This window comes from Podarcis tiliguerta, assembly GCF_965153285.1.
Source record: "Podarcis tiliguerta genome assembly, chromosome: 1".
NCBI lineage: Eukaryota > Metazoa > Chordata > Lepidosauria > Squamata > Lacertidae > Podarcis > Podarcis tiliguerta.
Window position 1 is genome coordinate 51,791,290 of NC_139534.1, and position 123,860 is coordinate 51,915,149.

Consider the following 123,860-nt stretch of genomic DNA (forward strand, 5'->3'; position numbering starts at 1 on the left):
GCTGCTCTACAGCTGCGTGGAAAAAGGATGCTTTGAGCATATTTTATTGCCAGCACCAAAGTCTTCAGAACAGCCTTCGCCAACCTGGTGCCCTCCAGCTATTTTGGACTACAGATCCCGTTAGACGTTGTAGTCTAAAACTTCTGGAGGGGCATCTCCAATCACTAAGCTGCTGTAGCTCCTTGTTAATATTACCAGAGCTTGCTCAGGCTGTTCCAAAAGTTTCCATAGGGATCGATAACCTTGCTTGGCATAAATAAATGAATAACCAGAATCAGACCATTTCCTAGCTTCCTAAGGTAGCCTCCCCTCCGCAGGGGATCTGTGCTCTCTGAAAAAGCCAGCCAGTAGATTAAAGGTGCAAGCCAGCTTCCATGATTGCCTCTATCCAAGCTGACACTGGCAGTGTCAGCTGCTCCCAGCTTCTGTTCATTACCCTCTTGTCCTGCCTGCCAACCATCACCTAGTTCTCTGCTCTTTCTAATCATCTGTCCTGAAAGGCCAGGCCCCTGCTAACTGACCATACTTGCACAGTACTTTTTGCATGGTGGCTGTTTTCATTTCAAGGGCTCCTTTCAGGACACAGCTTCCATTTCCTTCTCCTCCTTCCCCACTTTGTGTTCCAGTTGCCTCCACTAATGCTCACCATTCTGCCTCATGGACAGGTGTTGCTTCAGTTGGGAATGCTCATTTAAACTTGCTGAAGCTAGAGCTCCGAGCATTATTTGATGCAGCAGATATCTTTGGGGTATTTGTGAAGCAGGGTTTTCCACACCTCTTGTTTTTCTGTATGTTATTAATTTAAATTATTAAATTTATTAAATTATTTCTATACTGACTTTCAACATCACAAAGCAGTGTACAAAATATTTAGTAAGGCTAATGCTTACAGAAAAAATAAAATAAGGAGCAAGCATATAAGCCAAAAAATACATAGAATTACTCCTATATATTTAGGAGTGAAGAGTTTGGTTCTCATTTTTTGTTGACCTAGTAATATTAATGGAAGGCTGTTTTTTCTACATGAAAGAAAATGCACTTACAAAACATTTGAAACCAACATCATTTAAAAAATAATAATAATCCATGTTCTGCTCTAGGAAAAGGAAAGCCCCGCGAACTGAACAAGTTGTGCAAGTTAATAAATCATTCCCCCATTAACCATGTTTGAATGGAGAGTGCCTAGCTTTATTAGACCACACAGTCCAGATCACAGTGTGCCATACAGAGAGAAAGAGTTATGTTCAGAACACTATAATCACTCTCTCTCCTTCCTTTGAGAAAACCCCATCCTGACTCTAATGCTCTGTGTTTGCTGACATCACTGCTAGCTGCCCTTTCTCTTGGAATCCCTCACCTCCACTCCCCCCACAACACACACACAATCATCCACACTTGATCCAAGCCAATAAGCTGATTAGGACATAAGCACAGAGCAGCAGATGCTTTTGAAGTTGCCTCTTAAAGGGGCAGTCACCATGTTCAGGATAGGCAGCATGGCTGGGTTGGGGAGTGAAACATGCTTTGAGGGCATGCTGGCCACTTAGCACATGCTGGCATCAGTGCGCATCTCCTTCAGGGGTCTTCATCCTCCAGTTGTAATGTAAGCTGCCTCAGCAATGCTGAGAATAAAAGAAGGTATGTTCTGAGAGACCATGGTTCAAATGATTCAAATATCCTCTCGGTCATCATGTGGGGTGACCTCAGGCCAGTCACCATCTCTCAGCCTGACCTACCTTACAAGGTTATTGTGAGGATGGGGAGAGGGGAACATGTACACCTCTTTGAGCTCTCTGGAGGAAAGGTGGGCTAGAAAAATATATATATTATGGATGGAGATCAAATACTAAGAATTATCCTAGCTAAATCACACAAGACCTTTTGCATTTGTGCAAAAAAACACACCCTTTTCCAAGGCAGGGGGCGGGGGGCAGAGAGAGAGAGAGAGAGAGAGAGAGAGAGAGAGAGAGAGAGAGAATGTCTTATACCTAGTCAGACTATTGGTCCACCTAGCTCAGTACTGGCTACATTGACTGGTCATGGTTCTCCCATGGTTTCAGATAGGAGGTTTTCCCCCTGCCCTACCTGGAGATGCTGGGGATTGAACCTGGGAGGCACCACAGAGCAATGGTCCTTCCTAAAGAGAGAGAGAGAGATCTGTGAGGTGTTTCCCCTTGTTATTATCATCACCCCATATCAGTGGGAAATGTGTAAACACTATAACCACATAGGTAATAATCCAGACAGGTCTTTCCCACCCTGTTTCTTAAAATGTTAGAGGTTAAAGACACTCAGTGGAGAGCCAGAATGATGAAGTGGCTGGAGTGTTGGGTTTATCCATGAGAAACCCAGATTAAAATCTCTGCCTACTAATATGATAAGCCAGTCAAACAGCAGGTGAAAAGATATACATCTTGTAAGGAGATGTGATCACACTGAACTGGAAAGAGAGAGAGAGAGAGAGAGAGAGAGAGAGAGAGAGAGGAAAGGGGTTGTTGGAGGAGCCCCCCTCCACCTTGCTAAAATCAATAAAAGGCTCTTCTTCACTTCAGTGGCGCTAAGATTTTTGCCATCTGTGCAATTTGATTATGCCCTTCCTTGATAGAAGAGACAAGGCACCATTAAGAATCACCTGCTGAGGTTGCTGCAAAAGCAATCAAAATGGTCCACTATCGACTAAAAAAGGCGGGGGGGATACATACTAAAGAAGACCTGGACTTTTAGGAACATTTGTTCTCTTGCACACAAGCTAGCACTGCATGCTGGTAGAGTACAGCTCTGAAGACCTGCACCTTCTTGCTCTTTCTGTCCTGACTGCCTATGGGTCATGATGGATGCATGAGGGTGATTTGGTCAGACTGGAGTTGCAGGTCCTTGGATACCCCCAATCAGACAATTTGGTCACTTCCAGACAACCCATTTATTCAGCATTCATCCTGATTTGTTTGCAGGGAGATTAGATGATGCCAAGTATTTGTTGAAATTAAATGTTGTAGCACCAAGCAAATGGTATCTCGCACTTTCTAGTGAATTTCCCCATCACTTTCCTTATTACACAATGTGGGGGAGGGGATTAGAGGGAGAGCAGGCATGTTGCATAAGACCTCCAAGACAGCTTTTAATTGCACAACCTAAATTTGCTAACATGTAATGAGAATCCACTGGGGGATGGGAAGCAACAGTCTGCATGTGCCCCAGTCTGGAATGCAATTGCAACCTTTTAACCATGGTTAGGCAACCTAAGGCCCAGGGGCCAGATGCGGCCTAATCGCTTTCTCAATCCGGCCCGCGAACAGTCCGGGAATCAGCGTGTTTTTACATGAGTAGAATGTGTCCTTCTATTTAAAATGTTTCTCTGGGTTATTTGTACGGCATAGGAATTCCTTCATTTCCGCCCCCCAAAATATAGTCCGGCTCACCAAATGGTCTGAGGGACGGTGGATGGGCCCACAGCTGAAAAAGGTTGCTGACCCCTGCTTTTAACCTTCTTGAATTACTCCCCCAGGTTCTGCCCCATTCCTGTAGAGTGGAGAGCTGTAAAGGAGCAGTCCTCTAGCCTAGAATCTCAATCACCTTGTTCCTTGCCTGCACTAGTGAGAGGTCGCTAGGGAGCAGGAGGCCACTGATATAAAGGGAGGTAGTGACTGAAGAGAATCTGACTTAAAAGGAATTCAGTCTGGAGGCATCTGGCTCACAGGGTTTCTGGCATCAGGGCCCAGGTCTGGATTCAACACCTTGTTCTGCTGGTCTTCCCAATACAGCTGAGTCAGAGCCCTGGCTGCAGCTCAGCGTTGAGTCATGACAACAGGTTCTTTCAGGACAACACTTTAAAGGCAGAACTCTTTTATTCTGCCTGGGATTCTCTACACTCGGATAAGATTGGACTGAGTGACAGATTGATCCAATCCAGTCCAGCCCATGGGCCTAGATCAATCAGGATCTTCTCTGTTGTTTTGACAGGGTTATGAAACACACTCCACAGGGATGTCTGCTTGGTCCCATCTCTGCCCAAGCAGAGGGCATAAAAAACATATCATTTTCAACAGGCTGTGAGTTGACTGATCTGATTTACATTTTAAAAAGAGAGTACTAAGGATGCTTGCTGAATTTTATTCTGTTTGTGTGGGTGTTTTGCACTGTGGTGTTTGAGCTTTAAGCAATCTTTAGTCTATTTTGGTAGTGTTTGATGTAATGTGTGCCGTTATTCCCCTGTTAGGCACTCTGAGTATTTTAAAATGGAAAAGTGAGATAAAAAGTGCCCTGGTATGTAATAAATAGCCATTACATACCAGCTCTCCTGTGTGACTGCCCAGGAAAGAAAACGCTTTGCTGAATAAACCACTCAGTGACCTAAGAGTGTCCTGGGATTAAGTGATATGGGTCAGCCAGGACGTCAGCACCATGGACAGGGGCTGGTTTGTTTTACAGCTCTTGGAAACCCAGCCTTTCGGTGGCATGAGGCTGGCACTTGTGCTTCTAGTAAAGGGAGGTTAGGGTGAGTGGCACTCTCAATTGGTGTCTTGGAGAGTGCATCCTCTTGGAGCAGTGGAGAACTGAATTCACACAATAGAGAAGCAGAGTTTGGAGGCCATGTAGCCAGGGCTGGAACATAGGAATCATCCTACTGGTCCATCTAGTTCAGTATTGTTTATGCTCACTGGCAGTGGCTTTCCAGGGTCTTTCCCATCCCTACTTGGAGTTGCCTGGAATTGAACCTGTGATATTCTGCATGCAAACCAGATGGTTTACCACTGAACTATGGCCCTTCCTTTGTCCGTACTCTGCCCTTCTCCTTGCAAAAGAAAGCTTTACACCAGAAAAAACCCCTGTACTTAGATAATTCTAAGTACAGATTTACCTGTTCTTAGACCACCAGCCTAAATTACACCATTTTATTTTGTGTTAGTGTTATCTTAAATTCTGAACCAGAAGGCAGATTCCATGTTTTAGATTTTGTTACTATGTGTGTGCTCTAGAAATAACAGCTGCCCTCTCCCCACCTGTTATGTATGCCAACCCAAGCTTATGCCCTGTGCAAGTCTTTAAGGTGCAGAAGAGTCACTGTTGTTTAGAGAGAAGAAGCTATCTAAGGACTCAGACATGGATACAGAGCTCTGCTCCATGTTGTCCACAAACCCAGAGCAGCATCCAGCATCCTGCTGTCTAGCCCAGCCCCTGGCTCCTTGGGGTGTGTGAAAGAGCTGAAGCACACAGCCTGTTTGCATTATAAGCACCCAGGAGATACCCAGACATTCCAGTGACAGGGGCCAAGGAGATACCCAATTAAAGAGTGATGCCTGGAAATGATACCATGGGGATGTTACTATGGCTACCAGGAATGCTTTCGTTAGAAAATCCCGTTCCTTGGTCTCTGCCTGAATACAGAGTGCAGCCATGCACAGATCTGTTCAAGGTTTTAGTTATTCAATGAGGGCTCACTCTCGTTCTCTGTCTCTCTCGCACACATATATGCACACACCTTCCTCAGAGAGGGTGCCACAACTGCAGCAGAGGCGCTGTTCTGTTATCCATTAGTCTTTGACCCAGCCCAGCCTCCAAGTGTGGTGCACGTTTCAGTCACTAAACGACAGCTCGGAATAGACTGCAGCAAAATCTAACCAATCAGGAAGCAGGCACTCCCTGGGCCATGTGGAGCATGCCTTATTCACAATTTTTAGAAAGGAATCCCTAATGAGGTTCCCGCCCCACTACAATTAGCTGCTGCAGACTGGAGGAGGAGGAGGGATTCCCCCCCCCCATTTATTTCTCCCTAGTGGATGAAAATGCAGAATAAATGATTTGATATTAGGGACAGGGGAGGAAGAATGGGATGGAATCCGACACATGCATGCCCAATCCCCACATCTGTTTGTTAGATGGTTTGTCTGTTGGGGACACCTGCCTGTCACATCTGGTGGCAAGCTCAGCCAACTGGTTTGATAAGTGATGATGCCGACTTAATCAGAATGACTGGGGCAGAGGAGAAAAAGCTGTCTCCAGTTGCTTCTTGATTGCTCTTGTACTTCATGCTATTATCTAACAAGGAGTTATAATGCTTGAGCCTTTCTAAGGAGGATTTGGAATTTGTTTGTTTTTAAAAAAGATATATAACTTGCATTGTAACCTGAACATTGTAACCTTTACATAATCTGCAGGCTTCATCATCATTTAAAACAGGTTTGTATGATCTAACATAACAAGCACATCTCATTTTTGGTGAAACATAGACCCCTGGACAACGAGAGCGATTAATCACTGGAGAAGGATAACCTGGAGCAAGATAAATTGAGGCCATTCTGCATAAGAAGAAAAAACTAGTTCCTGCTTTATTCACACCCTAGAAAGGGAGGAGGGAAAGAATAACTATCTGACACAATCAAAACTGATGATATTAGCTGTGCAAAGGATTAGACTGTGAAAAATATGAAAGATCGATGGATTCTGAGGCCCCTTCTCTGTTATTCCCCTCTGACTTGACACTCTTTACTTTCTCCTGTCAGTTTGAAGTTCCCCTCCAGAGGGCCTCCTTCAAAGCTAAGTGAAGCATTTCCATGAGGTTTGGCTAAAGCTCATATTGATTCTCTGCACAAAGGCAGAGAAGCAAACTGTATCATTTCAGCCATGAGCCCTGTAATTTTAGGGGCTGAGGGAGGAAAGCAACGAAGAATGAAAGAGCATACACTAGATGTACTGGGTGAATGATGCTATTGTGTTCTGAAACGAGACAAAGGATTTTTAAACACATTATTTGGCTTACCAATTATTTGGCTTACCAATGCCAGAATGTCTGTGTAATCAAAACCTGTTTTATCAAGTACTGTATCACTGTTAAGGATGCAGCTGTCACTGTTTGTATTTGACTGCATTTCATTTTCCACTGACCTAACATTTTACAATCCCCCCATCCAACACAAATACTTAGGCTAATTGTGGTCCATGAAAGCTTATGCCATAATAAATGTGTTGGTCTTCGTTTCTTCGATGGCTTTGCTGCAAAAGACTAACATGGCTATGCCTCACTCCTACCAGGGTCAAGGGACCTCTAAATGTGATTGTATATGCAGACTGGGGTCAGTTTTCAAAGAGCCAAACCCCATTTCTTATGTATCAGCAGCAGAACATGGGATCAGAATAAACTGCTGGCACAAAGGGGGCCATTGGCCCATTTAGGAGAAGCTTCTACACAAGGCATGGAGACCAAATCCAGCCCGCAAGGCTTTTTAAATGTCCCCCAGCATTGCCTCTGATCCCAAAGATCCTTCCTCTAGAGTCTACCATAATGTGTCCATCTACTTAATCCTCTTCCGGGCCACATGGGTAGGATTCTTTAAGCCTGCACGCACTCAGTTGTAACAGCAACAGAGCCTCTTTCAGATTTATACGTCTTTGTTGTTTCTACCATAGGTAAATGGGCTCGAGCCTCTGGGTGCATAATAAGTGGGAAATTCTACCCATACTGCTGATGGTGAAAGGAGCTCTTTGCCTTTATCTTGGTTTGCATGGAAACAAACTCAGTGGACAGATGAAAAGTTCCTGGCACTTTAGCCCTGGCTTGGTTCTGAATCTCACCCTCCTTAAAAATGAGTCACCAAACCACATTTTCCATGGCACAAAAACCATGATCCTTTTTCAGGATGAAGAGTGCCTGGTAGGGGAGAATGTCCATCATCTGCCCCCTTGAACCGTCCTGTTGAGGTCCACCACTGGGACCTTTGCTCCTAACATCAAGTGTATCTTTATGCTGCACCAGGATGTAAGGGAGGTTTGCTTCACACTGAACAGCTTGTGGGGTGGGGGGAGAACTGATGATTTGTCTGATTCCGGGTGTTGTTTATAGCTGCTGCACACTGCCAGTAAATGAAATCTGGGGGAATGTAGGAAGTCCTGCTACTAATGCAGAAGAAAAAGAAGGCTGTTTTATTTATTAAAAAATCACCAATCACTACAAATGTAGTGTAAATGCTTAGGCATAAGTATGCAAATATTCGGGTGACTTCCTGCCATTTCGAATTCCCATACAATTCAAGGGTGTGGGGGCTGCTCAGTCATTACACTTACAGCCAAAACAGATGTGATGCAGAAGATCCAATCATGAAACTCCCAATCATTATTTTTATTTTAAAATGTAAAGCACCAGAGTTGTCTGTGGAGGGGATATATTGATTGAAAATTGATTGCATTGTAACTGTATTGTAACTTTTGAATATATGTTGCTGTTGGTTTCTTTAAAATGTAAAGTACGGTAAAGGTAACGGTAAAGGTACCCCTGCCCGTACGGGCCAGTCATGACCGACTCTGGGGTTGCGCGCCCATCTCGCTTAAGAGGCCGGGGGCCAGCGCTGTCCGAGGACACTTCCGGGTCACGTGGCCAGCGTGACAAAGCTGCTCTGGTGAGCCTGCACCAGCGCAGCACACGGAAACGCCATTTACCTTCCTGCTAGAAAGCGGTTCCTATTTATCTACTTGCACTTAGGGGTGCTTTCGAACTGCTAGGTGGGCAGGAGCTGGGACCGAATGATGGGAGCTCACCCCGCCACGGGGATTCGAACCGCCGACCATGCGATCGGCAAGTCCTAGGCCACATGCAGCATTTGCAAAGTATGGGAACCAGTTTTGACTGGAACAGCAATGCAGGGGGAGGAGGTGTTTTAAGCATCCTTTTGATTGAAATCACTCCACTCAGCTGCTATTAGCTCCACTGGTTGAAAAAAAGATAGGCACTCCCTTTCCTTTAGTGGGGCAGTGTGTGTGCGCGCGCATGCACAACTTCAATGGGGAAATAGTGCAGGGGAAGGGGTTAAACACTCCTTCCCACAACCAGGGCTCTGATTAAAAACCTACCCCAAGATCTACTTTAGAGTTTAAAAGCTGGGGGGGGGCATCCATCAGATCTCCTGCATTGGATCTGCCTTGATCCTTATCAGCAGCAGAAGCCCAACAAAGCTTACCATGTAAATTCATCAGACCATAGTAATGATATGAATCTGTCTGATCCTGCCTTGGAGCACTGGGTGGATGATTGGCAGCCTTATAATTCCATGCCTGTGGGTATAGAAATATGAATATAAGTATTTTATGTGCATTTATGATTCAGAATAAATGGTTCAGAGTCTTTAAAGAATGGCAATCTGCATTATCAAAAGTATGATGTCTGTTGTCAAAACTGGCAGCATCTCCATCTTCCTTACAGTGTGTATTTCTCCTTTTTTGCATTTGGCTTCATCCCTATTAGAGAACTGGTTCCTACAAATTGCAGGCGAGGATGTAAGGGATTTGCTGTTTTTGCTGTGCCACTTCAGAATGCAGACAGAAGGCTGGTCAACACCTCTGCTTTTGCCATGCCTAGAAACACGGGTACAAGCCGTTTTTCTCCTTGCCCTGCTTCTTTCCAAGGAAGAACCCACTCATCAGCGATAAATCAGAACAAATGGCAATCCGGGGAAAGCTGCCATTGCCATTTGCTGTGATTGAGCACTACAGGGCAGTCGGAAGCAGTGGGACAAAAGGAAGTGTGGATAAGCCCAGAAGCTCATATGACATAGTCCCTGCACATAGAAAATAAGCATAGTGAAGGCTAGTGTAGAACTCTTCACACTTTGGCTTTCTATATGCAGGGTGTTCACCACCTGACTGCACTGGGAACGAGGCCTTGATTTGCTAGGGTTGGGCAGCAACGGCACAAATTGCCCTCACACCTGAAGCTTTTTCATACCAAAATTGGTGGATTTGAAACGTAATAGATGGGACCAGACTTCAGCCTGAAGCATCATTCTACTACGCAGTCACTGCACTGGGAAATCCTCTGCTAGGAACCATTGTTACCCTCCCCGCCCCCCGCCCCCGAAAAAGGCTGTCTCCATTCACTTCTTTCTCTGAGCATTGCCTAGAACCAGCTAAACACATAAACACACGCACACTAATGCCAGATTAACCACTAATGCAAAGCCATGGCCTGAACAGCTGGGGAGAGTGCAGGTCTTGACAAAGAGCCTTGAGCCTTCCATTTTCAGGGGCAGGGGTGGGGGAAACTTCATTAACAGGAGAGGAAATGATCACTGTGCAGCAAAGCATTCAAACCTACTGCTCATTCATTTGTAAACATCCTGAGCCTGTTCTGCCTGGACGGCTCACTTGCTGATTGATTGGGCTCCTGTTGCTGCTGTCTCATGTAAATGTGGAGACTTCCACACACACTAAGCACCAATTTGTCCTAGGCTTGACCTCTTGCTTATTGTCAGTGGCACGTGAGGAAAAGAATATCCTACTTAGGGTTATTAAGGTGAGAGGCAGAGAGAGAGAGAGAAATATTTTCTTGTGGCCTCTTAAAGACTACCAGATTGATTATGGCATCAGGGGCGGAGGAAGGGGGGTGCGGTGGGGGTGGTCTGACCCAGGTGTCTTCGCTGAGAGGGGTGACATTTGGCGCGCCACCCGCCTGCAATTCCCAAGCCTACCCTGAGCTGTTGGGGGAAGGGGGGAGCTGCACCGCTTTGATGGCAGCATTCCCCCTTCCTCTGACAGCTGGGGGAGGCTTGGGAGTTGCAGGTGGGTGGTGCGCCGAATGTCTGCCATCGGCGGCTTGCTCCGCCCCTGGCTGCAGGGCGCGCACGCCACTCCAGGCACCCAAGCGGCTATCCCACACCTGGAAGGGCACCCGGGCAGTGCGGGCATATGCTCCGCCACTGTATGGCATAAAGCAGGGGTCAGCAAACTTTTTCAGCGGGGGGGGGGGAATCCACTGTCCCTCAGACCTTGTGGGGGGCAGGACTATATTGGGGGGGGGAAATGAATGAATTCCTATGCCCCACAAATAACCCAGAGATGCATTTTAAATAAAAGGACACATTCTACTCATGTAAAGACACACTGATTCCCGGACTGTCCGCGGGCCAGATTTGGAAGGCGATTGGGCCGGATCCAGCCGCCGGGCCTTAGTTTGCCTACCCATGGCATAAGCCTTCATGGACTAGAGCCCAACTCAACAGATGCATAACATGTTAACAATGGATAGCAAACAGTCAGAAACACTTTGTTTATTACATTTAGATTCCACCTTTCCTCTAAATTGTTCAAGACAACATATTTGGTTCCTACTTCTCATTTTTCTCTCTCACAACAACCCTGTGGGACAGGTTAGACTGAGAGGTACTGACTGGTCCAAGGCCACCCAAAGAGCTTTATGCTGGGGAGGGGACAATTTCAGGCTCGCTTTAGATAGCACTATCCAACATTGTAACCACTGCACATTGGTTCTACACACACACACACACACACACACACACACACCAATGGTCAAATTATTTGGGTATGTGTGTCACAAATGAGGCTCAACCCCTTAACTTTGTGATGAGCCCCTCAACTAATGTTTTAGAAAGATACAGGGGACATGATTTGACTTTAGGTTTCATTAAAGGTAAAGGTAAAGGGACCCCTGACCATTAGGTCCAGTCGTGGCCGACTCTGGGGTTGCGGTGCTCATCTCGCTTTGTTGGCCGAGGGAGCCGGCATACAGTATGTGTGCCAGCGTGACTACGCCGCTTCTGGTGAACCAGAGCAGCACACGGAAACGGCGTTTGCCTTCCCGCCGGAGCGGTACCTATTTATCTACTTGCACTTTGACGTGCTTTCGAACTGCTAGGTTGGCAGGAGCAGGGACCGAACAACGGGAGCTCACCCCGTCGCGGGGATTCGAACCACTGACCTTCTGATCAGCGTCCTAGGCTCTGTGGTTTAACCCACAGCGCCAATTTGAACATTGATACATTCTCATTCTCTCTCTCTCTCACACACACACACACAAATGCAAACAGGGTAGAAAGGTCATGAAACACTATAATCCAGATCATTAATAAGGAAACAGGATAAATTCATCAGAGGGCCAGTTTCCTACCAGAGGAGTTGATAGCAAAAGTTTGTGTGCACTTCACATTTCACAGCACAATCTTATACATGTTTACTTGGAAGTAAATCAAACTGTGTTTTGTGACTCTTATTCCCAGGTTAGTAGGCATAGGGCTGCAGACTTAATTTCTTCCTTTTTAAAAATAATTTTTATTAAATATTTTCTTGGTTTTCCAGTCCCTAATAATAATAATAATTTATTATTTGTACCCCGCCCATCTGGCTGGGTTTCCCCAGCCACTCTGGGCAGCTTCCAGCAAAGACCAAAAATACACTAAAATATCACACATTAAAAACTTCCCTGAACAGGGCTGCCTTCAGATGTCTTCTGAATGTCAGGTAGTTGTTTATCTCTTTGACATCTGATGGGAGGGCATTCGACAGGGCAGGCACCACTACCGAGAAGGCCCTCTGCCTAGTTCCCTGTAGCTTGGCTTCTCACAATGAGGGAACCGCCAGAAGGCCCTCGGCGCTGGACCTCAGCGTCTGGGCAGAACAACGGGGGTGGAGACGCTCCTTCGGGTATACAGGACCGGGGCTGTTTAGGGCTTTAAAGGTCAACACCAACACTTTGAATTGTGCTCGGAAATGTACTGGGAGCCAATGTAGGTCTTTCAAGACCAGTGTTATGTGGTCTCGGCGGCCGCACCCAGTCACCAGTCTAGCTGCCCCATTCTGGATTAGTTGTAGTTACCGGGTCACCTTCAAAGGTAGCCCCACGTAGAGTGCATTGCAGTAGTCCAAGCGGGAGATAACTAGAGCATGCACCACTCTGGCGAGATAGTCTGCGGGTAGGTAGGGTCTCAGCCTGCGTACCAGATAGAGCTGGTAGACAGCTGCCCTGGATACAGAATTGACCTGCGCTTCTATGGACAGCTGTGAGTCCAAAATTACTCCCAGGCTGCGCACCTGGTCCTTCAGGAGCACAGTTACCCCATTCAGAATCAGGGAGTCCCCCACACCAGCCCGCCCCCTGTCCCCCAAGAACAGTAGTTCTGTCTTGTCAGGATTCAACCCCTAGTATATGTGTGGGTTTTGTGTCAGTGTCAACTGGGTAGGTTCTCCTTCTATATGCTTATTACATTTCCTTAGTAGTGAGAGGGATTGGGGGCAGGGTGTGGTTGGTTGTCTGTAGTTGGCTGCAGTGAGGTTTGTTTGCATTTGTGAGGCAGGGAGGGATTGTTGTGTCAAGTAAGCCTTATTGATTTGTATGTAGAGCCGTATTGATTTGTATGTTGTTGGTGGGTTCTTGTTGTTCTCTTGTTGGGCTGTGCATGTAATAAAGGGGAGCCATACTGGGGTGAAGGCATCCTCTTCTATGTGTCCCAATTGTCAGTTTCAGACTGTTGGTTAGCTTTTCTAGTAAGGCTGTTTCCCATGTGATTCAGTACCAGTGGTCCATATTCACTTCTGGCAGGTCTCTCCAGTGCCTGGCTATGAGGCTTCTGGCTGCTGAGAGTAGGTGGGTTATAAGCTCTTTATAATGTGAGTGGGCATTATTATCTTGGAAAATGTTCAGTAGGGCCCGTTCTGGGGTGAATTCTAATACCTGTTTAGTTATTTTGCATGTCTCTTATAGGACTGCTGATCAGAAGGGTTGGATTTTGGGGCATTCCCACCACATGTGAAGGTATGTGCCTGTGGAGCTGCAGACTTAATTTCTCTTGTCTCAGCATGACAGACGTCAAGTGGTCTCTAACAATGCACTTTATACATCATGCACATGGTACAAAGCTCAGGAATGTTTCACTGCTGAGTAGTTGTGAATACAGACAGAAATCTGAGCTATGCATAAATGACTGCATAATATGAACTAAGATGTTTCTCCATATATTATTATTAACTTTGTCATGAAGCCCAACTGGATTCAATGGAGCTGCTTTCTCAGGAAATGTGTCTAGGGTTGTGCTGTTTGTCTGCTTGCTGGTTATTCCCACTTCCCTGGGGAAAGTAGTTATGTCTGGAGATCTCTAACAGAGAATCTCTAGCCTCTTCAGCAAACCATCTTTTAGAGCTCTAAAGCAGATGTGGTGTGGTGAACCTGTGGTTGTTTGGACTCCAGCTCCCATCAGCCCCCAGCAAACATAGTCAATAGTCAGAGATGATGGGAGTTGTAGGGCAGCAGTATCTGGAGGGGACCAGGCTCCCTATTCCTAACATAAATGACCGAGCCCTGTGTGCCAAGAAGACCATATTCTCTGCATGCAGCCCTCCCTGTCCACTGAGGTTGGGTGGAGATCATGCCCTTTCATCAGATCAAGTCAATAAATGAGGGGAGGGATTCAGGGACTTCTCAGCAGTGGTTCAGCCAACACTGTGGAACTTCCTTCCTAGATAGAACCATCTGGTTACTTCCCTCTCTGTCCACCAACCACAGAAGACTTGCCTGTTTCAGCATCATTTTTGCATCTGCCTTGGGCTGAGATGGAAGTTGCACAGAAACTACACACACACACACACACACACACACCCTATCTTTTTTATGTTTGTTATGTTTTTGTTCTTTTACTTGCTTTATGCATAACTTCAGGAAAGCACAATGACAGACTGACTGTCAGACAAGAAAGAAAGAAAGAAAGAAAGAAAGAAAGAAAGAAAGAAAGAAAGAAAGAAAGAAAGAAAGACATCTCATTGCCTTGTACTTTGCAAATAATTACCCTGACCTTGAACAGTATGGACTTAGGAAGCCAAACTGACTGTGCCTGGAATCCAAGTATTGCCCCATCTTTTACACTGACAGATCTGGATGTTATCTCAAATGACTCAGTGGGTTTTTTCTGTAATTGGATGTTTTGATATCCGCTTCTTTTTAATTTATTTATGAAAGGATTGTGAGAATGGAATTGCTACAGTTGCTTACTTTGCAAAAAGCATAAACAAAAGGAAGGGGAGCAGGGAATCTGAGCGTTGTTTTCATTAGAACCAAATCCAACCCCCATACCAGGCTGGAAACCAAGAGCTGCAATAAACTACTAGAGATCTACACTCTTCTCCTGCACTGAGCTAAAAATACTTACAAACAGGGCTTAATTTGTGGCCGGGAATGACTGGGGCTCAGCATGGGTTTTCAGTGCCATGGTTCAACCAAGGAACAGATGGCAAAACTAGATTAAAATTTCCCTGAGCAGGTGCAGAGTGCATTTCCCAATAAACAGTTACAGAGAGACTCCACATATGGTTGGTGTTTCCAGACAGATTTAACTCTCAGCATATCTTTTTTTTTCTAGAAACCAAACATAGTACTTCAAACAATCTACCAATGAATATATCCCTCCCCCCCATGGTAGGGAATTCCACAATATGACTAGTAGCTTTGGGTGTTGCATCTAATAACTGGAAAATATATCCCTCCGCCTCACAACCTAAATCAGTCCTCTGTCCCAGACACGTTAACTGATTAGGCAGTCCAAAAAATAAAGCACAGGTTGGAAATATGGATTGTTGTTTTCTATCCACATCTACACCCCCAAGTATTCCCTGCAACTACCTTTCTTCAAGGTCCAGCATGACGCAGGACTCCCTGAGGGCTGAGAGAGTAACAGTTGATGACACCTGAGCAGATGGAGAGGGGGGATTTAACCCTTTCTTCTCCTGCTGTGGTCTTGAGGAAAAACCCTTTCCCTGAAGCAAACATTTGCTTTGGGAAAAATCTCCACTGGTACAACTTGAAAACTCTGGGAAGCAGATGGGTCAATGGTAACTATAGTGGTACCTCGGGTTACATACACTTCAGGTTTCTTATGCTTCAGGTTACAGACTCCACTAACCCAGAAATAGTACCTCGGGTTAAGAACTTTACCTCAGGATGAGAACAGAAATCGCGCAGCGGCGGTGCAGCAGCAGCAGCAGCAGCAGCAGCAGCAGCAGCAGCAGGAAGCCCCATTAGCTAAAGTGGTGCTTCAGGTTAAGAACAGTTTCAGGTTAAGAATTGACCTCCGGAACGAATTAAGTACTTAACCCGAGGTACCACTGTACACATAACAGTTGGTATCTAAATCAAACCAAACTATATGGATCCTGGTGCCGTTACAGTAGCTGATAGTCCATCAATCTATGGACTTACACAATGCTATTTTTCTAGAAAAAGGGGTTCTGGAACTCACTATGAACACCGCCCCCATTCTCTTAGAATGGCAATGGCACCACCTGAGAGGTGCTGGAACTGAGTTTTGGTGAGTTTTGGCTGAAACAAAGTCCTGGACTTACACTGATTTAGACGAAGAGCTTAACATAATTTCCAAAATATTATATTATTTTTGGTGTTTGTTAATAAAGATAAATTGCTGTCTTTATTAAACGTCCTGAGAATACATATTGGTAACCCATACTAATTTATTGATTAAAAGCAAGACTGCTAAAAGTACTCAATAGCTGGCATTCTTGAACTAAAAAATCATCCCCCTTCTTCTTCTCCTTTAATAGCTAATCTCTGTATATCCATCTGCATACTGCTCTATCTGAAAGGGGCTTAGTAAGCCTGGAGGTGTGGAGGTATAACACAGAGGTTTATCCTTGGACTCTGAATCCTGCTTGTTGGTAGAAAAGCACTAGTTTAGAGATGGATATTTAGAAAACAGGTTGGTGATGCAGCTGACGTCAAACAAAAAGGCTCTTAGGCCACAATCCTATACTGAAAGTCCACCAGTTAGGGGGCCTATAGGATTTGGTGAAAGCCTCACTGGTCCAAGGAACATGTCAATGTCCAGAACATCGTTGGGCAGCAGGTATGTCTAGGCTGCCATTTTCTCCACAGCTGATTCTCTCAGGCTCGCCTGACATGATGGGGACATCTCTGGGGCAACCCCTGTCCTCAACTGTCCTGGCATGCCCAGAACCATAGTGGCTGGATCTCCATCCTCTGCTGCTCACCTCCAGCCATGCAATACCTGGTTGGCATGCCATGGGCTCCCCAACCCACCCAATGACCTTGGCGCAACAAGCTAACATCCAGCTGCTCCCAGCTACTACATCCTTACTCTAAGGCCAGTCCAATAATGCTGTGTCATGGGGCCAGAAGCATTTGGGGTGGGTGGGATGGCAGTCACTACAGACCACCAGGATCTTGGCCTTGGTGTGGTGCTGGCCTCCCCTCAGCAACCAGAGTGATCCCAGGAGCATCCTGGCCCAACACTGCAGACATGATGGCCAACCTCCAACTCAGGGTCATGTTGTAGAGGATCATGTGGACCACACACCTCTCTCACACATGCCACAATATGGAGACACCAGAAATGCAACTTCCCCAACAATACATGTTTTCTGGTAGTATTGTTCAGTGAGCCTCACCAAGCCCAGGGCAGCCAGAGTGAGTGTGGCACTGTGTGGGACTTCCTAGCTCCTGCTACTGGGAATGTTCTCCAGTGGCCTCATGAAGTATCTTCTTCCTGTCCGTACACACACCACTTCCTGCAGCTGTGGCAATGGATGTCCAGTTGGCTTTTCTTCCCCTGCCCTGGTGCATCTTCTTTCAGGAAGGTCATTGCAAGTAGTTTGCCACTGGTTTTGTGGACAGTGCCCTAGAATTATTCCCTTGGTACCTGTGGCTGCTGCCATGTTTTGCTTCCTGGGCATATGGCAATGTAATACATGTCTTTGTTGGCCCTCCAGAGCCTGTGGGCCCTGACAGTCAGCTCCTGATGCTGGGCCACCCCCACCCTGATATTGGCCGGTAAAATCCAGGACAACAGAAGAGGATATAGAAAGCGGGCCCTGGTTGGTGGGCATGGCCAATATTTCCTGAGATGCAGCAGGGGTCTCTGCTGCCATTACAGCATTTTTCTCTTTCCCACATGCATGCCTTCCCAATCTCTCCTCCTGGGTTGAGCGCGCATTGGATACAGCTGCTATTCTGCCAGTGGAGCAGAGGTGTGCCCCCCACCCCGGCAAAAGGTGAGTAAATAATTCCTCTTTCAATCACTATTCAGTGATTGAAATAGTCAGGTGCATGAGAAATACTCAGCAAATTCCTTTTTAAATTTTTTTTTTGAAAATCAGCCCCGTGGACTAGGCTTCTTATATAAAATAGACCTTGTCATGCCATATTCTTGACCGCAGCAGAGACCAAGTTGCCAGGCCCTTATTCGGGGATAACGCTGATACCTTTCATAAATATCTGAGGCAGCTGCTGTGATTCCTGCCCAGTTCTTTCACCACCCTTTCTGCAATTCTATTATTCTTTCCCAGCCTGCTGTAAGCAGTAGAATCCTCCTTCAACCTAGAGCAGGTAAATTGAATAAATAATAATTCCTGCATTGCAGGGAGTTGGACTAGATGATCCTTGTGGTGCCCTCCAATTCTACAATTCTGTATTATACTATAAAAAGCAATAAAAGTTTTCCTGCAGTTTCCTGAATTCCACTATTTAAGATTCTCCGTGCCTTAAAGTCCAGGGTCAGCAGTGGATGCATCGATGTCTGAGCATTTGCTTATTTACACATTCATGGGCTATGAAGTAATAGCTGGGTAGCAGCAGGAAGTGCAATGCTCAAGGTAGAACTGGTCCAGGTCCAAGATGCTTCAGCCAAAGCTCGGCTGCCATTACCCAATGCAGTCAACAGCTCAGAACAACAATCCTCCCTCCCTGCACCCCATTCACAGCCTATTCCTTCGGTTCCTGAGCTGCTTTTCCTATTCAATTTATCTGATGCACAGGGAAGTCTAACTAGTTTCAGATATTTTCTTGCGTCTCTGCCATGAATGCTTAAGTTGAACTCCTCCAAAACAATGGACCCCACCTTGATTCGCTTGGCTCTGAAGGCTCCAAGGGGAAGGTGAAACTTCATCAGAGTTGTATGATACTATGAATTACACAAGTTCGCATCATACAATTTCTCCCACACTGCTATTGACTGTGCCAAAAGTCCTCCTTGTCCTGCATTGTGGAACATCAGTGACCCACTATTTTCTGGTTCACAGCAAACATTTTCAGGCAGCATCACAGGTTGCTCCTCATTCTAAAGTAAGTTTTCTAGTCCCTAAACTGGGGTTTTCCAAACTTGGGTCTCCAGCTGTTGTTGGACTACAACTCCCATCATCCCTAGCAAGGAAGGCAAGTGGTCAGGAATGATGGGAATTGTAGTCCAAAAACAGCTGAATACCCAAGTCTGGAAAAGCTTGCCCTAAACCAGGCATCCCCAACCCCAACATCTGGAGGGCCGAAGGTTGGGGATGCCTACCCTGAACCATCTGCTTGCTGCCTACCCACAATTTTTCTCATAAGCACTCTACAATGCAGGCCACACATCTGGGTACTATGTTGCTGGAGACCCTATGCAAGTCAGAATAAACAATAGTGGACCAGAGGCCTAACTTGGTAAAATGTATTTCATATATCCATAGTAATAACCCTGTTACTTAGAGTGCAAAGACTTCTGCCCATCCCCAAGAGTTTTGCCATTCTAGATAGCAACTAATTTAAATGATTGGAAAAAAGGTCTCTCAGACCTTCTCTCCACCCTACTGATGTAAGCAGTAATACTTTAGAGTCTAGCATGGCTAGACCCTCCTGGGGGGCAGTCTCTGGGCCATAAGTCCTACATGAATTGTGGCTCTCTTTTTCTTCCCTGTTGTGGTATTTACTGTTATAGACACCAGCCACTGGAAAGCAAGCATATAAATTGGGGGGAAATAGAATGAACGTTACAAATCTGTCAAAACTTTGCATAGTGCTGAGTTGTATGTGCTTTGGGGGCAGAGCCTATGAGTAGTCCACACACTATTCTAAGAAATCCCATCCAGCGGGACAGGGACTGCCCAAGATGGAAGCAAACATGGTTTGTGTGGATCTCTTCAACTGAAATCTTCTCTGACATACATGCATAATGAGCTATAGTAAGCAGATAATATACATGGAGGTTTCAGAGGTGGATTCAGTTCTCAGAACACAGCTTTCATGGGAAAGATAGTTATAAACATCATGAACTGTAAGCACTGACTTTTTTGAAAGAATTTTGTTGCTTACAAAAATAGAATCAGAGATCATGAGTAAGAATGTGTATCGTTATCTCAGTATCATGAGTGACATGTTAGTATTGACGGTGCCCCAAATAGTCCTTGCTATTTTAAGAATGTGATGAAATTTTAAATTTTCTCCAGCTACACTATTACAAAATCTATTTGTTTAAAATGGCACCTGCCATTTGGTTGGTTGGTTGGTTGGTTGGTTGGCTGGGGGGGGGGGGGATAGAAATACTTGCCCATCTACCCCCACTCCACATTGGACAGCAATTAAACCAAACACATGATCTGAGTGGAGTCTTATGTATGCCTACATATGTAGCACCTAGCTTCAAAGTACAGGATTGCAGCCTGCAGCCTTAAACTGTTAGATGCCTATCTGTCTACAGAAAGTCTGTTGACTTAAGGAGTGTCCCTATCAGGATGCATACTTTAGACAACAACAACAGCAAAGCAAAAGACACCAGATGCCGTTTGATAAGGACCCCGTTTTTGCTTACACAGGAGGTAACTGTCTATGAAAACATAAATAATAAAACACAAAACCAGGCTGCCCCCATTCAGAACTGCTGTTCTTATTTGCAAATGTATCCAAATTTAAACCAATTAAGATGGATAATCAACTAATATTTAGTTGGTTGTCCTCAGCTATAAGCTTTTATGTGCTTCTCCACTGATTTAAAGCTGTCTGGGGCATTTGAGGCTGAAGGGGAATCCGCCCCCCCAAATCACACTTGTCAAAAGGTCAAGAGGTAATGTAAGCAGATGGAAGGCTATTAAATCACTTTTCTCCATGCTCTCAGAAGCAATGTTTTTAAATTGTCAAAACATAATATTCAAATTATAGAAACGTAGGTGTGCTTCAGACAAAATTTAAGTCTCCACTGAAATTCTAGATCAACTCATGAAACCAGCAGTCAGCAGTACTAATGCAGCCTTCCCCAGCCTGGTGCCCTCCAGATGTTTTTGACTACAACTCTCATCAGCCCCTGCCAGCACAGCTAATGCTGAAAGGAGTTATTGTCAAAAACATCAGGAGGGCACTAGGCTGGTGAAGGCTGCACTAGTACATGCCAGCTCTCAGAGTCAGAATAATAGAAAACCATGTATGAGTAGCATAAAGGCCTGTACAATTGTGGAAGCTATAGGTGCAGTTAGTGGTGGAGTCAATTTGCTAATGCACAAGGTCTGAACTCTGGCCCTCTCAGCATTATGCTGGACCTGGCTCCTTGACAGTTTTAAAAAAGAAGGAATAATGAAGCAGGCATACCTTACAATTCAATCTGTAGTGGCAAGTACTATTGAAACACAGACTGACAGAGCCCATTCTAACATACAAAAATTGGAGTCAATTATGAAGTGCATTATTATCATAGTAAGTGTTAATTCTGCATAATCACGAAAACCGTCCTTGATCCTGCTGGCTCAGGCTGAGATTCTACAAAAGTTGGAAGGCACCAGATTGGCTACCTCTCTCATACAGTAGACCAGGTGTGGTGGGAAACCTTCGACACTCCAGATGAACTACAACTCCCATCAGCCAGTTTTTTTAATTAATTTTTTATTTGCCCGTTTAACGAAAAAGGCAAAAGAAAAAATAAAGTAAGATAAATAAATAAAAAGTAACAAAAAGGCCACCGCCATTTCACAATGTGAATGCAATAATGCCAATGGCCAGGGTTGATGGGAGTTGTGGTTCAGCCACACATGGTGGGCAAAAAGTTCCCCACAGCTGCTGCAGACAGTCAAAAAAGGCTTTTGGCACATGACTGCCATAATATATCCAATAAATGTTTGAATTATTCTGTGCCAGAAAAGCAAAGCTCAGATGTCAGATATTGTATCACTCAGTAGAAAACCACCTTCTAAATCTGAATTAATATTCCATAGTTATGAAGGTCTAGTTGACTTGACACAACAAAATAAAGGAATGAAGCTTTAACATGGACTATTCATAGCTCTCCTGTCAGAGAAGGTGGTAATACTGCAGCCCTCCATTGTGAATTCATCACACACACAGTCCAATATCATAGAAAATTGATTGGCTCAGCTTATCTAGTTGCATGTTGCAATTCTGGAATAAAAATCCATTTAATCTGTTCTATTTCAAATTCAAAATCATTACCTCAATTCCTAGCCCATTTCACTAGTAAGGTTAAGACACAGGCCAAATTACACAAGGGAGTTGTATGGCAGTTAATACTTAAAGCTGCCACTGACTTGATCATTGCAATAAGAATCTCCAGTTTTATTTATTCGCATGACCAAACTATCTTCTAATAAAAAAATTCCCTCTCCAAGTTTCTGTTTATCAATATGTTTCAGACAACTGCAGGGGTGTCTTAATAACTGAAGTGGCATTGTTAGTTCTTTTAAACACCCTCAACCCAGTTCTTTAAAAACCCCAAAAACAATCCAGGGTGGTTGAAGAGCAGATTGAGGCAACAGGAATAGCCCACAGAATTCAGTACCTTGGACAGCTCAATTTAAAAAATCCATTATGAAATTAAAAATAAAATCTGAATTAAGATGGAGAAGCTACAAACAGCATCATCATGGCTGTATAAATGCAAGCAGGGAAGAAATTTTTTTTTAAAATACTAAATAGTGGTGGTGAGGAGATGGAAGGAACAAGACTGCATCCAAAACCATACTTGTCTCCTATCCTAATGTAATTAAGGGATTGCAAAGCACAGCATAGGTTGTGGCCCATCAGCATTCTTCAGAGGACTGAGCATTAGGACTGTCAGTCTGCAAACAGACTTCCTGTCTGGAAGAAGCACACAATAAGCCAACAATGTGCTCTTAATATATGCAGCTTTTTTATTAGCTGCACTTTGATACATGACAGCCAGGCTGTCTTGTTTGGTCAGCAGGGGACATTCAGGATTGCTTTTAAGAGCTCTCTCTCTCTCTCAAAAGAATATTAGGCATCCAATCAATTCCTACTCTGATCTTGTCTGTTTAGAAGATATCAGCCATAGATTATTTATTTTTAAATTCTGCATACTTAAGCAAACAAGACTAATGGCAAGCAATTTCCTTCTTTGTCTTTCTGTACATTTGCAGACATTATAATTGGAGACTATGCGTGTTTCATTTTAAAATTAGTTCTTGACTAATATTTGCCCAGCCAGATCTCAAGAAAACAGTGTGTGTCCTCATCTAAAAGGGCTCCGGAATAAGATGAACTGCAGTTCGATATCAATTCCCATTAGCAAGTCTGGGATCTCCTGCCAACACAGCCATTTAGGAAATCATCAGCCAAGGGCTAATGCACCATTGATGCTGACCGTAAACCCCCCCAACACAAATTGCGATCCTTTTCTTCCCTCCTCCCTTCTTTGCCAGTCCCAATGCATTCTGCATTCCTCTTCCCATACATCTGCGGTTCTGAATGATCAAAGGATTCCAAAGCTCCGCTTTGACTCATTATTTTTATCTCTTTTAAATATACAATATAAAACAATATGTTATTGTACATTTGAGCAACATTGGCACAGACATCCTGTAAGTCAAACATTGTTCTGTTACATTCAAACACCATGAGACAGCTTGTTTTCAGCTTCGAGAATGTGCAAATGTATGTCGGTCTAAGAGGCTAGCACCCTGGACAGCTCCTAGCCTCTGCTTCAGATGGGAGGGGACTGGGTGGGGGAAAGGAGGAGGCAGGGAGAGAATGGGTCAAATAAGGGCCATTGAAGGATAGCAGCACAGCTTCCCCAGCACTTCCTTTCAGTGTTGGAAGCAGATACACACACCTCACTCTCCCCCATCCCCATCCCCACCACTGCGATGAAGGAGGGAAAGAAATGATGAAAGGCATTTGACTTTGCAGAGGTGGACAGCAGTAGTATATAACCATCATCTACTTTGTAGAACAACCACTATGGCAGAGCCATCAAACAGCAGGAAAGGGCAAAAAACATGCAGGAATTGCTTCACTGGAAAAGTAAAAGTAAAATACAAGACGGAATGCTCTGGGCTGTACTGTGATTCACAGTAGCAGCAAAGAGATCCAAAACCATGGATACACTGGTGGGGCTTCCACAGGTGAGGTCACAGCAGCTGCTTTTTCCTGCAAAAGGCAGAACTTTGTCAATACGTAATGCCTAAGGTTGACCCATTAGTCTAGGAATTCTCCCCATTTGGAAGGAAGAGGAGGGGAAGAACAGCCCCTCCCTCCCGGGATGCACCCACAGGGCCTGAAGTGCACCCGGCTGGGACAAGGTAATAGAGAAGGGGCAAGTTCTCCTCCTAGCCAGAAGGCAACAGTACATCATGGGTCAGACACCATCCCCATCCCCCAATATTCAGGTGCTGCAGTTGTGGGAAGGGGCTGATGTAATTTTGGGTGTGGCCCACAAGATGGAGGGTGGAAAGACTGGACTCCAGCAGGTCCTCACCCACCCACCCACCCCAAAAAAGCCTGACTGGCTCATGGAGAGCAGCACTCCACCCTGTACTATGGGGTGGGGAAAGGATATGTCCCTAGCAACTCCCCAATCCCAAAACTCCCCAGAGTTTTCCTGCCCCTGTGAAATCCTGGCTGAGAAGAGCTTGGGAGGGGAGAAGAGAGAGAGAACCAGGAGCAGTGCGTCCGGAAAGGTGGAGGGAGGAGATGGCGGGGGGTCGGGTGGGGGGTGGTCGGGGCTCTCCTAGCGGTCCAGGCTTATAGTCCAGTGTTTGTTGGAGCCGGAGTCCTTTGTCGGCGCACCCTCGCTCTCGTTCTTGAGGTCCTGGAAGACCTGCGTGAAGAAGTGCGGGTCGGCGTTGATCTGCAGCATCTTGGCGCTCAGGCCCTGGATGATCGCGAGGCAGCGGTCCCAAAAGCGCTCCTTGTCGCCCTCCACCAGAAAGGGCTTGAGCGGGTAGGAGATCTCGTTGCCCATGTAGGAGTAGGCCAGGTAGAGGCAGGTGAGAAAGGAGGCCTGCAGCTCGGCCTGGCTGCCCACCTGGTCGCCCTGCAGCGCCTCGCGGCACAGCAGGTACACGAAGACCAGGTTGGCCGGCGTGATGAAGCCCTGGTCCTGCCAGCCCTGCAGCAGCAGCGAGCGGTCCACGCTGCGGAACCAGCCGATGACCTCGCCGGGACTCAGCTCCTTGAGGCGGTAGCAGCGGCGGCACACGAAGTCCCCCAGGCAGCGGAGCAGCTCGCCCGTCGAAGCCTGCACGATCACCCGCCGCGGGGAGCCGGGGGCGGCGGCGGAGGCGGCGCGGTTGCCGGGCAGCGGCGGGGGAGGCGGCGGCGGCGGCTGCTTGCCGCCCTCCTGGGCGGAGGCGGGCACGGTGGGCACCGGCACAGCCAAGGGCCCCTGCTTGGCGCCGTCGGGCTGGGACTTGCGCGCGTTCTCGCGGTTGCGCTGCTGCACCAAGGGGTCGGGCGCGCCCGCGGAGCCCGGCTTGGGCGTCACCTTCTTGGCGTTCTTCTTCTTCTTGGCCGAGGCGGCCACCAGGCGCTTCCAGGTGAGCGCCGAGATCAGCACGCCCGGCCGCTTCAGGCGGCTCTCGCCCTTGCCGTGCGCCCGGCCCGCGGCCGCCTTCTCGGCCAGGACGCCGCCGCCCTTCCCCGGCGCGCTGGGCGAGAGCGACAGCACCGTCCCCATCTTGGCTGCTGCTGCTGCTGCGAGCCAGCGGCTGCTTGGCGCCTTTGCTCCGCCGCCCGAGCGCTTACAGCTGCTGCCCAGGCGCGCCCGGCGCACCGGCCATGGGCTGGGGCGGGACGCAGCAGCTGCGCCGGCGCCCTGAGTCGGAGCTTGCGGAGAAACCTCGAGGAGCCGCAGTGAAGCGCGCCAGGACGGACGAGGACTCGGGTCAACCGGCGCTCAGCAGCTCCCCTCTCCGCACTGGCTGCCGCATTAGCCCCGCCGCGCCCCGCCCGGCCTCTCCCCGAGCAGCCAATCCCGTGTCGCGGCTCCCCCGCCCCTCAGCCAATCGCCGCGAGGCATCGACCCCCAGGTGCCTTCCTTTCCCGCTGAGGATGAGAGAGAGAGAGATCCTTGTGATGATGGTAAGAACAGCTGCACTTCCCGGATCCCAAAATTCAAGAGAAATAATATTGGGGAGGGGAGGGGGGCTTCCGAACAACAACAACAAAAGAGCGAGCTTGTTTCCCCCACAGTTCCTCCCTGCCAGAGTTAATCTGAGCCAGCGGAGCATGTGCAGAGTACCTTGTCCCTGAGCACCTACTTGTTCCTATGCAGGTTTGATCAGCAAGTAGGTTTCCTGTCAGGAGTGTGTTTTACAGGCGGATATAAATCCTGGTGTCTCCCTATTAGGAGAAGAACTATTAGTCTGTCTCTTTTCCTTACCCCTCCATTAACGGCTTCAAGTTGATGCTTTGTATCTCTTAGGTCTGAGGTTGGCAACTTGTGGCCAGAGGGCTTCCATGTGTCCCCAATTTCAAAACCTTTATGCAAGTGATAAGTTCAGGCCTCTGGCAACAGCAAGTTGTCCCTTGGCCAGCAGCCAGCTGGGCAGCAAGGAAGACAGAGTGGGAGGCAAAAAGAGAAGAAGGTGTGATGTCACCCACACACCCATGATTGGCTTCAGCTGGGCCCACAGTCAGCATGTGGCCCCTAAAGGTTACCCCTGGAGATTACCCACGAGAGGTCCAGTAATGGGCCTTTCCTGCAGTGGCTCCCCACTTGTGGAATGCTCTCCCCAGGGAGGCTTGCCTGGTGCCTTCATTACATATCTTTAGGTGCCAGGTGAAAATGTTTGTTTTTATTATGTATTTTGTGTTCTCATTTTGTATTTTTATGTTGTGAACCACCCTGTGACCTTCAGATGAAGGGCAGTATAGTAATTTAATTTTAATAAATAAATAATAATAAGGCCTTCATGAGAAAATGGTTGACTACCCTGGCTTAGAAGACATTTCCTAAAACAGGTGTGGGGAATCTTTGGCCCTCCATGTGTTGCTTAAATACAGCTCCTATCAGCCCCAGTAAGCATACCCAATGGCCAGGGTGCTCCACACCTGTCCTAAAGAATACAAGGCCTAGTACCTTGCACTGAGACCAGAAGTCAGTACAGATTAGCCAAAATGGGTATCATACAAACTTTCCACCCAGCCCCTATCATGATTGATTCCATCCCTATCATGATCTGACTGGCACCTGCAGTCTGCACTTACTGAAGCTTCCAAACTGTCGCCAAGGTGAGGCCCACATAGAAGACTATACAGTAGACAATGCATGAATATTGGCAGCCTCGAAGAGCAGGGCTGGGTTCAGGAAGACGGCAAAACTGTGAAATCTAACACAAGAGGAATGCTATTGTGTCCAGAGGCGATATTCTGACCTCCCCAAGGTCGCCAAAGTTGCCCAACCACAGCAATGGTGTGCGGGTTCAATTTCAATGAACCCCAAGTCTGCCTCTCAACAGGAATTCAGAAGAACCAATGTTGCACCTGAATTGGCTGAGAAAGAAAAGCTGTATGCCATTGATGGCACTTCCCAAATGTTGGACTATCTATTCATGTCAATCATATAGACCCTTGCAGGACTCTTTATAATAAAAATCCAAGGGGGTTAAGCAGAAGCCACTCTTTAAATCAGGGGTGAGATACCCTTTTTCAGTCCAAGGGTCACATTAGCTCATGGGCTACCTTCAAAGGTCAGCATTTCAGTGGTGGGCGTGGACAGAACAAAAGTGGGAGGAGCAAAAGGCAGAAGTTTCCACATACAGTGGTACCTTGGTTCTCAAACTTAATCCGTTCCGGAAGTCCGTTCCAAAACCAAAGCATTCCAAAACCAAGGTGCGCTTTCCCATAGAGAGTAATGCAAAATGGATTAATCCGTTCCAGACTTTTAAAAACAACCCCTAAAACAGCAATTTAACATGAATTTTACTGTCTAACAAGACCATTGATCCATAAAATGAAAGCAATAAATAATGTACTGCAGTCACACAATCAATCAATCAGTAGCTGAACTGGGTTCCACACAGTCACACAAAAAAGCTGCAAAAACAAACACACAAAATAAATAGCAAAAACAGACAGACCTCAGTGTAACACTCAAAACAGAAGTGTGGCACTCAAATCGGAAGCATAACACTCAAAATGGAAGTGTGGCACTCAAATTGGAAGTGTAACACTCAAAATGGAGCATGTTTGGCTTCCAAAAAATGTTCGCAAACCGAAACACTTACTTCCAGATTTGCAGTGTTTGGGTTCCAACTTGTTTGAGTACCAAGGCATTTGAGAACCAAGATACCACTGTACACACATACAAAATTGTGGTTTTATGTTGTAACTGCCCTGAGACCTACAGATATAGGACAGTATACTACTACTATTACTACTGCTACTAATAATAATTATTATTATAATAATACCCACCACCACCACCTCACACACACACCAGATAAGCCAGAAGTGGTATCACAGTTCAAAGATGCATTTCAGCCAGGCAAAAATGCCTGAGAATGTTGGATTGTTTTGATTGTTGTCAGCCGCCCTGAGCCCAGCTTTGGCTGGGGAGGGCGGGGTATAAATAAAATTTATTATTATTATTATTATTATTATTATTATTATTATTATTGAGAAGGTCACAGAGCAGGGCTGTTGATCTGTGTAGCCTGGGGAATGGGTGTGGCTTGTGAAAAGTCCTGGGGGCCATACAGTAAAGCCTGGAGGGCTACATCCAAATATACCCAGATAGGAAGGAGTAGAACTGCAGTGGAAATCAATCCCTGAACTTTCCAATCTACCAAAGGATTGCACAAAGATTTAGGGGTCAAGAGTACCAAAAGCTGCTGAGAGGTCCGGCAAGGCCAACAAGCTCAAAGTCCCATGTTGATCTCCAGTCAAGATTGCCCACCAATGGCTGTGGCAGGAAGACATTCGGATGTGTCTTGCTCACCCTGCAGCGAAGCAGCTGTAATGACTGTGGTAGATACTTGCACAGTGCCAGGCCCTTGCACAACAGCAAAAGGGTGTTTGCTGATGACCTGACAACATGTTTTGGCCTGCCTTGTGTGTTTATCCTATGCTTTACCTTCTCAGTGGCTTTAACTGAGGCTAAGGTCTATAGTGTTCACACTCATATTGTACTTGGATGTCTGTTCCACTGCATACCCTAAGGATATTTGTTAATATTTGCTCAACAAGCAATTTCTGAGAAACAACATACAAGTCTGGGATTCATCAATCCAAGTAACAGAATTATCACTCTATCCATCTATGCTGTTTACATGAGTACAGCAGTTTCTTTACCTCTTTTGCTGGAGAACATGGTAAGAAGGAAGTAGATGGTAATCATTCCCATTTCACAGGCTGAGATGTTTCACGGTGGTCTGTCTTATCAGCTTCAGATTCAGGGAGACTCCCGAGATCATGGCACCTATGCATTACTGTACAAAAGGACCTATCATGAGACAAATGAAATGCAAAGGGTATGTTATTTTACTCTTCATTGGACCTACATAGGTTGGTGTGAGTGCATATGCACCTTTGAGCTTCTCAAAACTAATCTTAACCAGATAAATGAAACCCATCTGATTAAAAGTGCTGTGAGAGTTTTAAAAAGAGCACACTCCTACACCAGCTTGATAATAAATAATATAATTGTACGTACTTTACACCATGTATCCTTGGGATCAACATCAGAATAAGTGAATTACTGGGGGGGGGGGCAGGAGAGTATACAAATATTCTAACTCATTCTTCATAAACCAGAGACGGTCCTGAAGTAAAGCACTTTAGGCGAATACTAAATGTACTAAGTCTTGAACCGGTTTAAACTGGTTAAAAGAATATGTTAGCATGTTTTGTTGGCTGAGAAAAACAAGATGGAACAGCTCAGATCTTATGATAAAGTTAGCAACAAAAAGAGGAAAGGAATTTGTAGGAGAGCCTTGGATGAGGAGGGGTTGTGGCCTCACTGGATGACCCAGAGAAGGCCCCCTGACACAAGAAAAGGAAAAGTGTTCATTTACTACAGATATTACTCAATTCACAGTCAAGTGCCTCAGACAACACTTCACATTGTAGAGCCATTCCGTCACCCCACCTTCACCCCACTTCTCACAAAGAGCAGTGGCGGTAGGCCTTTGTCTGAACTGTACTATTTCGAATTTTATTCACATGGTAGTTTGCTACACAAACACATGAGATTCCTACAAATTAGGGAGAAGGCAGGCAGACCTTCACCCTGACATCTAGATCTGCTCTTTTAACAAGGCCTATGCCTAGAGGTTCTTGCTTCAGGAAACTTATCCAGCTCACTGCCACTGCTGGGACTGGGAGTTCTTTTCTCCCTTCTTCAGAAGCACCAGAATAATTCATGTATAAGCATGCTGACAACTCTCTCCATCACCAATTATTCCAGACACAATTTCTCCTGCTCTAGTGTTTTTCATGCTTTCACAGGTGTTTTCCATCACACTGTAATTCTGTTTCTACTTACTTTGAAGCTCCATTGAAATCAGCAGGATTTACTGCTAAGTAAATGAGCAAAGACTTCTAATTGCACTCCAAATACAAGATCACACACAATTTGAATCAAGGAAACGATCACCAGTTAGGTTTCTAAACCACACAAATTAAAGACTATTCGTGTTTTTTGAGTGGGCTTCATCAAACCAAATGTTTGGGTTTTTTTGTTCTGAGTTTATGTCAGCCAATGGCACACAGCAGACACACAAAAGTTCCTTGCAGTTCCCTGAAGACTTACTAGATTTATTATGGTGTTTGCTTTCTTGATTTACATTTCACTTTACCAGGGATAAGATTGCCCTATCATTTCTTGGCAGGGCCTCTTGTGCCTTTAAAAGCTGCATTCAACAGGTGCTGCTTTTTTTCTCAGACAGTCATGCTGCTGCTACTTTGTGACATGAAAAATTGCACCTCTTGAGACCCTGGCAAGAAAAAAGTGGCATTCCCTACAGGGTAATTGGGAAGACTGGGGAGGGGGGAGTTGTCTGAGCTGGAAGTGAATGACATCAATAAAATGCTGTTTGCATATGAGCTCTGTCTGAAACTGTTATCAGATCCTTGTCCTTCCCTAGTCTTAACTAACCATTTCAAAGGGAATGCAAATGCCTGTGTCTTGTGCCTTGGGTGCAATAAAGTAATGTTGCCTCTGTTTTTGTGGTTTTGTCAGGTTGCCCAGCACATAGTTGTTTTCTGAAATAAGGCATAGGAAAACCTAAGTCTTACATTAAATTGATAAAAGCAATGCATCTACGCAGCAATCACTGTTCTTCTAACATACACACTCACCCCTCTAACCCTTCCCATGTTTTCTTAGCCCCAAATCCCATTGAGCTCAATGGTAGTTACTTCTTGGTTGCAGCACTGTAGCCTGATATTGGAGCAACCTTGCCCTTTAGTCCAGGGATGGAGACCCACTGGACCTCCAGATGTTGTTGGACCACAACTCCCATCTTCCATGATTACTGGCCATGCTAGCTAGGGCTGATGAGAGATACGGCTATTATAAGAAGAAAAAAACTGCTTCTTTTCCCTTACGGGTTACCAAAGAGCCCGTATAGAGTCCTCATGTAGGTTTTCTATCGGTAGGAGAAAATAACAGAGGCCAACCAGAGAATATTGAGAAGCAAAGCAGCTAGTAAGCCTGATCTTTATTAAAGCTGTTGCAACAGGGGCTCCCCAAACGCACAGGAGGGAGGAGGAGACCCTGAACATTGGTGTGCAAACTCTTATATAGACATTTGAAATTGCCTCCCCTGTAGCTCAAGACCACCCCCAATACATCATACATACATCACAGAAGGGGCGGTTAGAGACAATGGGGAGGCTTTTCCATTTCCTTCCTCCTTGCAGAGAAATATTTGAGGTGACTGAAAGTGTCAAAATGACTTTAGGACTGTTTTCCTGTACTGTTTCCAGACATGTCGTTTATATATTTATGTATGTGTTTGCCTTGTACAGTTATGAACATTTATTTTATATACAGTCATACCTCGGGTTACAGACGCTTCAGGTTGCATTTTTTCAGGTTACGGATGCGCTGAAACCAGGAAGTACCGGAACGGGTTACTTCTGGGTTTTGGCGGTCACACTTGCGCAGAAGCGCTAAATCATGCTTTGCGCATGTGCAGAAGCACCGAATCGCAACCCGTGTATGCACAGATGTGCCACTGCAGGTTGCGAACATGCATCCTGCATGGATCACGTTCGCAGCCCGAGCGTCCACTGTATATAAGACCTTAACATTCCTATAACAGGGTGGTAGTCAACTAATGTGTTCTGTCAGTGCAATAATTTCCACTTGTGCAAAGGGACTTTGCCTCCCTCTCTTCTCCCTGTGAATGCCCCACACCCTATCCAAATCTGCTGCAAAGGGCTGGGGAAACCCCCAGAGCATATTTGGATGGTGCGGCAAGGAGGTGAGAACTTTCCATTGCAAACAGAAAACCTTTTGCTGATGGAATGTTCACAGAGTGCTGCTACGCTTGTTACAACCCCTGGAACCCACCAACACAGGTTCCCCATCCTTGTTTTAGTCAGTGGTAGAGCACAAAAAATGATCCCAGTCCATTCTACAGTGGGATTGCAGACAGACAGACAGACATTCTCTCTCCTGCAGTCTGAAGAGAAACAGTCCATTCTACCACTTCAGGGCTGTTGCACCTCATCCTCTCCAGATTTTACAGCATGTGCTACTGGTGACTCACTTCTGGTCACTAGCCTAGTTTCTGTGCTTAGCTTGCTTACAACTTCCCTGCTTTGGAGATTTTACTTCCATCTTTTATGCTCTTCTATGGCAGATGGGGGAGCGGTAAACCAGAATAAAGCTCATAGTTGACATCTGAAGAGTTCTGCCAGTGGTTTGAATAAGCACTCCACTACCGCTGCTGCTTAGCATTTCTGAAGCTTTAGCTGAGTGCTGTATGCTGTGCTACAAAACACAGAAGTGTTGGTGTCACCCCATGGCTTGCAATTTACACAAGAAAGACAGGGCAGTGAGGGGTGGACCAGTGAGGAAGGCCTGTGGGTATGGAGGATCAAGCCAGGTGAGGCCAGGGGGTTCACAAAAGCATGCCCCTGGGGCTTTTTCCCCCCTCAATGCTCCTGCTTGGAATTGTAGAGGGGGGGGTGTGTGCGCGTGCGCATGTGTATCAGAGACAGAGCGAAAGAAGCATCTGCAAAATGCACTGCAGAGCCCTAGAGATAAGCTATTTCTGTGCTTCCCCTGGTGTGCTCAGCCCTAGAAGCCACTGATGTGTATGTTATGAAGGGCAGCTCGAAGAAAAGGGAGCATGGGGAATGGGAAGGCAACTAAGCTGTACCTCTGGGTGGCAACCAGCATGAAGCGGAGGAGCAAGACTTTCAGATGCAAGAGGAGGATGATTGAATCCTTGCCTGCAGCGCCAACATACAGTATACACAGGAGGAGACAGCGTGTTGGCACAGAGGCCATGTCTCCCAGCCTTTGCCTAGTGACCAACAATTAGCTTTCAAGGGTGTTTGTTTCTCCAGCTAAGGGAATACCTTCCACATTGTCAGGACCAAAAAGTCTGAGTCTCTTTGCACCTCACATGGAAGCCAGAGGCTGTTGGAATGAATAATGCACCTTCTTTCTCTGCTTTCAGTGTCTCATGCAAAGGGAGACTTTGTGAAGGGAGAATCCATGTGCTCTTGTTGTGGATATATATATCCCTCCATGTATGCATATGTAGATGTGAAAGTTATCCCTTTGCACCAGGCATCAGAAGGGTGAAAGGGGGAGTGTGGCTCACTTGCACATCCTTTGCTTTGGCCTCACATGTGAGGCCACTTGCAGACACCCACAGGAGCAAAGTGGTCCACGAGATAAAGATCCGCTTAACTCCTACCACCCCTATGTCAAGTTGCACAGTTACTAGTCACAATGATTATATTCTATCTAGACTGACAGAGGCAACATGTCTTGGAATGCTTATTTTTAACAGGTAAATTTGATTGATTGATTGATTGACTATGCCAAAGGACTGCATAGTCCTCTTTGAGGGGGCATGGGGAAAGAGGAAATCTGCTTCATCCATGCATATACTCTCCAAAATTACAAACTTTATTGTAGCCTTCATAGGTATTGCTCTTAGAAGCTTGTGGGACGCTGATTTGGTTAAGACTGGGGGAACTCAGGATGTGAGGCTTGAGGGTTTCAAAACTCCCCCAAAACACACCTCATTTCATATATTCAAGCATTTGTCCACTTTCAAAGCTTAATTTTCTTCCCTATCGATATTTCAGTGGCTTGAACTAACTGCTACTTTCTCTTTGGAGCCCTCTAGTGTCCATGAGGCTTTATGGCTTTAGGCACTTTCCCCATGAAATTATTACCATAATATCCTTCAGTTCCCATCATCCCTGACCATTAAAACACCTGCAGCATGTTAGCCCCCTTGCAAAATTTAAGTGCCTTACCACACTACCAGCGCTACTGATGGCTACCAGCTACCAGCTTTCACTCTTGTAGGCAGTATGCCCATGAACGCCAGTGGCTGGCATCACAAGTGAGGAGAGTGCTGTTGCACACAAGTTTTCTTTTGAGCTTTCCATAGTCATTGTGAACACAGAGTACTGGAGAAGATGGACCATTGGCATGATTCAATAGGGCTTCTCTTATGCCACAGTACTGCTCTATGGATGGAGAATGAATGGTGGTGTCAGCACACCTAAAAACATCAACTCCCAGGCTATTACTCTTCACAGTATCTGACGCTGCTCTGCTTATTATCCTGCACTCCCAGTTTTCTCCTTGCCTACTCAAAGCACCAATTATGCTAAATGTACCAGCATTAGTTCCTGTGTTTCCATCAGGGCTTATCCACATTTGAGCATTATTTTGTTGTTAATCCTTGCTTTCTCAATTAGAATTCAACCGGAGTAATCCAAACCTGCACGTACTTGAATTTATATATAAGGCACAACTTTGGTCTTTCCCGTTCATACCAGTAGGAGTTCCCTTTTGTGTTTGCCCCAGCCTTCTGATATGTTCTGTCTGTTACACCAGTTAAGTACCAACAGGGCATGCATGCAGGTAGTTGCTTGCACACATTTCAAATAAACAAATCCCATACAAAAAGTGTGGAAAAGCACGTAGTCAGGCCATTGTAAAATTGCTTGCAGTTTTCTATTTTTTGCAAATCTGAGCGATCAAACGGGGAGGGGGACCTTCACTCAAGAGCACACCAAAAATAGTTACATGAGCTCTGCCAAAAAAGAAATGAAAGCATTGAGGAAGTATTGGTCATGGAAGGGAAGTAGCAGAAAGCAACAACTGATCCACCCACACCAAAGCACAGAAATAAACTGTCTGCTACCCCCAGTGGAGTGGTTTAAAGCTTGACCCCCTCCCCCTGTTTATTGATTTATCCCTATATTGAGTAAACCCAAATTTACAAGGGACAGCATGAAAATTTGTGTTTTTTGAGGGTACTGTCATGTGGACTACACAAATTAATCTGTTTGATCAATCTGTTTGACAAGATTGTATGACTGACTAAGGAACTAAAGACCTCACCCACTACCCATTGCTTTATCTTCAGCTAATACTTAAGGTGAAGCTATCGTAGGGTCCATGTTTTCTTCCCCCCTTTTAATTACCTATTTAGCTTTCTGACTGTTGTGCTTTGACTCCATATCCTTCACCAACAAATGTATGTTTTCTGATTGACAAACCGATTAAGATAAATGCATATCTGATAAGTAATCTTACCCATTTTGCTTTCCCTTTCTTATCTCACTCTTAATTGCTTTGTGTGATAAAGATCTAGTTACGTCATGCGATTAAGAGTGAGTTATTAATTTTACTCTAGAACATTTTCATGTGTCTTCTGTTACTATAGCAAGTACTATCAATGTTGTTGCACACTGTATAATTTTGGATTAGGCATGGATGACCTGCCTGTTTTGGGTGGTTTTATATCCCACCTTTTCCTCAAGGAGCTCAGGGTTATCCCTGCTCCTCATTTTATCATCACAACAACCGTGGAAAGCAGGTTAGGCTGAGAGGCAGTGACTGGCCCAAGGTCACCTAACGGAATAGAATGGTGGCCCTTTGGAAGTGCTTCTCTTTAGCACAAGGCAGGACACCTGATCTTTGTGGACCCCTCTTACTTAATGCATCCCCACTGTACTCCCTAAAAGCATTTCCAGAGGATTTGGAGATCCTCTGGAACAGTATGGTCTGTGGCACAGAGCACTGCAATTGGTAGGAGGAGATTTGCACACCTAACCCATCAGCCTCACCTTGCACACCTAACCCATCAGGGCTTATTTCTGATTAGAGCTGCCTAGGAAGGAAATTCTTTTTTTATAATTTCTATTGAAATACTTTCTTGGTTTACGAAAGTACATGCATTCTCTCGTTTTTTCAGGTTGTAAAATCTTTTCTACAGATCAGCTACATTTGATATGATTAGTGTTGTGTACAGTATAAGCTCGGGGAAGAAGAGAGCGGGGGAGAGGGGGGGGCTTGTGGTGAAACTGATCTTCTTTTACATAGTGTCCATGTGGGGTTTTGTGTCAGCATCAACTGGACAGGTTTTCTTTCTATTCGCTTATTACATTTCACAGGAAGGAAATTCTAATTAGAGGTAAGCATGGTAAACAATGAAGCAGGGCAGTTTTCACTCTGGATTAGTTAATCCAAAATAGTTTTGTCTGTGGTTTTACCCGTCATACCCTCTAAGTCTGCCAGCTGTCAGTATGTGGCCGCAAAGATTACTCTCGAGGAACTGCAGCTCAGGAGATGCCAGGGACTGAGCCTGCATGCTCTACCACTGAGCTAAGGCTCTTCCCCAATAGAGTGGCGCCCTCTGCTGCACATGAGGACAGCCAGCTTGCTTGAGGAGTAGGTTGCATGGCACATACATACAGCTCTGTCCATGAACCCCCCACAACTGCTCCCTGTCCCTCAGCACCTGCCTCAGTTCTGCTAATGGTAGTAGTCATAGGTTCATGGGCTATTTCTCTACTCCTGTCCCCCTGAGTGTGTTTGCAAAGCTCCTGATTCATCTGGGCTCCCTCGTCTTCAGGCTAACTATATACCGGTACTTGTAAAATCCAATATGCTCAACAGGTGGCGCTGCATCCTCACCATTATTCACACTGAAAAGATAACACAGAAGCAGCCTTCTGTAGTTATCGCCTAGGTAGTTTATCTCATAGCAACCTTTTCTGGATCTCTTGGGGGCAATTTAAAAGAACTCGACAAGTAGTCAGATCCCTCAGCAACTACTCTGTTCTTCTGCAGGGCAAACAAACAACACCATAATGTGGAAACGTTAACTACCTGAAAGATCAGGGATAGCAAATGCAGTGCCCTCCAGAGATGCTTTGGACTACAAGTCTGATTGGCTATGCTGGCTGGGGCTAATGGGAGTTGTAGTCCACAATGTCTGAAGGACACCATGTTGTCTACCCCCGCTGAAGGTATTACTTACATAGAATCACAGAATCATAGTGTTGAAAGGTACCCAAGGGTCATCTAGTCCAACCTCCTGCCACTCAGCCAGATGGGCAGGGTATGAATATGATGATGAAAATGATTCAGGGATATACAGAATTCTTGAGTAGGCATGGAAGCCTACCAAACTTAATCATTAAATAGTACTAGTTAATATTATTCACTTTTTAAAAATTAGTAATACAGTGGTACCTCGGGTTAAGTACTTAATTTGTTCTGGAGGTCCGTTCTTAACCTGAAACTGTTCTTAACCTGAAGCACCACATTAGCTAATGGGGCCTCCTGTTGATGCTGTGCAGCCGCTGCAAGGTTTCTGTTCTCATCCTGAAGCAAAGTTTTTAACCCAAGGTACTATTTCTGGGTTAGCAGAGTCTGTAACCTGAAGCGTATGTAACCCGAGGTACCACAGTAACCATAGAAATATCTTAATGATAATGTGTTTAAATAAACTTAAACACTTGCTGTAGCATGGAGATATGGGTATATTTGTGAAGACCTAGTTAAAGTGGATGGGGTTTGCTTAAAATAGCATCCGGCTAGAAGCCAGGCTTTTTTGGCAAAAGTATGGTATGTTAATATCCTTTAGTTACTGTGGATGCATGTTTCCTGAATGTGCATCTTTCACCCTACAGGGATGGGGCCTACAACAATATGTACCGAGCTGAGAAGTAAAACCATTGGCTGAGATTGAAGGACAAAAAGGAGACAGAGGGAGGGTGTGAAGAGAGGCAAGGGTAGAGCATCAGGCTTTGTCACTTCTCTGTATGAGACTTGGGAGCTTGTCTTCCTCTATGTATGTATACTCTACAAATGAAGCAAACATTACAAAGCTCCTTAAGTCTCCAGTGCCCTTTCAACCAAAGGAAACTAAATCCAGAAGCACTCACATGTGTGCCATGTAGTGGTTAGAATGTCAGACTAGGACTGGGTTCAAATCCTCACTCAGCCCTGGGCCTTCAGCCATTCACATATTAACCTACCTCGCAGGGATGTTGTGAGGACCAGCTAGGGGTGGGGAGCCATGTATGGTCTCCTGAACTGCTCAGAGGAAGGATAGGGTTAAAATGTAATACGTAAGTAATAACCATGAATTTTTCACTGCCAAGGGAAGCGGGGTGAGCATGTGTCTGCCTATCTTCTGCTCCCATGAACATGCCCACGACCAGCAATCTTTCCATCCATTCATTTAGAGGACTAATTCCCAAGGATTGCACCAAGGCACATTAGCATGCCATGGAAGAACTCCTGGTATCTAGTTAGAAATACATACATTGAACCATGAAACGCTCCTGCTCTCGCTCTCTCTCTTCCCCCCCTCTCCCTCTCTTTGGACTCACCTCCTTCCAGTCACCTCAGCTTTGGAACTGAATAGCTTTGCTGCATCTCTGCATCAGGTTCACCTGATCTTGCAGAGCTGCAACAGAATTACCTGTCCTTGAAGAACTAACTCACCCAGACTCACTCACAGACATAGGAACTGGCATCTTATGAAGGTGAATGGCTGTTATTCTTGCACTCTAAAAGTGAAAAATTAAGTGTGTGTGTGTATCTAATTTGAGAAACGGAAGTTTTTGGATAAGAGCCAAGCCAAACTTCACAGTTCTGATTCTTGCCACCAGAGGGGGACACTAAATCTACGACCAATCCACAATGCTTTTTGTATGTTGTTATTGTATGCTGGTCTCTGTTTGTCCATGTATCTCTTCCCTTCTGGAATGGAGAAAGGCTACCAAGTTTTCCTTGTGCTTGTTATATGAAGGGGACCATGAATTGCCCCAATTCTGCTGCCCCTTCTGAGATCAGCGTGAGATCAGCACACTACATAGCAGTGATAAAATGATGGGCCCTGGGGTGTTCTTGGATCCAGTGGAGCAAGGCAGGAAAAAATAACAGTAACTGCATGTGTGAACAAAAACAGAAAGACCAGCTTAGGCAGCACCTACCTTTTAGGCCCTTCAGGTGTTTACACCCATTTCCCCCCTTCTTGACTCTTTCACAGGAATAATCAGCTGAGGTTCCTAATGATGGGGAAAGGGCTCTGTGAAAGTCTGACTTGCTGTTCATATTGTGGGACAGGGAATCATTAAAGAGCCCTGGGAGAAAATGGCTACAGGGCATAAATGGGGGGGGGTTGTTTCGGGGATCCGTGGCTGTGCTTGGGTCCAGCTGGGAAGTCTTCGGATGGGTGTTGATTTTCGACCCCAGCCTCTTCTCCACTTTTTCTACATACATGCACCAGGGAGAATCAAGAGTCCTTGGAAAGGGCTAGACAGAACCAGCCCCTTCTAATATGCTACAGGAGCTGCTGGTGTCAGTCTTTCCCAGAGTCCACAGCAGGTAGGGGGAATCTAGTGTGCTCAAGATGTTGTTGGACTCCAACTCCCATCAGCCCCAGCCAGCATAGCCAATAGTCAGGGATAGTGGGAGTTGTACTCCAATACCTCCTAGAGACCCAGAGCTTCTCCATCTCTGGTTTAGAGGGCATTTTACTGCTGGCATCGACAGCAAGGCTGCTACCTTCAGACAGCTGGGCAGGAAATAATTGCCACTTGTTCAGAGATTATTGGCCAGAACATGGAGGGGAATAAAAAGAGGAATCTGTCATTGCAAGGAATATTAAACACTGCGGAGAAGGAGGAAGGGGAGTGGGTGGAGAGAGTTTTATCGCCTCCGTTTTGGAACTGTGTTCAAAGGCCAGTTAGCACTAGTTCAGTACTACTTTTCACTGAATGGAACTGATCGCTGGGAAGAAAGCTCTGGGATTTGGCCAGGAAATACCTTTGTTTGGATGGTAACATCGGGCTGTGAGTTATCCTGAGTCCGGTGTTGCACTTCCAACAGCCGCCATTTCTGGCTGTCTTAGAGGAAGAGCAGAGCAGCACAGTGCAACAACAGGAGCAGAGAAGACAACTGATGATTCACTATCAGCATGAAGTAGTTAATGCTGAGGAACACTTTAACCTGTGTGTACAAAGCAGGCCCCTCAACACACACACACACACACACACACACACACACACACACACACACACACACCAAGAGTCCCAGCCAGCCCAGTATATGTCAGCTCCAGAAATGACAGGTACAATATTTTAGCAATCCCACATCATATGCACACACTCAAATCTACTGATCAGGTCTCTTTGTCCGGTGTGTACAAGACATTCACCGCACCCCTCCTTGCTCTTCCCTTACTCATCATGGCACAGAAGGTCTTTGTTTTGCCTGTCTGTTATCAAGGAGACCTGCCATCTCCTCCTTCAGCAGGATGGTTGGTGGGGGCACAGGTGGAGAACTAGTGGAGGCCCAGGGCTGAGAACCATAAAACAACCGGGGCGCAGCTGGGAACAGAGGAGTGAACAGAGAGAGGGAGGGAGGGAGAACAAGAGCAAGATAAGATAGAGAGAGAAATGCAAACTATGTCATGGGAAGAGATGGAGGGTGCATGTGGAAAGCTACCGTAGGCCCATGGGAAAGGAACTCGGGTCCATGGGCTGCCTCCTCCCCCAGCCCCTGGCATCAAAGCCTCCTTGCCTGTCAGTGGGAGAGCTGCCCGCCCGTCACCCACACACCTGCAGCTTAAGTGGGGGCTGGGACCAGACAGAATGTTGCTCTGTCACACAGAGGGGGAGCCGGACTAAGTCACCTCCCCCACCCCAGTTTCTGTCTGTGGCTGCCAGAGGAATGTGACACCCGCCCCGAGACCAGACCCACTGGCCTGACACAAAGAGCCAAAGCAGCAGCAATTTTGCGCCACCACCCATCCCAGCCTGAGAATTTAAACAGATACCCAGAATCTGTTTGCAGTGCTACAACATTGCATATCAAATATAAACCAGAGCACCCTGAAGCATCTGCAGAGAGACAGCCGGGCCATACACACATAATATTGGTGGGCAGGAGGCAGGGAAAGAAGCTCCTTAAATCTCTCTGCACTTACCTATCTCAAATCTACCTACCTATCTACCTACCCAACTATCTACCCATGGGCATAGCCAGGGGGCAGGGAGGCAGCTGCCCCCCCAATCAAGTAAATAAATAAAGTTAAGTATTTTTCAGTTAACTGACCAATCATATTGAAGATAGCTCAGTTCTGCCCCCCCCCCTCAACATAAATCCTGGCTATGCCCATTTATCTACCTATTATATTTATATCCCACCTGTCTTCCAAGGAGCCTAATATGATATATATCATTCTCCCCCTCTCCATTTTATCCTCAAAACAACCCCGCGAGTTTGTTAAGCTCAGAGGCTGTGTCTGACCCAAGGGCCCCCAGTGAGCTTCATGGCCCAGTAGGGATTTGAACTTTGGTCCCACAGCATCCCTTCCAATTCTCCTGAGGAATGGCAGCATTCCTCTTCTATGTTACATTTTCAGGATGCAAGCCTATACCTGTGTATCTGGGAGTTAAGCCCCACTGAGCTTCTGAGACAGGTACGAGATGGTGCCGTGAGCCAGTAATGCTCACCTGGATATTGCCAAAGGCCAGAGAGTACAGTATTTTAATAAAATCTCATCAGCCGGGCAAAACAAAGGAGGATCTAATCCCAGAGGAATAGGAAATTCAGCCCCTGGAGTACAGAACAGTGGAACAGCCTTGCCAACCTAGTGCCTGGCTGTGATGGATGGCTGTCCTAGTCCAAAGCATCTGGGGGGCATCAGTTTGGTGAAAGCTGATGGGGCCTCAGAGCTCATTTTAATGTTGCTGCTGGGTACCACCCCAGAATCTGCCACCAGGAGGCAGGCTTGTTCTTCTCTGGCTTCTTTATTCCCTTCGCCTTGTGGAAGCTGGCTGGTTCCTTTTTGTTAAAGCCTGTGCTTGAAAGATTAGAGCATGCCAGCATATGGCATGGAAGCGACCACTTGCACAGATAACCTGGGATGTGGACTAAGCTTTTTGTCCAATCTGGTTCACAGCTGACCTGCCCACCTGTGTCTGTTCAAGAGCGGAGAGCAGCAAATCCAGCAGAAATCATCCATGAGCAAATGCAACATCCTTGGAATACAGTGACAATGCTAATTGCTCCATTCCCAATGCACTGGGGAAGGGGCTGCCCAAAAGGGGCTGGGAGAATGATGAGACAAAATATAATGCAAATGGGCTCAATCCGGGGGGTGGAGGTAGTGTCCTTTGGCTTACCATGGGATGGCTGCCAGACATATCACATTGGTGTGATTGCTTCTGGCAACTGAATCTAACAATTTTGCTGGAACAGAAATTTCCCTGTGGGTGATCCAGGCCAATCAGAGATCATGTAATGAGCAGAACAGCATCAGAACACTACCTGGTCTGTCTCTCACTTCTGCCATGGAGCTCATTTGGTGGCCTTGAGCAAGAATTTCCCCTTCAGCCTCTGTCCCCCTCTGCAACACAGAAATAATACTACTACCTTACAGGGATAGGTTGTAAAGATTAAAAGAAAATGTAATCCCAGCTCTTTGAACACTTACCAAAGCACTATATATGTAAATGCTTATTTAGTATTACATCTGACATTATGATGTTCTTCGACACCAGTAAATAAAATCATGGGAGTAAAAGCAACCAATTGGATTTGGCTGTATATGCTGGCCATGAGTATTGGGAAATGATAGCAATTTTAACCAAAAAGCAAACATGTTTGCATAGTGTCAAAAAAGAAGGCATTTTCCAGCAATGCCAAAAATGATTGCAAAAAGTGATGAGTAACTTTAGTTCAGTGCTGTCCTTAATGAAGTGTTGCTTACTTCTGGATAAGTTTACATCAGACCTGGATGTGAAAGTTTTCCTAGCTGATTCTACGAACACATTTCAGTCTGGATTGTGTCACCCCTGAGGGCTATTAATGCAGGACAGAAAGTGGAACGAACTGTCTAGCCAATGTAAGTGTTCCATTTGAATTCCAGATGTAGGAAACCTTCCCACAAAAAGAAAGAGGTAAACAAACTTTCTGAAAGTAGCAAGTACCAGGTTAACCAGAAATGTGGATCCACCAAACACACAAACTGGGTCTGCCTCCTAGTGGGTCTCTTTCTTACCTGCTCAGAGATCCACATGCTTCCACTTATTCTCTTGGTCATCAAATTGACTGCTCGAAGGGATTGCCTTAATCCTCATCTAGATAATAGTTTAAGAAAATTATAAAGCTAAAACACAGGCACCTCCCTGGTTGGTTGGTTGGTTGGTTGGTTGGTGGGTGGGTGGGTTGGATGCTTTGTGATGTCATTGTTGCTACATGTCCACACAAGTGAAAATGTCCCTTGCTGGCAGAAGAGCATGGAAAGATAAGAGAGGTAACATCTTGAGTCTAGCAGGGTCACCAAAGCAGCTCATCTGAAAAGAAAGACTCTCTACAGCCCTGGTTACAGTAGTGGTGGAAAGACACACTCTTGCTAAAGCATTTGGCAACTCTTTGCTGGTTGGTGGGAAAACATTGATGCTTTGTGAAGTCACCACTGCTGTTATGTGTCCACATAAGTGAGAAGACCACCTGGAGGTAGGAAGAGCATGGAAGATTAAGAGGAGGCAACATCCCAAGTCTGGCCGGGTCATCCAAGCTGCTCAGCTGGAAGAAGAACACTGCACAGCTCTTGATCCATTTCTACTTGTAACCAACAAAGATGGCACAGGAAGTAGACTGGCTCAGCAGCCAGGCTGGTGTGTGCAAGATAAACCTCTACAGCCCTGATACACATAAAGACCAGGAACGTAAAGTGATTTGCTTTGTCGACGTTGCCAACCTGAACTCAAAGGAGAGAGATGGAGCTACTGGTCGATCCAAGAACATCTCTGACCCTGACAATGAGCTGGACTTGGCGAATATGGAAGAGAGGGAGGTCATCATAATCAAGGACAATGAGCAAAACAGCTGCTTTAATACCGAGGGAGCAGTTTGCCTTTTCAAGCAAGGCTCCATTGATGATGACAATGTTGTCAGCTGGCTCAACAATGACCTCCAGAAATATGCAGTTGGATTCCAGCATGCCCTGACATCCTTAAGAAAGCCTCGCAAGACTAAGGTACTTGACTTGGCATCCAGGAACAACAACAACACTTCTTCCAGCGCCGGTAGTGAGGGAGGGAACTCAGATGACATTGCCTATTACGCCAATAAGCTCTGCAACTTAGTTGTTGAAATGACACGCAAGGAGATCAAGGAGAAATGGGAAAGCTCAGGGAAATGCACCCGCCATATCATTAGCCCCCACAGCAACAGGAACAAGGTGAATATAGCTGAGAATATGGAACGATGCAAGACGCCTCCAGATATCAAGAGGGACGACCCATTTTCAGGGGACATGGCAAACCACAATGACTTCAAGCAACATGAAGCCATGTATATGGACAAAGAAAGGAAAGCAGACGACATGACTTCCATAAACAAAGGGATGATGGTGTATGCAAATCAGGTTGCTTCAGACATGATGCTGTCTTTCCTGAAGACCATGAGAGTCCAGAAAGGTAGGCACCCTCCGCCAGCATGTGCCGTTTTGAAAGAGGTACTTATGAAGCACACCAGGGAAATCGTATCAGACTTAATAGACTCCTCCATGAAAAACCTGCACAACATCACAGGGGCGCTCATGACAGACTCTGATTTTGTTTGTGGACTGAAGAGGAACCTTTACAAGGCTGGAACCCAGAAGACCGCGGAGGTTTTGGAAGTCATGGTGAAGCGCTTGTTTAAACTCATCTTGGGAGACGATAAGCAGTACAGAGCTCAAAACTTCACCTTTGCAAACTATAAAGCAGCGGGGGGCCGGGGCCATTGCAGCCAGGGCATGCAGTTTGCATCCATGAAAAGGGAGTCTTGTGACTATGGAAAGGAAAGAGCAGGTGGCCCATGCCCAAGGAAACATTTTCCAGCAGGAGCCAAGGTGCCGGACAAGCAATCCCTGGATCTGTATGCCAGAGAGCTTCTGGTAACAGCATTGCAGCAGATACAGCAGCACCTGCTCGAAAAGAACAAAGACTGTAGAGCTCGTGAATGCAACACCTCCTCATATGGCTACATTCCCCGTGACTATGACAGGGCGGAGGGGAGCTGTGGCCCAAAATTCTCACACAGGTCATGTGACAGAAAAGCAGACCCCTGCCATTCGGACAGCCTGAAAGATAAAGGACACCTCATAATGTCTATGGTCCAGAAGATTTTGGACGAGGCTGGCTTAAATCTAGATGAGAACTGCGGGGACAAAAACAGGGGATAGAAGCAGAGGCCTTGGTGGGGAAGGAGCTTCCCAAACCAGAACCAACATAGCAACATCAAATGCATATGACAATATGGAGCAAGATGGATTCGAGCACATTTATCGACCAATTGATGGAATCTGTGATGAAGATGATCTCTCTTTTCATAACTAAAGGCATTTGCTCTGGTATTAGCTAATTAGATACCATCATCACAGCCCCACTGCAAGCAGCAGTGGCATGAATTCAAACTGGTTGATAAAACGGTAGCTGGGCAAGATCATCGATTAAAAGCAAACATTAAAAAGTGAGAAGAGGAGAGCGGCCCTGTTATTAATTCCCTCACCCAGGCTTAACAAAAGTAGACCGGTAACAGTCAGCTAGTTGCTAGGTGTTACCCAAAGAAACAATTGTGACTAACAGGACTTCTTCTGGTAGGTGGGGCAGGGTTAGAAAGTACACCACCATCCTCTTCTCGATCCTGTACATCTTAGGAAGGCCCCTGTTTCAGCTAGCCCTTCCCAGCTTATCAAAAGCGCATTTGGATTAAATCTACCAGAAACCCAATCAGGTCAATGTTTTGTTTTGCATTAGAGTTTGAAATGCTACCCTTAAACATGGCAGCAGCCCTTGCAAAACTTGGTGCCTTCCAGATGTTTTGGACCACAACTCCCAATAGTTGCTGGCTGGGGCTGATGGAAGTTGTGGTTCAAAACAGAGGGCACCAGGGTTGGCGAAGGTTGCATGAGAGGAGCTCTGAATAAATGGGAGATCAGTTAGGGCCCCTCCTGCCCTCCCTCGCTTCTAACACTCATATCCATTTAGCCGGATGGTGCTCTTTCCTTCATGGTCTCTCCTTTGTGGCTGGAATTTGGGTGAACCACAGACATGTCTGAGATCTGTGCCAGGACACACATACCACAGCTGCAGGGGGGCGCGGAGAGTAGGTGTAGGAGCCCCTGCAGAAGCAGCTCCTACAGAGTTTCACGTGCAAAGAGCATAGCAGCCAATGGCATAAAAAAGTGTGCCCCCTAGAATGCCAATGAGCTCATTGCAGCAACAATTCTGGTGCACAAAGGCCTAAGAAAGTGCCAAGTACATGGATGTGTGTGAAATATAATCAAATGCCACTCAGTGTCAAAGCCTACAGCGGTCACTTGAAAGTCAAGGGCAGATCCACACTGTACATGTGAAACACATTCAGTGCACATTTAAAGCACATGACAGACACACACACCCAAGAATCCTGGGAACTGTAGTTTTTAAGGGCGCATGGAATTGTAGCTCTGTGAGGGAGGAGGGAACTACAGGAAAATATGCCTATCTCTTTAAGTTTTTTCTTTTGAAAGCTGTCGCATAAAGTAAATGGGGGAAGGGGCTCTAATTTTATGGGGTGGGTTCTTATTTTCTTTGGAGCAGCAGGGCTGGGGAGTTTAATGCTCCTGCCCTTTCCCAGATCTAAACTGCCCCTCCCATATCTGCTTCACATTTAGTTTCACAGTGGGGGGAAATGCAAATGCAACGCAGGCACCTGTATCCTCACACTGCACTTATTCTGGCCCTGAGATGCACACACCATCTATAAATCAGTGCATCACATTCCCTGTGCTACTCATATACATCATAAACACTGCCTCCTACTCATTAAAGAGTTCCAAGGATTCCTTTGTAGACAAACAGAAGGGACTAACTGGGCTGATTGATTCTCTTAATATTTTGTCTTTCAAAGCACTAGTGATTTATTTCCCCCTAATTTAATTAGGAAACAAACTCCCAGAATTCACTGCATCAGCACGTGATGTATCCTGTTCTCCAAGACTTCTGGGGAGCACTGGAGATTTGACAGAGACTTCCTTTTTGTGTCATCCTCTTGCTTTGGGGGGCTGGAGAAGATTTTAATGTTTCAATCTCAATTGAGAATTCTGTGTTGATGAATACCCATATTTATACAGTTCCTGTAGTAATCAGAAGAAAAGTCATCACTTATGTCAATTTCCACTTGTACGACACAGCACGATTTGGAATGGGGGGAAATATATAGGTAGACAAAACAGGTTGGCATAAGTCAATGTGCGGAAACCGTTTTCCTAAACAGCAACTGACAATCTTCCTAGAGCACCTATCTCATGAACCATGGCATCTGCATCCACAAAAGGTATGACAAACTATAAGCGTTGAGGTGTAACAAAGCCAATGGTAACACTTCCAAAGTTACCAACAAATAAACTTCTGGAAGTTCTACAGCAAAGTATCAAAACAGCTTGGTGCCTTCATAATATATCTTTAGGCACCAGGCGGAAACATTTCAACCAGGCATTCAGCTGATTAACATTCTCTGGCTTTTTAAATCTGTTTGTGGAGTGGAGTTTTTGTTTTTTGTTTTTATTATGTGTTTTGTATTCTCATTTTGTATTTTTCTTTTGTGAATAGCCCTGAGATCTTCGGCTGAAGGGTGGTGTACTACTACTACTACTATAACTACTACTACTACTACTACTAATAATAATAATAATTACAATTAGTATGAAAGGGTGAACTGAAAGCCATGAACCTGGATATCCTATAATATCCTCTATGGTCCTTTTTGGATTAAAATGAGAGGCTGGTCAGTGCAGGGAAGGAAGCAGCCTCCTCCTGGGTGGAAGCCCATATCCAAAGGGCCAGTGACTCAGGGCAGGAGGGAGGGACTAAGTGAGAGGCTGGAAGGGGTGGCACTGCAGCAAAAGCAGCCCCCCCCCCAATGCTCCCCGACACTAATGAAGATGAAGTGAGCCAACTCCTTTCTTCTCAAAGGGAAATTTAGTAGCTAAGAGAGAAAAAATGCTTTCAAGTGTATTCATCTAGAACAGGGCCCGGCGGCTAGAGATTCCTGCGGAGTGAGCTGGGCCTGGAGACATGAGTGACACGCCGAAAACAAAACAAAACAAAAACCCAGACATGTAAATGCACCCAGCAAAACACAAAGAGACGCATGCAGGTGCATGAGCCCTACAGATATACAAACACCTAGCTTGCCAGCACGCAGAAGGACACAGGACTCTCCTGGCTGGGTCAGTCCACAACCCAGTTAGCCTGGTATTCTGTTTCCAAAAGAGGCCAAGGGAGGTGTCTCTGCAGAGGTGTGTTTGCACGAAAACTAGGGATCGTCACACCAAGCTGCACATCTTGAGTGGATACATGCATTCACACATACAGCTTGACCCATGCACACAAGTGCATGGAAGGTCACAAATACACCAAAATGTAAGCACCTAAATAGGGTTTATGCCTGCATGGCAGTTTTGAAAGGATACTGCTGTGCGTGTGCTGCAGTCTGAGCATGCACTATGGATTTTGCCCACGCCAGGCTCTCCCTTGTTTATGATCTGCTATACTGTAATCAGCAGTGAGTACCAGATTGGTGTAGGTCATGATCTCTGAATAGTAGGGTTCATAATACTGTATAAAAAATAAGATACCTGAACATTTGAGCTATCAACATAATGTCAGAGCCTCTGTCTATAATATTTAAGAATGACTGGAGAACAGGTGAGGCCTCTGCAGACTGGAGGTGGGCAAACATTGTTGCCATCTTCAAAGCGGGGTGGGGTGGGGAGTCAGGAAGACCTAGGCAACTACAGACCGGTCAGCTTGACATTGATACCAGGAAAGGTTGTAGAACTGATAATTAAGCAGCCAGTCTGTGGGCATATAGAAAAGGATGCTGTGATTACTAAGAACCAGCATGGGTTTCTCAAAAACAAGTCAGGTCATCTTTCTTTTGTTAACACAAGTTGGGTGGATCAGGAGAATGCTGTGTATGGTAGGTTAGTATCTACACACACCTCTGTATCTGCCATCTAGGCAAGCAAGGGGCATTATCAGAGTTCAAGGATGCATTCCAGACAGGTAAAAATACTGGTGAGGGGGTGTGGTCTGGGCAGATGGGGGCTTGGCTTGGGGAGAGTTCCAAGGGTCAGATGGAGGCCTGTGGGCCACTCCTGCTCTGTTTGAAAAAAACACACAGAGAGAAACCTCTGTGCCCCTCTAGAAATTTGGTTTCATTAGTGTACCTCTTCCCTCTGCCTTTTGTGATTAGACCATCCTCATGCCAGGTATCCAATAACATTATTTTATTGTGCCCCACATTTTTGCCAATGTGGAACACCAGCACCAGATAATAGTCATTTGTAGTGCAGTGCCATACAGTTAAATAAATACAATCAGAACAAAAGTAAAAAGGGAAAGGGGGTTTGGTTGAGCTGGGATAGGTCCAAACAGAGTCTGCTGGGCATGTACTTCATGCAAACAAGTACACATCCCAGATGTCTGAGTGTTTATTCTCTTAGTGATGCTAGCTGAAGATAGCTTTTTCATATGGTGCAAGAGTGGCTCAGCCTCCCAACCACAGAGCAATCAGGGGACACGTACACTCCAGCTTTTGGCCACCGACAGAGCATACAAAATCAAATTACGTAACTCGTCTGTCAAGGCCCACAGTGTTGGAATATAACTCAGTATGGTGTGAGCATCTGAGGATTTTAGGGGTTTCCCCATTACCAAGTTAATATGGACAATGACTTCCGTCCAAAACAATGCCACTATCAGGCATGACCTTTCTGGTCTCATTCTAGCTCCTGATCTCCCAGCCTGCTCCACAAATAATCCTTCCGCTCGTGGAATTGTGGGGTTGGAATCAAAGGAGTCCCTCCTCTGTGCCTGAAGATAGGACTATCTGCCTCAACAGATTCCTCACTGTGAGCCACAAGCAAAACGGAGGCATGTTGTAAGGTTCCAGAGCAATAGCAAGTCCAGGCCCCAGCAAAACAATGTCAGTAGTTCATCATAGCTGGAAGAAATTTCCTTCTTGACTTTTAGGGTCTCTAGTTTATCCTTGACAGCCCTTTGGTCAGCAAATGTGACACATTTTTGTAAGCCATGCTGTGGATATATGGTGCCACACTGCTCTCATTATATCACTGTTACATACAAATACAGAGGTTGGACTGGCTGATCCCTGTGTCTTTTTCCATCCCTGTATCTCAGGCTTCAGGTTTGTGGCCAAATCAGGTAAGAAAGAAATAGTTTTAGCCATTAGATCAAAGTGGCTGGGGAAAACCCACTTTCTCTGTTACCCACAAACCACACCACCTCATCTCTCCAAAATGAGAGAGGATGAGCTCCAGAAATTTAGGATGCTACCTAAATGGCTGCTAGCAGTGATGACTGTATAACTGCCTACGTGATCAGAGGCAGCATTTCTGGGAAACACAAGTAGGTAGAGAGCTATTGCGTCCTGGTCCTGCTTGTGAGCTTCCTATGGGCATCAGGGTGGCCACTCTGAGAAACAGGAGGCCCCTGGTATAATCCAACATGGCTAATACCATTTCAAGCTCAGATGTTGGAGGGCTTGCATGTTGGGATGCTCCATCCCTCTGCCTCATAAAGCCCCCAAACCCTACACATAGAAAACTTTCATGACATCTAGGCCTCCTGACATGTTTGCTCTCTGTATGCAGGGAGGTAATTCCCATCTTCCCATGGAGCAGCATCCCATCTGCACTGGTGTTGTGTTTTATCAAAGCCTCAAATGTGGTCCCTTCAGTCAATGTATATGTTTCTGTACTTACGTGCTCAGTCCACCAGAGGGCACTCACACTCCAGCTTGCTCCCAGCACCTGTTGACCAGATGTGTGCATGGAAGCCTGGGACTGGTCTTTTTAGAGTTCTCCTGCAAAGACTTCCTAGCTGCCTTTTGGATTTCCTACCCCACTTCCGCATCTTAGTTACATCCATGTTAGATGTGGAAAGGAAGGAAGCTTTGCAGATGACCGTTCAAGATCACAGATTGGATCGCAACCCCACTACTTTGGGTATATAGGCAACTCCATAGCTAGCTGGTCAGCTAGCCAAGGGCCATTCAGTGATCACATATCCCTCACTGCTGCTACTCTGCTCCCTTCTAAAGTGTTTTTGCCTTGCTGGAAACTATCCTTGATCTGTGACAATGCATCTGGCTTGCCTGAATAGAGAATGGATAGGTGATAGTTGGGTGCTGTGGGATGTGCCCTTTTTCTATTATTAGTAATGTGTTTTAAATATTTTGTGTATTTTATTTTAAAAAAGTAAGTCACTGAGAGAATTTTTTGTAGTAAGCAACATAACAACAACAACAACAACAACAACAACAACAACAGAGAGTTGCATGCAGGAGAGGTGTATAGAAACCTCCGACTTTTGCCTGGCCATAAAGTTGTCTCCTGTGCAAAGGTAAGAACCACTGCTCTGCCCATTTTTGCCTCTGGCCATGTCAGCCCTCCAGCATGTGGCCCCCAGACAGTCGCCCACCAGGGAATGTGTCCCTCAAGCTAAGAAATGTCCCCCACCCCCACCCCGATGCATCATATACAACCACTTCTAGAGTCAGTGCCTGGATCATGTACAGACTGCCAACAAGAGTTAACAGCACCACCAGCGTTGTACAACTAAAGACCAACAAACAAAAATGGTTTTGGTATGGAAAGATACTGAAGGGTACAGGAGAAATAGCAGCAATTTCTCACCAGCAGTACATGTAATTAGCCATTGCCTGCCACTGAGGAAGACTGTTTTGTTGTTGTTTTAAAGGCAAGGGACAAGATAAGGGGTCTTCTGGTTTCATCACCACCCAACGCCTCAGGGAATCCTCCTGGGTTCTGGGAGAATTTGCCCGCTCCTACAATCATGTCAAGATTCCCTGGCTGCTCTTAAATTCATACTCTGCCTATATCTTTCTTTAAAAAGCTTTACCTATAGCTCTCCTGCCCCAACTTCTCTGTGTCCTACCTTTTCCTCTATGTATCCCAAGATCCCAGAAGCAAGGGGAGGGTGTGACCTTTTTTCTGTAAGCGATAGGTAACAGACCTACCTTTCAGTGCCTCCAGACTGTCCATGTTTTGTGGTGATTCAAGCACGTAGCAGGGAATTTAGCTTTGCCGCCTTAGTGCAAGAAATCTACTTTTTGAAAGAAACAGGCCTTTTGTGGTTAAGAAAGTGTGGCATGAACGAATGATGGACAGGGGGCTTGTCAACACAGAAACAAAAAAGGAAATGTAGAAATACTCAACGAGCAAACCAGGACGATTCTCGTTGTCTTACAACCTCCCCTCACAAACAGATCAAGACAAATGCTCAATAAATGGTCAGAGGTAGTATAATCTCTGTGAATGCACAGACTAAGAGGCAACTTGGACAGGATGGAAATCAGCAAACAAAGTGTGACCCAGTCACACAGCAAGGCTCGCAAACATTGAAATCCTTCCAAACTTGTGGGAGAGGATCTGGGGACAATGAGGCCACATCGGTTAGATCAAGGTGACGCATCCAACAACCCCTTTATTCCCCCCTTTTCTTAGCCTCATCAAGGTTTTTTGTTTTGTTCTGTTTGTGGATCCCTCCCTCCCCCAGGGAGAGCTGCCTTGGTCTGCTGGGGAAATGCTCCTGTACACCCCCCCTCCTCGTTCTGTGCCTGCCTCTCTCTCCTTCTCTCCCCAATGTGTGGGAGTGTGGTTTGGGGTCGTGGTGGGGAGGGTGCCACATGTCACCGCTTCACACAGCTGCTGCTGTTTAAACCAGCTGTGCAAGGCACACGCGGTGCTGGCAAAAGCACCCAACTCAAGCCGGGCTGTGCAAGTGACGAAGCCTGTACTTAGGCAGCCACAAAATGGCAGGAGAAAAAAGGGCATTTCTCCCTTGGCAGGGTCACCTGCTTTTGATTACAAGGGAATCTACAGGCCAAGGCTGTTTCTTTCTGTTCACTCTTGCCGTCTCTACCCGCCCTCTCTCTGCCCCACAACACTCATCCCCAAAACATACACACAAATGGAATCCAGACTCAAATCTATTTGCCAGAGGAGAACTCTTGAAAAATTGTCACGATCCATTTCAGAGTTACAGGGAATTGGTCTGATACAGGAATGGGGAAATCGTCCCAGCTCCCCTCCAATCCTCAGCCAAGCAGCACAGCCAATAGTGAGAGATGGTGGAAATTGTATCTCTACAACTTCCAGAGGGCTACAGGTTCTCCACCCTTTGGACTGATGGAAATGCTTTAAGAGAAGGCTACAGTCTTTGCTTTCAAATTTGGTCTCTGGAGACCATCATAACGCAGTTCATAACCTTGAAGCTAGTCAACTGCAATACGCTCTGTGTGGGGATGCCCTGGGGGACTGCTGAGAAACACTTGCTGAGATAGGATCCAGCAGCCAACCTTTGAGGAGGGCCTGATTGCTAGAAGCACATTACGCCATTCTTTCAGCATCTGCACTCTCCGACCTCCTGTTGTCTTCTAGGCATAGCTGACGAAATTCTAAAATATTTTTACAGCCAAATTACAAGTTTGGTTATTTCAAAAAGCAAGCTTAAGCTGGTCACTTATTTAGAGGAGAAGGAAGAGGTGGTGGTGGAGGAGGTGAAGAAGCCATGTAGTCCCTATTCAGAACATGTTCCTGATCTAGATTGTGACTCTGTACTCATTTCTTGCTATAATCAAATGCACATTGCTGGTTGCAAACAAGGGAAATAGTCAGCAGAGCAAAGATTTGGTCATGAGACACACTGGAAGCAGATTCCAGACTGGGGTCACATGGCTGCTTTTCCCCTTCAGTATAAAAGTACCCAGTTTAAGTGCCCCCCTCTTTTCTTATTTAAAAAGTGTGAAATAAATAATGTGGCCATTGGGCTGCAAAGCTGAGAGTAAGATGTGTGCTTTCAAAATATCAATCTGGACGCACTTACAGGAGGCTGCCACCTTGCTGAATCTAAGCAGGGTTTGGGTGTGGTGTGGTCAGTGCTTGGATGGGTGACCACCTGAGAACCAACAGGTACACAGCCTTCGATTTCATCATGGAAGAAAGGTGGGATATAAATGTAAGAAAAGACATACATTGCATTACATACATACATACATACATACATACATACTAAAAGACATATCCACCCAGGCAGGCAGAGCTAAGCACGTTGAAAGCACAGATCTGGCCAGATCCATTCTTTTAAAGGAAATCCCCTCCGCACTTGGGCAGAGAAAGAGCTCTTTTGATCCACAACCCACATTTCTGAAAGATCTCAAAATGGCATCCCTTTTGTGCGTGGATGATTGGTGTGGAACACTGTTGATCAGATCCTTCAGAAAGATCAGCTCTCGTCATGCATGTGGCCTCTGGCAGGCTATCTCTAAGAGAATGAGACCTTTAGCAGAAAAATGGTTGCCCACTCCTATCTTAAAGCGGTTAAGCACAGCATTTGTGTAACATATTAGGCAAACAAGGACACACAGAGTGACATTCTTGGTGGTTTCTCCCCAGTTTTAGAATTCCTTGGCTCCTGAGGTTTGCCCAGACCTGGGCGTCTTCTAAAAGCACTATAAGACTTTGGTTTGGGCAGAATGTTAGGACATATTTACACAACAGCCTCAGACTGATCTAATAGTCATTCACCCGGCTTTTGCCAGAGAACCTTTAGAAGTGCAGGCCTGGGGAGCTATGGGGCAGAGTTCAGGGAGAGAAAATTATCAGCACTGTATCAAATTGCATCCCCAAAATTATTAGGGGGAGGGAGCCATGGTTGTTAAAGTGGTACAAAACCTACAAAGTGAGAGGTTTCAAGGGTCTCAGCAGCACACCCCTTGGGTTTGAATGGCCTCTGGAGACTGGAATGAAATGATGGTCCCTGGAGACTCGTGGCGCCTGTGTGATTTATTTACACATATATACAGACTGAGCATAAGATGGAAGGGTCCATGGCATTAACACATCAACAGATTCTGCTCCCCCATTAGGTTTCTAAGGGGACAGGTTCCAACAGCATGGCTTTGGATTTTGCACAGAGAACATGTCAGGCCTCTGTGTGCACTTTCCAGCTTCAGTCCCAGTCTTTTTGTTTCCTCTCTCTTTCTTTCTCTCTCTCTCTCTCTCTCTCTCTCTCTCTCACACACACACACACACACACACCCCTTCTGCAGACTCAGATCTTGTAGCTATAATATTGCTGGGCTGGCAGGAACCCCGAGGGGGCATCCAGCTCAATCCCAATCCTATAACAATAGGCTTGCAGTCTAGGTATATCCTGATGCAACTTCTGTAGGTACTTTTTAGCTCTGCAGAGTATTAGTGCACAGACTGAAAACTCTGAACACAGTACTTTTCTTTTAGAACAGGACCTTACTAATCCTTTAGGACCCATCTTCTTTGGCAATATATTTAATGAAAATATGTGCTTTCTCCTATTACTAAGTGTACCTGTTATCTTCTCTTTTATGAATATTTGGAGTGTATGGAGGAACTTGGGAAAGGACCATAGTTTAGTGGCAGAGGTCATGCAGAAGGTCCTCAGATTAAATAGAATGAGGTAGATAGTGATGTGAAACTTCTGAAACCCTGTAGAATCACTGCTAGCCAGAGCAGCAGTCAATACTAAGCGAGATGAAGAAAGCGGTTGACCTATGTCCCTAAAGCTTGCTGCTTGGCATGCCTGGAAAACACAAAATAAAGCTATGCCTCTTGCCTGTAGTCCAGATCTTTGCCCAATGTCTCCCTCTAGTGGTTGCTAGGGCCAATTCATTACACTTGAATGCCCATACTGTTAAAAAAAAATATTTAGTTTAATTACTAGCTGAGTCAAAAAAAGAAAAGAATAATTGCTATGCACACAAGAAAAAACATACAAGATGCCACAGGCCTGATGGAGGGTGCAAAACAGCACCTGGGAGAAAAGTTTGACCAGCGCAGGGGGCTGGGGGGAAGCGCAAGAATGAGATAAGGGAAGAACTTCTCCCCACTTTTCCAAATGGAGAGTTGGCCTTCTATGACCTCATCCCTTCATTTGTGAAAACACCAGGCTATTGAGTTTTGCTGAAGACGTTTTGACATAATGGCACCATTGCTAGTCTCCCATCCATGTGGATACTGTGCTGAAAAGTCTCCTGCTTCCAATGGCATGATCCTAACTCTGATTACCTACTTGGAAGTAAGCACCATTATTTTCAGTGGGACCATCTTCCATTTAAGTAGACTTGGGGTTGCTGTTCCATTCATTTGCAGAGGTTCACTTGAATGCTTGCTGCCTCCTCCTGCATTCAACTTAAGACTGGGATCAGAGGCAGACTTTCCTGGCTTCAATACCAGCCATTATTTCTTCTTTATTTCTTCTGCCTGCGCTCCTGTTGCTCAGTTTTACCATCTAGCCTGATGAAGAGCTACAGAGAACTCAGAAACTAGCACAGTGGGGAGTCAGTGTGGTGTAGTGGTTAGAGTGTTAGACTAGGACCCGGGAGATCAGAGTTCAAATCCCTACTTAGCCATGAACCACACTGGGTGACCTTGGGCCAGTCACTGTCTACCTCACAGGGTTGTGGTGAGGAATAAATGGGGGGGGGGTAATATCATGTACACCCTTTTGAGATCCTTGGAGGAAAAGGTGCTATATAAATGTATCTAAGATATGAATTTTGGTCAAGATCCACCAGAAAGGAACAACCAAAATGATCAGGGACTGAAGTGACTCCTCCACGAGGAAATCCTACAACATTTGGGGCTTTTAAATTTAGGAAATAGGCAGGCAAATGAGGAAGGATCAGGGAACAGGAAGCCCAGGTCCAGGAGCCAAAGTGGCCCTCCAGACCTTTCTAACTGGCCCTTGAGAGCCTTCCCATGCCACTTCCTGGCCCTGCTCCACCTCCTCCTCTTTTGCCTGGCTGGAATACGTCCTTCAACTGCAATAACGTCTCTTGCTTGCTTGAATGGAAAAATGTGTGCGTATAAACCTCTGGATTTGGCATGGATTGAATGTACCCTGGTGATTGAATGTATAAAGGCAAGAGTCACATATGTTGTGTCGTCCATTTTTTTAAACATTATTTCTGCCTCTGGCCCAACCAACCCCAGGTAGGTGGCCCCCCCAGAAGGCTGACCATGATAGAATGTGGCATTTGGGCTGAAAAAAGTTTCCTGCTCTTGGTGGAGGTTATGAAATTATGCACAATGTAGGCAAAGTGGACAGAGACATTTTTCACCCTCTCTCATAATACTTGAACCTGAAGCCATCCGATGAAGCTGGATGGTGAGAGATTCAGCACATAAACCTATGGAATTCACTTTATCAAGACACGATAACAGTCAGCATCTTAAAAGGGAATTAGAAATATTCATGGAGGATATGGCACTCGATGGCTATTAGTCATGATGGCTGTGTATCCAGTATCATAGTCAGTATGAATCTGAAACACTAGTTGCTGGAAAGCACAAGTGGGGAGTGTGCTGCTGTGCTCAGGTCCAGACTGAGGACTTTCCAGAGGTATCTGGTTGGTCCTTCTTATGCTCTTATGCCTTGCTTTTGAGAAAGGTCCCTAGCAGATGTTACACAAAGCATTGGAAATCAGGGAAGACTATGTTACAACAGTCCACGGATATGGCTCACAATTATTAACAACCACACCCACACCCACAGGGTTCCCAATTTGTAAAGAATTTCAGGGGGATTAGCAAGCAGACATCAAGAACCCACAAATATTAGAGCAGATTTGTTTAGATCCAGTTGCCACATCTAAGCCTGTTTCTCTTCCCTCTGTGCATCCAGTATCTGCCTTGTTGATCGACATTTCATACAGCGATACAAAACAACAACAACCCCAAACCCAAGTATCTGCCTCACACCCAACATTTTTAGAAAAGATCAACAGAGAAAACAAGATGTGATGGACATAAAGTTTCAAGGAAAGCACAAAACACCAGGTTTCAAGCTGTGATTCCTGCATTGCAGGTGGTTTGCTTCAAGGCCCTTTGGGTACCTTTCCACTCTACAACTCTGTGATTCTATGAAGCTGTGCAAAAGAAGAGGGAGATTCAATATTTCCAAAGGTCAACCAAAAACAGGGAGGAGAAGGAATTGGTTGAAGCTGAGGCAAGAAGGGGCCCTCCGGCAAACTCATCTCCTTAGCCCTGGAAGCTTTGGAACCATCTCCTACAGAAGCTTTTCGCAGAACACCAATGAGCATCTCTTAGGGGTCAGAATCCTGCCAGGGAAGCTAATCTAACAACCATTTGGGGGAGTTGGAGGAAGCCATGATTTTCTGTTGCTGAGACCTCCGAGGTCCTTTGCCAGAGTTAGCAGTTGGGTCAGATTCTCTTGTGCAACCCCACCCCCACCCAATGGAAATGTCTGATCAGCAGTGCAATGATAGGATGGTACGGGGTGGAGTGCCAGGGAAATGCAGGCTTCAAAGGACAAGGCTTCGTCACCCCCAGATCCGGAGCTGTCCTTGCATGTGAGAGAAGGGCTCCCAGCAGCCAGTCACCCATCCTGAAACCCCATGTGCTCTTCCTCAGCCAGCCGAGATGAAAGCTCTGTTTGGCCACAGCCCTTTCAATAACAACCACCCCCACTCTTAAGCCCTAAAATTAGAGCTTTCTTTGAGCCCGAGGGTGATGCCAGGGAGAAGATAGCACAGCAGTGTTTATATACGCAGGTTTGAATTGTTCTCCCCCCCCACCCCAGCCCCACTGTCTATGTTGCAGTAATTACAGAGTTATGGCCTGCCGGAGTTTGGTTGTTTGCAGCCTGGCTAGACATGGCATCGTTCTTGGGCATCTGGCCTCGCCCAAGCGGCAGCTGGGAATGTGCTGGATCATCAAACCGCAGCTCACCTCAGCTCCCAAAGCAAGGTAAGAGCCAACCAACCTGGGGCAGATCAGTGGTCGAGCCACACCAACCTCTACTGGCATGGGTTCTGCTACGAGCGAGCTACAGAATAGGGTAACCATGGTACACTTCTTCTCAATCCTGCCTACACCACCCAATGACTGCAGCTCAGTGGGCTCAGGTTCAGTCCCTGTCATCTCCACATGGGGCTGGAAGAGACTCCTGTCTGGACCCCTGGAGAGTTGCGCTGCCAGTAAATGGAGGCCCAGTGGTCCGTTCTGGAGGTCTTGTGCAACAAACCCACCTCCCACAAAGACTGGACTTTTGCAGTAAGGAAAGCGATGGGGAAACACACTGGAAGTGTGGGATAACATTTTGCTTGATGCAACATTGTCTAACCTTACTGCAAACAAATTATAGAATCATAGAACTTCTAGAGTTGGAAGGGACCACAAGGGGACACTCACCCCAGTAAATAACAATGGTGAGCTTTCCAGCTGTTGCTCATAATGTTACCAGTTGACCAAAGCAAGGACGGAAAAAACCTGTTCCAATTTTGTCCTTTTAACAGCAACTTGATATGCAGATGGAAGTTGAGGGGTTTTTGTGGGGTGGTGGTGGTGGCATTTAGGTTACCCTTTTCTATGTCCTCTGATCAAGGTGCAATTCAAGACACAGAATCAGGGTCAGATAATATGTTCAGACAGCATCCAAGGTCTGTTGAGTCTCTGAGCTCTGTTACTCTTCTCTGCATCAGAAAACCAGTTTTTCATGTCCTGATTCCTTCTCAGTAACTGGGTTTCTAATTGGGTTTATCTGTCCTGCCATAGTCAACCCAAATCATGCATCCAAATCATGCCTTGGCAGAGACTTGCACAGAGAGACCACTGACAACTTCAGCACACCAAATCTACTCAATACAGCACTTATTTGTTTCTGGAGCAATCTGGTGTTCCTCAGTGTGGACATATAAATCACCTTGAGATGAATGTAAAAGGGGGTTAGTTAATTAATTAATAATGATACGGATGAAGATGCTGATGATAACAACAACAGTAAATAATGTTAGGGGGTGGATTGCTTTATTCCCTCCCCCCCCCTTTTTTTAAAAGGTTAAACAACTAATTTGCCATGGAGAAATATTCAACCCAGTAAAATGTTCAATGCATTAAGAATGTGCCCATACCACAGACAACGCCTTTCAGATGCAGGTCAGATGTTTTACATCTCCTGATATACAGTTGTTGTTAACCTGCCCTGGGACAGGCTGGCTATAAATACAAATAAAGACATACATAAAACACAAGCAGGGCAGGTCGGATATGCTTTATAGGCACCTCAAATCAGCACTGAATGACACTAACCACCAGTATGGAAATGCTCTCACGTTTTAGTAATTGAATAAAGTAAGTCAATATTCTTATCAACCAATGAATTGAGCTGGTCCTTTAAAAAGAAAAAGAAAAATTCTGATTGGGGCCATAAACCCCAAGCTAAGAACATAAGAAGATCCAGCAGGATAAGGCAGTGGCCCACTTAGTCCAGCATCTTTTCCTTACAGTGCCAGTCAGATGCCTGCAGGAAGCACCCAAGCAGGATTCAAGCAGCACTCTTCCCTCCTGTGGGTTCCAGTAATTGGCAATCAGAAGCATACTGTCTCCAACAGTGGAAGTAGCTTTCAGGTTGCTACAGTGCAGCATGGTCTTGCTGCAGTAGTTTTCAGTTACGTCAGGGGTGGAGAACATGTGGTCCTCCATCTCCCATCAGCCCCAGCCACTATGGCCAATGGTGCTCAACATCTGGTGGGTCACAGGTTCCCCACACCTGGCTTAAGCAGTGAGAATCATAGAGTTGGAGGGGCCTAGTCAACAATTCTGAAAGGTCAACAACCCTGAAAGGCAGCCCAGTATTAGTGTTCCATTCAGCAGATGAGGGCCAAGAAAAGAATGGCTTGCTTAAGGTGACCTAGTGAGTCTCTGGCTGAGACAATAGTTGAACCATCAATTGTCCAGCTCAAGGCCTACACTCTCATCCACTATGTTATACTGGCAATGCACAAGTAAAAATAGAACTTGCCAGGAATCAAGGTTGCCTCTGCCAGCCTATGGCTCATAACATCCTCAAGACATCTCAACTTGCATTGACCTCCAGCCAGGTTTCAGAATGAGGAATTACAAATACTATTTCAGTTGGGCAGGAGCAAAGCAGAAGAGGAATATCCTGGAAAAGGCAAAAAGCATCCGAGATGCTGGATGCTTCAAAGAGAAGGAAGTCACAGGGTCCATCTTTTCCAGCTTTCTGTGTGTTTTCAGAGCCTGGCCCACTGGGCCCCCCCCCATCCCCTCACCCAGCACAGAATTGGGCTGAGCTCTCAGAAGCTCAGAGCAGCAGGACATTCACCATCAAAGAGGATTCCTCCCTGGCCAGTTCCAACCTGTTTTCTGCCAGCCCTGCAGTACAGGGGAACTGAAATGGGCTGGGCTCTTCCAAGCCCAATGCAAGGCTTGGTCCAAGGCTACCTGGAAGAGCCTGTTGTTTGGGGGGCAGCACAAACACTCACATGCTCAGAGCAAACTGCCCTGTTTGCACTTTATTATTCCTATTAATCATGTACTTGGCATTTGCACACACTTTGAAGTACTATATTATTATCCCTATCATACAAGGAGAAGGAGGCAATTACTAGGCCCGCTTTACAAAAGGGTAATTGAAGCCTCATCCAACTCCCCCCCCCCCCCCCCGCAACCCCCATCCACTAAGTCTGCAGCTCAGGTGAGTTTTGAATCCAAACCCAGCATGCAATGCAAAGCACCACACTTTCTCCCTTGAGGAGAGGAGGAAAGTTGCTCTGTGCAGGTGGAAAAGTTATCTCATCCTGTACATTGGAATATTGTTGTTGTTGTTGTTTATTAAAATTCTATACTGCCTTTCATCCAAATTGCTGTTTGCTCCAAGTGAGCGCTAAAGAGCAGTATTCCTTGGGGGAAAGCAGCGGGACAAGAGGAAGTGTTGATAAGCCTTCTCTCTCATACAGAATTTGGAATTTGTCTTTTTCAAGATGAAGCTTGCCACCTCGATTTTTGTTTTAAGTCTTTTGTTTTTATGTCATTTAAAAAGAATTCAGATCTGCTATTCAACTACATTTTGAAAGTCTGTGGGTAAATGTTTAAAGCTGATTTGTCTTATTAAGTAATAATTGACCTGACATTGCAGCCCTACACTGCACCTGCGATTTTGGATCCACATGTAAATGTCCTGATAGCAGACTACTAGCTTACTGATGTTAGGTGTCATGAAAGGGCAGCAGATTGCTGGTTTACCCCATACACCCAAAGTATTTTTGTTTCATTTTTACTCCCAGGCAGTCATTTGTAGAATTTGTTATCTCAGATGTGAAAAAGATGTATGATCAGGCTTGGGTACTATGCACTTTGATTTGGGAGGAGGTGTGCAACTTGCTGCTCCACCTCAGGCAGCAGAATGTTTTGGTCTGGGCCTGGGAAGGTCCCGGGTTTATTCCCTGACATTTTCTGGTAAAGGTGGGCAAGACTCTTATCTGATACCCTGTAGTGCTGTTGCCCATCAGTACAGACAAGACTGAGCTGGATACGTACACCAAAAACTCTGGTAAAAAGCAGCTTACTATACTCTTATGCAAAGCCTATGAGAATAATGCCATCAGAGATGGAATCATCTGTCTCTAGACCCTGTTAGATTAACCTTTTAAATATGTTTGGGGGAAGGGGTTATTGGTTGCTTTGTTTTTGCTATTATTATGTACTTTGTGGTTTTTATGGTGTATTTTTATGCCGTGAACTGCCCTGAGATCTTTGGACGAAGGGTGGTATAAAAATTCAATAAATATATAAATAATAAAGATATGCATAGCCCAGTTTAGTGGGCCTTTCAAGATAAAGATGCATATATATTTACTTTTGTGTAGGTCTCATTGGTTCAACTGGTCTTACCTGCTCCATCCATCTGTGCCATGCAGGAGTATGTCCCAGGTGGCCTGCAGACTTCCACATGCCATTATTATTGTTACTGATATTATTCATTTGATGTCTTTGCTGCCTTTCTTCCCAACCAGGAGCTGTGAGGTATTTGTTTCCCCTGTCTTGATCTGTACAGCCACAGCAGGCTTCCAACAGACTGACTTCACTCCCAAAGGCGCACTCCTCTATTTTCTCCAAAGACGGACACCAACAACAGTCTGGCCCTCAGCTCTAGCACTCCATCAGAGAACGCTCTCCTTGTTAACTTGCCTGCCAATGATCCCCCTTGCACGATTCTGGGAGGTGTTCTTCATCATCTGCAGAGTTCATACAAATCTCTAGTCAGGCCTAGGAGTTTTGCCTCGATTCTTCCCAAGCTGGCTCTTTGGCTCTTGTTCAGCGAGCGCCAATATCTTGGCACCTCTTAGGCTGCATGGATGGGCCTGGGTGGCATCCCACCTTGTTCCAGGCAGGCAAAACTGTAAGGATCTCTGGGCCACGAGAGCCAAGAAGCCCCAAACCCAGCCACGGTGGACCACCCCCTCCAAACACCCCACCTTGCCTCTGCATACTCTCCATCCCTTGGGCTGTAATTAAGCTGCAGCTGGAAAGCCCCAGCACCCAAGAGCTGGGGATGGGGCCGACCGCAGGCAGCTGCAGGCACCCACATGAGAGGGTGGATTAGAGGGTGAGGCCCCACCCAGCCCATTGATCTCCTCCAAGCTGATCAGCAGGAGCAGGCAGAGGCGGTAGCTTTTGACACACACTGCTGCCCCTCCTCTGCCCTAGTTTCCATGGCAACGACAGACACAGTGGCTTTGCTGCCCAGTCAGGCCCAAAAACTTCTAGGCCGAACTTGGATAGGCTAGGCCTGATTCAAACCAGCTGCGGGAGCTGCTTTGCAGCACCAGAACTTCAGCCTGATTGCACAGCTGAGGAAGTTAATGGCACTGGGCATGAATCCATCCATATAGGTATCTCCTGCTCAGCCCCGGCAATCTCATGATTCCTTCTTCAGAAATCGTTACTCCTAGGTTATACAGGCAAGGAGCTGGGTAAGGAGCCGAGTAGAGACAAATGCAGTTTTATTTTAAGTCTAATTTTAATTGAAATCAGATTTTTGTAATTAAAAATGAGTATAAGTGCCTTGTTCAAAATTAACCAGATTTAAGCAAAATTATTAGTAGCAATAAGCATGTTGAAGACTGCTTTCCACTATAAAAGAGAGGGGGGTGGGGTGGGGGGGGTATCTGATTTTGGAGGTTAAGTGCGGTAAATGCATTCATTTGCCATAAGAATGACTCTCAAGAGAAAGTTATAAGAACACCTAAAGTAAAAGGCATTTTCACCTTGGGCCAGTCACTGTCTCTCAGTCTAACCTACCTCACAGGGTTGTTGTGAGGAGAAAATGGGGAGGAAGGAACCATGTACACGACCACCCTGAGCTCCTTGGAAGAAAAGTTGGAATATAAATGCAATAAATAAACAGAACTAAATCAATTTCACTTGCAATCATAAATCACAAATCACCATTTGGACACCTTTGCATTAAACAAACCCTAGGGTAATGTGATGAAAATTATGAGTAAAATGTGCACCCTGCAAAGTTGTGGAATTCTGCTTGGGATGTTCCTCTCACTTTCAGCTTCTTCTTCCAAGACTTCTCACTGTCCCCTTTATATTTTTTGTTTTCCAGAGTAGCTCTCCAGCCATGTTAGAACCTCCTTTGTTACCAAGAGCAGATTTAATCATTATGCTGAGTATGCCGTAAACAGCTAAATTAAGGACCTTGCTATGATACAAAGCACAGCTGGTCTACTCTCTATGCCGAGCAATTTTAAAAATCCCCATATAGGGTGGGATTTTAGGGGGCTCTGGGGAGAATCACAGGCATGGATTTTTATTCACGCCCAGCTGTTCTCCAAGTACAAAGCCATTCCATGAATTATGTGAGAGAAAGACCCTTCCCACCCACTTTCCCTCTACCCTATCCACTTTTGGTATGACAGGCACGCCAACTTTACCTTGCACTTTGCAGCTTTAGGGTCTTCAAAAGGGAAAATGGAGTCAAAGACTGAGATCAGGTTAGCAGGGTAAGAAACAGGTGAGGCTGGAGAATACTTAGCCACTTTGAATAAAGCTATTAGGAAGTAGAAGTGGGGAACCACAAGTTGGGGCTGGGCGATCCAAGGACCCAGAACGTCAAAACTTTGTGCAGGGTCAGCCCTTAAACATTAGGCAGAGCGAAGCAGCCTCATGCTTTTGAATGTCATTGAAAGAGCAGTGCATTCCTAGGTTTTCATTTACTGTTACAGTATTGTACTTTTATTGCCAGGGAGAGACGTTTCTGGGATTTTCTGCCTTAAGTGCCAAAATAACACAATTATCCCAGAGCTACTATGCACCTTGACTTGGGGCTGGGTGCTATTTGCTGCTATAACTCAGACAGCAAAATGTATTGGGCCTTGTGAAACAATAATGGAAGGTCTTTCTTTGAGCTACTGATTTATAGCCCTTCTTTTGGAAACACTATTTTCTTCACCTGAGCAATAGAAGAGAAAGGGTGTCACTGGCCTTCTGGAAGAACTGGGGAACCTTCTTCCTTAATGCTAGTTTTGCCTGTCACCTCCGACACCAGGAGCAGAGTTGGTTGGGGTGCTGCTGTGATTGCTCCCCCACCTTGTTTCAGATTCCTTTTCAAGCAAGAATGGAATATGTCTGCAGCTGGGCGTTCCCTGTGCATCGCCAGTGCCCCTGGGGGAATACCTCTCCTCTGATGGGTGTTCTGAGCAGGGAATAAATACCAAAAGCCTTACTCAGAGAGAGGGAGGGAGGGAGAGCTCTTACAATTGCTCACTACCTTCCTCCAGGAGATGCAGTGATCTCCAGCAAGGGAAAATCCCAGTGTGATATAAAAATATTTGCTGATCAGTGCTAGAACTTTCCAGAAACTGAAAGGAATTTGGAGTTCAGAAAAATTAGGCCAACCGGAGTTTGGGCTAAGTTTTAAAACTGATAAAGATGTCTGGGGGAAAGAACGGACATTGATTATGCTTGCAATTTCTGAAGCACACAGACACCCCTGCATAAGATTATTAGCATGTAACTTCTGCTTTGCAACTTGGAAGTCCACAAGAACGTGCATGCCAAGATTCCCCAGTGAGGCTTGTGACAGGCAAGAGCCCATATATAATGACATTTCAGATGGTTAACAGGCTCACCCATTGTCTAGTTTTCTGGGTCTTTAAGCAGAGCAGTGGGACAGCCTCACCACCAGCTCTCTGTTACTCTCAGGTTGGTCTTACCCTGGTGCTTATGGAATAGGTTTGCCATCTTTTTTCTGATAAGGTCGGGCTGTCAAAGAAGTCCAACAAAAATGGAAAACGAAGTGGAAATTGCTGCAGTTAGTGTGTTTGTCTGTGTTCAGAAATGGAAGTCACTAAAGTGAATCTGATTGGTCTTCCTTCACATCACTGTTGTTTTTAGGTCCACAGATGATGTGTAATGAATGACATTTTTACACTGTTTTGATGCTTCCTTTATATTGAAATGAATTACGTAAGTTGCATAAATAGATAAGTTATATAACTTACATTAAATTTGCAGACTTTGTATTTGGCAGAAACCAAACTGCAGCATAATAGAAACATCGTTGATTGTAAGAAATACAAGTTGGAACACAAACTGCCCACCTTTTTACATCCCTAGACTCAGGGCTTGGCAAAGCCTGGGTATGGTGTTTAGAGCGGGGATCACCAGCCTTTTTGGGCCTGTGGGCACATTTGCAAATTAGATAAATTATTGTGGGCACCACATACACATTGCAATCTATTCTATTTGCTACATCAGAATGCTTCTCTGATGCCTAATTTCAGTAAGGGGAGAGGAGCCTGTGGGCACCAGGAAAGGAGGGCACATGTGGTGCCTCTGTGGGCACGTGTGGCAACCCCTGAGTTAGAATGCCATACTAGCTCTAGGGACATCCATATTGAAATCCACAGGCAGCCATGGCACACACTGGGTCAGTCATCATCTCTCAACCTAACCAACCATGTAGGGTTGCAAGCATAAAAGAGTGGGGAGGAAATTAACCATGTAAACCAGCATGAGCTCCTTGGAGGAAAGGTGAGATATACATGTAATGCAACAAACAAACAAACAAACAAACAAACAAACAAACAAATAAGGACTGAATTTCTACCAGGGCTCAACACTAGAACCCATTTTCAGTAGCAGGGACAAGGCCTTGAACACATGAAGGCATAGGTAACAAAAGGGCATCTGAACATGTGAGCATGTACAGAGTACTTTTCTCTCCACCTGCTGGGCAACAGTTCTCTTGCCACAAAGCATTCACTTTCAGCAAGAGGTTGAAGTGTTTATCTAGGCTGAAAGATTCCACAAAAAGGCCATTCTCCTTTGAGGATCCCGTAGAAAGGAGTTTCAGCAAAGTGTGGCTTGTCCCACTGCTGCAGCACTAGACTGAGAGAAGCTGCACCCGTCCAAATGCATTATCAACTAGAACTTGGTCTGCCCATATGCAAGAGATTTCCTCTCACCCACTGTAACAAAGGATAGCGTTAACTCATGTGCATAATGTGTGTGTGCCACCAGTTTGGTGCTGTCAGATGCAACCAGATGCATGCCTGGTGTCTCCCCACTGTTACCAGTCCAACTAAGTTGTGCCTCCTGTCACATCCTAGCAAAGGTGATGTCAGTGAGACCACAGCATCGCATGCAAGACCCTTCTATGTCATGCAGTTACTTCAGTGTGCTTGATGTAACGTAGCCTAACACTGTGCTAAAACCTCTCATTTGCCGTTCCCAAAGAAGCAGAGACGTTTGGATTTTGCTTGCTGTCTGTTCTGCTCCCACGGCATGTGGCCACTCGCTTCCCTAGGCGGGTGTTTGTTCAAACCTGGGCTTATTGGTAAACAGCATCAAATGGGAAATGGCTTCATTGGAATGAAGAGCTCTTTTAAAACGTGATCAGAAAGCAGCTTTGTTAATGGTTTTGCTGTAAGGTTGCCAGATTGCATCCTGGAGGTGCCACTTTTACCTTCCTGGGTTCTGTCCCTCACCTTCTTCCCACTGACAAAACTAGAATGCTACTGGCTTTGGCACACAGAGGAGGAAGAGAAAGGAGAAGGCACAGGCCTTCCCACTGTACTGCTAAAGGTAAAATAAACCTCTCCAGTTTACAGCCCAGCAATCTTACTGATCACTTTTTTGACTAACAGCCTCAGACACATCAAAAGACTGCATTGGAGATTGGTCCACTGGAGCAAAAGGGCCATTGCAGTCTACCCACAGCCATCTCCCACCTGCCCGCTGTCACAGTTACAGCGGGTGGCTCTGCCTGTCACTGGCTCTACCTCTACCAGCTAGAGAGCTTGTATGACAAGCTAGGATGCAAGAACTTAGTTTACTGGCACTTATGTAAGATATGTGTCATGTTCCAGTCTTTAAAATTAAATTGTTCAAAAGAAAAAAAAAGGCAGGCAGTTCACCCAGTGTTTTGTGGAATATGGTGAGATCAGATGGGAGATTTGATCCATTTTGCAGCATTTATTTTGATTTAAGTTGGGGTTCTGATGTTTCATCAGATGAGCCTTTGGTCTGATCCAGCAAGGCTCTTCTCGTGATGTATGTCTGTGAATGTGTTGGCGGGAGGGATTAGTAGAATGCCTGCTGCTGTCCTTCCTCACAAGCTATATCAAGCACCCTCTGGTGTATGTTCCTTGCTGGACAGGTGAGCACTGTGCAGCTGTTGCAGGGGGTGAGCGCTGCGGGATTAGTAGCTTGAGCTAGGGGCAGGGCTGCTTTGGGAACGTGCATTATCATCAGCGGTGGCCAAGCGAGATCACAGGCTCCCAGCCAAACCCCCTTGCTTTGAGCTTGCCAACGGATGCTGAGTTCAAAGGGCTGAGGTGTGATTGATGTGTGAAGATAATTCTCCCCCCTGCTTTCCCCAGCAGCATGCGCGCGCGCGCACACACACACACACACACACACACACACACCTCCTTTCCCCAGCCTGCAAAGTGGTTGTGGAGAATGCTGATGGGAACAGAGGGATCCCACATGGGTTTAGGAAGAGGCCAGAACATTTAAGGACTGGGGCAGGCAGGATGAAGTGTGTGAGGGCACTGAGCTTAGACCTTACCATGAGGCAGCTCCGGCCAACTGGGCTAGATCAGCCCTTCTGTTTGCTTCAGCATACCCTCCAACATTTCTCCGATGAAAATAGGGACGTCCTAAGGAAAAGTGGGACATTCCGGGGTCAAATCAGAAACCATGACGGTTTCTGAAAATCCCAGACTTTCTCTGGAAAATAGGGACACTTGGAAGGTCTGCTTCAGGACTGAGAGGATCAGACAGATTTTGCCTCTGATACAGATACAAATGAGAAGGAAACACGAATGGGCTCATGCTATCAGGATGCAGTCTCGGCAGTGCCGGGAACTGATGAGACTTACATCTCATGGATCAGGTGTGGGAGCAGCAACCACACATTGAGACTCAGGGGCCAAGGATCAGTTTAAAAGGCACATTGAGAGACTAGTAGGGGTAGCCATCTGGCAGGGCCAAGGGAGAAAAGATTGAGTTAGAGTGCATGTAAGGGAGAAAAGAAGAGAGAGGAATTAGAATGCCAGCAATGGCACAGGATCTAGCCAGAAGTGTGAGGAGGACCCAGGAGAACTAGAGGCAGTAGCAAGTGGTGGGGGAAGTCCGCTTCATAATTTGCACAGGACACAAAATGTTTCTAAAGTTGCTCCTGAACAGAATATTCTAGACTCTCTAGCAGATCAGATGTAAGCTTTCATATCAAACTCACAACTTAACTGTGACACAGCACCAGTGGTCAGTATAGTCAGCAAGAGTCCTCCATCAACAGTTGTTTCAAGACTGAAAAGGGAATTCTCTGCACTCATATGGAACAGATTAGCAGAACAGATTAATCCATACCCAGTGGAGGCCGGCCCATGAGGATGAATGAGGCACTGCCCTACCAGCCTCAGTCTGCCATCAGCCAGCTCCCACCTGCCTGCCTTCTAACTTCCACCCCGTCCAGGGGGTGGCACTGCCTGCCAACTTCCTCTTCCTTTGTCTTTCCTATGTGGAACTCAACCAGAGAGACTAGAATAACTTGGCTCTGCCCGTCATTGGCTCTGGCTCCACCTATTGTTGGCTTTCCTCCTTACCAATGTTCACGGAGACCAGCCACCACCACTATGCAGACCCATAAGCAGAGAGTTGAAGGAACTTGAGGCACCAGGCCAAGACAAGCAAGCTCACAGGGCTAAAGGATGAGCTACACTACTTAAGACTTTGTAGAGGCATGGAAAACAAAGACGGCCAGCCTATGCAGATGTCTCTGTGTGTACATGTACATGCACATATGTTTCTTCTGGACAGAACAGCAATAAGACCCAGCTGAAGGCAAAACTATTCCTGAGGTTGACATCTTTTTTCTTGACAGCAGCTCTGGGTACTTCCACACACTACTTTATTGTGGCCTCTGTGCAGCATCCACATCAACATGACGGCAGCCTCATCAAAGTGCCACCCCATATTTACTTGCTATTAGATTAGGATTTACCCTTTCGGTGGAAAATCTGATAAGTAAAACAAACAAAATTTAACAGGCACTCTGCTCCTGAGTTCCCCTTGCAGCCTGAGCACACCTTGAGCACACTGAGAGCTTGTGGAAGGAGGGGCTAGCAAGGCAAGCTTCCAGAGGTGCCAATATTGTAGTGAGCATTGTGGTAGACGTCTCTGCCCTCCCCAATTCATCCATCTAGAGGCCCTAGAGAATTTCGTGTGCCCCCTCCATAGATAGAAAGGCCTTCCAGGTGCTGAGGTTCCTCCCACAACCTTTGGCTGAGTGCAAATTAATTAAATAAATAAATAAAAGCTGACAGCTCCAGAATGTGAAACCAAGATACCACCCACCACCAACCAACCTGTAGCGCTTTGGAGCCTTATGAAACAAGGTTGCAGGGAGCTCCTCCCTGGCGAGGCCTGTGCACCGTGCCCCTGGCTAGACTGGTGCACCCTGCCCACTCTTCCCTTCCCTTCCCGTCTGGTGTTCCTTTTGCAGAGCCTCAGGGCCAACATTATAGGCAGGGTGGAGATTTATCAGACAGCACCAGATACCAATAGGGTGACTCATCGTTACCCAGCCTATGCAGGGCAAAGCGGGCAACAAGGGCTGTTTAGGATGCAACAGCTTGCTTCTCACCAGAATCACCACCACACAAGCACAGGCCCTGAATTCTTTGCACATTCTGCCCATACGTTGGGACCCCAGGCTGCCCACCTAAAAGGGTCGTTGAGCATTCGTAGCCAGCAAGCAAGAGCACCCAGTCTCAAGTCATTTCTGTCTTGGAACAATGTAACTTGGGACTCTTTCCAGGGCCTTGCTACTGCCCTATTGGCGTGTGGGAAGCCTTTCCCTTACTAAATGATCATTCTGCTCCTTTTGTGCTTTTCCAAATTAGGAAATGTTGAGGTCCTCCCCAGTGCCACCCCTGTTCCCCTTTCCAAAGTACAGCAGATTCTTGGACAGGATTAGAGACACCACTGCAGCCTTGATCCAGCAAACATTTTCTGGCTGCAGCAGCAGTCCTCAGCATTTGCAAGTACCGTGGCAAACGCCCCACACAAATAATCTCAGCAGCCCATGCATGTTGAGACCATAAATACAACATTCCCAGTGTGAAGGCTGCCTGATGGATCACCCATCAGGATGAGTGCCATGGAGCTCAACTGCTGAGCTTTGGGTGGAGAGACTGGCATGTTTCTTTCCAGGGGGGCCCCATGTGCTCTTTTCCCCGCAGTTCCATTTTGCAGATTTGGCATAAACCAAAGCACCCGCATGTGAGTTATTGTGAGATGCCATGCAAATCCCTAGGCCTCACCCAACAACAAATCTCATGTCTCCATCATTACACCCTCAGACACACACCATCTCTGATTCACTTTTATTCTCACAATAATAAAATAATTTACCAACCACAGTTACCATCATACTACATGCCTACAGTGCCTGTATGGGACACTGGAGTCAGAGGTCTCTGTGCCCCCACCCTTCAATCTCTTGCTAGAAACATTTATTTTAAACAAACTCAGCATTTTTAATTTCTCTCTCTTTCTCTCTCCTGAATAACAAAGATACTAACGGCAACCAAAACAGGTCTTGAATTGGTCCAACGTGAAATGTGGCAGCTGGTATAGCTCAGTCGGTAGAGCACAAAGCTCTTAATCTCAGTGTCGTGGTTTTGAGCCCCATGTTGGGTGAAAGATTCCTGCATTTCAGGGTGTTAGACTAGATGACCCTTGCGGTCCCTTTCCAACTCTACAATTCTATGATTTCAACCCAGGATTTTAAAAAAGAAAAAACAGGTATTTTGTTCTGTAAGGGCTGCCTGCCACCTGAATGATCCCAGTGGGGATTTGTAAGATACATCACTGGGGGAGGACTGAGTGAGGTTCTGCAGAAGGAACCTACGTAGGTGTCTCCTGGGCCTTCGAACCACAGCTGGAGATGCCAGTGGCCAGAAGCAGCTGGAGTTAATGTCAGGGATTCCAGCTAAGCCCACTGGTGTGCAGCTCTTTGTGCTTCAGAGGTGCCAGGCTCGCGACTAACGCCCATGTACAACCGAACCCCTTGAGTGCTCATGCACAAGTCAGAAAGGAGGAGAGGAAGTGCCAGGGAGATGATGTGAAACACAAACGTGCCAGGCTGCCCAAGCCGTGCCTCCTGCTTTTTGCAGGGCTCCACTGTGCCCAGTAGAAACCGCAGAGTCTCTGGAGCGTCCAGCAGGGGCCACGGTCTTCATTTGCAGACGCTGACCCACTCTGTGAGCCGGCACTCCTCACAGGCCACGAAGCAACACCAATGGAACTTGCAGTTGCATCGCTCGCTGCGCGTCTGCCGCAGGATGTTGTGTCCCCGCCCGCAGCACAGGCTCTCGCAGTTGTCCATGCCTGGGCTGGTCTTGTTGCATAAGCGCCCTTGCGTCCCCATGGAGTCCAGTGCCGGCTCCCGCTCGCAGAAGTCAGGTGACTTCTCAAAGTAGATCAGGTCGCTGATGCCGGCCCGGCGCCTCTGGCGGGCGTGGCTCAGCTCCATCTGCCCTGTGTTCCTGTTGTGGGGCCGGATCAGCATGGCCCCATAGAAGCGCTCCTTGAGCAGGGAGCCCACCAGGCGGAACTCAGGGGTCACCTGCCAGCACGTCTTCAGTTGGCAGCTCCCCGAGGTGCCGTGGCACTTGCATTTCCTCCGCATGTTCTCCATCACCACCTGCCAGGGGCACAAGCAGACAGTGGTTAGCAGAATTCAGCTAAAGCTTTGCCTTGCACTGCAGTTTTGTATTCCCCTCTAGCACACCTTGTTCCCAATGGGCATTTGTCATCCCTTGGAACCAGTGTATGCTTCTGGGGCAAAGGGCTCTCTATGCAGTTTTGCCCAGTTGAAACAAGTGGCCACACAAAGGGTTCTCCAATAGCTTGCTTCATCTTGCTGGGCCAAGGAGAGCCACCAGAGCTCAAACTGCTACTTTCACGAAGCCGGATAGCACAAATCTTGAATACAGCAGCAGCCCAACTTTCCAGGTTGAAAGAACAGGACTAAAATTGTATATAAAACATAGCTAACACGCATACTAAAAACAAATATAAACAAAAGCATCATTACAAACAGTGTTAGTATCAATAACTGTTTAACACAAATGTAACTGCAGGCTCGTCCACACTTCCGCTTGTGCCGTCCCTAAGAAAGCACAGATCCCATCAGTTTTCCACTTGACCCACTCCTTTCCAAGGAAAACCCCGCTCTTTAGCAATAGAATAGAACAAATGGCAATCTGGGGGAAACCCAAATTTCTATTTGCTCCAACTGAGCACTAAAGAGTGGTTTTCCCTAGGGGAAAACAGCAGAACAAGAGGAAGTATGGATTAGCCCTAAATCATGCGTCTGGATGGGCTTGCCAAAACATTTTTTTTTCCAGACAGGTATCAAAACGTTCATCCGCACTTCCCCTTCCTTTGCTCTTTCCAGGCACACTGTGATTTAAAGCTCCATGTCCAAGTGCCCTTTCCCCTGCCCCTTCTGGAACTTTCCCTGTGAAAACCTGCTCTTTAAAGCCCAATTGGAGCAAACATCAATTTGTGGAAAACCTGAATTAATGTTTGCACTGGTTCAACTTTAGCAGGCAGAGAGTTCCAGAGTCACACTGTCAGCAGGCAGAGAGTTCCAGAGTCACACTGACACAGCCGCCACACAAAAGTGCAGAATTAACATTCAACGGCACTTGTAAAAAGTGCAAGTAACACAGATCAAAGTGATCCAGTAGGCACATAGAGGGAAAGGCTTAGGAAAATTAGTCCCAAGTTGTTAAGGGCTCTAACAGCTTGAACTCAGCCTGGTACATCTGAATTTCAATAATGTGATTAATCATTGTCACCTATAACGGAGGGAGGAGAGGTCCTTCCGCATGTGGGATGTAGGTGTGAGCGGCATTTGCCCTTCCCAGGATTCCATATAAATAGATCCAAACTGTTCCCAGTTGCTATGGTGTTCATTAAGAGGTGGGATGAGGATAGTTTGTTCAACCCTGTATGGGTGCAGCTGTTGTACCTGGTTACATGCAGCGACGTGCGGTCAGGGATTACACGGCTGCAAGAGGGTAGGGCTGTTTGCAGAGTGAGAATGAAAGATGAAGCTGATGCTCTAAAATTATGCATCAGTAACTCAGATTTAGACAACCTTCATATCACAGGACCTTTTCATTTAAAAAGAAAGAGAAAAAAGCTGGCTTTTAAAAAAGGTACTTATCTCCCCCTCCCCAACACACTTTATTTTGGAGTCTTGCTGCGAAGTACACAGGGCACTAAGGTTCCTTTCTGTAACTATAAAGGCAAGAAATGTAAAAGCTGCCTTCCTGATTTCTGCAAGAAAAAACTAAAGCTAAAATGCAATTTTAAAAAATTGAAGCTGCAAATATGCACAGCATAATGTGTAATCACCCCTCCCTCTCAAATGGAAAGGTGTGTGTGTATACTACTTCCAAGTATTGAGCAACTGCATAGACAAAGGCCACAGAAGAGACATTTGAGTTTTGTTTTGGATTCCAAATTTCTGGTTCTGCGAGAAGAAATGTAACTTTCAACATCCTGATTTGGTTTCCCAAGCTCTAACTATTGCAACTGTGTTTATTCTGAGTTTTACTTGATCTGAAGCTCCATCTGGGACTCTGGACTGAAATGATTATTGTTATTAAAGTGGGCCCTGCCCAAGTTTATCATCTGAAGATCAAAACGAGACACATTAGGGAGGAAAGAAAAAGAAAAAGGGGAAGGAGCAGGGTCAATCAAGACTCTTCAGAGTAAAAACAGAGAAAATGAGTTGTTTGCCAGGTGGAAGGGCGAGAAATGGGATCCATGCAGGGAACAGAGAGTGCAAGTTTAGGACTGATTAAAGGGCTGGAAACTGTAGATAGAAGGGTCTAAGCAGCAATGCAGAGAGAAAGAAGAAAGGATTGATACAGAAGAGAACATTGAAATATCTGAATATACTCACAAGAGGTTTAAAGCTAAAACAGGGAGAAAGACAGACTGCTGCAAACTCATCAGGATAACCAGCATAAATGATCTCTCTCCAGTACAGGGAAGAGCTGCCTACTCATTGTATGGCCAACCATCTCCAGAATCCTGAGGGAGCATGCTTTTGCCCACCTGCCTGGTACCTATACTGAATGTTCAAATGTGTTCTCGGTACTAGGAAAAAACGTCCCGAAGCTGAGATTCACCAGGGATGGGGGTGGGAGTGGAATCACCAACTAGAGAAGGGATGGAGGAAACTGGTTCTCCAGCTGCTGCTGAATTGCAACATCCATCATCCTTGACCATTGGCCATGGTGACTGGGGCTGTCAGGAGTTCAGTAACATCTGAAGGGCCAGAGATTCCCTGCCCCTGAGCTAGAGGGTCCGGCCGTAGCATCTATCTCATATTATGTTTGGATCCAGCTAAGATGACTGGTTTGGCACTGGGATGCAGAAGACCTTGGGGCTAATAGAGAATTAGATATATTGTACAACAGAAGCTTCCACTTGATTGGCATGTAATGAGGCCCTGAAGGTTAAGTTAACTCTCTGTTTAACCTTGCATGTATGCTTGGAAGGCCTAGGTCAGGTGTGGGGTACCTTTGGCCCTCCAGCTGCTGCCGAACTACAACTCCCATCATCCTTGGCTATGGATCACACATGCTGGGCTGACGGGAGTTGTAGTTCAGCAACATGTGGCAGGTCAAAGGTACCCCATCGCTGGTCCAAGTATATTGGGAGGAGAATGCCTGAAAAGAAAGCAACTGGGAGGGAGGGTCAGCAGTGGCTTTGGTGTAAAGGGCAGGGGGCTAAGCTAACACTCATGAGTTCCTCTAGGAATAAAGATGGGCAACTTGGAAAGAAGCACCCGAGGTGTGATTCCCTGCATAAGATCATTTTAAATAAGTGGAACAAGCCTCAGCCTGGGATGGCTTAATGCTGGATTCATCCTGGCTCAAGATGCGTGGGTGAAAAGACTCGTGAAGGATGTCCTTTTGCTGGCTTCCTGGGCGGAAGTGCCCTTGTGTGAGGTTGCTTCTACCCAAGGAAAAGCCCAAGCACAAAGGTGGTGGGAGGTGCTGTGGAGAGAGGGAATGTTCTTTGTCCAAGTTTGGATAGGTTGCTAGGCAGAGAAGCCTACTTGCTGCTTGAATGCAGCTCGCCCATCACATGCTGCTCCCTCCCTCTAAGATCTGGAGGGTACAGGATTATGGCCCCCTGCCTGTTATGTGTACTGAGGCCTGGAGCAGTGGTGGAGTATGCTTGTACCTCCCCGACCGTCAGGCAGGCATGTTCCAACCAGGGAAGAGGTGACTGCCTCCAGCCTGGGAAATCCCGTCTTCCTAATGGGTGGGCGAAGGCAGGAGAGAGCTGCGACTGACAGTAAACTGATGCCACTTAGCCCAGACACCACTATTAAAGGGGCAAAAGCCCTGCCCTCTTTGGAATCTGGCCACCCTACACCATATCTATAGTCTCTGGGGCAGATCCTACAAATGGACCCACATAGTCTCTTTGCCTTTCACTGCTGCTTCATGGCATGCAAGAACACAGCTCCACCTTATGAATTTCTGTCTGCCTCAAATGGCTATTCAAAGCACAACGTCAGGAAACAACAATAACTGTTCTATCTTGTGTCTGTTCTTGGAACAACAGGCAAGAGTGGACAAGATGGGGGCCCTGGGAAGCCCAGCTGCAAGTCTGTGCCTATCTATTTAACCTATTTGAGGGGCAATTGGCAACACACCATTTCTCAGCATGATATACCTCGCTGGGAAAAATAGAACAAATGCTGTAAAGTTCTTTATACACTGTTCTTGCTACTGGCTTGGACTTACGGCAGTCTTTTCTGCTCTGTTTGCAAGCAGGAAACTATTAATATCAGCGCACCTGGGAGGCATTCCAATACATAGTAGATTCTACCATAAGCGAATTAAGAACATTATCAGGAAAACTGCCAATGTCTGTGTGTGTGTATGTGTGTGTGTGTGTGTGAATGAAACAGTTTGCTACCCACCAAGCCAAACTCAGTGTACCAGTGAGGTACACCTACCAGGTGTTTTGACAATCATCTTGCTCCTGCAGTCCCAGGTAGGGGAAAAAACAAGTGTTATCAGGCTCCTGGCAGCCCATAGTACACTTTTTATGGCAAGTCACTAAGTGTGCAGACGGGCTCCATTTAGCTATATGCCACCTGCTCCTGCATGCATGCTATAGTAATTGTCAGGCAAGTGCATGTGTAGAGGGAGAAAATGGGACTTTGTTTATTCTGCACAGTGGTACCTTGAGTTACAAACGCTTCAGGTTACAGACACTTCAGGTTACAGACTCCGCTAACCCAGAAATAGTACCTCAGGTTAAGAACTTTGCTTCAGGATGAGAACAGAAATCATGCTCTGGCGGTGCAGAGGCAGCAGGAGGCCCCATTAGCTAAAGTGGTGCTTCAGGTTAAGAACAGTTTCAGGTTAAGAACAGACCTCCGGAATGAATTACGGTAAGTTCTTAACCAGAGGTACCATTGTATATAATTGTGTACCAAAAGTCCTGTTTCCATTGGACACAACTTTCAGCATATTGGATTGCGCTATCTTGACTTCTGTTCACACAAGTTTAGCACAGAGCCCACACCCATTGTCTCCTACTCTTTGGCCAGATAGCCAAGCATTTGCCTGGTTTATTTCTTCCTTACTGTGGACTGGTTCAAATATCCAGAAACAGCATTGAGTGCAGCAGAACATAATAGCACATGGCTTTAAGTCTGAAGGGGGTAGGTGTGGGTCTGTGCAGCAGGTCACCTTCACTTCTAGCAACCTGAGACAGAAGTGCTTTAAAAAATAAGATGCTCCATATTCAAGGGCAATATAACCCTGATTAATGGGTGCTGGAAGCAAGGAATAGGGAGAGGCTAGAGCCTTTTTAGGAGCTTGCCAGGGTGACCTGGCTGGTGACAAGAGGACGGGACCAGATGGGACTTTTGTTCTGATCCAGCAAGGCAAGTTATGTCCTTCATGGGTGCAGCTCTCGCCTTGGTAGCTCAGAGTTTTCCTAATGCCACAGCAATGCCAGTTGCCACAGATCCATCCCTTAACCAAGCACAGCTGCAGCACGGGCTGCCTTGCCAAGCAAGCTCCTCCGTGCCTCTTAGGGAGACAAAAGGGGCCAGGGCAGGCACACGATATCAGCCTGCAGAGCTAGCCAGTGCCATCTCCCCACCAAGTGCTAGCCCCACTGCTTGCACAGATTTGATGGCAAGATCAGCCACACACACCACACATGCCGAAAGCAGCAAGCACCACCCCCTGCTATGCAGGAACACTGTAATAAAGGAAATTAGCACCAAATTACAGAGCACTAATAGGCTGGAGCCATTATCCCCCTTGCAACCCACCTAGTGGTTTGGAAACCATTTCCTGTGTGCTTCCCCTACTGGGGAAGGGTGCTGGGGAACAAAGTTCCCATCCTGCCCAAGGCAGGGGCTTCCCGAAGGAACCTGTGGGAGGACAATGTTGCTCCCCCTCAGAGAAGCCCTCCAGAGACATCTTTCCTAAATCAGAGCTCTGTCTATACCATGCAGAGGGGATAACAAAAGGTCATTCACAGCAACCAGGCAGGGGCATGTCTTCCTCTCCCCCACCTCCACTCACTCTCCAGCCCATTACGCTGAGCTTGAAAGTACAACTGTTCAAAGGACACCTAATCTCAAAGAACAGCTGCACAGTACAATCCTACTGCATGTTTACTTGGATGAAAATCCCACCAAGTTCAATGAAACTTACTTCCAAGTAAGTGTATATATAGGATTGCAGCTGTAGTGGGTTTTTTTCTTTTTTCTTTTTAAAGAAACAAACCACGAAGAGTCTTTTCTCTGGCAAAGGATCTACTGCAATTCTGTCAGCAAGGGACAGTTTCTGCAAGTGGGTGGAACACCCACCAGCACGTTCCAGGAAAGGCTTCGTAGGAGAAGGCCAGAATGTGGGTCTCCTTGAATAGTGCTGGTAGGAGCCAAGGTTTAGTTTCTTCACTCCCGTTATTCTACCCTTTAGGTCACAAAGAAAGCATCCAGTGGAAAACTGGTCTCAAGAGGGAGAAGGGCAGAGGGAATCAAAATGCTTTTTTAAAGAAAAAGATGCTTAACATGGTAAGAAATTGGGGACAAGTATCCCATCATCATGGGCCAGTTCTAAAAAATCCTATTAGGGCTCCTCAAAATATGCCTAGTTTGTTCATATTAAGTAGAATTGCCACTTTATTAAATTGCAACTGAGAGATGTCCCATTCCTCCCTCCCAGGTCTCCCCTCTAAAACCCACCATAAGAACAAACCCTTTCTATCACCTTGAGGGCCAGGTTACAGGTTTGAAAGGTCTTTTCTGAAGAATGCTCTCTTGTGGAGCACGTCCTATGCCAGTAAACTCCAGTGAGGGTAACCCAATGATAGCATAAGGTAGGCAGCAAAGTGCTGTGATCAGTGCCCACTGGCTAAGTCTGATACACCATTTCAATACACTGTAGAAATACTACATTGGGGCACTGTGGGCAGCGCAGTCCCGGAACCCAGCTGGGGTACCTAGGTGTCAATGTAATGCAAACTGCAGCTGCCATGTGTCATTGCCAGGCCCAATCACCATTCTTGGATATATGCCTCTTTGACAGGGCCTTTTGTGGCTCCTGTGCTGCCTGGATCTTACTCTGCTGTCTCCTGACAGTGACCATAGTCTTCTCATTGCACACCTATCAAACACACTGATATCATGTACACACAAACACACACACCATCATTCTCCTGCTTCAAAGCAGTTTCAGGTTAGTCCTAAGAGATGAAAGAAAGCCACACATTTTGGCTGGATATAGCAGTCAAACACTGGTTCTAGCAACAAGGTGAGCCTTTCTGCTCCACAGGAGTATAATAAGTGCATTATTTTTAATTGCCACTGGTCAAAAGAGCTTCACAAAGCGAAGATCAATGGGCAAGGTGCATTTGTAGCCAGTGTTCAAACTCCCATTGTTCTAGGCACATTTTGCAACAGAGAATTTCATTAGGGTAAGCAGTTTCTGAGCTCTGGGTGCAGTACTGTGCCTAAGATTTCAGATTAAAACTGCAGAGTGGAAAGAAAGGAAGACCTTTTTCTGCCTCCCCACTTCCAGCTATTGTGCGAAGACTGGAGAAGAGACCCTCTTAAGAATATTAGGGGGGTGGGCAGGGGAAGGACTAGACCATGTGAAAAATGAACATAGTATTTTAGTTGCAGTTCATTCATTTTCAGCTTTGTATTCTTGTTATAAAAAAGGGCACCTAGACATTCTGTTGTTGTGCCCATAACCTAGGTTTAAGGTGCCATTTAGCTTCTAGCTTTCATATCTCAGTTTCTAACACTGTTTGTAGCAATCCCTCCTTCCCAGCTGTTGGACCTTCTTTGCCAACCAAGTTTACGCAGTTACTGGGGCGATGGAATAAAAACTTGCCCACAATATCTTGCTTACTTTATTTTTAAATAATAATCAAACAGCTGCAAAACACCTCTTCTCAACACCACTCCTCACCAGTATTCTATAACAGTACACACTACACCACTTGATCAACTTAAATACAGTTTTCAAATAAACAATTACCCTATCACATCACTGCATTCGGTGCAGTAGGTAAACTCCGCCCTGCTAATTAGTTAAATTGTTAAGATACCTCAGGTGTGCTAAATTGTGAAAAGCTCACAGATGTTCTGCCATGCAGGTTATAATTACAAACACACACACCGGAGTAGCACCACTGACCACATCAATATTAAGAAAACCCAACACCAGCTTCTAACACTGATACTGGATCCTAACATGGGACTCACTCTAACATCTTTTTTATAGAGACACTTTCTGCCTCCTTGTTTTGCTTCCAGTGTTTTGAAAAATGGGTAACCCTTTGGCAGAACACACTCAAGGCTTTCCTTGCTGGTCACTAGAATTAAATTTCTGGCTGCCATTAGCAGCCAGATTTATCGACTCTTGGGGATCCAGCTCCTTTCCTCACTGAAGCATAATATCTTATACGTCATAATATATTATACATCATTTATCCCCCAACAGATTGTTTTATTTTTTTTTAAAGGAGATTCCATGATCAGCCTGGGCATATTGTTCCATCCAAGTATCCCATACATAACCTCGATTTCCCTGGATTTCAAAAGCACTGATTCTTGTACCAACCTTGGTGGAACAATGGTTCTCCTAAATGCACAGATACAAAGCAGTGGCAGAGTGGTCTGACTCTGATGGATTAGGCAGCGAGTGCAGGGCTCCTTCCCCCTTGTCAAGGAGCCAAAAGGTCAGAGTTAGGGCAGGCTTGTTTACAGGAGGAAGGCTTAACCTGTATTAGCAGTCATTAACCTGGATTAGATTTCTCCTATATCAACACAGCAAGGGCATTTGAACTGCAGATTTTACCTTTCCATCTCAAAGGAATGATAGAGAGAAAGGAAAACACTTCAGGCCAGTGATTTTCAACCAGTGCGGTCGGGGTGCCTGCCCCTGTCCATCTTTCCTTCCTTCCCTGCTTCCTCTGATGCCCTCTCATGTCTCTGCCTCTCAAAGGCTTGTACTGCTGTTTGTTGCAGCAGCCCTTGGCAGTGCTGGCATGAAGTGGTCTTGCTTAACACATACGTGAGTTAGTTCTCAGTGGTATATATCAGTGGGACAGTCACTTGCTTTTCCGATGGATTCTTAAAACAGTCCTATTGGACCAACTCCCCAGCTCACTGCATACCTGCTTATTGTGTGAGAAGCCTCCTGCACCTTTTACGATTTACACAGAAGGCAAAGCTTCACCATGTATGGCTTTTCACATCAAAGTCATGCAGAGGCAGAAAAGCCACCCATGACCCCTTCTAGAAAATTCTTGTAAGGCACTGGAGCACTTTCAGGATCTGGATGTGCCAGCCGTCAGTACTTGCAATTGATGAACTCATATAAATAGAAGTTGACCCTATACGACTGGACATCTCTTTTGTATACCTTATTTTGAGATTACTTATAAGTAACATGACACAGTTCACGGGCTTCCTTCTATCCTAATGTGATGTATCTCAAGTACTGATGTTCACTGGGGCTGACTTTATAGTTAGGAATGGTGAATCCAAAATAGAGTTCAATTTACCATACATACATTGTGGCCACTTCACGTAATTGGTACTTTAAACATATATCATAAAATAAACTGATGAGCAAAAGACTGAAGGCTGTTATGATGCGCAACAATCCCAAAGTACTGCAGATTGTCTTCTGAGTTCAGCGATGCAATTTTTAGGAACATTTCTTTTTAGGATGCAGACTGAGAGGTAATAGAGGAAGTGAATGTGCTGGGAGAAGTCATTTTAAGGTAACAAGCTTTTTTGTCTGCAGTCATGCATCTATATTATTTAATTTGCAATGTTAAGCACTGCTCAGTTTCCACTTGCATATACTACCCTTGAGGATGTCTGGTGCACTAAGCTATAATTAGAACACTATTTCTCTTAAATTACAAAAAAATGCATTGTTAAGTAATCTTTCTCTCTAAAATATGGAACACATTATACTAGTGCTTGAACACCTGCACTGGCTTCCTGCTGCTTTCCAGGAACAATTCAAAGTGCTGGTTCTGAATTTTGACCTAAACAACTGAAGTTAAAATGAAATTAAGGTGTCTCCAATGCTTACTTCTACATTTGCATAGAGTGGTCACAGATTACACACAGCTCTGTTCACAGCTATCAAGTGCAAGCTATTTTTGCTGAAGAACTTTGTCTAGCAATGATAGTAGCCTTAAGTACAATGGTGTCCAAACTTTTTTCAAAGAGGGCCAGATTTGATGAAGTGAAGGGCCGTGAGGGCTGACCAAAGGGCCGACCAAAGTTGTTGACCTTTTTTTTAGGATTTTACCCCAGGAAATAAACTGCCACAAGGGCCAGATTAAACAGACTGGCGGGCCGGATTAGGCCCCTGAAACGGACTCTGGACATGCCTGCCTTAAGAAGTCCTCCGATCAATCATCTTGCTGCATAAATTAATCCATCCAAATGCTTGCCTAATACTTCCAGACTGTTGCCATTTTCAGGTGAGATTCAGGTAGGATTCATATACCATCAAATTCAGGTTGTACAATTATAGTTGATTAGAAAGTCAACTAACAAACCCACCTCCCAAAAGATAAGACTTTTGGAAATAAGGGAAGTGATGGGATAATGCACTGGAAAGTGTGGGAGGTTAACTGACACTGCATCAAAGCAAGTGTGGGATAACACTTGCTTTGATGCAATGTCATCTAACCTCCCTGAAAACAAATCAGAATGAGTGCTCAATAAACCTATCACCTGGAAGCACCCTGCCTCTAAGGGGCTTCCCCATTCTCTTCAAGGGAGTGGGCAAGTCCATGCAGACATCCCACTTTTTTCTGATTGCATTATAATAGAAATGGGTGCATCAGATCAGATAGGTGTACCTATACAATGCAGGTGAGCAATCTGCAACTCTTGGCCCAACTTCATGTGAGTGGCAAATGGAAAAAACAGGTGGAAAAGGACAAGGGGAGGGGGAGAAGTGGGTGGCAAAAAGACAGAAAGGGAGTAGCTGCACCCACTTCTGACTCTACTGCTGTCTGACAGATTACTCCCACGGGAATGTGACCCTCAAATGTGTCCATCAATAGAAAAAAGTTGGCCCTCCCCAGCTGTACAGCTTAGAGATGACTGCACAATTTTTGCTAGGCTTACTTCCACTGAAAATGTTCATTGCCATTTTTTCCCCTTAGCAATTAACTTCTTCATCCATCTTTTGTTATTATAAAACCACTTTCTAGTTGCAGGTAATGAATTAGTAATAGTAACTCTCACTGGATTTTCCTGTAGAACTATTAGTTGTGGGGGAATGTAGAGGCTTGAACCTAGCTCAGATCATGGGTGGCCACCCACTCAAACTGTTCAGTATTTTAGCATTCAAACCTAAATCAGCAGAATGATGTGCTTGACTGCATCAAGCTTTTCTCGAAACCTCACAAATGCTCTTCTCCAAGATGGGGGTTACTGCACTGGCTGATCTACATCTCAGTATGTGCCATGCAGGAAAAAAAGATTCTTTGACACCTTAAAAACTAAAATATATTGTAGCGTAAGTTTTGATGGGCCAGAATCCACTTTGCCAGATGCATGTACAGATAGTATCTCTACTACCTGCAGTTTGATGGTTCCTCCGTGAACAAATATTCTGAATACAGAGCAATTTCAGAGATGTGCATGCAGATCATTAAGCAGATCAACAGCTTTAATCATCATGAGCTACTTTTGTGCAAGGAAGACGGTGTCTGTGTGTTCACAGGGACAGGATTTTAAAGGGCTGACTGTGGCAACACCAGCTGCCACTTTACAGGCTCCATTTCACAAGGCAGTTTACACCAGGAAAATATAGTGCTGGAACTGGTTGTTGTACAGTTTGTGCATATCAGATATGCATACATTTTAGCTAGTAAATTTTAGACAAATTCAGGGCTTCTAGCCATGATGGAGGCTATGCACTGCCTCCAGTGTTAGAGGCTACATGCTTCTGAATACCAGTTGCTGGAAACTTCAGGAATGGAGTGTTCTTGTCCTCAGGTCCTGCTTGCAGGTTTCCCACAGGCATCTGGTCACCCACTGAGAGAACAGGATGCTGGACCAGATGGGCCATTGGCCTGGTCCAGAAGGCTCTTCTTATGGCCAAAGTGAAAACATGGTTTCTATATTTACTTTAAGAATTTGCTCCCTTGTGCCACTCATGAAGGTATCAAGGTTTGAAAACCATCCCTATGTTGGGCAGGTTGCTGCTGAAATTCTGGAGCCAGATCTATGATCACTTCTTATGGAAAGCAGAAATTCACCAAGCAGTGTAAGAAAACAGAGGGTCCATCTCTTCCAGTATTCTCATGCACATTATGTCCAGCCAAATGTCATGTCAGTCTCATAAGCAAAGAATAACATTATAGTCATTCTAGTCATGGTGGGATAAATAGTCAACAAATAGATGAATACAGTCCATGCCCTGTTTGCTCTAAGCATTCAGTGACTAGAAGTAAACTGCTTCTAATCATGGGTGTTCTATTTGCTTTCCAGTGAGCTTGGAATCAGACTTGAGTATGCAGAGCAATGGGGCCTTTTCTTATGGATTAAGTAGTTAAACAGAACAATAAATCTCCTGAATTACCATAATTTTCTTGCACGTTCCACACTTCTGCTTCATCTAAAATGCAAGTATGAGAAGCTGTGCATCAGGGAAGCAGAGATGAGGATGGCCCTACCATGCTATCATTTCTGCTGGTAAGCAAACCACAATTGATGCTCTTGGTTCTCAGATTGCTCCAGGCAGGGATCAAACACTGGCAGAATGCAAGCACAGTACACTATAGGAGGGCTTATCCACACTTACCTTTCCTCCGCTCTTTCCAGGCATGATCCACGCTTTAAATCTTCATGTCCAAGCGCCCTTTCTCCCCACCCTTCTGGAGCTTTCCCCATGAAAACCTGCTCTTTAAAGCTCAATCAGAGCAAACAGCAATATGCCCAAACCCCAAACTGATGTTTGTTCCCATTGAATGCTAAACTGTGGGTGAGGGGAAAGCTCCAGGGCAAAAAAAGAAAAAGGAAACAAATGCTCAGACACAGAGCTTTTAAGCACAGACTTGTGCCTGGAAAGAGCAGGGCAAAAGGTAAGTGTGGATAAGCCCTGACTGAAGTCTGAATCTGATTGAATCAGAAGTTGCCATCACATTAAATGCAGACAGCATTTCTCAGTTACGCCAGCCCTGTACAAACCATCTTGGACCAACCAGGTAGATGAGTGTCTGAGCTGGAATGATCAGCCTTGTTTATTTTTATAGATCAGGAACTGTCTGGGTTATTGACTCCCTCCTGGAAACCTTTTTCCAAGCCTTGACTCCAACTCCCCACCCAACCCATCGCTGCGCTTTCAGCTCACCTGCCGGCCAACACGGTTGTTGTGCAGTCTCATGCGAGAGTGGATGTCTCGGTAGGTCTCCCGGGAATCTAAGAAGTCCTTGGAAAATTTCTCCCCATAGTCCACATCGGGGCTGCAGCCCCCCCACTCCCAGGAGTCTTGCAGGCCTGGGGCCTCAGCTGGCATGTGTTCCAAGTGCACTCCATGCATCATCCCCTTGCCTCGGTTCATGGCCTCCAGCTGGAGACGGTGCAGCTTGAGGCGGAAAGCTTCCTCATCCCCACGGCGCTTCTGGTCACAGCCACATGCCTGCAGCTTGCCCAGGGAGCATGCATTGGAGACAGCATGTACCACCCCTGCGGCTGCAATGGCATAGGCAAAAGCACTCTCACGGAAACCTGCAAGAAAGAGCACATTTCACTTAGTCACCATTGCAATGCTCACCACCCACATAAGATCCTCCGTTGCACTTGCACAGTACAGTTGTGTGAAGGCTTAACGGCTTGCCCATGAGCTTATTCCAGGGATGGCGAAACCTGAAAGGCATTGCCCTTCAGATTTTGCTTGGCTACATCTCCCTTCATCCCACACTGGCTGGGGTTGATGGGAGCTGGAGTCTAACAACACCTGGAATGTGATAGATTCCCCAATCCTTGTTGTGGCCCCCTGCTGTCAGACACATATAGCAGGCATTCCAACAGGCATGGCCTTTTCAAGTCACAGCACAAAACACAGCACTTTACACCTTTGGCAATCCTATCCCCTCAAGTAACAGAGGTTTCAGGCAAGAGATTTTGGAGATAGGTGAAGGGTTAACCAGCCCCTCTTCAGCACCACAGCCCTACCCTTTATCCAGCCCCACTCCCCAGCAGCTGCTTTTAACCAAGAAAAAGGAATTTGGAGACCTGATCATAGATCTTCCATATCACACTGTCTTTTGGCCCATAGGAAAACAACAAACTATGTTCCTTGATAAAGATGAGGCGGCAGTTCTGATCCCAGCCCCTCAGGACGACAGATAAGGGACTGGTGTCCTTTTATTTCAGACAGCTGCTCAGCTTCAAAGCTCAAGCACTGCCTGATTGTTCATCCCCTTGTCTGATGGCCTAAGGCCTGTGAATGCTATCTTGTCAAACAGTCCCTGTCGCCTCCATGGGTGATTAGCTCCTAGACCTCTATATTTGCACATTGGGAGAGGAGTGTTCTTTGGCTCCCGTACCACAACTCTTGCTTCACATCACATTAGGCCACGCTTGTGAAATAGGTGAGTAGAGTTCACCTCCAGATGATTAAGGAAGAATGAGTTTGCAAACTGGAATAAATTTATTCCCCCAAGCCCACTTCATTTGTGTGATCAAGTGAGCTATTAAAATTTGTTCTGCCAGGGGCCAGGCTGGTGACTTTATAGACAGAGTCTGTACTAGGCAGCATGAGGACTATGGGAGAAGGAGATACAGGGAAAACAGGATCTTGCCTGTGTATTCTTGGCTTCCTCCTGACACGCTTATCTGAACATGGGGGTACAGGTTAGTCAGATCTGAACACAAGCTGTAGCTCCACACTTTCACTGTCCAAATCTGTAGCAATTTCTTGCTCTTGTCACCTGCTTCAGTCTCTGTTGAATGATGCACAATTCCTACTACGCTGAGGTTACCGGTCAATAGTCCTGAGTTATGACTACCCCATGGGTGTTAATGCTCTGGGGTGTACTGAGCCTCAGTCTCCACAACACAGTCCTCTTCCCTCTGCTACAAGAGGTCCTTCACTGACCACCTGACCAAGATAGACAGAAACAGAAACATGGAGCAGTTACTGCTTTCCTCTCCTCTGCCAGGATTCAAGAGCTAAGACCTCTTTGGCAGCCATGGTAGTTGCTGCCTTACATTTTCCAGAATGGAGTTCCATCCAGCATTCTGGGCTTTGAGCGTGGAAAGCCCTAGAGACCACCATGCCAGGGTGAGAAGATCCTACTAAGGCCCACTGCAGCAATGGACAAGGCAAAGAGCTTCCTGTTTAAACCAACCTTTGAAAACTAGGTGCAGAGTCCATTGACCACTGGACTGCTATCTGGGCAATCCGTATTTTAAAGCTGGTTCTAAATGTGTTTTGTTGTATTTTTAACTATTGTTTTTGACCACTTCATATTTTATAACAACTTGGGGGAAAGGTAGAATATATATTAAATAAACAAGCAGACTAGGCCTATGCTTGCTTATTACCTTACTTATTAGAAATTATTTTCCCTGTACACAATGGACCTCACTCCTAAGCTAAAAGAGTGCACAGGGGTGCAGTGTTAAGGTAGTTGTCCTTTAGTCTCCTGTGCTCTGGTGTCATACTATTGCTTAGATCTCAGGCTGCTGCCAGAGGCCAAACTTTGGGGCCAGGAGTTGTACTAGCTGACCTTGGAGATCCATTCAAACCCTCCAGTTACGAGCAATTTGAATGGGGAGGTGAGGATGGGAACTCTTAGGCACCACAGAGTCTCTCACCATTGCAAAGCTTGCCAGCTATAATTAGAGCACGTTTCTGGCTTTGGCTTTGTTTATACTCTCTGAGATGCGCTGGAGTCACGCAAGCTCCCACAGCACAAGCTGCAGGCTGCAATCCCCATAGCCCATCATTGTTTCACTGTGCAGAGGGGAATTTCCAGAACTAAGTTTATCAATGAGAGAAGACAAACTCTGCTCAAAAGTCTGCTGCCAGGGAAGGTTTCATATTACAATATTACAGTAACACACGTGAACACACACACACCCCGTGACAAAATATCCTATGCACGAAGGATTAAGTATGTGTGTTTTATGAAGTATGCAAGTACACATCAGATAGATAAGACTTGTGATTAAGTGTGTTTATGAGGAGTTGGTGGCTTTTATTTAGGACAATAGAAGCAGCCAATAAGCTGATTGCTATCTGGCCTAGTAAATCAGGCTAACCAGTTTCCTAACTATCCAGTATGTTGTTTTGGCTTAGACAGGCATTAATGAGAAGCCTTGGAATTTTAATTTGCACACATTTAGCTCTATTCATATATGCAAGTGAACAATGACAACTCATCTGCCAGGAGAGGTAGCAATCCTATAAACACCCCAGTTTTTTAGCAAGACCCAGCGGAACCAGCCAAGAGGATTCCATAGGCCCCAATGACACCTGTTTGTTTAATGCAGGCTCCCCAACATTTTGGGAAGTCAGAGATGCATTTGTAAATCTAAGAAATCAAAATGGGCAACACAAAATACCCACGTCACAGAAGAGAAACTGGCAATGCTTAGAACCCCCCCCCCCAAAAAAAACCCCACAAACAAAACACCAATACCCCACCAAAACAGACAACATCTTGCCAACAAACAGCAACCATGCACCCTCTCACCAAATCTCCCAAAGTAAATATTAAAAAACCACTCAATTAAAAAACAAGATGGGCAGAAAGCTGTGGCAGGTTCCAAGAAAGGTGTCTGAGGGTACTGTTGCATCCACAGACACTACATTAAGGGCCCCAGGTTTAATGTGTCAAAGGGGATTTTTCTGTCTGCAGCCTCTGCTCCCAGCTTTTCTCCCAGGTGGGCAACTGTGATTGCTACCGTGGTATCATGACAGCCTCAAAGGCTGAGGAACCAATAGTGATACCAAGGCAGCGCTGGGACTAAGCACCACCACTGAACCAGGGGTATCCTAGCATAAGATTCCAGAGATTCTGGGACCAAGAAGACAGAGATCCCTTAACTGGGAACTCCTGAGATTGGACCAGAGACTGCATCACTGCCTAGGACCAGCATACTTACCTCCCAGGGGCCTCATACTATACACAGAGTTTGTGGGGAAACACAGGCAGCATGTCTGGCATGATCTCCCGTAGGGGCAGCAAAATGCAAGCCTCCAGGCCAAGAGCTGAACCTTTAAGACCACCCACTTTTCAAGGCTGGGGTGGAACCCAGCATGGGGTTCCCCAACTGCCAAAGCATGAAAGGATTCATTACGGTCTCAGACACTGTTGGAACATGTTGCTCACTAGGAGCTCTCCTTGGTGCTGCTTTGCAACCCCCCCCCCACTGCCCCCATGGACTCTTCTTCATGACCTGAACAGGACACCAAAGAAGAAACAACCCAGAGGCCAGAACCAGGTTGCTTCCTCACTGAGCATTTAGTGTCAAATTGGCATGCATTGTTCACGCACATTCTAGAATCCTCTCATGTTTTCCCTAGTGCTGCTTCTATCTTTTTTTCCTTACTGCAGAAGGTCAGATACTTTTGAAAGCAGAAGGCAAAACATCTACCAGTGTAGATGCTCTTGCCACTACTCTTCTGCCTGTTTTTTGAGGCACTAGCTGGTTATCAGGATGGTGAACCTATCACAGTTCAGCACATTCACTATAACCTTTGTAGCAGGTACCATTTTATAACCCTGTTCTAGTGCTAAGACAACTTTCTGACCAATCCAGAACAAAGACCACCCTTCTTCAATTTTCATCATGGCTATCTCAATTAGAATTCCCAAACCTATGCAGGTAAGCTCCACCGAGTTTGATGGAAGTATACAGAGGTGATGTTTATTTTTTCAGTAGTAAAACATACCAGTGCAGTTTTTGGTTTTTTTGGAAAGCGAGTGAAAGTAATCCTTTCTCCTTTTGCTAGATATACACATGGCAACAGCCTACCAAAAGTTTTTAGACAACGGGGGGCGGGGGTGGTGAGTTCCTTCCCAAGTTCCTTCCCAACAACCCAGCAAAAAGTGAGTAACTAATGACATTTAGTTTTAGCAAATAAAATACTGCTCTTTCTAATTGCTTTAGACCTATATAGAAAAGGGGAGAAACACTATAAAAAGCCAGAAAATGTAAGAAGGAACTGAAGTAGGATAGAAGACTGTGGCAACTGGGGGAGATATTGGGAGGCTACCAAAAATGAGGCTGGGGCCACATGTTGTCCACCTATGGCTTAAAATGGAAGAGTGCTACAGCACTAGACCTCTAATTTAGAAAACAGAGGGCAATAACCCTTTCTGGTCACCACCACTTTAGCAACGTGCTCTTTCTTAGAAACTTCAAAACAATCCATAACAAACTTTTTTTTTTTTTTTTTTTACATTTCACCAATAGCAATGAGCAATCATTCTTAAATGAATGAACTGCTAGCATTCAATAACTTGATTTTATTTTAAAGCATGGCTCACAACTTGTTTTCTAAGTGGCCACTCAGCAAATTTGACCTTCCTTTCCCCCATTATGGCAGCTATGCAATGCCCACTGGTATTGATGGAACATAGCAGAATATAAAAGAAAAACCTGTCTGGAAGCAGCCCTCATTCTGCACCCAAATATTCCTAGCTCCCACCATCATGCTCCCTCTCTCTCTCTCTCTTTCTCTCTCTCTCAGGTTTCTCTATCTCTGTTCCCAGCTACAGCTTCCTAAATTTCTGAGCTTCAGTTTATGTCCAAACTTTCTAATTTCAGCATTCACTGTCCTACCTATTCCACCATCCTTGAGCTGTGAATTATTTTCCTTTCCTTTTGATTGAATTATCTGAACTAGGCATGTGACACAGTTCTCTACTGAACCTATGCAGGTCTGGTCCTGTAAGCTGCCTGGATGGGAAACTTTCTCTGAACCACATGCACGTCTTTCCCAAGAGCTCTGGAAGGAGGAAATAAATATTTGCTATCAACAGTATGCTAGGACCTCTCAGTCCCAGAAGCCCAAACACAACATTGTTATTTATTTAACAATTAAACCAGGATTTTCATCCCATCCAAGGAAAGGAAGTGCAGAGAGCAAGTGCTGTAGTTGTGGGATGATAGGTGCTCAGTAAGTTGTTCAAAGGCTGCCACAGACAGTATTGCACAAACGATGATCAAAGAGGCCATGGGGTGGTTTGAACAAAAAACAAAAGGGAATATCAAAGTAAATGTGGAAGGGGGGAGGTTTTGCATTCTCTCAGGAAAAGCAAGGTGAAAACCACCTATGTCGAAACTGAGGAAGTTAACTGAAGGGTAGTGATCTTTATTAGCTTCTTCGGGAATACTTATTGCAATGCATACAGGATTGTTGTTGTTTTACGTGTGACACATTCTGCTATTATTACTACTGAACATTGATACGCAATGATTATTGCAATGATTGTTACTAAACAAACCCTATAAAAGTTATCTCATGAACAAAATTATACACTGGGAGAATTGTGATCAGGTCACAGTAGTTTTGAGGTGACCACCAGGAGAGGGTGTGATTAGTTTCAGGGTTACAGTTCTAGATATAGTCAGCAGCAAACAACCCGAAAAACAACACTTTTGGACAGGACAATAGTCAAGGCCAGAATTAAAAGGAAGGAGTGTTATTCCTTTCACAACAGCTACCCTACATCGTAGCTCAGTGGGCAAGAAGCCTGCATGAACAGGTCCTCTAGAACGAGAGGTCAAGTCTCACAGTGGTCCCAAAGGTTACACATATGATGTACACAAATCTGTACACAGTGCACTTCTGTTGGTTTCAGTGTGAAAGAAACAAGCATTTTGGAAGGGAAAGGAACAGGGGACCAAGAGACAGGGAAGAATGAACACATCAGCAGCAACTCACAGTATAGAGACAGTACCTTGAACAGGCTGTAAATTCAGTGGGAAAGAGTAAAACAATGGGAAACAGAAGTGGGTGAGTTTGTCCCTCATACTTCTAAAATGGAAACGTGGTGACTACAAGCCACTAAAGTCCATGTCTGGGCAACCTGTTGGCAACAACAAGTTTAGATGGGAAAAGGAGACAAAATGTTCAGGTGGAGCTGCAGCACAGGACATACTGTCTCCCCCTGCTGCACGCCCCATCCTGAAGATGTCTGAAATGCAGGATTGCTGAGAAGTAAAGCTTACCTATCAGCTGACCAACAGGAAACAGAGACAGGCAGTTGAAACAATCATCGCTTTTATTGAGCAGCATCAACAGCAAAGGGAGTTCTGACAACATCTCATAAACATGTTTTTTTTTATTTGCGCAGGACCTCCATGCCTCTTGAGGACTAGATGGCTGGCAGGCAGCCCAGCAGCAGAGGGCAGCTTCCCCCACCACTAAACTTCCACACTGGGTACGTCTGCCACCTGCTACAATCCTGTCTGCAGCCCACTTCCAAGAGACAGGAAGTCCAGGGATGGGAAAAAAGGTGGAAACCTCACACTGGAACAGCCAATTCCCCACAGGTCACTGCTGATATAGGCCTCGCTCGTCGTCTACACGGCATGCTGGGCATTGGTTGCAGAAACATCTTTGCCTCTGGGAGTGTAGAAGGACTATCTCCACAGAGGTGGAGATAGTATCTAAGAAGGAGCAACAGCTGCCAAGAAGCAATTCCTGTGACTGGGTGTCCATGTGCAGCTGGCACATTAAAGTTGCCACCCATCCAGTCCCGCTCCCCACTCTCCCATCAGCAGTTCCCCCTGATGTCACCTCTCGGGAAATATAATGCAATCCCTGAGACAATAGTCATCTATCCTGTGCGGAAAGCTGCCATGGAGCTCTGTCTCTGGTTAAAGTTTGTTCTGCTTCGTGTATCCCCAAGTCGGCTCCTACCAAAAAAAAAAAGTGCCATTAGTGTTTGGGTGGAGTGGAGGGGTCAGTGTTCACTAAACGTGGTTGTGTTCCCTATAGCCTTTCTCGGGACATTGCAGGAAGTGATCTACAGAGAGAAGAGTGTTGTAGTCTGCAAAAACTCCCTGGCCTGCAGAGTGCATTATTGCTCTGTCTGGGAGACACAGCCACAACCTTTCGAAGCAAGAGTGGGCTGTTAAGCCAGTACACTTTGAGCCACATTGCAAAGGGAGACTTTGTGCTCCTGGGTGCTTTTGAGTGTTCAGGACTGGGCTGCTCAAGGGAGAGGGGTATATAGGATATTCAGGAGTCATACTCTGAAGCATAGGTGCCACTTTCCTGACCAAGGTCTTGTATTGCTTACCTTGCTCTGTTCCTGCAGCCCTGAATGCAGCCAGGGTGTAACAGTTCATCTCTGCAGCAGGAGGACCTGTAACGTTCTGAGCGAGGACAAGTGTCATTCATTTGCTCTTTTCATATTTGTCGTTGCCTTGGCTGTTTGTGCAAAAGTGCTCCCCTTAAGAACACAAGAAGCACCTGGTGGATCAGGCCAATGGCGCATCTAGTCAAGCATCCTGTACTCACAGTGTTCAACCAAATGCCTGTGGAAAATCTCCACCAAGTTCTCACTTGGGTAACTGCAACCTTCTAGACATGGGGGCAGACTTATGTAGCCCCATCCTACAACATCACATACATGCCATGCAGCTTAATATACAAGCTAAATTCCTTTACATGTATACTCCTGTGCATGATTTGCTCCCGAATGAATCACAATCGTATCCTCCAGTACATTTTTGTAGGGTGGGCATATAGAGCATAAGTGTCATTACAACATGCTGGAACCAACTTTTGAGGGAGCTCAGAACCAGGTCTCAGCTTCACATATCTTCTCATGCCTGTTTGGCCCAATGTTTGCTCCTTACACCTGCATTTTGTATTGCAAGTGCAAAATGGCATAACTGCATAGGCATAGCACTGTCATCTGTCAGCGCAGCAGAATTTAGACCACACTGCACATGTCTCTTTCATAGAATACAGCAGGCCATCTGCCACCATCCCGTTTCCAACAGATCCTCACTTTGCAATGGGCTGTAAAGGAGCTTCACCAACATGAACAGCCTGCTAGGAGAGGCTGTTTTTGCAAGTGTCTTTTGTCTGCTAAATATGTAGGTAAGGAAATTCATACTGTGAACATCTTGTTGACACAACGTACGACAATTACAAGAGAATATAATACTGCTGGAAGTTCCCACAGAGCTACAAAAATGCAGAGGAAAAACTACACACCCATAGCTGCATAAATCCTGCAAAATAATGAGATGTTGCTATATGATAAAGTTTTGAGCACGCAAAGGTAAATCTGATTTTCTGTTCTTCTACAACTAATTGCTAAAACGTCTCTCCAATGGAGTTCCTCTTGGTATACAGCAGTGTGCCCTTGTAACAGAGGGCTCCTCAGTTAGTTCCACAGTTCCTCCGGCAATGCCAAAACTTGGATGATTTCCTGCCCAGGGTGCAGGGAGAGTCTGCCATGTCCCAAGTGCTGCTGCCTGCTGCTTTCCCCTTCCCAACTCCTCCAAAGGCTATGCAGCCAGCCAGTTGAAACATGCCTCCCTTTCCCTCTCCTCTGCCCCATCTCCCTCGTTCCCTAATTAAACTGCAGGTGAACCCGCCAGGGACTGGCAACACGCCAGACCTTGAGCTCTCTGCTGCGGATCTTAACTTGCCTCCCTCCATCTTCCAAAGCAGCCCCTGAGACCTTGATCGCTCTAGCTGCAGAGGGCTGTGTTAGGGAGGTAAGAGACAGCCTCCTCTTTGCAGGACTTCCTAGGTGGAATTCAATGTTGCTCTTCCAATTTTTCCATCTGCAAAAGCGTTCCCCTCTCCTTCCTCAGCACGCCCTTTCTCCAAGCCAATTTCAGAGGCCTTGGGGGCATGCAGGGGGAGGGGAGTCCCATTATGCAAGATGATGCAGCTGCTTAGGTGAATCCCACCCACTGTTATCAATACAGTGGTACCTCGGGTTAAGAACTTAATTCGTTCTGGAGGTCTGTTCTTAACCTGAAACTGTTCTTAACCTGAGGTACCACTTTAGCTAATGGGGCCTCCTGCTGCAACCACGCCGCCGCCACACAATTTCTGTTCTCATCCTGAAGCAAAGTTCTTAACCCGAGGTACTATTTCTGGGTTAGTGGAGTCTGTAACCAAAGTGTCTGTAACCTGAAGCGTCTGTAACCTGAGGTACCACTGTATATGCCTAAACACTGCTAATGGTCAATCATAACAAACTTGAGATATATGTAGGTCATAATCAACCCATTTTACAGATAAGGCATTGAGGCCGAGAACCAGTGAATTCTGGATCCATGGCTAGGCAGAAGTTTTAACATTATAAGACTGCAAAAGAGCTCGGGGGGAATAGCCTAACAATGAGAATCAAGGACAAGCCCTGTGCTGAAACATATTTTGGGAGCCCCTCAACTCAGCCTAATGGCACTCTTTTTGACCTGACAGTTTTAACAAAGATGGACACAGATAAATGACATCCCCCTCCTGACACAAAGGTGGGTTTGCATGTGAAAATGAGGTGCTAACAAGATATATACAAGTGGGTTGTGCATATTCTATGGTTCCATTGTCTTGTGTGAAGATCCATTTGTGAGTAAGTGTGACTCACTTGCGCATCCTTTTACACTTGCTTCTGTGCCACACAGGAAAGGTCTCATAAGCACACATCACATGTTTCAAACTCTTCCATTCTACCCTGCTCCTATCCTTGTGCCTCCCAGAAAGCATTGTGATTGTCAGTGCACTGGCTTTATTACCAACTTCCACAGCTACACTGAGCTTGGAAAGATAGCCACTGCTCCTAAGTCATGTGGTAACAGCCACCATGTCCTGATTTTCAGAGAATTTTGAGGGAGCCTAATCCCATTTGCAGGCAGCTGGTGGGTGCTTTGGGAAGATTCAAAATTTAGGATGTTGCAGAGAAGGCCTTGTTTGGCTGGGATCCTGCTCTGTAGAGAGTAATGTAACATTTAAACTGGCACTGGCAAGAGCCCAAGGAATCAAGGAACTATTAAACAGATTCTCTGGACAGGATTTAATAGCAGTAATGTTTTAAGTACCTTAATCAGATAGAAGTATAGCTGGGAGCTGGAAATTGTTAGTTTCTTATGAGAAAAGGTAGAAATGTTAAGAGGAGGAGAATTAATCATAAGCTCCCCCAGGCTGGGGAAAAGGAAGAAAGCAATAGGAGGATTATTCATCTCTTCATGGGCTTCCTAAAAACAAACATTATACAGTTGAATAACTGACAAATCTAAGGTAGATAGGGAGAAAGAGAGCAGAATATTTTGACTGATCTTCCTGTCCTCTACTCCCACATACGAGGGAATCCATTCTTTCACTATCCCGACTAAGCTTGTGTCAAACTCATGTCCAGCTAACGATCTTCAACATCATGCTGGAGAACATGCCAAGTGATGTACACCAAAAGACAAAGAACTTGAGGGACCCTCTAGACTGGTGGTTTTCTGCAACATACCATTGCCACAAGAACAGTACATTAGTGGTAGATTCATCTCTTCCTTTCTCTTTGGAGATCACTCGTAGCTGAGTAAGATTGTCTTTCATGAAAACAGTCTTAACAGTGAGCCCGTGACTGTGGAGGCCAATTCTGGATCCACACGTCCTTCCACCGTGGGGACATAGGTTTCCGTGTGAGAGTTGATCACGGTGTGGGTTTGCCAAAAGTGCCTTCCTCTTAGCTCATTTCTCCTTTTCGCCCTGAGTTCGTGTTTCTTCAAAGTCCATGACACCTTTGGTAAAGGCTTTTCTCCAATTGAAGTGCAGAGTGTTTGAGGACCAGGACATTCACAGAGAAACCAAAATGCTTGTTTACAACGCCATTGTGCTACAAACTTTACTGTACACTTGCAAAACATGGACCACTTATAAATACCATCTCCAACTCCTTGAAAGATTCCATCAACAGTGTCTCCCAAAAATTGTACACATCACTTGGGAAGACAGGCGAACTAATGTCAGTGTACTGAAAGAAGCAAAGATCGCCAGTGTCAAAGCAATGATTCTTCAACATTAACTTCATTGGTAGATTCATACTGGTTTTTTCACACACCATTCGGCTTTATCAGTTGTTCTGAGATACTTCCTCAATATGATTGCACTGCTGCTGTCTGGAGAGGACCTTTCTTAGTATTACAGACCCTAAAGCTGCCAAAACTTTCCAAGCTGTGACTCTGGGCTGTGACTGGGAGAATCTGGCCACATTTCATTGGGACCACATGGTCCTCTTGCTGACAATAGCATCTGAGGTCAGAATGCAACTATACTTTATTCCTCACCCCCAAACATTGGAATGTAAAAGGTTAGCTATATGCTACATGCAAATGTGTACCATTTAAAAGAAGAAAGAAAGAAGAAGGCAGGCTGAGGGAAGTGGAATTCAGAATGGAGAAATGGTAGAAAGAGGGAATGCTTAACCCTTGCTCTGTCCAACATTTCTCCTCCACAGATCATACTTAGAGGCTCAGGGTTGGTCCAATACATTTTGGCACCTGAGGCAGACCCCAAAATGGTGCTTCCCTTCCCAACAGGGAAAAAGAGGTAGGGGAGGATCTAAATCAGGAACAAAGGGGGAAAGAAAGACTAACATTGCGATCTGCTGCCTCAGTGGATTCTGCCACCTGAGGCAGTCACTTCACCTTGCCTCATGGGTGGACCAGCCATGCAGATGCTTCGTTTAGCACCCCCACCCCCTTTGGGGGTTATCGAAGGAAGGAAGGAAGGAGAGAGAGAGAGAGAGAGAGAGAGAGAGAGAGACTTCTTTCCAGAAGTAGTATGCATAATGACAGGTTGAATTAAGGAAATGCTTGGCATAAATAGAAGTTGGGGGAACCAGGAAGCAATGCATTAAGAATGGCCAAACCCCCCCCCCCCATATTTCCATGATGTGCAGTATGCAGAGTATCAGCTTCTATTGTGATTTTTCTGCAACAGTTTACCAGGGAGAAATAATAATCAAGATGCACCCTTATTTTATTGGCTCTGGCAAGACACAAGCATTTATATCAAGCATCTTTGTTCCCACACTACAAAACTGCTTCACATCTACCTTCTACCAAGTCTTTAGAAGGTCTTGTTACCAGAACGTGGGCATCCATCCAGTTCAGTCCACCTAGCTGAGCCAGGGTTGGAAGGAGACGGGTTTTCTGCAGCCAGTTCTTCAGCCTTGAGAGACTGATGGGGCTTTCTCCCTCCCTCCCTCCCTCTCACTTGGTTGGAGGAGATGATGAGGCGTAAAAGATCAGGGACTGGTATGGGGAGGAATGGAGTGATCTACAAATTATTTAAAGTGAGGAGCACGCATGGCTGAGCTGATGGCAGCGGATGTGGGAAGAGGCATGAAAGATTCAAGGGATCTGTCACTTTAGGTTACCAAGAACCATCCTCGTAAGCAACAGAAATTCCCAGGTGAGACGCAGCGAGACACAATTCACCCTCCCCCTTACAAGCAGCATTAATGCAGGTGACAAGGGACTCGTGTATCTGCCCCTTGCCATCACTCTGCACACGCACATCCTTGTCAAGGTCCAGGGAACGTTATGGAATTCCCCTCAAACAGGCTCTATTTCGATTGAGGAGTCAAATTCTTGTTCCACGATTCAGGAAAAAGCAACAGAAAAGGGCAAAAACGTAGTAGATTTGTATGGTCCTGATCATTAGGAGGAATGGTTTCATAAGCTTTCTGGAGGGCAATGGTACTGGACAATGGAGGGTAAAGCAGAATAGAGGATGCTGCCCTGCTTTTACAACAGACCGGGGCAGGGCCTGCACAGTCACAATGGATTAGAGAATTTACAGCACAAGCCTATAGCACATTTACCATGAAGTAAGCCCAACAGGCCTTGAGCCCAGATAAATGTGTATAGGGTTACAGTCTTCAGCTGACAGTCGTTCCTTCTCTTGAGAGAAAGTGGGGAATGGGGGGGGGGGTGTTCAGGGATAGGGATCCCTAAGAGATAAGTATCAGAAGCTGCAGAAATGTAACACTGCCAGGATTCCTTGGGGGAAGCAATGACAGTTTAGAACCAATCTACTATATCAGGCATGTCCAACTCCCAAGAGACTGTGATCTAACCCCAGTATTAAAAAAAACCTGGCAGTGATCTACCCATTGTCACTGGAGGGAGGAGGAGCGTGCGTGGGGAGGGTGGATTGCCCAGAGTTGCTGAGCTTTTGGGGGGGAGGATTGCAAAGAGTTTTTTAGCTTTTCCCCAGTAACTTTTTGTACACAATAAGGATCCTGCGATCTGCCAGAATCAACCGGGGATCTACTGGTAGATAGCGATCTACTGGTCGGACAGCCCTGTACTATATATTTTGGAAAGTGGTTTGTCTGTTTGTTTTCTATGCATTGGACACCTCTTGAGATATTGTCACCAAACAAGTTGGAATAAGTGTTTCAGAGGAGGAGGTAGAGCTCACTGTTGATGTTTGGATGCTGGTTGCCATTTTGAATCAAATGGTGGACCTAAACATGACTTCCGTGTGACATAGTTTTGGCCACATCTCAAGACAACATTGCCAAACTCGGGATGAGGCTTCCTGAGGTGGGGTTTATGCCAATGTTTGGATGTCAAGCACCATTTTGAATCAATACACGGTGAGCACACAGCAAACAAAGTCTCCCTTCTTTGGGTGATTAGTGTCAACAGTGTGCATGCAAAGCAAATAGTCCTTCTGCACTCCTTTTAATCTTGAATTCTCAGACTATGCAATAATATTATGCAGCAGTAAGTTTCACCCACTAGTGAAAGCCTGTGGGTGGAAATTGTTTCATTCAGTTAGTAGCGAAATATTTCCTTAGGGCTTTCCATTTGATAACAATCTGAAATTCCTAAGGTCTTCTTACCTTTGTCCTCTGCTAAGCAATATTCTGAACAAAGCTTTCATATTGCTTTGTAGCTAAGAATGGGTTTGGTATGTCTTGAGGCTAAAGAAAGAATGATAGCGCTGAACACCTCTAGGTTTCTATGATTCATCTCATCCCCCTCCATATAGCTCTACCAATCAGTTAGAGTTAGGCAGGGCCACTGCTCCTCAAAACTGTCACAAGCACATTGAAGCTTGCTGTGGCATAACAGGATTCTGGTTTATTCAAGTGCCTTCTAGCAGCTGGGATTCTTGCAAAGAATGCTGAACCTTGATGAAATCCAGCAAGGCAGGTTCAGAAACAGAAGAACATCCACAAGACCAATTCAGTTTAATGTAAACAGATAATTCCCAAGAACACACCCCTGAATTGTAAATCCAACCACTAAATTGTAGTCAAACAAACAAACAAACAAATGTCAGCCCACCTCTGTCCAAATCTAAAAGATTCTTTTTCAATGTGACCAAACTATCAGATTTCCATTTCACAATAAAGCACATGTGGAAACCTCTGTATCACAGGTGTTCATGAGCTTGCCTTAAAACCCAGAAACATGGTACCAGATTCAACAAATCCCCATTCCATCATTTCTTTCATTGCTCTCAGATTTTTAGCCAGCCAAGCGCCCACAAGGATGTGATCACTTTTGCCTGCTCAGAGCTTTCACAGAGCCAATGGCAGGAAGAGAACTCTAACCTCTGCTGAAGATGATGCTTTCATAGGGGATCTTGTTCTTGGTCTCCAGGCTCGAGCAATTCCAGCGCTGATCGCGGAACTGGTGTTGGCACTCGTGGATGGCGATCTGGATGCCTTGAATGGCAGAAGCCGTCACGTCAGGATTCCGCACGCACACCTCCAGTTGTCGCCGTGTCAGACCAGGCAAGGTCAGGCACACCGTGTTGGCATTAAGCACAGGTTCCAATGGCAACTTCAGGCCCAGAATCTCATTGGATAAGGAGCTGGGAAGAAAACAGACAAGTCAGTGGTGCCATCACCAAGTGCACCAAAGTGACCTTAAAAGCTAACATTTTTTCTTAGAAAGCGAATGTCAACATCCAGGATGGGCAACACCCACTGCTGCAACTATCTCTGGAGCTGATACTGCAAACTGCAGAGGAAAAAAGGAAACCTTTTAGCAAGGGAAACTTTGCAATCTCCCTTGAAAGCTGCTTCCAAATCGTGATTGTTCTTAGAGCTAGAACATCCCAGGTTGAAGCTACATAAGTATGTTCAATTTGTATTACACTAGCCAAACTGCTTCCATGTTGGTTATGAAGTTTCCAGTGTATAGTGCATTTTTTATGGAAAATACCCTACTGAACTACCTTGTTTTGTATTTGCATTCTATAAACAGACTTTTCCTTGCCCCTTATGAATATTCTTTTACCCTGAGTTTTTAGAAAGTAATCCTTACAAAATGAAAGGAAGAAAGTAATCCATATAAGTTTCTACCTTTTTGAGACAAAGGGCACGATTCAACTAAGTTGTTGCATGTGTGTAATGAGGCCTGTTCCTGCAATGGGACTCCCCCCCTCACCCCACCCCCCATGCCCTAAATCAGCAAATGGTGAAAAAGTGCCATTATGTGAGTGGACCTCATTCTCCAGAAGCATACTCCACTTAGCACTATGCTGCATTCCAGACAAGTACTCTGGGTCAATACAGAAAGGGATACAAAGATAACCAACAGAGTTAAAATAGAGTTAACATAGTTAAGAACTCTTTACTTCTTAACTTCCATAAGCAAATTGAACAAGTCCACCATCACCACTGGAAGCCTTGCACAGCCGCCCAGTTTTGAAGTTTTGTTATCATAAAAGCTAGATAACTACATATTTACCTCTTTTTTAAGAAAGAAAGAAAGAAAGAAAGAAAGAAAGAAAGAAAAGCAAGCTGAATTTATCTAAAGACCAGATTCCCAAACCACTTGTGTTGAATGTTGCTGGCAATTATCCATTAGGTTATTGTCCAAATGCTAAGGTCTAAATCAGAATTCTCAGGCATAATTTGCCCATAATTTGCCATATTCACACAATATGGGATGAGTAAAAAAAATAGGCAGCATAAATATTAAACAAAAGAGTTATAAATATCATACAGCAAGTTACTATTTCTTATTAAAAGTCCAGACACACAAAAATAATGTTTTGCCTGGCAGCAGACTGAAAGCAAACTTGGCCCCAGGTGAGTGTCTCAGGGGCATTTCCATGTTGCACAGAAGGGGATCTTATTAGATGTCTGTATCAGGCAGAACTTTCATTTATGTTCTTCTAATTTGGTGACTTAGATGTTTAATAGCTACGGATGTTTCAGATAGCTCAGTCAGTAAAGCATGAGACTTTTAATCTCAGCATTGTGGGTTTGCACCCCATACCGGGCAAAAGATTCCTGCACTGAAGGAGGTTGGACTAGATGACCCTTGTGGTTCCTTCCAATTCTGTGATTCTATGAACTGGAAGGTGTTCCCTCAGAATTGCCCATGATCTCTGCATTTTGGACTGTATTTATTTCTTTAAAATATTTCTATATTGCCTTCCATTAAAATAACATCAAGATGGTGTACAATAAAATAATTCCATGCAAATTCATTTAGTTGTGTTTTTAGATTTTTTCCCCCATTGGGTGTCCTTATCTGGTTTTTATGTAAGTTGCTTTGGGTCCCTCTGTGAGAAAAGTGACAAACAAATATAATAAATCAATAATTCAAAAAACAATTCCATACGTAATAGAAACAATCCTATAAAAATAACACATATTGAATACAGTAGCCTTGAACTGTTCAACTGTTTATAGAGATGAGAGAAAACTTAAGTAAACAGATTTTTAACAGCTGGCAGAAGCTCACCACAGCAGGTGCCTTCCATATCTTGGTGGGGAGTTCATTTCACAGACTGGGGGCCACCATGGAGAAGGCCCTCCTCCAAGTTGCTGAGAGATGAGCTTCTGTAGGCTGCAGCATAACTAACAGGGGGCCCTCCCAAGATCTCAGTGAATGGGCAGCTCAGTATGGGGAAAGGCATTTTTTCAGATCACCTGGTCCTAAGTTGTCCAGGACTTTATAAGTTAAGAACTGTACTGTACATTTACTGTGACATACACAGTGCCAGGATATTGTTTCCTATAAATAACTCTCTGCTTTTTTCTTGTCAACACAGCAGTCAGCTTTGCAGTTTGATTCAGATCCTCGTTTATGATTTGTCAAAGGGGGAGAGAACCAGCCCATGCTCCTGTGTCTCAATATTCCCAGCCCTCCCACAACCACCTCAATCTGTGAACAGCCTAGCGAGTTACCAGTCCAGGTGAACAGAGGGAGCGAGAGAGACGCAGGTTAATAGACAAGAAGGCTTTAATTACACGGCAAAGTGCTCCCTTTGGCGGTTTTAAAAAACAGGGACTCCCGACTCGAGCCTCTAATGACTCAATTTGAGGGGAGATGCAAAAGGTGCTTATAACTCACTAATGACAGTGCTTGATCAAAGGTGGAGGAGTGAGGTACTGAGTTCTCTACACCAGCTGGGTCATGGGTTTCACATCAGCAATAGAAACTGGCCTGTTCTCCCAGCCGGAGAATTTCCTCTTGCTCAGATCACGGCCATCACTCATATTTGTCTACAAATCATCTGTTTTAGATCACCATTTCTGTTTAGCAGAGACAAGGCTAGCACAAGCCATGCAAGCCTGTCTTAGAGAATAAGCTCATACATATGATCAAAATTGCCAGCCACCCACAATCTGCATAATGCAGGTGGCAGCTGCCTGGGAGATTCTGTGTCACTTTTCTAACCATGTAGCAGCAAAAGCATAGCAAGATGGTGAGCATGTGTTGCGTAAGGATGAGAGACGATCCCAGATTCCTGTAGAGCATTTTTCCACACCCTGCCACCATTCTCTTGGTGCTGAGGCCAGGGCTACCAGCTTCTGCAGAGGACTGGGCTGCTGTGCATTTAATAGTTGTGTAAGAGGGAGGTTTCCACCTTTGTACATCATGCTGTGTATCTTCTCTCTACACGACGTGACTCTTCCTTAAACTCCATGTATCGGGAGCCTGTGGACCTACAGATGTTGCTGAACTACAACTCCCATCAGCCCCAGTTAGCAAGGCCAAGGGCCAAGGATGATGGGAGATGTAGTCTGAGGGCTGAAGGTTCCCCACACCTGTTCTGCTGAATTTGGCAGCTGTACCAATACCTGACTTCAAAAGGTTCCCCACACCTTCATAAAACTCTATTGGCAGTCAGACAATTGGCAGCTCAAGTTTCTCCCATCACCATAACACCTTAGTGCTTACCTGGCAGCTCTCTGCATACAAAGGTCACCTGGGCCCATCTGAACTCAACTCAGGGCTGGCGCCAGGAGTAGTAGGTTTCAATGGACATCTGCTGAAGCCCATATACTTGTCCATTCTCTAGAACCTCCTAGTCCTCCTCCTTTCATTGGGGCAGCCTGCTCACCTGCCTTCTCTGCGCATCCAAGCAATGGCAAGAGGAAGGAGAGAGAGCAGAGCCCTCCACTTGCTTTGTCCCAGGGTATGGTCAGAAGATACATGAACCCACCACCTTGCTGAAGCTAAGCAGGTCTGGGTCTGCTGAGTGACTGTATGGACAAAAATGCCCCTTGCAGGCCAAATTAGGACCTCTGGTGATCCCATTTGGCCTAGAGGCCAGTGATTACCCATGCCTGCTTTAGTAAGTGGGCTAGTTAGTATCAGCCTTTCTGCCACCAACACTTGTAGAATGAGTGACCAAGGCAGAAGGGAAAGAAGAGTCAGACAAGACAGACAGGGATGGTGGCAGGGTAGAGGTGAGAGGTTGTGATAATGGTGGGAGGGGCTAAAAAAGCATCATCAGTGGGACACCCTGCCCCCTAAGGGCATCTTGCCCAGCAGCCCTTCAAACCTGGCACAGTCACCATCTAAAATAATTCTCAGCCTCGTCAGCAACCATAACATTCTCAGGATTAGCTATGGAAACCTTTGCAAGTCACAACTCATGTTTATCCACACTTACCTTTTGCCCTGCTCTTTCCAGGCACAGATCTGTGCTTTAACACGCCATAATATCCAAGTGTGTGTTCCCCCATTCCCAGGTTTCCTGCATGAAAACCCACTCTTTCAAGCTGGACTGGAGCAATTGTCAATTCAGGTTTTCCGTGGATTGACGTTTGCTTCAACCGAGCTCTAAAGAGTGGGTCTCTATGGAAAAAGTTTTTGGGGGGAGGGAAGAGGAGCTTGAACACGGAGCTTTAAATCATGGACAGTGCCTGGAAAGAGCAGAGGAAAGGCAAGTGTAGATAAGCCTTTGGGCTGTAGATCACACTTCTGTTTATTCTGGATCCAGCACTCTGGGAAGCAGTACACAAATGGCATTAGTTACAATCCACCATCTATCCTGTATCTATCCTTTTGTTTCTTATGAAAAAGTTACCTTTAGATGCATCTTCCCATCATGCCAGCTTCATTATGAACTGAGGAAAAGGAACGGCATAGCTGAGTTTTATGCCAGTAATGTGTACACCACCTTAGTTTCCCATTCACTGCACAGGTGTGTCCTCTGCATGATGGAGAGTACCCCACTTCCAACCAGCTGCCAATCCTTTATTTCCCCTCAGCTAATGAAGTCATGCTTTCCTCCTGTGAAGACGCTTACAGAGCAATTGTATGCACCAGGTACACGGGAGCGGGAGATATGCTGCTGCTACTTTGAGAGCAGAATAGCCCCCGTCCTAGACTTGCCGAGGCCAGGGAAATACACAAATGCAGAAAATTGCAGAACAGCATAAGAAAAGCTGTCATGCTCTTAGCATCCCTGGAAACAGCAGTGGCATTGGTTGGGTAGAATGTCTCTGTTGGGATACTGCCAGGGAGACAAAGGCCATCATGACCCCACGTCGACTCCGGATGATCCATCGATCTCTCGTAGATACAGTATCAGTCAATTAGCGACACAAGCTTCCAGAAATAGCTTGCCACATTCCAGAGCTGGTGCACGCTCTTATCAGCAGAGTTCGCACAGCGAAAGATGCACTCAGGAGAGCATATTTATAACTTTATTCAGCGTTGGTCAGAACAAAGAGAAAACATGACTGCCTGCTTCGATGTCTCAGGCACAGAGAGAGAAACGAAAGCAACAGACAAACAGAAACTGCCTGTGAGCAGGAAATACGTAGGCTGTGACTCACAACAGCCTGTCCCCTTTTTAAGGTGGAACGGAAATATCCTAACAGTCTCGCCTTTGTCAACAGTGGGCTTATCTGCATATGGGGGTGGCCATTTTCCCTGTATGGGGGAAACATCACCCCTCACTGTTGGGGAGGAACAGCAATAGAGCTCAGATATATGAGAGGCAGTTGCAGTAGTTATCTGTTAAAGCACCTGATCCCCTTTCCCTGTGTTTACCTGTGTGGACTGCTGTCTCCTGGCCTCCCCAGGTGCAGAAGTCACTGTTGGGTCATGGGCGTAGCCAGGGTTTATTTTAGGGGGGCGGGCATTATGTTAGGTGGGGGGGTACCAAATTATCTCTGATGTAATTGGTCAGTTGGTTCAGTATTTTTATTTATTTACTTGATTTGGGGAGACAGCTGCACCCCACCCCACCCCGACTACACCCATGTGCTGGAAGTTGGTGTCTGAAGTCCCAAGATGAGGTGCCTGTGAGCGTTCTAAGCAAAGACCCGTTCACAATGCGCTCAAGTTCCGAAGCATGTTCTGGAGGTGGGTTGTTTAATGCAAAATGCTCCCTTTGTGCATCAAGCACCCTTTTTCCAGAGTTTCCACTCACGAGCGTTCCCCCTTGTGGGCTTTAAATGTCTATGGCATAGGGACAAATTCTATCATAGGGACACACATCCTATCATCAGAGTTGTGGTCTCTTTGTGCGAGGTTTATATATAGTGATACCTCTGGTTGCGCACAGGATCTGTTCCGGAGCTCCGGTCAGATCCTGAGGAATTCACAACCGGAGGTGCCGCTTCTGCACATGTCATGGTAGAGCGCTTCTGCGCATGCGGCAAAACCTGGAAAAATACTTCCAGGTTTGCCGCATTTGCATCCTGAAGGATACGCAACCAGAGGTGTGCATATCCTAAGGTACCACTGTACTTGCTGTGGCATATATCCATATCCCATGCTCCACTGTGACAACATGATGGGGTGGCCATGAGTATCTGGGCAGCTTAAAAAACAGAAACCAAAAACCCCTCCCATTAGTTAATAGGAAGGAGATTTCTTACTCCAGGTCTGTGGGGTGTAAGGCTGCACCATCAATAGGGGTGTGATCATGGTCTTGAGGCGACAGTTCAAGTTTGCTCCTCCCCTGTGCCAACCCCATCCAGCCCACAACTCCCCTGTTTCAGTACTTCTACCAGCACGGTCTCACTGGCAGAGCAGATCTGCAGTGCTCTGTCAATGTATCTCCTGTTTTGTCAGCACAGCAGGAGTTCTGCCAAATCCTATGTCTTAGCAGCCAGCAAAGCTGAAGTACAGGATTGCTCTTTTTTTATATGACTCCAATGCCTACGGTGGTGCTAAACAACCTAACATTCCTTCAACCCTTCCCCACCTCTTCCTTGATTTGTAAGCACTGTTAAGGATATGCAGGTGAAGCATCCCCCATGCTGTCGGTCTACCAGGTATCATAGGTGTGTCACTCTCACAGAACAGCAGGCAACAAATAGAAAAGCAGGTACAGTGGTGCCTCGCAAGACGAAATTAATTCGTTCTGCAAGTTTTTTCGTCTTGTGAATTTTTCGTCTTGCAAAGCACGGTTTCCCATAGGAATGCATTGACGGTTTTAAGAAAAAGACGCAATACGTTTTCGTCTTGCGAAGAAAGGCCACAGGGAAATTCGTCTTGCGAAGCAACTCAAAAAACAAAAAACTCTTTCATATTGCGAGTTTTCTGTCTTGCGAGGCATTTGTCTTGCGAGGTACCACTGTACCTTTTGACCCGTTCAAGATTTTTAACAGCAGCCCAAAGACGTTTTTCTTCAGACACAGTCAGGTCTCATTTATTGCAACAGTCAAGATTCAACATATATCAAACCAGTGCACTGTGACTTAAGGAGACCTGAGGCTAAGCTGCCAAGAAAAGGCAAATGGTTGACTTCATACTTTACCCGGGACCACACACGAAATAAGCTCCACCCTCCTGTCTTATAAAAAGGAAATGCAGTAGCAAATCTGCAATATGTCACCCCAACACATCCAGATAGTGTTGAAATCTGATTACCAGGCATCAGACGCCATGTACACAGGATCACACCCTTGTTTAACTAATTGGGAAAAGCTAACATCCTCTGCTTCTGTACTGAGAGAATCATTAACACAGGTTGGAATCTGTGCTTCATCCATGTAGGCTTACCCTCTTGCCATGGGAACTGTGAAAAACCTGGGATAATTACTAGTTGTCCCCTGGAAACCAATCCACACTTTGACTACAATCTTATACGTATGTATCTATGCAAAGATTCCTGCATTGAAGGGGGTTAGACCAGATTATCCTTGTGGTCCCTTCTAACTCTAGAATTCTAAGATTCTATGAAAGAATCTGAAATCCATGGACCTTATTTGCACCTGACCATGCTTAAGAACAGTCACTAGTTTTGCAAATATATTGGGGCAGTTTATGCCTCTTCCAGCTCCTACTCCTGGCTGCATGTAGCACCCCACAGAGAATATTACTCAGGGAACGTTCCACTCCATATTTCCCCACCCCAAAGTAATAAAAAGATCATCCAATTTGTCTAGTGGAAAGAAATTTGTACTTCGATCCATGGGCCCCAGGTTCAAGTCTCAACCCCATCACCACCTCTGTATATTACTTATTTCATGCATTTATATCGCACCTTTTTTCCATGGAGCGCTAGTCCTTGTACAAGGTTCTCCCCTTCCTCATTTAATCCCCACAACAACCCTGTGAAGGCTGAGCAGCAGTGACTGGCCCAAGGTCACCCAGTGAGCTTCATGGACAAGCAGGGATCTGAACCCTGGTCTCTCATATCCTAGGAAGACACTCTAATCACTACACCACACTGGCTCTTGGGCATCACTGGACCCTCTGGCCCTTTAACACATCTGTAATGTGGGAACCGCAGAACACTGTAAGAGCAAACACAAGATCAGAAAGTAGGTGCATTCGAGAAGACCTGTTAGAATCGTGAACTCAAGCTCCTCACTCACCATACTCCCTTTTACACCCACACAACCACAGTCCAACACTGCTTGCTTGCACACACACACACATACACATAAACACACACAAACCTCACCCACATAAAATACACACACATATACATACTGTATGCCTCCTTACTGGCAACTCCTGCAGCCAAGCTGGTGCCAAACATGTTGCTCTGCTTTCCATTGGGCCACATCAGTGAGCGGGTCTTGTTGTCTGTGCAGCCTAGGACCTCCCTACACACTGCCTAGGCTTGTGGCCCAGGAAGGTCACGTCAGTGCTGCTTGCCCCCTGGCTTCACCCCCCTGGAGACACAATCCATTGTCTCTCAAGACAGAGGGATGCCGACAACAAGTCCATCACATTGTCTGTTCTATCCATACAATTGCATAAGCAGACACTAAGCAGAAACACACTCTGTAGACATTAATCCTTGCATGTACATAACCAATTCTCTCTCTCGCCCCCCCCCCGCCCCCACCCAGTGGTTTGCCTTACATGCCACTGTGCCTCAGTTCTCCTCTAAGTGTTTCTTATAATAGATCTGAAATGCATTTTTCCAGACCTTCACATTGGCAAATTCCCCATGGATTACCGGTAAATGCAACAGGCCTTCTCGCTCCCTTTGCAGGTACATCCTGGTGGAGAGTGTCAAGCAGATACTGCCTTGATATCTTCATTGAACAGAACCCATTCCACTCACTTGGGGTGGCTCATGATGGCCAAGGGATGATTGGGTTGGATTCTGAGAGCCCAACCCACTGTCCGATAGAGGGGAGCGAGACTGGTTCAATCGCACTGGGTACAGAGCCTCCGGGCCCCAGGGGGCATCTCAAATATGATTTAGAATGAAGGGCAAGAGGTTGAGGGGTGCTGAATTTTAGTATCACATGGGGTGCTGCTGAACCTTGAGACCCCAAGATCCGCCACTGCCACTATCATTCCCCACCTACCCTAGCCTTAAGCATCCTTCCACTGTTTTAGTGTTGAGAAGCAAGTGTCTGTCAGTCTTAGGAACTGACTGTAGGCTTTTTCATTTATCCCATTTGGCAGGCAAGTTTCTTGTGCTATCCAAGTCTCACCCGAACCGGTGTCCTTTCCTCCCCCTCACATCCTGCCATCCAAATAACCGACATACACTGACATCGCTCCTACGCCCCTGCGGAGATCATCCCCACCCCCGCAGAAGCAAGACTTCCTTAATCCCCCTTTCTTCATTCTCCCTCCCCAAATAGACATTACAACACACACACCACATGCACATGTTCTTGTCTGGCCCAAAAAGCACAAGGACTTTTATTGGGGGTGGGGTGGATCCCGGCAAAAAGACCCACAGAGTTTGGGGAGAGGAAAGATGGAAGTGTCGAGAAGGGCAGTTTACCATGTCTGCTCTTTGAATCTGATTGACCTGTCCTCCCCCCACCCTCTCACTCTATAGCACTAAATGAGTTGAAACACGATTTCACAGTGAAAGGCCCGCAGGTCACAGGCTGTGGTTGCTACTGCTTTAATTAATACAAGTTCCAACGGTAATAAATTATATTTTTTGGAGGGGTGGCAGTAGGGGGTGGAGAGAAAAAAACTAACCCAAAAATAACTATTACAAACAAAACAAAGCAAAATGGAGACAGGAGGGGGGAAGGAAGTATATATACTTATTAACCCTTCCCCAGACTCTCAACACAAATGTTTTGTGATGGGGGGAGATTCAATCAGGAGGCAGATAGTAGCACCCAATGATGAAATGAGGAACATTTCTCATTTATCCCGAAATGGGGGAAGGAGAGAGGGAGCCGTAATACCTGTTTGAACTGAGGTAACCTTATGAGTGCACATTACGCGCTTCAAGTACATTCAAATGACATTTCCTCCCACAAGGAAATTTGGGCACTGTAGTTTCTTAAGGATTACTGGAGAGATAAACTACAGTACCCAAAAGTCTAAAGGGTGGAAAATGTGTTTCCAATGTGCTTTAAAGGTACAGAATCATAGAATCGTGGAGTTGGAAGGGATCCCTGAGGATCATCTAGTCCAACCCCCTGCAATGCAGGAATCTCAACTAAAACATCCATGGCAGGTGGCCATCTGACCTGTGCTTAAAAACCTCCAAGGAAGGAGAGTCCACACTTCCCAAGGGAGACCTTTCCATTGTCAAACAGCTCTTACTGTCACAAGGTTTTTCCTGATGTTTAGCCAGAATTTCCTTTCTTATAACTTGAATCCATTGGTTCGAGTCCTACCCTCCGGAGCAAGAGAAAACAAGAAGATGAGAAAACAAGAAGATACTGGAAGATGGCTATCCTATCTCCTTTCAGTCTCCTCTTTTCCAGGCTAATTATGCACAGACAAGCCTGAGTCTTCCACTTCTTGAGGTGACCTAAAGTTCAAACAGGTGTCGTAGCTTCCCCACAATTCAAAATAAATGAGAAATGTTCCCGCATCATCACAAAACAAAATCAGAAGTTTGTTTGGGAACATGTGATTTGACCACCTGTACTCATCCGAGACAGTAGATTCTCCTGCCTGGATGCTAGAGCCTCAAGGTGTTTAGGAGAAGGTCTTCCCCACCACCACCTCCCTCACAAGCTCTAGCAACATGTAGGCTCCCAAGCCTTGATCATTGCCTCTGGGCTGCAGACTGTAACGGCTGGCAGAGATGCCAAATTATTTTCTACCTTCAACACCTGTGTGGCAAAAGGCAGAAATGCAGCAGGTGAATTCCCAGCACAGCACTGCCATCGCAAGCAAAAGTTCTGAGGCATTTCTGCTTTTCACCGCCTCTGCTGGCATGGCAGAAAAACCCTATCAGGAAAAAGAAAAAGCGGGCAAAGACTGGACAATTCACCCTGTTCCCAAGGCAAATGACAGCAAGTAGCAATTTTTAAAAAGTATCCACGTTTTAATCTGAATCAGGTGCATTTGACTATTTTCAAGCACCCAGACTGGATGTGCTCTCAGAGCAGGCCTCCCTTCAACCAGGGGCTTATCCACACTTACCTTTTGCCCCATGTTTTCCAGGCACAGGCCCAAACTTTAGCGCTCCATATCCAAGAGCTCTTCTTTCCCTACAAAAACCCGCTCTTTAAAACCAATGCACAACAAACGTCAATTTGTGTTTTCAGTGGACTGCTGTTTGCTCCAATTCATCCGTAAAGAGCAGGTTTCCATGGGGAAACCTCAAGAGCAAAAAGAAAGTGCTCAGACACAGAGATTTAAAGAGCAGGCAGTGCCCAGAAAGCGCATAGGAAAACTAAGTTTGTCCTCCTGTCATTATTGGATCCATCAGCCCCCACCAACATGGAATTATGGGAGTTGTGGTCCCAAACAAAAGACTGGAAAAGGCTAGTATAATCCATTCATTATTCCCTTATTTCACTGATTGTACCTCCTATGTGCCCCCACCCACCCAAATGTAGCATGGTAATCTGATATCCAAGAGAGAACAGGACTAAGGCTAAACAAAAATGAGCAATGCACTTATTCTTATCAATTCACGCTCCCAGGAGGGAAGTGACTGTATCCTAGATGTCCCCACCAGCTTTAACTGGGCATGACACTCTAATAGTTATGAGGCCAGTCCGCTGCACTGTTAAAACATGCCCTGTTTCTACTTTGTGTCTGTGCCCCTTCTAACCACAACCTCTTGATCAGTAGTATTTCCTTTTGAAATCTAACATCACAACCAGAAATCTAGTATCCACTGCCTGACTCTCAGCTGACAGCAGAATTTGCAAGATCGCTCATGTGCAGAGGGATGTGTGGCTCAGGGTGTTAGGAAGCGCTCACTTTCCCCAAAACCCATTCCAAGAGATGACTCCTTCCTTGCACCCATGTACAGGAGCCTGAGAGAGACAGTTACCTTGCATATTATTTACCAAGAGGGAAGGGACTGGCCCAAGGGCTCCCAGGAAGAGCCGGTGTCAGAGTCTGTGCCAAATGCAAGGCTCACTCTGAGCCCCAAAACAACCAGGCCCCAAACTCAGAGGGGAGGCGTTTCTGCTCTTTGGCACGGATCAGGCTCTAGCCCTCAAGGAAGGGACCTGCCCTTCGAAGAAAACGATTAAGACATTGTGTGTCTTTCATAACAAGGCAGCTCAGAACAGCGCGGCATTTCTCCCTAATGAGAGCAGCCTTCTGCATGCCTTGGCGCATGCCTTTCATCCAAGCATCCCCAAGCCTTTTCCAAACATGATGCTGATTGATTGATTAATTAATGAAATCATCACCTCCCCCCACCCTTTTATATAGGCATGTGTATATATGAGAAAATGCTTCCAATCCCACGGGGTCTTTGAGAAACACAAAGTACATAAACATTTTTCTCCTCTGTTTAAATGATTCACAAAAAGGAACAATGTGGCTGCTAATCCGCCAGAATGATACAACAGCCAGGACTCCAGAAGTGAACACAGAAATCCAGTTTCTCCACTAGACCCCAAATTCTCTCCCTAAACTGGAAAGGTAATGATCACCCATCCCATATGCTTTGAACGCTGCTTCCTTCCCATTGCTAGAATAGATATTGGTGATTATATCCTCCAAATTTCCTCTTCTTCTATGAATGGATGTTCATTTTCTGCTGATAACTTCACTGTTAAACCTATTTTGGATTAACACAAATGCCACAAGTACTGGTCCTTGTGGGTTATTATTTATTCACTTTCTATTCCCACATAGGCATTTTCCCATTCCCAAAAATCTCAACACGGGCAATCCCAGTTGATCATCAATATAAACCTATACAGAAGGGAAAAGGGACAGCGAGATGGGATAGAAACTCAAAGCCACCCAGTGATCTTCATGACTAAGCCAGGGATTTGAACAAAATTTCTCACGCCCAAACTTAGAACTCAAACCATGTGCTTAAACTCCAGTCAGATAATTGGGGGGGGGGGTTGCTTGGTTCTGCAGCACTTCCACATAAAATGCAATGAAACCAAAAGCCATTCAGCTGAAATCTTGGGACTACAGAAGGATCCAATGCACCCTAACAGGTTACCCAATCAAGAAAGAAGAGAAAAAAGTAAGGTCCCTAATAGACGACCATCGTAATAGAACACAACCTATGATAACACAGAGCAGGACAGATTACTGGGTTTATATCCTATACAACACTCTTTATTAAAGCTTAGCTAAGTGTAGTGCAACTGACTTTTGGGAAACAATGAGATTTTCACCTGCTCCTTCACACCAGAAGGATCCTGTGCTGGAAAATGAGTAAGGCCCACTCAGAGAAAAGACTGCCAAATTTCTGAGAGTCTCAAATGAATGAATTCAGCGCGATCAAAAAGAGCTACCAATTGCCTCAAGCAAACTGGTGTTTTGTTCTAGTTGTAGATAGTGTCAATCCTACCCAGAGGATAAAACCAATGGATTTTGCTCTATACATGGCATTGGGACTCTTAAATTCCCGGCTCCAAAGCGGGAATTACGACTGGTAAATGAGAGCAGACATCCAGTAGCCCGATCCCTCAATTTCTCTAGCACCACTTCCAGGAGAAGAGGCACAGACCCCTAACCCAGAACTCAAAAAGTGACAGAGGAATGGAGGCTCTTCCCCAAAATGTTTTCATGTCAAAGCAAATGCCCATTGGCAAGAATTTCACCATTACGGATGGGGTGAGAGAATATGTCTGTAGAGGGAGATGACAGCCCGGATTATAAGGTGCTGGGGGGTGGGAGAGAGAGGAGGCGTGAAATAATCCTGATGACTAGAACCACTCGTAAAAGAGACAAATCTGCTTCGACACTGCATTCCTGGGAGAGTTGTAATTATAGAAACGGCTCCCAAGTGACATCTCCTCCAAGCCCTTGGGGGTTTCGAGGGGCTGCATTAGGAGGGGATATGTAATTAATCTCCTCTTAGCATGGTGCGTATGCTGGGGGCATTGGAGCGGGGGAAGGCTGTCAATTCCGGGCTGCGTGGTAAAGGCCTCGCCAACGAGTGGAGAGGGTTTGGAAAGCGGGGAAGCCAGAGAAAACCAAAAGGAGACGGTCTTACCTTTGGCCCCAGAGACTGAGGAGAAGCAGGGGGCAGAACCAAAGAAGCAGAGTTTGTCCCATCCTGGCTGCTGAAGTTTTAGTCTGTCTACCAGCTGGTTCTTCTTGTTTAAGGGCTAGTAGGGTGGGGATGGGGGTAGGTTGTCTCTTCGCTGCTTGCTGCTGCTGCTGCTGCTGTCGTCGATTTGCGCTCTTTCTCTCTACTCCTGTCACTTTCCCCTGCTCTTTTAGGACCTCATTGATCGCCTTGGATTGGAGAGGGAGGTGTTTTTGTTTTTTCGACAGCTCGTTGCAAAGATTTGCAAGCCCAAACTGCAGCGAGCACCTCGGGCCTGCCCTCTCTCTCTCCCTCTCTCTTCCCCACCCTTCTCGTTCCTTCAGCAGGGCAGCTGGTTTTCGAAGAGGCGTCGAGGGTTAGTCGTCGTCGGTGAAGGTAGCAACGGGCTCCACGGTTGTCCTCGGAGCTCCATGCGGGCAGGTCCTCCTCCTCCTCCACCCCCCATCCGAGAGCGCTGGGAAGAAAAAGAAGGAGGCTGGCAAAGATCTCTCTCTCTCTCTCTGCCTCCCTGTCTTATGTACACACCCTCTTTCCTTTGCAACTTTTGAACCCCCCACCCGGCTTGCTGAAGTTGCAAGCAGGGGCTGCTGCGTCTCTATCAGGGCAGGGTAATCTTTCTCCGGGGGGAAGGGAGGGGGCAAGGGTGGGGTCAGGCCGGGCCCGGCGGGCACGTGCGGCCCCCGCAGCCCGCCCCTCCCCTCATCGCGGCTGCTCCCGCCGGGGCAGCTGGCGACCGAGCCGCGGGGCGGAGGGCGCACGAGGCAGCGCGCCGCGACCGGCGACCACAGCGGAGGCGGATTCTTCTCGGCCTGGACGGGACGGGAAAGCAGCAAAAAGCTCTCCACGCGCAGCAAGCAACCGCCGAGCCAGCGCCCCAAGCCCGAGTCCCGACACGCCCGTGCAGGAGCCCTCGGGCGGGCAGGCGGGAAAAGGACGGGCCGGGAAGCGTGTGCCAACCGCACACCCTGAGACATGCACCCTCGCACACACACGCACGCATCTGCAGAGACGCGCACAGCCATCCCGTGCAACCCCGGCCACACTTGCGCGCCCACCTCCTTTGCAGAAGTAACGGCTCCAACGCTGCATGCACGCCCACACGTGCACGGCCCAACGCTGAGAACACGCGCACAGGCGCGCATCGCCATGCACACAGCAGGATGCGTATCAGGAGAAATGGGCGCACAACACGTTCGCGCAAAACAGGCGCAACACCCAGCAGTCACAAACATTATTTGCATAGATTATTTATATGCTGCAGACTCACTCGATGTATATTTTTTGCTAGCTATCCACCGGACTTTCCAGCCCGGGCATGCGGCTGCATCATTGTGTGTGGCCGAAATACAACTGCAGCACCTACCGACACAGTTGCAACTGACCACACAAATGCATGCACAGCTCTGCAATCCGATAGCTCAAGGCTCGCATACACATCACCATCATCTGGCCAGTTACGTATAACCTGTTCGTATGCGTCCTCGTGTAAACAAAGAATCTTGCAAACGGGGTCCATGGATCCTTCTAGGTACACATGTATATACAGCCTTAGCTTTTCCATATTCACACATACAGGTACAGGGTTCATTAGTTACGTTATTGCTGTATCCTGCTCTAATATCAACAGATATAGGGCAGTTTAGGAATATTTTAATTAATAGACAAATTGCCCCATATGTCATTCAATTACACAGCCCTGCTCTTTAATCATTAGATAGCTAGGACTTGTCTGTTCTGGGTAGATGGAGGGGCTGCTGGTCAATGGCTGCTCCTGCCTCATATAGGAGTCTGGGCTGTAGATGGTGTTCCTTATGAGGCCTTGACTATTCGGTAGGTGCTGTAGGATAACCAGAGCTATTTGGGTTTCTGAAACCCAAAATTTAAAAATTATCAGTTCCCATCACGGTAATGAAATAGCCTGGGGGGAAATGGATGGGTTTGTTTACAAAATGTATTTTTATTAGCATTATTTGTACCTACATTTATGACACTCAAGTACTTTTAATGTGCTTCAAATCCCTGTTGAGGGTTTGAGAAATATCTGCATGTCTGCTGCCATTCTTAAGCATTAAGAAATGGGATTATTGGCCTGAAAGGCTTGTTGAAGTTTACAGTCATTGATCAGAATGCAGATAGATAGTGTTAGCTTTAAACTTCCCTTTAGTCCAGGGGTAGGGAACCTATTTCAGCTTGAGGGCCACATTCTCTTCTGGGCAACCACATGGCAGAGGTGGGTGGGGCAAGAGGCAAAAGTAGGCGGGGCAACAAATGTAAAGTTTACCTTTGTGCAGTAGACTACTTTTCTACACCCTCTCTCACACACACCCTCTCTATTCTCCACCCAAGCAAACTGGAAAGCATTATTTCTTCTTATTATCACTTTATTCACGATTCATCTTGCATCCAAAGGTCTCAAGGTGAATTGCATAGCAAACAAGTAAATATTAAAGACGCACATGAAAAGTGACCACACTGAACATCCCCCAAGTAAATATTTCCCACCATGAAATTATCAGAAGCAATCGCCACAAAACAGCAAGCAGCTAAAAACATCCAAAAAGCAAGCAAGGAACAACTATGAACATTCAAATACTTGGGTGCATTCAAAAGTCCTTAGCCTGGAGCTGAAAAAGTGTCGGAGCCAGACATACCGTCCTGGGGAGAGCATTACAGAAATGGGGAGTCGTGGCACAAAAAGGTAGGGGGGACATTAACAACCGCTTAATCGCATGTCATCCTTATTCGTATATATTTTTTATTTTTAGAACAGGAGGGAATGGGGAGCAAAGGCTTCTTCCCCCCACATCTCCAAGGACACATTGCAGCTGGGTAAAAATACAGGGAGGGGCAGTGAGAGTATGGCCTGGAGAGAGTTCCAAGGGCCAGATGGCGAGCTCTGAGATTCCCCACCCCTGCTAGAGATTGCCTTGTCTTCTCTTGCTATATATTAGGCCAAAGTCTGTGAGCCCTCAAGCTGCCGATTGAGAGGAAGGAGAAGCTGTCTCTTGATGCCTATGGAGAAATCAGCTGCAAACCACATACGTAGATGTAGATTTTACAAGTAGGGTGAATGTGCCCATGTGAAGAGGAGCAGCAGAGGCAAGGGTGCTGGCTTCCCTCCCCTCCACCATCATTTCATTTGCCTTCCTACTTGGTAATGGTGACTGAGGAAGCATAGGAGCCAACTCCTAGGGGTTGAGGTACCTTTGCCCCTTTCCCACTAAAATATTAGAGAGAGCCAGGCCAAGTACACAGGAGAGGCCGCTGTGAAGGGGCTGCAAAGTCACCTCCCCAACAGCAGTGTGGCTGCCACTTGGGGCAGGAGTGGGGCAGGACGCGGTGAGGATTGATTTCTTGTGCAGCCCCAACCTCAGCGCCCCACCTACCCTGCACCTCCCCCCACCATCCAGGTAAGGGGCAGTGACACTGCTGTCGGGGGGGCAGCACAACAGCAGCTTCTGCCAGCATTTCCCCTTACATGTTTACATTACCCAGGTTTTCACTCCGGCACAGGAGTTATCTCTTAGTCTAATCTACTTTACAGGCTTGTAGTTGTGAGGATAAAGTGTGGCAGGGGTGTGGGGTGTGAACCACACGCTGCCACCCTAAGTTCCTTGAAGGAAGGGCAGGGGTTTAAAACTGGAATAAATAATTTGCCCGGTGGATCGATCAGTTAAAGTTCAAATAAATAATGACATTTCTTTTTTAAAAAAACAACAACCCGTAACTACCAACCGTGGTAAAAGTGAATACATATTTTTCTGTTTATTTTTCTGAATGCTGGCATGCACCTCTGTAGTCTTCTGTTTCATAATAAACAGCTTTTGATACTTGTGGTTTCACCTGAGAATTCAAGGGTTTTGGCAGTGGCATTGCTCACTTTGAGACCTCATGGGCCGAATCCACATAAAGGTTTGGGTGTTGGACAGATGTGCATCCAGTGAACATATATCCCCCCATCCCCGTCTTACTCCTGCTGTGACTAGATGGCTCTGCTGCTCAATGGATGCACACATAGATGGAGCAAAAGGCAGACGGGAAATTGTTAATGTGAATTCTGCTATGAATTCTGTAAATAATAACATGATAATAATAGGGAAAGCTGATGCATTAATATAGAAATTTAGAGTGTCCAAAATGTTTCATACATACTATGCCAGTAATCTAGAGTGTGAAAGGTAGATCAGATCTGTTCATATCCCAGATGGAAAAATGTCTTGATCAGGACCAGCCCAAGACATTTTTCTGTCTGAGACGAAAGACAAGATGGTGCCTCCTGCCTATTCCAGGTACAGAAGCTGACTGGAGTGCAGAGGTGTACCTAGGCTCTCTTGTACCCTTGGCAAGGAGCTGTACCCCTGCCCCATATCCTTGTGCCCTTGGCAATCACTGTCTCTCTTTGTCTTTCTCTCTTGGGCCAACTTAACCAACTTCTGGGAATACCCCTGCTAGTGTGAAAATTGAATTTGCCTTCAACTCTGATGATGGAATAGCATCCTGAGGCAGCAGGCTGGTTCTGGGGTGGACAGGATAGGCTGTACAACAAATGTAATTCTGTCTTTTAAAAGATTGCCGGGGGGAGAGAAACAGCCACGTGCTTCCCCTACTACCCCCATCATCTGCCACCTAAGGCATTCATCTCATTTTGCCTAATGGTAGGGCCAGCCCTGGTCTTGCCAAATGGTCTGGCAGTGCAGTCCTCAGCTGAAACTGCTAGCTTGTACAGTGCACCGACTCGTGAGCATTCTGCAAATATCTGCCTACCTGGCTCTAGTACTTTTGACGCTTTCCATCAAATTACCTAACATAGTTTCAGAAATTAAGTCAGCGCTAACTGTAGTCTACAAAATGCTTTTTTACCATAAGGAACGTGTTTGTTTTTAAGGTGCCACAAGACTCTTTGTTGTTTCTGTTGGACTACACAGCAACCCGGCTACCCCCTCTGGAAATTGTTACAGAGCTATGCAACAGTGAGAACATTGGGAGGATTCAGTTGAAACTCGGAATGATTTCGATAAAACTTTTTAAGGATTAGCACATTAAGATAAACTTTTGCAAAGACAAATCGGGTACTTAACTACAAAAGGAGAGAAACCTGGCGAGGCAGCAGCACTGAGTTTCTTTTAACCACAACCTGAACACGAGCCAGCAACTGTGAGTCTCTTGCATAAGAAAAGGTGAAAGAAAAAGGCAGAGATTGGGCTGCGTTACAAAAGGTTGGCGCTTCAGGTAGGAAGCCAGTGCTCTTCTTTGCTCAGTTCCTTTTATACCTCTAACTCTGATAAAGAATGTGTTGAGGCTCTGGGCATCCAGTTATGAAAACATCAGGAATTGATTGAATAATAACTGGAATTATTAAAAATTAATAACTGGAATTATTAAAAAAGATTTTTTTCATCTTTCATCTTGTTATTTATTATGACAAATGTACGAAGTTGCCTTGGTCTGAATCAGAGCATTTATTTATTTCATTTATAGCCCACCTTTTCCTCCAAGGAACTCAAGGTGGCTACGTAGCTCTTCCCCTCTTCACGGAATCCCCATAACGCCTCTGTGAGGTACGTTAGGCTTAGGGTTGCCATATTTCAATAAGTGAACATCTGGACAGAAAAGTTGTTTACCTTTTTTGCAAAATCACAAAGAATTTGGCCTTTTTTTTAGGAAGATCAGCAAAATTTAGCCAATTTCTGCCAGGACACTGCTTCCGGATACGGTATTCCGTGTATGTCTGGGAAATTCCTAGCAACCCTAGTTAGGCTAAGAGGCTTTTATTTTCTCAGGGATTTTTCTTCATTGGGAATCTCATGACACAAGCATGATCAATTCCACGAGGTTGGGGATTTCTCTGGAATGGAGGATCCTTAAGCGCTTTGGACCACAGTGGATATGGGATTGTGGGGTTTATCTAGAATCATCCGAACGGCAGTGGGGTTTTCCTCTGCTATTTACAGGTGTTCAAATAATCCCTTTCCTCTCTATAATCACAGCCTTTGTATAAATGGCCTGTGCTGGGTGTTTAAATGTGGTGCACCATGACAGTAGCTGGCTCTGCATTTTTCCACCTAGGCAAAGATCCATGTTTTTCTGTAGTCGAGATGGGAACTGTTATTACTTGGGGCTATGACTGGGCTATAACCTTATAACTCTACGTTTGACCCTTATGCAGGCAGATGCTAATCTGCCAAGGATGCCCTCATTTTAGAGAATAACCACAAGCCTGCAATTCTGCCTAGTGGATTTTTAAAACAATCCGTCAACCCTGTGTACTCCAGAAGGCTTCCTTCAGGAAGCAGCTTAGACTCTCTACGTGGGACCCTCAGAGAAATAACCACTGAATATTTGTCTCCAAGGAAATTACAGAATCTCTTTATCTGAGGGTTTTCAAGAGAAAATGGGTGATTGGCTGCTGGGTGTCATTTAAATTTAAGGAATTTGCTGGGTATGACCCATAGGAACCCTTCCGGATACATGATTCTATCAATCTGTGGAAACAGAACATACTATACAGACACCAAGAAACATCACTGTGTTGACGGAAGCCTCTCATGCTGACAGCAAAGCACTTGCATACACAAAACATATCACCCTGTCTTAAGCAAGCATGACTTTGGGGCAAAGCAGATTCTGTACCACTAAGCCACGCCCTCCCCCTAAATTTCAAGCTCACTCTTGCTATACCTAATAAAGACTTAAATATCTTCAAATATCCTGCCCCTCTGGTAAAACTTTGGCATCCTTCTATTTCTAACATGGCAAGGTCCAATGACTATGCTAGATGAAAAGCATCTGCAGTGCCTACTTGGTTTAACTAGCAGAATCCCAATCCCTTTTTTAGTTCTCTTGTTGTAAGCTAACAAAAGCAGGCTCTACAAAGGAGCCCAGGAGGCAGCAAACATAGAAGCATTGCTTTATCTCTTCCACCTGTTGCTGCAAACCAGCATACCCCAGGAAGCCCACTGCATAACATTCAATCTCAATATTATTATTATTATTATTATTATTATTATTATTATTATTATTATTAATAATAATAATAATAATAATGGCTGACTGGCAGAAGCTCTCCAGGGTTTCAGACAAGAATCTTTCCCAGCCCAACCTGGAGATCCCAGGGACTGAACTACTGAGCCACAGCTCTTTTGCAATATATAATTGCCCTAAAATGTAATTCATCAACTAAACGCCAGAGACTAATGAAAGATTTTAAACTCCTTATTGTTGGCAGTTTTGAGGAGGCTTGGCCTTTCCATCAGAAGGTAAAGCAACATTTATATCAGTGATAGGAAGCTTGTTGCCCTCCAGGTGTTCTGGACTACAACTCCCATAATCCCATGGGCCTATACTGGCTATGCTGATGGAAGCTGGGAGTCCAGTAATAACTGGATGGCTGCAAGCTCCCCATCTTTGATTTACATACACAGTTCCAGTGAAATAGTGATC

At 45.8% G+C, this 123,860-nt stretch overlaps 3 protein-coding genes and 2 long non-coding RNA genes across 8 annotated transcripts in view; 2 read left to right on the top strand and 3 right to left on the bottom strand.

The window, feature by feature from the left end:
• Window positions 1-14,987, bottom strand: part of LOC310678197 — a 31,711-nt gene extending 16,724 nt beyond the window's left edge. The window contains exon 1 of one of the 2 annotated variants that reach the window (XR_014511685.1): window positions 14,919-14,987. This is a non-coding gene — a long non-coding RNA (uncharacterized lncRNA). The remainder of the gene's footprint in view (window positions 1-14,918) is intronic. The other variant, XR_014511686.1, reaches the window with a different exon arrangement.
• An 8,288-nt stretch (window positions 14,988-23,275) lies between these two features.
• On the bottom strand, window positions 23,276-63,604 carry CDK5R2 (cyclin dependent kinase 5 regulatory subunit 2). Of its 3 annotated transcripts, none has more exons than XM_083441557.1 (3): window positions 63,076-63,604; window positions 29,081-29,231; window positions 23,276-25,831 (listed from the first exon to the last, which is right to left on the bottom strand). In XM_083441557.1, the coding sequence occupies exon 3, from the start codon at window positions 25,461-25,463 to the stop codon at window positions 24,516-24,518; it is 948 nt and encodes a 315-aa protein (XP_083297683.1). In that variant the 5' UTR covers window positions 25,464-25,831; window positions 29,081-29,231; window positions 63,076-63,604; the 3' UTR covers window positions 23,276-24,515. The 3 variants fall into 3 exon arrangements, with proteins under 3 accessions (XP_083297683.1, XP_083297682.1, XP_083297681.1); XM_083441556.1 differs by lacking the exon at window positions 63,076-63,604 and adding an exon at window positions 43,303-43,443 and having other exon boundaries at window positions 29,081-29,217; XM_083441555.1 differs by lacking the exon at window positions 63,076-63,604 and adding an exon at window positions 43,303-43,440.
• Window positions 43,488-45,768, top strand: LOC310678143 (A-kinase anchor protein 4-like). Its single transcript, XM_083441527.1, has one exon. It carries the CDS (start codon window positions 43,885-43,887, stop codon window positions 45,472-45,474), a length of 1,590 nt encoding a protein of 529 aa, XP_083297653.1. The 5' UTR covers window positions 43,488-43,884; the 3' UTR covers window positions 45,475-45,768.
• A 451-nt stretch (window positions 63,605-64,055) lies between the features above and the next one.
• Window positions 64,056-91,341, top strand: LOC310678214. Its single transcript, XR_014511698.1, has 3 exons — window positions 64,056-64,157; window positions 83,018-83,073; window positions 91,293-91,341. It is a non-coding gene; the product is annotated as an uncharacterized lncRNA (long non-coding RNA).
• WNT10A (Wnt family member 10A) lies at window positions 72,073-120,245 on the bottom strand. Its single transcript, XM_083441535.1, has 4 exons — window positions 116,364-120,245; window positions 101,887-102,149; window positions 86,679-87,055; window positions 72,073-73,411 (listed from the first exon to the last, which is right to left on the bottom strand). Exons 1-4 carry the CDS (start codon window positions 116,423-116,425, stop codon window positions 72,944-72,946), a joined length of 1,170 nt encoding a protein of 389 aa, XP_083297661.1. The 5' UTR covers window positions 116,426-120,245; the 3' UTR covers window positions 72,073-72,943.
• Between the last annotated feature and the right edge of the window lie 3,615 nt (window positions 120,246-123,860).

Bases quoted from the DNA above. Each gene is read 5' to 3' on its own strand.
- WNT10A (XM_083441535.1), bottom strand. From the start codon at position 116,425: ATGGGACAAACTCTGCTTCTTTGGTTCTGCCCCCTGCTTCTCCTCAGT. The intron at 102,150-116,363 runs GTAAGACCGTCT...TTTTCTTCCCAG, and splicing joins CTCAGTCTCTGGGGCCAAAG to CTCCTTATCCAATGAGATTC. The intron at 73,412-86,678 runs GTGAGCTGAAAG...TGCCCCTGGCAG, and splicing joins ACAACCGTGTTGGCCGGCAG to GTGGTGATGGAGAACATGCG.
- LOC310678143 (XM_083441527.1), top strand. From the start codon at position 43,885: ATGGCACAGGAAGTAGACTGGCTCAGCAGCCAGGCTGGTGTGTGCAAG.
- CDK5R2 (XM_083441557.1), bottom strand. From the start codon at position 25,463: ATGGGGACGGTGCTGTCGCTCTCGCCCAGCGCGCCGGGGAAGGGCGGC.